Genomic DNA, 122251 nt, shown 5'->3' with positions numbered 1-122251 from the left:
TGTAATCCCAGCACTTTGGGAGACCAAGGCGAGCAGATCACAAGGTCAGGAGATCGAGACCCTCCTGGCTAACACGGTGAAACCTTGTCTCTTAACTAAAAATACAAAAAATTAGCCTGGCGTAGTGACGGGAGCCTGTAGTCACAGCTACTCAGGAGGCTGAGGCAGGAGAATGGCGTGAACCCGGGAGGCGGAGGTTGCAGTCAGCCGAGATCGCGCCACTGCACTCCAGCCTGGGTGTCAGCAAGACTCTGTCTCAAAAAAAAAAAAAAAATTAGGGGGCTGGCAGGTTAGTGTGTAATGATCCAGGGCAGAATACTGACTGAGTTTGTGTGTTAGTCCAGATTCCAGCTTCTCTTGGCTGCCCACCTTTGAGCAATCTAAGGCCCATGTAGTACCGAATAAAGGAATGAAGGGTCGCAGGCTTTCCTTTGGATCTTTGCATGAGGTAGCCCTCTCCTTAGACCTACCCATTAGGGGTTGGCTAGTTAGCCTTCCTCTTCCCAAGATAGGCACTTAACCCAGATCTTGGCCCTGGACCATGAAGGTCAAGTACACATCACTTTACAAAAACCGCCCTGGATCGCTTGAGGCCAGGAGTTCAAGACCAGCCTGGCCAACATGGCAAAACCCCCTGTCTACTAAAAATACAAAAATTAGCTAGGCGTGGTGGTGCAAGCCTGTAGTCCCAGCTACTCAGGAGGCTGAGACATAAGGATTGCTTGAACCTGGGAGGCAGAGGTTGCAGTGAGCTGAGATTGTGCCACTGCACTCCAGCCTAGGCGACAGAGCAAGACGCTGTCTTAAAACAAACAAATGAACAAAAAACCGCTCTGTTAGTTTTTGTTGTTGTTGTTCTTGTTTGTTTGTTTTTGATATGGTGTTTCACTCTTGTTGCCCAGGCTGTAGTGCAATGGTGCCATCTCGGCTCACCAGAACCTCCGCCTCCTGAGTTCAAGTGATTCTCCTGCATCCTGAGTTCAAGTGATTCTCCTGTGTCAGGCTCCCAAGTAGCTGGGATTACAGGCATGCGCCACCATGCCCAGCTAATTTTGTATTTTTAGTAGAGACGGGGTTTCTCCATGTTGGTCAGGCTGGTCTCGAACTCCCGACCTCAGGTGATCCACCCGCCTCGGCCTCCCAAAGTGTTGAGATTACAGGCGTGAGCCACCGTGCCCAGCCCCGCCCTTATAGTTTTTATCATGACATGATAAGAGAAAGAAGTTTTATACTCAAGATTCTCTACCGGGTCGGGCGCAGTGGCTCACGCTTGTAATCCCAGCACTTTGGAAGGCTGAGGCAGGAGGATCACAAGGTCAGGAAATCGAGACCATCCTGGCTAACACGGTGAAACCCCGTCTCTACTAAAAATAGAAAAATTAGCGGGGCGTGGTGGCGGGCGCCTGTAGTCCCAGCTACTCGGGAGGCTGAGGCAGGAGAATGGTGTGAACCCAGGAGGCGGAGCTTGCAGTGAGCCGAGATCGCGCCATTGCACTACAGCCCGGGCAACAAGAGTGAAACACCATCTCAAAAATAACAACAACAACAAAAACTATCAGGGTGGTTTTTTGTTCATTTGTGTTTTTTTTCTTTGTTTTTTTTTGTTTTTTTTTTTTTTTTTTGAGACGGAGTCTCGCTCTGTCACCCAGGCTGGAGTGCAGTGGCGCCATCTCGGCTCACTGCAAGCTCCACCTCCTGGGTTCACGCCATTCTCCTGCCTCAGCCTCCCCAGTAGCTGGGACTACAGGCGCCCGCCACCACGCCCGGCTAATTTTTTGTATTTTTAGTAGAGACGGGGTTTCACCGTGTTAGCCAGGATGATCTCGATCTCCTGGCTGATCCACCCGCCTCGGCCTCCCAAAGTGCTGGGATTACAGGGGTGAGGCACCGCACCCGGCCCATTTGTTTAGGACAGCTTCTTGCTCTGTCGCCTAGGCTGGAGTGCAGTGGCACAATCTCAGCTCACTGCAACCTCTGCCTCCCAGGTTCAAGCAATCCTTATGTCTCAGCCTCTGTCTGTCACCTGGGCGACAGAGCCAGACTCCGTCTCAAAAAAAACAAAACAAAACAAAAAAAGATTCTCTATCACTACTGACTTGCATCATAATTTTAGAAGTCCTCTTCATCTCTAATTATCTTGACATCCCACCTCCCTCCCAACCCCTAAATATCTCTTTCAAGATTACATAAAACATAAAATAAGAACTTAAAATCACGACTCCTTTGTAATATATGTAACTGCTAACCATGTAGGAAGAACTCTCATTAATGGAGTTTCCTTAAAGTGAGGTCCACCTGCATCTGGCTGTGTCAGAAACTAAAGGACATTTGAGGAAAATATTCTGTTCTGCCAGTGAGGTATTCTTTTGGCATGACAGCTGAGAGGATGAGGAGATCAAGGGGAATGAAAGGGAGCAATATGCCCTTCCAATGACTGGTCCAGCAGCTCTCTCTGGCAGTCAGTGCTCAGGCTAGGCTGGGACAGATGCACCAATTCTGGAGGCTGCCCATGGAGAAGAGAGCCATCCTCAAAGACTGGGATGGGAAGCCAGGTCTTTGCCAATCTTAGGGACAACTGGGGACTGCCAGAGGCTTATTATCCCTACAGGGTCAGCCAGACAGATCTGTTTTGAAGGAGCTTGGATCCCCAAGGCCCTTGCCCATGAGCCAAGGAATTCTTATCTTTGTTAGTGGCAGGAAAAGAGCTAGAGAGAAATCAGACTTGCATGTATATGGAGGAAGAAAAAGGGGAGTCTTGGAGGTTAGGAAGAGGCTAAGGAAGGGAAAAGAGACATTTTGGAGGAAATGTTCTTGTGCTACCTGTGACATCACTCCCACCCTGACCACCCTCTCCATGCACCTGCCCTGGGCTAGACATGATTACTTAGGGAACTTGGAGACAGGCTGCTAGTCCGAGCCAGCTGTGATGATTTGTTTCAGCCAATAGGCAGGAAAGAAGACGTGCTTTTCTTAACCGGATAAAGGAGAAAAGGCTGGGTGCGATGGCTCACGCCTGTAATCCCAGCAATTTGGGAGCCCAAGGCAGGCAGATCACGAGGTCAGGAGTTCGAGACCAGCCTGGCCAACATAGTGAAACCCCATCTCTACTAAAAATACAAAAATTAGCTGGGCATGGTGGCGCATGCCTGTAATCCCAGCTACTCGGGAGGCTGAGGCAGGAGAATCACTTGAACCTGGGAGGCAGAGGTTGTGGTGAGCCAAAATTGCACCATTGTACTCCAGCCTGGGCAACAGAGTGAGACTCGGTCTTAAAAGAAAAAAAAAAAAGGAGAAAAGTCAGTAGCTGAAGAAACAGGCAAGATTCAAGTAATTAGGAGTGGGGACCTGTGAACCACTTCTTGCTGGAAGAAGTGGGGTCCCACCCTTTCCTGAAATCCCAGAGCTCTGTCCCAAAAGAGTAGGTCCTGATTCCAGGGTGGCCCTGTCAACGTAAGGGAAGTTCTGTCACTTTGTCAACACCAGAGACTCTGTGGCTATCAGGCACCTCTGAGGGAGAAGAATGGGGAGGGGGGAGTCTGCGAAGAGAGAGAGAAAGGAGACAGAGTCACTGCTTCCGCTGTTTTCTAGGCCTAGAATGCCCTCCCCATAACCAGCCCTCCAACATTCTTTCTCCACTGTGAACCCCTAGACAGGCAGAAAGTGTAATTTAAATGTTGCTTCCTCTGAAACCTTCCCCTGCCTGAACTAACGTCAGGCAGTTAGTTTATTCTTCCTTGGTATAACAGGAATAGGTGGGAGATATCAAAATAAAGGTGGAGGCAGTTTAGCACCCCCAGAAGGGAGGCTAGTTTCCAAATTGGACCATAGCTTCCAAAAGTTTTGCTACATTCCTAAATCTTTGATTCCAAATTAGTGGGTTCATGGCAGCCTGTGATTGTTGCTGATTTTGCCCTGTATTGATGAATCCCAATGTCCAGGAGACCTGAAACACAACAAGGAACCAAGTACCAAGGCCAGAAACAGGAGTAAGCACCAAGGTAAGTGAGGAGGGCCCGCAGGGGATCCAGAGCAGAGGGCGATTTGGCATAAGGAACAGCTGGGAGGTGCTGTAGTTTAGGGTTATGATCAAGAGCAGAGACTTGGAATCTGAGAGGCCTGGGTACAAATCCAAGCTGTGCCACTTGAAGCTATGTAACCTTCAGCAAGATATGTAGCCTCTCTGCCCTCTGTTTCCTAAGCTGTAAAATAAGCATGACAATAAATCCAACCTGGTAAAGTTTCGTTTTGTTTTGTTTTGAGACGGAGTTTTGCTCTTGTTGCCCAGGCTGGAGTGTGATGGTGCAATCTTGGCTCACTGCAACCTCCGCCTCCTGGGTTCAAATGATTCTCCTGCCTCAGCCTCCAGAGTAGCTGGAATTACAGGCACATGCCACCACGTCCGGCTGATTTTTGTATTTTTGGTAGAGACAGAATTTCACCATGTTGGTCATCCTGGTCTTGAACTCCTGACCTCAGGTGATCCACCCACCTCGGCCTCCCAAAGTGCTGGGATTACAGATATAAGCCACCGCACCTGCTCCTAGTAAAGTTTTAATCTGAAGCATGTAAAGTGCTTAGCCCAGGGCCTGGTACAGAGGATGGAGCCTCCAATTCAATGTAGACCATCTCTATCTGGTCCTCCTATTTCCAGTTTGGGTCATGGCAGCATCACTTTGCTCAAAGGCACCAATTGCATCCTCTGACAGACCTGCAAAGGAGCTGAATTGCCTTCCTGCATTGCTTTCTCACCTCAGATTTTGGGGGTTGGCATCCAGCATGGGGAACGAGCTTCATCCGAGGAATGAGAAAATGAGAGGGATGGCACATCTCCTGAAAAGCAGCTAACTGGAGGCTGGCCAGAGGTGTGGCAGGCCAGAGGTGTTCAGATTAGACCACGGAAGAGTCACCAGGCTGGGAGATCCGATATGTGCCTATCTGGGGATGGTGCATCCTGCTTCAGATGCATCTCCTTCGTTCTCCACATTCACTATATCCAGAGAAGGCAACTGTACAGCTTCCCCGCGCAATCTCACCGTCCTGACAATCAAAGAGTTCGTTCGTCCTTCTCTAGCTGCAAGCTCAGCACAGGCCAGACCTCCTCTTTCCTTCCTAAGAAGAAAAGGAACACCACCAACTAGCCAGGTGGGATGAGGGAGAGAAGCCCAAATCCGTCTAGCCCGCTCAGTCCAGAGTCAGCCCTCACAGCTCCAACCTCCCCTCCCAAAGGCGTCAGGGACTCACTGATCCGGGAGAGGAACCAGCCCCGCAGGGGACAAGGTAAATGTGAGTGTTGCCATGGCTGGATCAGTCACCCTGCTGTGGAGCCCAAACTGGCTCCACATTGGCCTGGCATTTGGCGCCCCCCACCATTTGGCCTGATCAACCCTGCCGGCCTCCTGGCCTCCTCTCCGCCTCTTTCCTCCAACGGTAGGGCTGGAGGGGACCCGAGGCAGACAAACAACTCTTGGGCGTGTGGGCCCCGCCCGATACTAGAGCATCGGCGGGCCGGGATTGGCTGATATCTCCCGTGTTCTGATTGGGCGGGCGGCGGCCTGTATCTCATTCACAGAAAGCATTGCTTCTCTCCTGCTGGAGCTTTGGACCTCGAATGCTGCTTCACTTTCCGCACTCTGCACAGTAGCTGTACTCATTTGATGTAAATAGATACAATTCAGTTCTATGGTTTCCGCAGATGACATGCCCCCAAATGCAGTGTTGGCCCCTCAGGGATGGCTGAATCTGTCCGTTTATTGTATCGCATATCCAAATTACAGCTGTACGAGTCAATGGGACCAGGCTTATGGGAACTGTGGGGGCTGCGTTTTGCATACCCAGGTGAGGCCACGGTTTGTTTTGTTTTGTTTTTTAGACGGAGTCTTCCTCTGTCACCAGGCTGGAGTGCAGTGGCGTGATCTCGGCTGACTGCAACCTCCGCCTCCCGGGTTCAAGCGATTCTCCTGCTTCAGCCTCCCGAGTAGCTGGGACTACAGGCGTCCGCCACCACACCCAGCTAATTTTTGCATTTTTAGTAGGACGGGGTTTCACCATATTGGTAGGGATGGTCTCGATCTCTTGACCTCGTGATCTGCCTGCCTCGGCCTCCCAAAGTGCTGGGATTACAGGCGTGAGCCACCGCGCCTGGCGAGGCCATGGTTTTATCCGGCGAGACCTTTTGCTGGGTTAGGCTTTCACCCACTTTCGCCGGCAGTCCTTTCTACCATTTACACTTGTATTTCATATTTCTTTGTCTTTAATCATGCTGTTCCATATACTAGGAAAGCCTTCTTCTCATTCACCTACTTTTAAAATGTGGCTAAAGTTCCTGCTCACTAGGACTCCTGGAGAAAAAGCCGATTGCAGACCTTGGGCAAGGAAAACACAAAGTGAGCCTGGAACATTCAATATATATTTGGAAACAATTACAAACTTACAAAAAGTTGCAAAAGTGAAAATAGTCCAAGAAATACCTGTATACCCTTTACCCAAATTCACCTATTATTAACATTTTATCCCTTGCTTAATCACCATATGGGGCTCTATCCAATTTGTTTTTTTTTCTGAACCATTCTAGGGTTTCATACATCATAGCTCTTACCCCTAAATATTTCTGTGTGTATTTCCTAAAAATAGAGATATGCTGTTACACCACGGCACAGTTATTAACTTTATACACTTACATTTATATAATACTTATATTTAATCTACCATCCTTATTCCAGTTGTTAGTTAGGTGATGTAGTTATGTTCTTTTTTTTTTTTTTTTTTTTTTGGTCTCACTCTGTCACCCAGGCTGGATTGCAGTGGCACAACCTCGGCTCACTGCAACCTCCGCCTCCTGGGTTCAAGCTATTCTCTTGCCTCAGCCTCCCGAGTAGCTGGGATTACAGGTGTGTGCCACCACGCCCAGCTAATTTTTGTATTTTTAGTAGAGACGGGGTTTCACTGTGAGCCAGGATCGTCTCGATCTCTTGACCTCATGATTCGCCCGCCTCGGCCTCTGAAAGTGCTGGGATTACAGGCGTGAGCCACTGACCCTGGCCCTAATTATGTCTTTTACAGCATTTTCTCCATTCCAGTAAAAGATCTAGTCTAGGGTCAGGTTATTCCATCTCCTTCATTCCCCATATTCACTACATCCAGAGAAGGTATCTGTACAGCTTCCCCTTATAATCTCATCATCCCAATAATCAAAGAGTTCATTCTTCTCTAGCTGCAAGCCTGGCACAGGCCTGACCTCCTCTTTCCTTCGTAAGAAGAAAAGGGGCACTACCACCTACCCAGTAGGATGAGGAAGAGAAGTTCAAATCCTTCTAGACTGCTCACTCTTGAGTTGTCATGTCTCTCTAGCCTCCATAAATCTGGAACATGTACATAACTAGCATTAAAAAAAATACAGACCCCGCCTTATTTTTTTTTAATGGAACATTCTCCATTTTGTATTTGTCTGGCTTTTCCTCATGATTAAGATGAAGTTCTGGCCAGGCATGGTGGCTCACGCCTATAATCCCAGCACTTTCGGAGGCCGAGGTGGGCCAATCAAAAGGTCAAGAGATCGAGACTATCCTGGCCAACATGGTGAAACCCCGTCTCTACTAAAACTACACAAATTAGCTGGGTGTGGTGGCATGTGCCTGTAGTCCCAGCTACTCAGGAGGCTGAGGCAGGGGAATCACTTGAACCTAGGAGGCAGATGTTGCAGTAAGCTGAGATCGTGCCACTGTACTCCAGCCTGGTGACAGAGTGAGAATGTCTCAAAAAAAAAAAAAAAGAGAGAGAGAGAGATGAAGTTCTACATTTTCAGCGGGAATACTGCATAGGCCACATGTCCTGAGGATATCACACCTGGAGACGCACAATGTCCCTCTGTCCTTCATACATGATGTTAACTTTGATCACTGGGCAAGGTGTTACCCATTTTCTCTATCACATAATTACTTTCCCCTGCCCTTGCAACTAGTAAGTAGTCTGTGGGGAGACATTTGAAGACCATCTATATATCCTACTCCTCAACAAAATTTCATCTTAGATTTAGCATTCATTGATGATCTAATTAAATCTTGACCACGATGGTTGAAATGTCTCTTTGCATAAGAAAGTAAGGAAGTGCTCAAAGAAGATGAGGATGCAGCCGCAGAATTCCAGGAGTTGGCACATGGCCAAGTCCGAAACAATCTAAGCTAAAATAGATAATGATAATAACAAATTATACACAATCGAAGGAAGATAGTAATCCATGAATTCATAAAGAAATGGGTGACTACATCCTCCTGCTCCCTTAAATCTCAGTTCAGCCTTCTTGTGCCTCAGTGGGAGATGTGCCCCTCTATGCTACCATCTCCTGCTGTGCTTCTCAACCTGCCACGATAATGTGACACTTTCCTGACTGTAGAATGGAGCCGAACTGAGCCCTGGGCTTTACCTTCCCTACCCTAAAGGGAGCAGGCTTTATAGACTGGAGTGTGAGGCCTGAGGCTGAGGGTCTGGCTCCTAGGAACTCAGTCCTGCCATAGCTTCAGGGTCCTCTTGCCCCAGAGGCTCAGCCCTGCCTCCAGGGGGAGGTTTCTCTTTTCTCTTTTTAAGAAACAAGCTACTCTGAAGACATCAGTCAGCCCTCTATAGGGTCCTCCACCCACTACTTTGCTGTGCAACCCAAGTGAGGCTCTTCCTCCAAAGAGTAAAACATTTTTGACATTTCAGCTAGTGCCCAGAACCCTGTTCAGGGGTCAATGATTTAGTGCCAGCTTCCTCTCTCCTCCTTCCCTGACCATTTGCTGGCCCAGCAGAGGTTCCCTCCCTCCAAGAAGGGAGGATCCTTCCCCAGGACACCAGGGCCATGCGGCTCCTCCACCTGCAGCACCTGCTCCCCAAGTCCCACACAGGAATATTCATCCTGCTCCACCCCACAACCTCCTCTAGGGAGCTTCATTTCTGGGAAGAACCAGATCTGAGAATCTAGGCCAAATTGATCTCAGGTATCCCTTCTTGGAATTGCAAGAACGACAATAAGAAAAACAGGCATCATTCATTGAGTATTAGAGTGATGAAGAACAAGTCAAGGCGATGCTGGTGCACACCTGTAGTCCCAGCTACTTGGGAGGCTGAGGCGGGGGGATCACTTGAGCCCAGGAATTTGAGGCCAGCCTGGGCAACAGGAGGCAGAGGTTTCAGTGAGCCAAGATTGTGCCACTGCACTCCAGCCTGGGTGACAGAGTGAGACTCCATCTAAAAAAAAAAAAAAAAGAAATAGCTTAAGAATAATTATGGAGGAAAGTCATTTATGTTTAACTTTCCTCCTTCCAATTATAATGATTTTGAAGGCTAAATATAGACATATATACATAATCGATAATAAAGCAATGTATGTATAATGTAGGAAATTCAGAAAATCCAGAAAAATACTAATAACAAAATAAAAGTTATCTTTAAACCCTCATCTAATGACGCTAACATTTTGATATATTTTCTTCAAGTTTTTTCTTTTATGTTTATATTTTTATTTTTACAAAAAAATATTTTATTTTTACCAAATAAAAATAAATGGGATCATTGCATTTTGTTTTGTAGCATTCCTTTCCCCCAACATTGTATCATGAACATTTTTTACATTCACTAACTGTTCCTTTCTTTTTTCTTTCTTTTTTTTTGGAGACAGAGTCTCGCTCTGTCACCCAGGCTGGAGTGCAGTGGCGCGATCTCGGCTCACTGAAACCTCTGCCTCCTGGATTCAAGCAATTCTCCTGCCTCAGCCTCCCAAGTAGCTAGGACTACAGGTGCGCATCACCACGCCCAGCTAATTTTTGTATTTTTAGTAGAGACAGGGTTTCACCATGTTGGCTGGTCTTGAACTACTGACCTCGTGCCTCCCAAAGTGCTGGGATTACAGGCGTGAGCCACCGCACCCGGCCTCACTATTCTTTAAGAACAATTTTAATTATTACAGGGGATTCCATTTATCTAGGTCTAATCTCCACCCTGCGGCCTTGTAGAGGACAAGCTGGCAGCCTCTGTACAAGGGGGCAAGATCCCTGGAGCCTCACAAACTGTTACCAATCAAGGGGAAGATAGTGGTTTTTATAAAGGCAAACCGGGCATGTCTCACTCACTTGTTACAATTCAGGCCTTTGGCAAATATTTACTCAATCTCGCGGGGTGCAGACACTGAGATAGATGGAAAACACCCCTTACCTCCCAGGAGTTCATGAAGAGACCAACTATAATGGCACGCACTCTCTCTCTATACAGGCTGGTGGGATGGACACAGGGACTGCAAGGGAGCAATTCCTTATGCAAGGGAAGAAGGGCTCACAGACATGATGTTCGTGCTGGCACCCTGGGGAAGGGGTGAAAGTCCCCAGGAATCCTTTCAGATAGCCATCAAATCGGCAAGCCCACAGGCATCCATCCAGCTATTATCTCACAAGGGAGTTGTTTGCTTATTTATTTTTTATTTATTGTGACTGCTTCCACGGTTCACCTGTGTGTTCTTTCAAATCCCCAAGTGATGTTACCAGTTCCTTAAAAGTTTCCTAGGCTGGGCTGGGTGCAGTGGCTCATGCCTGTAATCCCAGCACTTTGGGAGGCTGAGGCGAAAGGATGGCTTGAGCCCAGGAGCTCGAGACCAGCCTGGGCAAGATGGCAAAACCTCACCTTTACAAAAAAGTTTTTTTCTTTAAATAGCCGGGTGCGGTGGTACAAGCTTGTAGCCCCGGCTACTCAGGAAACTGAGACATGGGAATCTCTTAAGCCCAGGAGTTCGAGGTGGCAAGTTTCCTCTGAGTTCCTTGATTAAATTGGTCAGAGGAGAAAGGGTCAGGATTATCCAAATTATTTGGAAATTTACACCACTTGCTTTTCTACCTCCAGCCTTCTTAAGCTGTCTTTGGTAGTCCTAGGAGGAGGAGTGGGTCTCACGGTGGCAGGGACAATGTGGTTGGTAGCAGAGCCGCAACCGTCTGCTCTCCTTATCAACCATTCGTGCCCTGGCATTTGCCCTGGGCTGGGGGAACTTCAGAAGGGAAATGTCCTGTTTTCCCCACGGTCCGATCAGAGCTCACCATTTCCAAGCCTGAGCCCAGTGGCTCTCCATCAGCCTCATTCTCACAGTAGATAATGCCATATGCTCCAGCGATCTGAGCTTCATACAGCCACAGACTTAGCAAAAGGCTTCCATCACCTTCACATTCAGTCTGTGGAAACAGCAAGTGTTCTTGGCTGGTTTTGTTTGTTTGTTTGAGATTGAGTCTCGCTCTGTCACCCAGGCTGGAGTCAAGCACGATCTTGGCTCACTGCAACCTCCACCTCCCAGGTTCAAGCAATTTTCCTGCCTCAGCCTCCCAGGTAGCTGGGACCACAGGCGCCTGCCACCACGCCTGGCTAATTTTTGTATTTTTAGTAGAGATAGGGTTTTACCATGTTGGCCAGGCTGGTCTCGAACTCCTGGCCTCAAGTGATTCACCCGCCTCGGCCTCCCAAAGTGCTGGGACTACAGATGTGAGCCATGGTGACTGCCCTGTTCTTGGCTGGTTCTAGCCTGGGAGTAGGTGGGTGGCATGAGGACAGAAAATGGGAAGAGCTGGAATGGAAGTTAAGGGCAGCCTGGGAAGGGCCTCTCTCAGGAGTTTAAATTTCATTCTCCAAGCAATGGGAAGTCATCCACCTTGTTCAGCAGTGCAGAGACATCACCGGTTTGTACATTAGAAAAGTAACTGCTGGCACTGAAGAGGATGGATTGAAAGGCAGGGCCCTGGCAGCAGGGCCTGAGCCAGGGCAGAGGAGAGGGGGCAGGTTCCAGAGAAACTCAGAAGCAGAAAGCCCTGAGTTTACTGAGGGGGTTGAATGTGCGAGGGGAGGAAGGCAGCATGTAACATCTGCAGCTTGAGCGAATGGGAGGTGCTGCTTATCCAGGACAGAGAATTCTTGCAAAGGATGTGGAGATGATGGGCTCTAGGCTCCCCGCACTGAAGGTGCAGTGGCTGTGGGACAGCTTGTCCAATGGCAGTAACACATGCCAGTCAGGGGCTTGAGAGAGGGAGTGGGGTGCTCGGACAGGTCATCAGCACACTCCACTAGGTGCAGAGGGGGTAATGTTATTAATAAAATTTGGCTGGGCACGGTGGTCCACGCCTGTAATCCCAGCACTTTGGGAGGCTGAGGTGGGCAGATCACCGGAGGTCGGGAGTTTGAGACCAGCCTGACCAACATGGAGAAACCCTGTCTCTACGAAAAATACAAAATTAGCTGGGCGTGGTGGTGCATGCCTGTAATCCCAGCTACTCGGGAGGCTGAGGCAGGAGAATCGCTTGAATCTGGGAGGTGGAGGTTGCAGTGAGCCAAGATCATGCCATTGCACTCCAGCCTGGGCAACAAGAGCGAAACCACGTCTCAAAAACAAAACAAAACAAACAGACAACCAAAAAAAAAAACAGCCGGGTGCGGTGGCTCACGCCTGTAATTCCAGCACTTTGGTAGGCCATGGCGGGCGGAGGTCGGGAGTTTGAGACCAGCCTGGCCAACATGGTAAAACCCCATTTCTACTAAAAATAAAAAAATTAGCTGGGCATGGTGGCGTGCACCTGTAGTTCTAGCTACTCAGGAGGCTGAGTTGGAAGAATCGCTTGAACCTGGGAGGCAGAGGTTGCCGTGAGCCGAGATCGCGCCACCGCACTCCAAGCTGTACAACAAGAGCGAGACTCTGTCTTAAAAAAAAAAAAATACATATATATATATATATATATATATAAGCAGTCTGCAGGTGGAGCCATGAGGGGTTGGTACCTGCCCCACTCTATTCCCCCTGTGAGAACATCTGGAAAGAGGGGTTGGTTAGAAAGTTAAGAGGACTCAGCCTTGGAGAAATCCCTGGGGCAGGCAGAGCTGAAGAAATGAGGGAATGGATAGAAAGACGCAGAGGCTAGGAAGCCATGAGGGTGGGAATGGTTTCAAGGAGGCATTAGCAACATCCAGGGCTCTAATGGAGTGAAGGAATGGGATAGGGAGGAGGCCCATGGGTTGAAACAATGAGGAGCCTAAGGGTGCCTCCCTTGGAAAGGCATCTTCCCCTAGAAAGATGCCGGTGCCTCCCTGTAAAAATCACCTTCCCCTAGGATGAAGGGGAAGAAAGTCAGATTGTAGGAAGTTGAGGATTGAATAGGGCTTGAAGAAGCAGAGAGTGGGTCTGGTTGCTTCTTAGGGGAGGCCTACTGATGAATGCAGAAGAGAGAAACAGGGCAATGACTTGAGGGCAGGGCAGGGTTGGGGCCAGGTTCCCTTAGAAGGGGGTATCCTGAAGTGTTTGTAGTTTTGAAGCAGAGGGGAGGAGAAAGAAGAACTAACAGAGTCTCCTGAAGCACATAGGAGGTTGGGCTGGAAAGTAAAAGGGACATCTCTGGAAGAGCAGAGACAATAGGGCCTGAACCAGGCAGAAGTGGAGGAGTGAGGCGGGGAGAGAAGGAGAAATGAACAGGATCTGATAACCAGTGGAGGGCCAGGGAAGCTGCACAGGAGACAGAGGCTTCCAGCCTCTGAGCCAGAGGTGGATTCAGGAGAGTAGGAGGAGGTGGCTTAGGTAGGGAAGCGGTCTCAGTCGCCTTTAGCCTCCTTGAGTTTTAGGTGTCTGGGAGACTCACAGGTGGCCCTCTGTAGGCGGCTGGTGTGAGGGGCTGGAGCCCTGGGGGCTCAGAGGCAGTGGTGGGAGTGGGTGGAGGTGTCTGGAGGTGGGGAAGTTGTGAGAGGCAGGGAAGGGGTCTGAGAAAAAGCTTCCAGAAGGACAGACCCAAAAGGAGGAGTATGTTAGCAAAGCCCAAGAAAAGTGTGCTTCAAGGAAGAGTGTCCATTAGAGCAACTGGTTTTATTAATGACTATAATAATAATGTATTTAAAAATTTTACTAGCCGGGCGTGGTGGCACCCACCTGTAACCCCAGCTACTCAGGAGGCGTAGGCAGGAGAATTGCTTGAACCTGGGAGGCGGAGGTTGCAGTGAGTTGAGATCGTGCCACTGCACTCCAGCCTGGGTGACAGAGCGAAACTCTATCTCAAAAAAAAAAAAAAAATTATGAGCAATCCATAGGCGAGTGCAAATGGAAATCTCCAGGTTTGCAGATGCATTTTTCTGCTCCTGAAATGCCAAGGTGACAGGAATGAACTGCAGAGGGATCTTGCAAGTAAGCAGGAAAGTGACAAATGAACTGCACTATGGGTAAGTGTAAGGTAATACACTTGATAACATAATCTAGACTATGTTGGCCAGGCGGACAAATCCTGAGCTCTCAGTTACAACCTGGGAAAGGAGCCAGGAGTCAGTATAGAGGCATGGGTCTGTCCCTCCGGATTAAGAATCTTTAACCTGGGGCCTGAAGACCATCTTCTGGGATTTCAAGCACCCTGCCTCCCCCGGAAATTGAATGCACCAGGGAGTGAAGTGTGGGGAGAGAGGAGCAGGAGAGAGGAGATCCTCAGAGGGGTTTGGAAACCCAGTCCTGGAGTTCCGTTCAACATGCTAACCTAATGTTGGGCCTCCCCGAGGAGGGTGTGGTTCTGAGGTTTCTCCCCCTCCCAGTTTCCCACCTTGCTGAAGAAACTTGCCCTTGACATGCAAATGATGGAAACACATTGGTGTCTGGGGCACTTTGGTTTGTGGTTTTTACCATCAGCTGTCTCTGAGGCTGAGCGTGTCGATCTGTCTCAGCAAGGCTAGCAAACTGCAAGCGCTCAGAGGAGGGGAGAGGGGGCTATTCCTGGGGTTCTGGGCCCAGATGGGCAAACGGGTCTGTAAGGCAGACTTTTCCAGGAGGAGGGTGCAGACCCTTTGCAAGTTGTTTGGGGACAGAGCTTAGTTTGCATCTGGCCTTCTTCACCCTCCTCAGATCCCCTAGGTAGCAGGGTGCTTGGTGGTCATCACCTGACCTAGGCTACCTACTCCCAAATTGGAGTCTGAAATGAAAGCACGTGGGAAAAGTATAGCAAAGGTCAGTTTCCCATTTATTAAACAAGTTCTTCCGTGGAAAATCTTCCCAGGGCTCAGCAGCCCTTGAAGTGATCAGGGATGCTGGGGAGGTTGGGGGAGGAGAAAATGGGAGATGGCAGGTGGTATCTGTCGGTGTGGACGAGTGATAGCTTTGATTTGCTCCCCCTTCCCACCATCTCCTGTGTCCTCAGCATTTGATTTGGTTTCCTTTCCGGGGCCCTAATTACAGGGAGCTGCCCCTCCTCCACACCTGTGTCCCAAGCCCCACCTGTGCGTCCTCACCCTGGGTTCCTGGCACTGGCCTGGAACCTGTCGGGCAGCCCTGCTCTTAGCTCCCCGCGGAGTCTCGGAGGTCTCAGGTCTCCTCCGCCCACCCTCTCCGCAGCTGGGAGGGGCAGGATGCCCCGCACCCCGCTCTGCGCGGGAGGTCGAGGCGCCCCGCTCACGCCCTCCTGCCCGCAAACTAGGGAGTCACTGCGGCCGGGGAGGGAGGTACACGGAGGGCATTTTTCCAGCCTTCACCGGGTGCTCCCCTCTCCACCCCCGGCAACCATGTAGGTTTCCGGACCCCCAGGTCCGCTTCCCTCCTCTCTGGAAAGGGGTCGGCCATAGGGAAAGGGCCCGGGGGCGCCGCAGCCGGGCCCCCGCCCCGCCCCGCCCGCAGCCCCGCTCCTCCCCGCGCGGCCCCACTTGTGGCCCTGCCGGCAGCCGCGCAGGGACAGCTGCATTTCTCGCCGCCCGCCGCTAGGAAGCCGGCCTCGCCTCACTTTCTCCGCCTCCCCGCGCCCCAGCCGCGCCGCCGCCGCCGAGCCTGGCCCCGCCGCCACCGCTGCGGATTGCAGCCCCTCCCCCGCCCGGCCCGCGGCCCGGCCCCTGCGGCCCGCGCGGAGCGGACGCGCGTGGCGCTGCCCGGTAAGACCCCCGCGCTCCCGCGGCTCCCGCCCGGCCCCGGGCGCGGTCCTCGCCGGCGCCCCGCGCGCAATCCCGGCCGCGGCCCCGGCCCAGCGGCCCCACCTTCTCGGGACCCGTTGCCCAGGCGCCGCCGGGAGGGCCGGGCCGTCGCGAGTTTGATTCCCGGGGCTGTCGGCGCGGCTCCCCGGGAGCTCCGCGTGCGGCAGGTCCCCGCCCGCCCTTCCTTCCCGAGCCCCCACCTCATCCCGGGCCCCGGGCGCGGGGGGCGTGCGGGCATCTGGGGGGCCGGGAGCGGGGCGCGCGATTAGACCGGGGGGCGCGGGCCAGCGCCGCAGGGAAGGGAGACGAGGCCTCCCGGAGCCGGCTTCGCCCGAGTCCCCTCTCCCGCCGCTCCCCCTTTTGTGTGGGCGCCCCTCCCCGCAGTGCCCGGGCCTGGGGGCGCAGGCTGGGCGGCGACGGCAGGCGGGGGCGCCTGCTGGGAGCCGAGCGCCTTTCAGGGGGAGGGGAGCTTCGCTTCCTGCCCCCCGCCGATGTCACAGGTCGGCTCAGCCTTTTTTGGTCCCTCCCGGTCCCCTGGGAGCTGTATCTCCCGTCAGCTCGGCCAGGGAAAGTTGGGAATGCGCTGTCCCCGCCCCTGCTCCCCCGCCCCGCCGGCTCCTGTGCCCCAGGCTCTGAGCTCCAAGGGGGGCTGGTGTCAGCGTTTATTCATTCCTCCCTCTTCCTTTTCTCGGTCGCGTGGTCGCCTTACACCCAGCACTGCCCTGCCCATTTCTTTTCCCCTTAAAAAAAGTTTTAGCTCTAAGAAACGTACACTGAAATTAAATTCCTGAGACGGAATGTGTTTTAAGGGGAGGGAGGGTTTAGATTTTCCTTTTTTTGGTGGAGTAGTGGAGTAGAAGATGAGGGGACTCCCTGGGAGTTTAGAAACAAGATGCCCTGGAGGCGATAGAGGATACAAGAAGACCATCCACCGTGCTCCCCACCTGATCCGCAGTCAGCGTCTTGTAGCGAGAGGAATGAGCCTTCCCTGGGTGATCCCGCAGCACCTGAGCCACCTGGCCCAGGAGAAAGGACTCAGGGAGATGTACTGGGCCTTTCACCCCTTTTCTTTATAGCCAGCTGTGCCTGAAGGAGGTGAGGGACCCCAGGAATTCTCTCACGGAGGAAGTCATCTCACCATGTGGGTGGGCCCCTGCTGGATCAAGTGTGAAGCTGGGTCCTCTCTGTTGTTGGGGGTCAGTGCCACTGGTACCTCAATTTGAATATGGTGCCATCTCTGGGATGGAGAGGTGCTGCTGGGAGAAACCTGGCTCGGGTCTCCAGGAAGCTGGAGCGTGTGCAGCAGGGCTGGATGTGAAACCCGCTGTCCACTTTCTGCAGCTGGAAGGGCCAGGACAAGGGAAACAGGATACTGCTACCGACCTGGGCACATCCTTGAATAGAAGAGAGACCCTGGACAGCGAGGATGGCCCAGGGATGTTGATATGACTAGGGCTGTATCCCCAGCTCCTGGGCCAGGCCAACTAGGGCCAGAGGTTGGAGTCATGGGCCCCTTTGAGAATCTGGTGAAAGCTCTAACTCCTCTCCTTCCAAAATGCATGTGTGTAGGGAGACACTTGTATTCAACACCAGACGGTTAATATACCCCCTTGGAACTAGGACCTCCATTGAGACCTCTGCCCTAGAGTTACTGGTCTGACCTGGGCCATCAGAACAGTTGTCACCTTTTTGGCTGGTCAGTGAATAATCCCAGGGTTCAAAGAGCAGACTGCTTCTAAGGTCTTTTCTCATGACCTCCCTATGCAACTTTGGGCTTGTGGCCATGGAGACCTGGAGTGTCTGGACAGATCCCAGCTCCCTACAGCTAGCTAGAGGATGGGGGCAGATGAGGTGGCCCTTTTCCAGGGGCTCATTTTGCTGTCTGTGTGGTGGGAAGGCCCTGGGCACTGGACTAGGCCCACTGGTCTATTGAATTAGAGGTAAATAAAGGGATTTGGGTGGAGGTGGATATTCTGGTGTTTCAGCTGGGTGTGAGATCCAGGCCTTTAAGAGCTCCAGCTTGTTCTTGGGGAAATGGGGTTGCGGTGCTTTAGTAGAGAGTGTTAAGTGTGAAAGACGACTCTTAAGGAGGTCTTGGGGCAGAATTGTCCAAGGCTATGATCTGGGTATTGTCGGTTCCTTAGATCCCTTTGGACTCTTGAAGGCAAGTGGGGGCCAGAGGGCTGCTGTCACTATCCCCAGTGCAGCCCCAGGCCAGAGGAGGCCTGGCCTGCCTCTCCTTTCTTGGCTCACTGGGTCCTGGGCTGCTGCATAGGTGTTTGTGGCATCTACACTTGCTAGAGATCTGGAAGAGCTTTAGGACGATCTGCCATTTGTGACTTCTCTACCTTGGGACTGAGAAGACTTCCTTAGGCTCAAGTCCCCCACAGAGAGCTGTAGGGGATTTTTCTTTGTTTAACTAGAGAGCACAGTGTTTGGCATATGGCAGCACTCACACTGGTATTCTTCCTTTAGAGCTTCCTACATTTGCTCTGGTAATAAGCAGCAGAGGCAGGAGTATTCTAGAGCCTTGGGCACAGGAAGCTGGGTGTCTGACAGGGGTCACCTCTGACTATCCAAGGTGAGCTGGAGGAGGTGGTGCTTCTGTGTTGCTGGCTCTTGCACTTACAGGAAGCAAGAGCTATAAAGGGCATTGGAGGCCGGATGCAGTGGCTCATGCCTGTAATCCCACCACTTTGGGAGGCCGAGGGGGGTGGATCACCTGAGGTCAGGAGTTTAAGACTAGCCTGGCCAACATGGTGAAACCCCGTCTCTACTAAAAATACAAAAATTTGCTGGGTGTGGTGGCGTGTGCCTGTAATCCCAGCTACTCAGGAGACTGAGGCAGGAGAATTGCTTGAACCTGGGAGGTGGAGGTTGCAGTGAGCCGAAGTTGTGCCATTGCACTCCAACCTGGATGACAAGAGCAAAACTTTGTCTCCAAAAAAAATACATTAAAAAAAATAATAATAAAATAAATAAAATAAAATGAAGGGCATTGGAGACCCTAAAGCACTGTGGTCCAGTGGTCCTTGACTTGGGAATTGGAAGTGTCTTGGTGGCATGCAAAGGTCCTTGTTGCAGTGACTGAGGATTCATCTTCCCCAGTGGCCATGACTTCTCAGTCATGCTGTGGCCCTGGCTACCATGGGTTGGTGAGTTCAGGATGCTAGCTGTGTTGGCTCACTCAGTGTTTCTCTGATCCCCTTGGCTTCCAGGCTCCCAGAACCTCTGATGTGTCAGCGCATTATCACAGACTCTTGATGATGCAGCTAAATGTCTTATCTTTAAAGCAGGTCATAAATGATAAATGTGATAACAGTCCTTGTAAACATAAACTCCCTTCTTATAAATGTGACCATTTCATTTCCATTGTGGCAGCACCAAGGGTCTTTGAGGAATTCTTGGTAAGATAAAAATGTTTAGGCTGGGCGTGGTGGCTCCTGCCTGTAATCCCAGCACTTTGGGAGGCTGAGGCGGGTGGATCACCTGAGGTCAGGAGTTCGAGACCAGCCTGGCCAACATGGTGAAACCTGTCTCTACTAAAAATACAAAAAATTAGCCGGGCATGGTGGTGTGTACCTGTAACCCCAGCTACTTGGGAGGCTGAGGCAGGAGAATCATTTGAACTTGGGAGGCGGAGGTTGCAGTGAGCTGAGATTGCACCACTGGACTCTAGCCTGGACAACAGAGTGAGACTCTGTCTCAAAAAAAAAAAAAGTTCCAACTCCACTGGCCTAACTTCCACCCCTAGGAAGCAACTGAGTTATTTTGTGCACATTTTCATCATAGCTTAGTTGTTTAGAGTGTAAGATCTGAAGTTAGGCATCTCCAGGTAGAATCCCAGCTCTCCATCTTACTCTAAGACTTTGTAAGTGCCAGAGTTTCCTATATTTAGAAAGAGTTAAAAGAGATCTCATGTGTATGCCAGACAAAGAGGAAGTGTTCATTACATCGAAGCTATTATTATTATTGCCATTTCTGCACAGCGGTACACAAATTCTGAGGCTCATTATTAAGGAAAATCTTTGGTAAAAACTGTAGAGGCTGAGGGTGGATTTTGGAAGAGTGGGAGGGGGTGGGGTGAGGCTCTTGAATGATGAGCAGAGAGGACCGCACAGTGGAGGCGGGGGTGGGGAGACTGAAATGTCATGGGTGACAGCTAAGCATATTTGGGGGCAGAATGACTCAGCATCTGTAGCCCTGCTGTGGAACCAACTCTTTTTCCTTTTCTTTGGAGAATTTGCCCTGTAAGCTGGGGGAGGGGTGAGGAGGCATAACCAGTGAGAAGGGTTGAATGGCATAAAGTTAATACTAACATTGGTCCAGAGGAACAGGGCAGAGTTCCCTGGAGGAAGGGAACCTAGTGAGGAGATTGGGGCAGGCCCAGTAGGCAGTCAAGAGTGCAAGCTCGCAGGGTGCAGTGGCTCACGCCTGTAATCCCAGCACTTTGGGAGGCCGAGGCGGGCGGATCACCTGAGGTCAGGAGTTCGAGACCAGCCTGGCCAACATGGTGAAACCCTGTCTCTACTAAAAATACAAAAATTAGCCGGGCATGGTGGTGGGCGCCTGTAATCTCAGCTACCCAGGAGGCTGAGGCAGGAGAATAGCTTGAACCCAGGAGGCGGAGGTTTCAGTGAGCCGAGATCACAGCGTTACACTCCAGCCTGGGCGACAGAGCGAGACTCTGTCTCAAAAAAAAAAATAAATAAATAAAAAAAATAAGAGGCTGGACACGGTGGCTCATATCTGTAATCCTAGCACTTTAGCAGGCTGAGGCAGGCAGATTGCCTGAGCTCAGGAGTTCAAGACCAACCTGGGCAACATGGTGAAACCCCCGTCTCTACTAAAGTACAAAAAAATTATCCAGGTTTGGCGGCAGGCGCCTGTAGTCCCAGCTACTTGGGAAGCTGAGGCAGGAGAATCGCTTGAACCCAGGAGGCAGAAGTTGCAGTGAGCCGAGATCGCGCCACTACACTCCAGCCTGGGTGACAGAGTGAGACTCTGTCTCAAAAACGAAAAGAGTGGAAGCTGTGGGGGCCAAGGGTTTCTGTGAAGGAATAGGCTTGGGAAATAATCATTGTAGCACTCACAGAGGGGTCGGACCTTTTCCAAGTACTTCACATGGATTAGCTCGTTGAATCCTCACAGGACCTATGAGATACTATACCAATTTTTCAGGTGAAGAAATAGAGACATAAGAGACATCAAGAGTTTAAATAACTTGCCCAAGATCACATGGCTAGAAAGTGGCAGAGCCAGGATTTGAATTCAGGAAGTCTGGCTGCAGGCCCACACCCTTAGAGAAACTGTCAGGGCTGGGTGTGGTAGTTCATGCCTGTAATCCTAGCACTTTGAGAGACTGAGGTTGGCAGATCACTTGAGCTCAAGAGTTCTAAACCAGCCTGGGCAACATGGTGAAACCTCATCTCTACAAAAATTAGCTAGGCGTGGTGGCATGTATCTGTAGTCCCAGCTACTCAGGAGGCTTAGGTGGGAGGATCGCTTGAGCCTGGGAGGCCGAGGTTGCAGTGAGCTGAAATTGCACCACTGCACTCCAGCCTGGGTGTCAGAGCCAGACCCTACCTCAAAAAAAAAAAAAAAAAAAAAAAAAGTATGTCAGAGACACCCCTACTGAGCTCGGGGGTGGTCGTGGTGGGGGAGGGTGGAGCTGGGGGGGTTGTGGGATTTGTGTCCTGCTTGAAGGGCTGCCAGTGCAATGTCCAGGCATCGTTGGAACATGCCTGGAGGGTTCAGCTTAACAGCGTCTGCTGAGAACCACTGGCCAAGTGCCAGATACTCTGCTGGGGCCCATCCTGGAGCACAAAGGTCATCAAGCCATGGCCCCTGCCTTCAAGATGCCTCCTGTCTAGTAAGGGAGACAAACATGTTAGCCTGGAATTTCAGTTTCTGTGGCAAGTGCTGCGATAAGACAAAGCACTGAGGAAGGGGGCACTTTGCCAGCCAGAAGAGGAGTTGGGGCAGGGAAGGCTTCCTGGAGGAGGGGCCGCTTGAGCTGAGTGAGGACAAGATAAAGTGGCTGCTGCCTCCTGGGCTTTTGATCTGGCATGGGAGCACATTGTTCTCCCCCTTGGTGAACTCTGAGTAGAGCTAAGTAGCGGTGTGGGTTTCAGAGAAGGGTCAGGTTTTCTGGATTCTGTAGCACCCTTGCCAGGGTGAGGCAGGAACTGGGCAGTGTGGTCAGCTTTCCTGATGCCTTTGTGGTTTTTAACAGCTGAGAAACACTGCCACCTCTTGTAATGCCTGCAGTGAACATGGTGAAGAAGACATAAAAGTCCCTTAAGAGTCATTGCTCAGAACACAGTGATTCACTCTTGTCTCTCTGCACTTAGAACCAGAGGCAAATGAATTTAAACTACAGAGGGAGGATTCAAGTAAGGTATGAGGAAGACATTCCAGATAGGATGTGAGATGTAAGAAAAGTGACTCATAGGCACAGAGGGGAATGGCCTCCCCTGAAGGTCTTCAGAAATGGGAACAAGTTTCATTTGTCTTTGTGGTTTAAGAGGTTTCGTCTGGAGACAGGAAGATGAAGTAGAGGCCCCTAGAGGTCCATGTCAGCTCGGTGATCGGAGGATAAAAGGAGCTGGAATTTTTGAGCTAGAAGATTACTTAAATCTGGCCTAACCCCTCCTTTGACTGTTGGAGTGATTGAAGAATGCCCGATAACACTGAGCAGCTCATCCATTAATGAGTGAGCCAAGGCACAAACAGAGTCTGCCCAACAGCTGGGACCCTGGCCCGCAATGTTCCTGGTCAGCGTCACCCGGGGGTGCTCACTGGGAGGGACCTACAGCTCTCGGGGATGGAGTCCAAGCCGTGTGAGGAGAGCTCAGGAAACCTGAAAGTAGTGGAGCATTTGTCTTGGTATTGGAATACAGAAAGCATCAGCCCCCATACACACAGTGTTTCTGAGAATGGCACTCTCAGTTGGAGCTAGTGGGTTATCTCCTAGATGCACCTAGAAGAGTTTTAGGCATATATATGAGGCCCTCAGTAAACTTTGTTGGATGAATGAGTAAATAACAGATAATCCAAGACTTAATTTCTCTTTGACCATACCCTTGTTGGGCCAGTGCACTTAACCTTTCTTATTCTGTTTTGCTTAAGCTGACAGTAGGCTTTTTTTCGTAATACTGCCTAGCCACAAAGAAAGGTGCCCACAAGTATGCTGGGGGCAAGGGTAAGAAGAGAAAACACAGTTTAGGATCCTTCTCAACATTTATACTTCTTTGAAGGATCATCAAGGCCTGACATTATATTCAGTCATAATGGCTTTTGCTTTTTTTCTTTTTTATTGTTCCAAGCACAAAAGTGTTTTTATTTTTTATTATTTATTTATTTATGAGACAGGGTCTTGCGCTTTCACCCAGGCTGGAGTGCAGTGTGGTGTGATCTCAGCTCACTGCAACCTCTGCCTCCCAGTTTCAAACGATTCTTGTGTCTCAGCCTCCCGAGAAGCTGGGATTACAGACATACGCCGTCACAAACAGCTAATTTTTTTGTGTTTTTAGTAAAGATGGAGTTTCACCATGTTGGCCCAGCTGGTCTCGAACTCCTGAGCTCAAGAGATCCACTCGCCTTAGCCTCCCAAAGTACTGGGATTACAGGTGTGAGCCACCGTGCCTGGCCCGAGCACAAAAGTAAAACGCTTCATTTTTCAAATTTACGAAAAACATGTAGTATAACAGTCTCAGCCACATTACAGCAAGATGGTTACAGGGATCTCAGAAGAGAACAAAGCTTGCTCTTGGAAGATAATCTGATTAAGAGTGAACCAAATATGAACGGATGCTGGACAATGAGTTTAAAAATAATACCGGGTGGTGAACTTTAGCTCACGGGGTGAACTGAAATAGACTTGTGCAAATAAGAGAGAAGTAGCAGCAGCAAACACGACGGCAAGAACTTTTGCTTCCTCCTCTAATCCCATGATTCCCTATTCATTAAGAAAGTATTTGATGTTAGGAGGGCACTGCAAAGCTTTTTTTTTTTTTTTTTTTTTTCTCCTGGTGACCAGCAAGCTGGATTTGGAGCTCTGTTAAGGGGAAGCCTCTCTGTGGTCATGTAGGGTGATCAGGCTCCTGAAATGATTTCACTTTGCTCTGGTCTGAGATTAGTTTCGGTTTCAGGCTGTACCCACAGCTGGGAGAGAGCTAGTGAGCTCCAGGGAGGGTCAGCTGGGGGAGTTTCACCATTGGCTGTGTCAGCTGATGGCAAGGTGTGTGAACAGGGAACTCCTGTGTTGAGCAGAGAGAGGAAGAAGATGCGTCCGAGATGGAGTTGGGGAAGGCAGCACTTGCGTGTTTGTGTGTCCAGAGACCGGGCTGGTGATGATGAGCAGGAGGGAGCGTATGAAGATATCAGATGTGCAAAGGACAAAACCCCCACCCAATTACAGGACCACTGAGCCTCGGGCTAGGGAAGTCTTAAAACAGATTGCCTGGGCCGGGTGGATTTTCCCTGAGCAGGTGTACACCTGAAAGGAAAGCAAGTGTGAGCATGCCACAGAGTCAACATACATCTTGTACTGGCATTCTTAAGATCAGCCTCTACGGTGCAGCATTTTCTTGCATATGAGTTTCCTTTAAAAAAAAAAAAGTCAAATTAAAGTTTGAGAACTGATAGTTGCGAACTTGCAGACCTTTGCATGTTGGTGGATCCTCTGAGAACTTCAAGCTGTCATTTTTCCTGAGACGGCTTGAGGCCAGTCTGATTGGTTCACAGGACATCATTACCCTAGAAAATCAGCAGTTTTCCTCCCCTGACTGGTTCTGGGTGAGGCATACACAGATGTTTCCTTCCCTCAGCAGTACTAGAGCATCATTACATTTTATTTCTCAAAGTTATAAATTCATTTTATTTTGAAAAGAGAGAATCACTGAATTTTACAGCTGGAAAGGATTCTGAAGACTGCTTGCTTGGTTGGCTCCTGGAGGAATCTGAGGTTGTGGGTCGTTAAGTGCTTTGACAAGACCAATGGTATGTAATTAAGAATACTGAATCAGAATGCCTGTGCTTCATCCCAGCCTCTGCTAGTTGCTGCTGTGTTCTTGGGGCAAGTTACTCAATCTCTCTGAGTCTTAGTTTCCTGATCCATACAGTGGGAGTAATAATATTACCAAATGGTTTTTTGGTGGTTTTTTTTATTTTTTATTTTTGAGGTGGAGTCTTGCTCTGTCACCCACAGCCTCCACCCGCCCGGGTTCAAGTAATTCTCCTGTCTCAGCCTCCTGAGTAGCTGGGATTACAGGCGCCCTCCATTACCCCATGCCCAGCGAATTTTTGTATTTTTAGTAGAGAGAGTGTTTCACCATGTTGGCCAGGCTGGTCTCGAACTCCTGACCTCAACTGATCCGCCCACCTCAGCCTCCCACTGGGATTATAGGTATAAGCCACCACGCCCGGCCAAAATATTACATAATGATTGTTAATTACTACCAAATACTTATTAAGCCCCTAGCACAATGTTTTGCGTATTGTAAGTCCTCATTAAATGTTAGCTGCTGCTGTTATTGTTATTATTTTCATTTTGTGAAATCACACAGCTACTTAGTGGTAAAGCCAGGGCTACAATGTTAAATTCTTTTTATTCCAATTCTTTTCAGCATGGCCATAAGGAGATTTCACCACAGTCTGGAAATATGGGAAAACCTTTACGAAAATGTTTATGCGGATGTCTTCGCATGAATGTTCATAATACAGCTAGAAGAAATGGGCTTAACCTATTTATTAGATATAGTTAGACTTTGGGCATGGGGGCATATGTCTACCAAAGAATTTGTTTCCACAAATATTATTTACTAGTGTTTGAAGGTTTCCTGAATGCTAGATTGGTTGCCTCTGCTGGAAGATTGGGGTGTTTTTAGATGTTTTCATTGAAGAGTTCTTCTCAAGTTGGAAACATCCATTTCAATGAGTTGTGGTGGCAAAGCAGGCTTTTGTGTGTAATGGAAATATTTCTGTAGCCTGGCTGCTATTTATCAAGGGTGAAGACAGTGCAGATGTTTTGAAAAAATATATGGGCTTGGCAGAAGTCCATGTGTCTTAGGCCATGCCTACACAAATCCATTCCCAAATGATCTGTACTGACCTTTAGCAAATCGATGACAGCCTCGGAGCCTCCCAAGGGAGCCGTTTTTGTCTGAAACATTGTTGAGGCCAGTGTGACCCCTGGCCTTGCATGGTCCTTGACACCTTTGATGGGGCGACACCCTCTCCCTAAGGCAGCTTTGGTGTGTTTTCGTGGAATATGAAGACGAATGGAAATGAATTTTGTTTGGTGAATCTTGAAAGATTCCTGGAGATACTGTCGCTCTGTAGAGATTGAAATCTGTTTTTGATGCTGATCCGTGGGACTTCTCAAATCTCCATGCCTGAAGGAGACAGTGTGTTAAAGTGTGAAATGTGTGAGTGTGCAAAGGAGTTGATGACTGGAGTTCCAGTCTTAGCTCTGCCATGTGTGGGCTGTGTCATTCTGAGCAGGTCACTTAGTTTGTTAATTTATAGTTTTCTTGAGGCTAATCTATTATTATACTCCACAACAACACATGGCTATTGACTACATATGTTAAATAGAGCTGGTAAGAATAATCTCTGTGGCACAAGATTCTTGTAATAGTCTAATAATAGCTAATGGCCAGGCGCAGTGGCTCACGCCTGTAATCCCAGCACTTTGGGAGGCCAAGGCGGGCAGATCACCTGAGGTCCGGAGTTCGAGACCAGCCTGACCAATATGGAGAAACCCTGTCTCTACTAAAAATACAAAATTAGCGGGGCGTGGTGGCGCATGCCTGTAATCCCAGCTACTCAGGAGGCTGAGGCAGGCGAATCACTTGAACCTGGGAGGCAGAGGTTGCAGTGAGCCGAGATCGCACCATTGCACACCAGCCTGTGCAACAAGAGCGAAGCTCCGTCTCAAAAAAAAAATATATATATATAAATAAATAATAATAACTAACATTTATTGCATGCTTACTGCATATGCCAGTAAGCTTTCTAAGCATCTTGGGAATATTAATTTATGTAATCAATCCTAGATGAGACAGTAGTATCATCACTTTATGCAGGAGGAGACCGAGGCACAGAGAGGTTAAGTTAACTTGCGTAAGGTCACACTGCTAGTTAGCTGAGGAGGCAGGATCTGAGCTCCAAAGCCAGGAGGCTGAGTCCATAGATGTATTTACAAAAGTGCTTTATAACATTGTAGCGTTAGGATTCTTATTCTTTGACTGTTACTGTTCTTGTTTGACAATCCCAGGGAGGGATAAACTGAGCCTAGAGGTAGATTAAGTGTACAGATCACAGTCTTGGAAAGAATGAGGGATGGAATATATGAGAGTTTTTTTTGGAGTTCTGGGGAAACAGCTGTTTCTAAGTGTGGGGCAGAGCTGAGGAGATCTGGCAGAGATAGAGAAGGATTTTTTTTGGGGTGGATTTTTACTATCTGCTTTGAGGGTTGCATGTATGTGGATTTAAGAGCCATGTGACTCTTTCCCCTCCTATCCCATTTTATTTGGGAACTTATCTTTAAATTCCAACTCACCTCTCCCCCTGGCAGCCTTAGAAACTTAGAAAACTGCCATGGATGGTGAATTCTTGAGACATGAACGGAAAGGTGAAGGGTGGGGTTCTTAGTGGAATTTCTTCCTTGTGGTAGCATTTCTATTAAATGCATATGGGGAATGAGCCACAGCGTGGCTTATGTTTGGTGGAGAGAGGGATGGGAACTCGGGTGACTTCCCTTTTTCTCATGAGCTGATTTAATAAGAGAATGAATCATCCTATGAGCTTTAATTCTGGAAAAGAAAGAAAGGAGAGGCAAATGAGTGAGATGGCATTTGACTGAAGCCAGAAGCCTTCCATGTCAGTGTCCTAGGGCGGGCACTAGGCTGGCACCCAGGGCCTTGGCGGTTCGTGCTAGTGGTGAGTTCCCTCCAGGGGCTTTGGGAAGGGCTCCCAGCTTCCGGTCACTGCCACTGTCACCATCAGCCCTCTCATCCTGGTAAGGCTCTGGAACCTAAGGCCTTGAAGGGAAAAGAATAGGGAGGCATGTCGTTAAAAATAGACTACTGGTAAAATTCACATATAGCAGTGATCATTTTTGTTTTTGTTTTGTTTTGAGACAGAGTCTCACTCCGTCACCCAGGCTGGAGTGCAGTGGCGCGATCTCGGCTCACTGCAAGCTCCGCCTCCCGGGTTCATGCCATTCTCCTGCCTCAGCCTCCCGAGTAGCTGGGACTACAGGCACCTGCCACCACGCCTGGCTAATTTTTTGTATTTTTAGTAGAGACGGGGTTTCACCGTGTTAGCCAGGATGATCTCGATCTCCTGACCTCGTGATCCACCCGCCTCGGCCTCCCAAAGTGCTGGGATTACAGGCGTGAGCCACAGCGCCCGGCAGCAGTGATTATTTTGAAGACATTAACATAAAAATTCATCTCATAAAACTAGACAATTTGGCCGGGTGTGGTGGCTCACGCCTGTAATACCAGCACTTTGGGAGACCAAGGCGGGTGGATCACCTGAGGTCAGGAGTTCAAGACCAGCCTGGCCAACGTGGTGAAAGCCCATCTCTAGTAACAATACAAAAATTATCTGGGTGTGGTGGTGCATGCTTGTAGTGTCAGCTACTTGGGAGGCTGAGGCAGGAGAATCACTTGAACCCAGGAGGCGGAGGTTGCAGTGAGCTGAGAGCACACCACTGTACTCCAGCCTGGGCGACAGAGCGAGACTCTGTCTCAAAAAACAAATCAAACCAAACAAACGAAAAAAAACTAGACAATTCAAAAATAGTTTTTGACCTACAGGGATGTGAGTGGGCCATTCGCACCCCATGAAGGTGGCAGGTGTCCTCTCTGTGCTAATGGCTGACCTCCTGGAACATCTTAGGAAAAGTCCCGTTCTCTTTCAGGACTTCAGATGTGAGCACTCCCAGCCCAGCCAGCTCCACCTCCCAGCTGCCGGGCCCTTCTCTGAGTTTGCCGGGAGGCCGGGAGCACATCCTTTTCTAAGCCACTCTTTGTGGCCTTTCTGTGGATCACTGACCTTAACTTGGATTCTGAGCCGAGCCTGGGGTCCCCAGGGAAGTGTAAAGGCTGCCACCGAAGAAGGGGTTGCATGAGAACTCCTTCAGACCAGCCCTGCCCCCCAAGCTCAATTTAGGAACATGAATAGGGTGGTCTTATTTTCGGACTCTGGCTTCTCCACACACATTTCCCAAAGGCTTGTTTTTTTAGACAATGTCCCTCTGTCCCCATTCACCTCGTTTTCCTTCCTGGCCCCAGCCATCAGCAGTGGCTACTGTTAATAGTTCCCATTTGTAAGAGGACTTGCTCCATGTCAAACATGCTACTTATGTAATTTAGTTTAGTCCTTATACTGACCCTAGGAGCCAGCGATTATTGTCTTTTTGGTTGTGGGAATTGAGGCTGAGGGTTAAGTAACCTGGCCAAGTAACACACCCACTCACTTGGTGAGGTGTTTATTTGGTTTTGGTTTTAACCTTTTACTGTGAAAAATGTCAAACATCTACAAAAGTAGAGAGGTTAGTATAGTAACTTCCCTTTGCTGTTATGGAGAAGCCCTGGCTCCAGTTCTTCTGTGGCATACAGCAGACACCTTTGGGTGAATTAGAAGAAGGTGCTCTTCCTGTAGGTCACACAGCTTGGTAGGCAGAGTGTAGGCTGGATTTGAGCTCCATTTGCCCCTTTGGATGGGCGCGTTGTAGTGAACAGCCTGCATAACTGTATATGGCAACCCTGTCTACCTAACTTCTTATCTAGCTTTTGGCTTAAAGAAAGGAGACTATACCCAGACACCAGTTCCTGACAGAATAATGACTTCTCTGCTCAGTCCTCTGCTATGTGGGATAGGGGGAGAAAAGCTCAGTCATGGGGGACTTTTCCAGTTAAAACGAAACAGGGAGATGATTCCCAGAGGAGACATTTCTGCTGCAGACGAGGGTGGGGAAGATGAGCGGTGTCTTTTGCTGCTTCTGTTTTCCATCAGCCACCTGCTCTCTTGATGACTCCTCCTTTATGCCTTCTCCCGTGTGTCTGTGCCCAGAGCAAGGGAAGCACTTGTCTACAGCCACATGGCTGGCAGGAGTAGAGTTGGTAGAGCCTTGGGTGTGAAAGCCTGGTGTGAACTCACTCTTGGCTGCCACCCTCCTGGAGTCACTAGGACAAGCTGTCTTTGCCTCCTGGCAGCTTAGCTTCTCTGGGGCTCAGGTTAGCCAGGGGCTGCGTGGGAGTTCTGCTTTGCACCTGTAGAACTGTTTCTTTTAGTCCCAAGTGGGGCTTATGAGTCACCAGATAGGGTGCTTCCTAAGGGTAGTTATTGTATTTTTAAAAAAACTACTGTGCCCTTGATTATACCCATGACAGCACCTGGCACTGTTGCTCCAGAAATATTTGTTAAACAGATGAATGTTAAACAAATGAATGCAGCATCCTGCTGAAGGGCCCAGGCTGAAAAATTCCTGTGCTTTAGTCAGGAGAGGCTGGATTATGCTGCAGGAATAATCAAATCCTGACATCCCAGGGGCTTGACACCATCTAGGTTTATTTTTTGCTCATGGAAAGTCTTGTAGGTCAGGCAGTGCACCTCCATCTGTAGCCACATCATCTGGAATATAGGGCCTTCAAGGTTACTGCGGGAGGGGAGGAGAGAGATGGAGGAAACTGACACCTGTTACTTCCATTCACATTGTCCAGAGCTGGTCACATGGGGCCGACCTCACTGCAAGGAAGGCTGGCAAATGTAGAGGAGAGAAGAGCTGTCTTTGCCGATCTAAAGGAGAGGATTTTGAATTTCTTGTTTCCAGCTTCAGTCCATTGGAGTGCCTCTGGCTGAATCGCTTACTGTGCCACCATTTTTTTTTTTTTAAACACTGACAGAAATGGAATACCTGCCACTTCCTTTAATCCAGGGAAGGAGGCATGGGATGGCACTGAAGAAGAGTCACATGGCAGGGTTTTTAACGGCTCCTTTATTACATGTTGACTATATGATGTTGATTTAGTCACCTCTAGAGCCTCTTTCCTCATTTGTACAGGGAGGATAGTGATGCCAGCTTGTCTCTCAGTTCAGACTCTACTGAAGGCAAGTAACAGAAACCAGCTTGAGCTATTTGAAGCCATAGGGGAATTGAAGACTCAAAGGAGGAAGTGCCTGGTCTCCCAAGTGCCGGGTGTGTGTGGGGGTGTGGTGGGGGTGGCCGACGCAGCTGTTCTCAGTGAGTCTGCATGGTGCACCTGCAGGACGCCGCTGCTGCTGTGGATGTGCAACAGGTGGTATGGCCCCTCAGCTCCCAAATACACCCATCCGCTTTCCAGTAACCCTTAATTACTGAATGGTGTCTGAACCTTGATGTGAACTCCTGAGGAGAGAGTCTGATGGGCTCGTGTGGATCAGCTGTCTACCACTGGGCCAGTCAGCTGGGGCCAGGAGGGCATGATCACGCAGCACCAGGGGGTGGGAGCTTTCCCCTGTGAATGGGAGTAGAGGCGGTCCTCACAGGAGGGATATGAGCTGGCCAGACATCTCCAAAAGCTGTTCAGGTCAGGCGAAATGGTTCACGCCTGTAATGTCAGCACTCTGGGGGGCCAAGGTGGGAGGATCACTTGAGGTCAGGAGTTCGAGACCAGCCTGGGCAACATAGTGAGACCCCCCCGCCCATCTCTACACATAATTTGAAAAATTAGCTGGGCGTGGTGGTGTGTGCCTGTAGTCCCAGCTACTTGGGAGGCTGAGGTGGGAGGATCACCTGAGCCCAGGAGTTCAAGGCTGCGGTGAGCCGGGATTGTTCCACTGCACTCCAGTCTTCACCCAGACTGAGATCTCGTCTCAAAAAAATAAAAAGCTAGACTGGGCGTGGTGGCTCATGCCTGCAATCCCAGCACTTTGGGGGACCAAGGCGGGCAGATCACTTGAGGTCAGGAGTTCAAGATCAGCCTGGCCAACAAGGTGAAAGCCCGTCTCTACTAAAATACAAAAATTAGCCAGGTGTGGTGTCACACTCCTGTAGTCCCAGCTACTCTGGAGGCTGAGGCAGGAGAATCGCTTGAACCCAGAAGGTGGAGGTTGCAGTGAGCCAGGATCATGCCACTGCACTCCTGCTTGGGTGACAGAGTGAGACTCCTTCTCAAAAAAAAAAAAAAAAAAAAAAAAAAAGGCCGGGCACAGTGGCTCGTGCCTGTAATCCCAGCATTTTGGGAGGCTGAGGCAGGCAGATCACCTGAGGTCAGAAGTTCGAGACCAGCCTGACCAACATGGAAAAACCCCATCTCTACTAAAAATATAAAATTAGCCGGGCGTGGTGGCACATGCCTGTAATCCCAGCTACTCAGGAGGCTGAGGCAGGAGAATCGCTCGAACCCGGGAGGCAGAGGTTGCGCTGAGCTGGGATAGCGCCACTGCACTCCAGCCTGTGCAACAAGAGCAAAACTCTGTCTTAAAAATAAATAAATAAATAAATAAATAATAAATAAAATTAAAAAATAAAATAAAAAGCTGTTGTCCATGTTTAGCTGGTTCAGGGTTGCTGAGCTGGCTGGGTAATGTCTGTAAGAACACTGAGAACTATCAGGTATTGCATACGTGTGCTCTGGTATGGTGGTGCCAGCTCTCTCATTAGGAATCATGGAGATTGTACTGCCCTAAAGGGGCATGGGAAGGATTATAACGCTGTGAGGGAGAATTTAAAAGTCTTGGTGGAGGCAGGCGAGCTGTTTGTTGGAAGGCCATGGAGCAGGGATGGGAGGGAGTGGTCAGGGCCGGGGCCAGCATAGGGCATTGCTGGGGTTAAGCTAGGTTTATAGGGTGTTAGGCCATGACATCATAAACCAGAGAGTAAACGTGTATTTATCACCTGCGTAAATACAGATGCTTCTACACTTGAAACTGTGTAATGGAGAAAGGATGTTAGGCCGGATATGGCACTTTGGTCCCTAGACCAAAGTCCTTGTCCCCAGACTGTCTCAACTGGCTGTGTGCCTGTGACTCTGGGCTTGAGGATCCTGTGTGTGTGCAGCATGTGTCCATATAGCATGGGAGTTAAGGCCTGAAGACTGGGATTAGGCAGCTGGCTTTGAGTCTTGTTCTTCACTCTCTGTGTGACTTAGGCAGATTATAACAAATTTTTTATTACAATTATTTTATTTTATTTTTTGGCTTCTCATGCTTATTTCCTACCTAGGCAGAATTTTAGATTTATTTTTTAGTTTTTCTTGAGACAAGGTCTCTCTCTGTCGTCCCAGCTGGAGTGCAGTAGCACCATCACAGCTCACTGCAGCCTGGATCCCCTGGGCTCAAGGGGTTTTCCCACCTCAGCTTCCCTGAATAGCTGGGACTACAGGCACTCACCACCATGCCTGACTAATTTTAAAAATTATTTGTAGAGATAGGGTCTTGCTATGTTGCCCAGGCTGGTGATCCTACCAATCTCCTAAAGTGTTGAGATTATAGGCAGGAGCCACTGTGCTCAGCCTCTAGGCAGATTTTTTTCTTTTTCTGTTTTTTTTTTTTTTGAGACAGGGTCTCACTTTGTCACCCAGGCTGGAGTGCAGTGGCACAATCTCGGCTTACTGCAACCTAGACCTCCCAGGTTCAAGCATCCTCCTGCCTCAGCCTCCTGAGTAGCTGGGACTACCGGTGCATGCTGCCACACCTCACTAATTTTTGTATTTTTTGTAGAGATGAGATTTCACCATGTTTCCCAGGCTGGTCTTGAACCCCTGGGCTCAACTGATCCTCCCAACTTGGCTTCCCAAAGTGTTGGGATGACAGGTGTGAGCCACCGCGCCAGGCCTCTGGGCAGATTTCTAAACCTCCCTGAGTTTTAGATTCCTCATTTGTGAAATGAGGATATCCATAGTACCTGCTTTGTGTGGTTACTGTGAGGATCACATGAAATGAATGTGCAATCAAATGTTAACTAATATTATTAATAGAAGCTGAGGCCAGGCTGATTCCAGGGAACCACGGCAGAGTGCCCAGGCCCTTTAAGAGTAAGAATGAGGGCTGGGTGCGGTGGCTCACACCTGTAATCCCAGCACTTTGGAAGGCCAAGGTGGGCGGATCACGAGGTCAAAAGATGGAGACCATCCTGGCCAACATGGTGAAACCCTGTCTCTACTAAAAATACAAAAATTAGCTGGGCGTGGTAGTGTGTGCCTGTAGTTCCAGCTACTTCGGAGGCTGAGGCAGGAGAATCGCTTGAACCCAGGAGGCGGAGGTTTCAGTGAGCCGAGATCACACCACTGTACTCCAGCGTGGTGACACAGGGAGACTCCGTTTCAAAAAAAAAAAAAAAGTGTGAATGAACACGGAGGGCTGTGTGGGGGCGGGATGGGCTGGGGGTGCAGGAAGAAGCCCTGAGAAAGGATAGATAGGAGGCTAGAGGAGCAGTGCGCAGGAGAGTGGAGCTGCTGACAGAGGTGGATCTGAGCCTCACCCGGGTTGCGGCTCAGGTCTTTCTATTAATCCAGTTCTGCCAGCGCAGTAGTGCCATGCTCTGTGGAAACAGCCCTGGAGCCAGCACTGCCTCCTCTCCTCCCGCTGCCCATCTGCATCCCAGCCACTGTCCCTGAGGCCTCAAGATGTGTTGAACCTTAGGGATGAGTCTGCAGAATCCTAGAAGTTGGGTGCCTCCTTCCCTGCCATCCTGGGCTGGGGGCTTGAGAGGCACCTGGTTGTGAGGGCTGGGATTAGAGTGCTTCCATTGCGAAACTGTGGAGCCTGGAGAGTTAAAAAATAAATGAAGAAGCTCTGACCACAGAGCAATTTGAGGGCTGAATTATTTAGAGCCTCTGCTCCCTCTGGCTTCTCCTGGGGAAGGGCCAAAGGAGGAATGTGGAGCCAGGGAGGGCTGAGCTTCCCTGGCCAGGCTTGTGCACTCAGGGGCCCTGGGAGTCCACACTGTCCTGCCATGTCCTCAGCCGCTTTTGTCCTTGGGTCACAAGGCCTCTGTGGTTTCCCGCAGCCCACAGGGCCTGACAGATTCAGGTTGAGGCTGAGAGGAGAGACCCTCCCTTTCCTCTTTGCCCTGCTCCTGGTCTGGCCTCCCCTGATGCTGCTTGGCTCCAGGACATAGCGATAATGAATGACATAAATAAGTCATTCTCATTAGCAGCGGGTGGGTCACTGGCCCAGGAGACAGGACAGCAGCAGCGGAGGTGGGTGTGGACAGGGCTGGTCAAGTCCCCTGGTCTTTCTCTCAGGAGCCCCAGAGGGAGGCTTAATCCTCTTTCAGTCTCTCCAGGATTATGTTTTCAGCTTGGGGGACTTGAAAATCCATGCTTCCAGCAGTCAAGGGGGCCCAGGAGAGGGGTGCCAGTAGGGTCCCCTAGGAAGGAATTGGGGTGGGACGGCCAGGCGCTGAGGCTGCTCCAGGCGGGCCTGGCCCGCCAAGGTGGACCGTGGCCATGGCAACCCCTGGCTGCACCCGGGGTAAACACAGGCTTTCAAAGGGGGCCTTGTTTTGTTCCCTGTGGAAGCCTTTCAGTTCCAGCCTGCTGGGGCTTTTCAAACCTCGGGAGGAAAGGGAGGGCAGCGGGGATGGGGCGGGCCTGGCTATGAGGAAATGTCACTCCTGGACCCCCTTCACCCCGGCCCCAGGCATATTTCCTGGAGGCCCCAGTTTCTAAAGCTCCTGCTTCTGGAGAATGAAAAGAAGAGTAAGCACCAGGAATGTGTCCAGTCTCTAGGCAACAGGGTGTGTGTGTGTGTGTGTGTGTGTGTGTGTGTGTGTGTGTCTAATGGAAGGGAGGGAAGCTTAAAAAAAAAATCACTGTCACGCTGGTCACTCAGGATGGAAGCCTTCACTGCTCTACACTGATTTCAGCAAGCCAGCCAGGGCTGCCTGAAGCAGATCTTTAAGGATTGCTCATCCTGTTGTCATGGAATATCAAATAAGTAAAATCTCAGAGAAAACACTAAACCATTCATTAAATGTAAGGTAAACACATTGGCAATTTGCATTCTTGTGTATTAGCCAGTGAGTTTTAGTAAGAAAGCTGATTGCGAGCACTTGAATAGCCTTTGCTGTCTTGGGGAGCTTGGTCCCTGGATTCTATCCCCATCATTTTGTCTGTGAGCTTAACCCAAGTATAAAAATGGGGAACGGGCTGGGTGTGGTGGCTCATGCCTGTAATCCCAGCACTTTGGGAGGCTGAGGCAGGTGGATCACCTGAGCTCAGGAGTTCGAGACCAGCCTGAGCAACATGGCGAAACCCTGTCTCTATTAAAAATACAAAAATTAGCTGGGCATGGTGGGGCATGCCTGTAATCCCACCTGCTCGGGAGGCTGAGGCATGAGAATTGTTTGAATCTGGGAGGTAGAGGCTGCAGTGAGCCGAAATCACGCCACTGCATGCCAGCCTGGGCAACAGAGTGAGATTCTGTCTCAAAAAAACAATCGGGAAGGATGGCATGTCTGCCCCTCTAAGTATTCTCTATATATCTGTTAAGGAATGAGTAGATAACAAATGCACTTCCACTTCTTAAAAAAGATAGGGGTTCATATCCAAATATTGTCTTTCTTTCCTTTTTTTTTTTTTTTTTTTTAGAGAGGGTCTTGCTATATTGCCTAGGCTGGAGTACAGTGTCACAGTAATGGCTCACTATAACCTGGAATTTGTGGGCTCAAGCTATACCCCTGCCTCAGCCTCCCAAGTAGCTGAGACTACAGGTGTGCACCACCATATCCGGCTATTTTTATTTTTATTTTTGAGATGGAGTCTTGCTCTGTTTCCCAGGCTGGAGTGCAGTGGTGTGATCTTGGCTCACTGCAACCTCCGACTCCTGGGTTCAAGCAATTCTCCTGCCTCAGCCTCCCGAGTAGCTGGGACTATAGGCACGTGTCACCACGCCTGGCTAATTTTTGTATTTTTAGTAGAGACGGGCTTTCACCATACTAGCCAGGCTGGTCTTGAATTCCTGACCTCATGATCCTCCTGCCTTGGCCTCCCAAAGTGTTGGGATTAGAGGTGTGAGCCACCGCACCTGGCCTTTATTTTTATATTGTAGAGAAGAGGTCTCACTATGTTGCCCAGCCCAGGCTGGTCTCAAACTCCTGGGCTCAAGCAGTCCTCCCACCTTGGCTTTAAATATTCTTTCTTGACACTGCATTCCTCTTTGCCTTGTCTGAAGAGGTGGTGAGCAGGATGGGGAGGGGAGCAGGAGGCAGACATGACTGCATCTGTTAACATTGGGCTGGCCTCTCTCAGCCAGGTCCCCAGATGCTCCTGGGGAGTCTTGAAGGAGGTGTAGGGAGAAAGATCCCAGCCCATAAGTCGGGCTCCAAATAGAGCTGTTCTGGGCCTGTGTTCATTTGTTCTCGAGTCACTGTCAGCCTGGGGAATGCAGCATCCGATCTGGTAGACTAGAGTTTACTGCTGAAGACCCCAGCTTCATGCCTTCCAGTCTGGCCGGGAGAGGTGGGGCTGAGGAAGTATGAGTATACCTAGCCCTGCATCCCTGCAACTCAGCAAGCTTTCCCCACAGCTGGCAGAGAGCAGTCTCGTTCCAAGGCTAGATCAGGTGGCTGGGTCCTCCTGGATTCCCATCTCTTTTGTCCCTTCCTCCCTTTGCAAATTCTCCCTTGTCATATGCTGTTGAACTGGGGGAGATGAAAGTGGCTTCTTCATCTGAAATTGGGGTGGAGGGGGGCTCATGAACTTGCCCAGCTTTTTTGATTAGTATAAAATAAGAGGCACTGCATACAGCTTTGTGGAGACAGGGAAAAAGAAGATATGGTTCCTGCTTCTGGAGAGATTTGGTCTAATGGAGGAACCGACCAACATGTTAGAACATCAAGGCTATATAAAGTTACAGACATTGTTGTTTACTTGTAGAATCTTAGACTGGCTAAGAGATCCAAAATGTCCAGAGCAGCTCTGTTCAGTGGTTCTCCCCCTTGCTGCCCGTGAGGCTGTCTGATTCTGCTAGTGCTGGGTGGGGCCCAGGCAGGGGTAAATTTTATACATTGCCCAGGTGTTTCTATTGGGCAGCCAGGGTTGAGAACCATCTATCTAGTGCAGTGGTTCACAAGTGGGGATGATCTGGCCCCCCAGGAGACATTGGCAGTGTTACAACTGGGGGTGATGTTGCTACTGGCATTTGTGGGTAGAGGCCAGGGATGCTGCTAAACATCTTCCAATATACAGGACAGCCCCTTACTCTCTAGCCCAAATGTCAGTAGTGCCTAAGGTTGAGAACCCTTGCTCTAGCGCCTGGACCAGACTTTTTTTTTTTAAGACAGAGTTTTGCTCTTGTTGCCCAGGCCAGAGTGCAGTGGCGCAATCTCGGCTCACTGGGTTCAAGTAATTCTCCTGCCTCAGCCTCCCAAGTAGCTGGGATTACAGGAGCCTGCCACCACGCGCAGCTAATTTTTGTATGTTTAGTAGAGATGGGGTTTCACCATGTTGGCCAGGCTGATCTGGAACTCCTGACCTCAAATGATCCAACCACCTTGGCCCTCCAACAGACTTTTTTTTTTTTTTTTTTTTTGAGACAGAGTCTTGCTCTGTCACCCAGGCTGGATGCAGTGGCGTGATCTCTGCTCACTGCAAGCTCTGCCTCCTGGGTTCACAACATTCTCCTGCCTCAGCCTCCCGAGTAACTGGGACTACAGCACCCACTGCCATGCCCGGCTAATTTTTTTTGTATTTTTAGTGGAGACGGGGTTTCACCATGTTAGCCAGGATGGTCTCGATCTCCTGACCTCGTGATTTGCCCATCTCGGCCTCCCGAAGTGCTGGGATTACAGGCATTGGCCTTTTTTTTTTTTTTTTTTTTTTGAGACAGTGTCACTTTGTTGCCCAGGCTGGAGTGCTGTCGCGCGATCTCGACTCACTGCAACCTCCACCTCCCGGGTTCAAGAGATTCTTGTGCCTCAGCCTTCCGAGTAGCTGGGATTACAGGCATGCACCACGACACCCAGCTATTTTGTGTGTGTGTGTGTTTTTAGTGGAGACGGGATTTCACCGTGTTGGCCAGGCTGGTTTCGAACTCCTAACATCAGGCGATGTGCCTGCCTCGGACTGCCAAAGTGCTGGGATTACAGGCATGAGCTACCACTCCCAGCCTAGAGATACGTTTTAAGCAGAATTCTGAGAGAGGGAAGGACACATGTGGGTGAGAGGAGCAGGGTGGGGGCATCGTGTAGGGAAGCAGCACATGGCAGGGTTTGGAGGTAGGAGAATACGATTTGGTTTTTGCAAAGGAGAAAGAGGCTCGTGGTTTCACGGGAGTCCTCTGCAATCCAGAGGAGGCTTTTCAGCCGGATCCTCCCTGGATTCGGGATTGTGTCTTATTGAGCCACCTTTGGTTGGGACATGAAGTCCCTCTGACTGTGTTCCTTTGTGTGTTCCTAACCCTCAGGCCTTTCTTGGCCCTGTGTGAGTAAAGAGAAGGAGATCTGTCAGCCACCATCAACTTGAATACCCAGTCCCACCCTCGGACTGGCTTTCCCTGAGTCCGTGCATATGTGAGAGCTTCTGCCCAGGAACTCTCTTTCCCCCCACTGCAGGAACAGCAGTGCCCTTTGACTTAGTTAATGCCCTCATGACCCCTTTTTTGCTTATTCCCCACTTCTTTAGAGGAGGGTAAGGAGAAGGCCCCAGCCTGTGCCTCTATGCCCATTTCCGGACAGTGCCCGGCATGTGGCAGTGGCTTCATCAGTGTTTTTGAATGAATGAGCGACTGCCCGGAATGAATGGGAGATCTGGGTTTTTTCCTGCGAATTGTACCTCTCCCCCTTTTTTTGTTTGTTTTTTTTTTCTTTCTTTCATTTTTTTTTTTTTTTTTGAGACAGGATGTCACTTAGTCACCCAGGCTGGAGTGTGAACACAGCTCACTGCAGCCTCGACTTCCCAGGCTCAGACGATCCCACACTTCAGCCCCCAAGTAACTGAGATTATAGGTGTGTGCCACCACCTCCAGCTAATTTTTGTATTTTTTGTAGAGACACTGTTTTGCCATGTTGCCCAGACTGGTCTCGAACTCCTGAGCTCGAGTAATCTGCCTGTCTCAGCTTCCTTAAGTGCTGGGATTACAGACAGGAGCCACCACACCCGGCCAGCCCCTTTAATAAGTCATTCAGTCCTTGTGCCAGAAATGGAACTAGGAGAGACTGAGGTTGGCACTAAGGAAGAAGGTCTTTAGTGTCAAGAATTTCCAGGGAGTAGAGCAGGTCATGAGAAGGTTACCTGCAGGAAATGGGGACCATTTCCCCTTTGGAGTTGGACTGTTTGTGGCTCTTTCTGGCTACAGGAGCGGTCACAGAGGGGTCATTTCTGCCCTCCTGTGTTGGCCACAGCACATCCCTTCCTCCGAGACTTCCAGCTCTTAGATTTCTCAGCTTTCACGATAGATGTGGATATCTTCTTTTTAAGAAGTAGAAAGTGCTGTCCAAACACATGTGTGTAGTGATTCTCCCAGGCCATCACTGTCGGAGACCCAGCTTCAGTCTGGCTTGAGCAGAACCAAAGAAGTGGGCACAGTTTTCTCAAAATGCTCCCTCCTCTTGCTGTGGTTGTGGGTAGCATTCCTCGCAATGTTTGCAAATGCTTCTGAGCTGCTTTTCTCTGCCTTCTGTTAAACCCCTGGGATGGAGAGGGCTTTGGTTTCTGACTCAGGATAAAAGGGCCCCTGGGCATCCCAGACTCAGCCTGAGTTGGGGAAAGGTGTTTGTAAGGGCTACCTTCTGGCCTCCTCACAGCCAGTGCTAACTGGTGAGCCTTTGCTGGAGTCCGACTTGTTTGCCAGGTGGAGTTCACAGCATCAGCCTCGTTGGCTCTGGTCTGCTTGTGCAGTTGGAGACTTGCTACCCAAAGTCAGGTCCCTAGACCAGCAGCGCTGACATCACCTGGTTAGAAATGGAGAATCACGGGCCCCACCTTGAACTTCCTGAATCTATCTACATTTTAACAAGGTCCCCAGTGGTTCGTGTGCACATTAAAGTCTGAGAAGTGGCCGGGCGCAGTGGCTCACGCCTGTAATCCCAGCACTTTGGGAGGCTGAGGCGGGTGGATCACCTGAGGGCAGGAGTTCGATACCAGCCGGACAAACATGGTGAAACCCTGTCTCTACTAAATACAAAAAAAATTTGCTGGGCGTGGTGGCACCTGCCTGTAATCCCAGCTACTCGGGAGGCTGAGGCAGGAGAATTGCTTGAACCTGGGAGGTGGAGGTTGCAGTGAGCCAAGATCGCGCCACTGCATTCCAGCCTGGGCAACAAGAGCGAAACTCCATCTCAAAAAAGAAAAAGAGAGAGAGAGACAGACTGAGAAGCGCTGTGCTAGAAGACTTTGGATGCTGCAGGGACAGCTGGGGACGTGCTGAACCTTGTTTGAGTGTCTTGTATGACCCGTCTTTGCAGTGCTTTAAAACAGTGCTTCTCAAAGTATCTGAGGTGAAGGACAATATGCTCTATTCCTTAGTTCAGGAACCGATGAGCATGACCAGTCTGAGCCAGTCTGAGAACATCCAGACTGGTCTATACCCTGTTCTAAGAGGGAAGTCCACAGATCACATGCTTGGATATTGTGCTAAGGTCAGATTGCTAGAAACATTTTAAAATCCTTCCTTCCTTTCTTTTTCTGTACTTATTTGGTAAGGACCCACAACTAACAGTTTGTAGGTGGTCTGTGGACATACTTTTAGTGGCCCTGGTCTAGAGCCCTGTCTTTGGGGTCAGATAGATCCAGGTTTGAATCCTGGCACTGTCACTGACTTGCGGTGTGTTCTTGGGCAGCTGTTTAACCTCTCTGGGGCTTAATTTTGTCATCTCTAAATTGGAGATGATAATGCCCCTGCCTCATAGGGCTGGGGTGAGGATTAAATGAGATAAGTTTGGGTAAAGCTTATCGTTAAGAGCCCAGCACACAGAATTTGGGCTTGATAATATTGGGTGTCAAATGTTGGCAGCAGCATCATTGTCATTGTTTGCTGTCTTGGAGCATCTGGAAATGAGGACAATGGCCTCAGTTAAGGAACACCCTTGTTTTTAGACAGACGGTGGCCTTTAAAACTGTGGCAAATTAGTATGGAATGGAAACTTTTTTCCCCACCTGCTAATTTCTGATAGTTTGGGGCTGCCGTAATGAATTATTTTTCTCAGTGTGGATCCAAGTAAAACCCAGGATCAGAATTGGGACAATGTTGGAACTTGTTTTTAAGTGATGGAAAGAAGTAATAAACACAGAGTAGGAAATCCTTTAATCCCACAGGACCTGACTCTTAACCCTTTCCCTCCCGCCCCCCACCCCGAGTTTATATCCTGGATACTGTCTCCCAGGCAGGCTGGGTGGACTTTCAGTGCCAGGTACCTCTAATTCTCGAATGCCAGTATATTCTCCCTTTCTGGAGAAACTCAAGTTGCCCTCTTCACTATTTCTTGATAGCAAAGAGGTTGCGTGAAAACGTAGAGGACTCAAATCGGAAGATCTGTGTTCTAGAATGTACTTCACAAGGCATCGGAGGGTTGTTACCTTATTAGCCCTAGGTTCTTTTTTTTTTTTTTTTTTTTTTGAGACAGAGTCTCACTCTGTCGCCCAGGCTGGAGTGCAGTGGCGATCTCAGCTCACTGTAAGCTCCACCTTCTGGGTTCACGCCATTCTCCTGCCTCAGCCTCCCGAGTAGCTGGGACTACAGGCGCCCGCCACCACGCCTGGCTAATTTTTTGTATTTTTAGTAGAGATGGGGTTTCACCGTGTTAGCCAGGATGGTCTCGATCTCCTGACCTCGTGATCCTCCCACCTCGGCCTCCCAAAGTGCTGGGATTATAGGCGTGAGCCACCACGCCCATCGGCCCTAGGTTCTTAAGCTTTTTTCTGGTCCCAGATCCCATGGATAATCTAAAGAGAACTTTGACACCCCTCCCAAAAAGCATAGGCACACACAAACACATTAAATTGCATTCGATTTTGGGGACGAGGGGGTCCATAGACCTCACAGAAATCTCACAGAACCTTCGCTAAGAACCTTGTGCCAGGCTGTAAGCTTCACAAGGCGTGTTTCCACTGCCCAGTGACTACCTGAGTGCCCTGTGGCATAGACTAGGGGTTAAATACACAGGCTTTGGAGTCAGGGTGCCAGGGTTTGAATCCTTCCTCTGCTACTTGTGGGCTTGTTAACCTTGGGTACAGCTATTTCGTCTCTCTAAGCCTCAGTTTCGCCATCTATAAAGTGGAGGAAAGAACAGTACCGACCTTACAGGGTAGTTGTGAAGTTAGATGGGATAATATTTTTAAAGCTTACATTGCATGAATTGTTTTGCCTACAGAATGTCCATTGCCATCCAGAGGAATCTCATGTTGGTAGCAAGAACTTGCACTGTCTTTGTTGCAGAGCAACAGGTTATTGGGCTGTGGGTTAATGTGAGGCTTTCTTTGGATGAGTGGGGTTGGGGGGCAGATCCCCTGACATACCTCTTGGAAATTTGAGGGGTTGGGAGCTTTGGAGCAGGGCTCCTAGAAGCCTGCTAAACCCAGCTGCTCCTATTCAGTAATTTCCATGTGCTGTTGTTGATTTTGGCTTCAGGCATGGAGAGCCCTGCCTTGGGAGCGTCCTTGAAACTGGATGCCCCAACCCAGAGGGTGTGGGCAGGAGGGAAGCCTCAATGAACACTGGAGAAGCAGACTTTTTTTTCTCTCTCTAACTCTGGCTTTTTTTTTTTTTTTTCTTTCTCCCTAGGCTTTCTGCAGCAGCCCCAGCAATTACCAGGAGTGTTAACTGGGGTCAGGGCAATGGCAGGGCTTCTGGAGACTCCCGGGGGGAGTGGGGAGGAGGAGGAAGTGCCTCTCAGGCACCCTGGAATGAGGGCTTCCCCTCCTGCTGCCCAGGCCCGCCTGCCCCTGGATGCCCTTTTAAGTGAGCTGCCCAGAAACCCATTGGCACCCTCCATAACAGCCCCACTCTCTGTCCCAGCCGCTCTGTGAGAATGGCAGGGAGTTAAAGGATTCTAAACATTGGCCCCCACTGAGCCCTTAATTACATTAACACACAAAGCAGCAGGGCCGGCCATCCCTACAAACAATTGCCGGCCTGTTTCCCCCAGCTGCGCCTCCCTTTCATCTGGGCCTCTTTCTCAGAGATGCTGGGTTCCAACCTCCCTACGTTTCCTCCTGTTTCATTGGTTTTGTCTCTTCCTTTCCCTGTCTGAGTCATTCCTTTCCCGCTTTGGTCCAAGAGGCCCAGTGTGGCACCAGCCGCTGAGCCCCATTTCCTATGTTCCAGAAGCAGCCCCATAACTCTGTTTTATGGTGGATACATGAGTGGTTTGAAAAGAAAAACGATGTGGTTATATTTTTGCCTCTAATTTGCATATTGTCCTGAAAGAGAAGCAAAATGCCTTCACTTTATAATGACTTCCCGTGCATCTTAACCACACTTTCCATTTGTTTAGAATTTGACAGCTTTAAATTTATTTTTTATTTTAAAATTTGTAAATAGAGACAGGGTCTTGCTATGTTGTCCAGGCTGGTCTTGAACTCTTGGCCTCAAGTGATCCACTCACCTCAGCCTCCCAAATTGCTGGCATTACACAGGTGTGAGCCACTGCACCCGGCCAGAATTTGGTTGTTTTTAGAAGTCCCATCCCATACGTTTCTCACCGATCTGTAAATGTTTTGATGTAGTATCTAGGATGGGAATCACACCTATTTCAGGGGGTGAAGGGGCTTGAATGGGGACAAGATCCGGCTAGTCTGACTGCTAGGCCAATGCTCTTTCCTCCTGCCCACCTTTTTGGCTTGGTGTGGGCCTTTTTCAGTCCTCTCCAGTGTCTCAGCAAAATGCCAGCAGCAGGAGGCCATGCAGAGGCACCTTTGGTGATGGTGAACTTGAGCTCCTTGCTATGAGTGGCAGGTGAGGGACCCCTGGAGAACTGGCATTTCTCACCTCTGCACTTGACTCTGCCCCTCTCGCAACTTTGAGGGATGAATACGTCACTTTTTCCATTCCAGTATTGGTGGGTCTCTAACATTTCCAGAGAAGGAAGTTCTCTAGTTATCCCCATGTTCCAGGGTCTCCTGGCACAGGGCCCCTGACCCTAGGATGAGGACTTCCCAGTAAGCTGGGCTTGGGGCCTCCCCACCCAGCTTGGGGAGCCATCAGGCCTGCAGCCCCAGCCAGACCACCCTTGCCACCTCTGGGCCAACCACAGGTGGCAGAGGACAGGCGGTCAGGTGAACGCTGAGCTCGAGAGCATCTTTGCTGGCAGTACCAGGCCTGGGTAAGGGAGGACGGCCCTGTAATTAGTGTTCTTTTAGAGACAGCTGCTGTGGCTCCTTCTCTTTTGACCCTCTTCCTCCTTCACATTTGCACATGGCTTAGGGACCTGCCATTCTCCCTCATTCAGGCAGGCATTCCCAGGAGGCTCCTGTGCCCCAGATGGTGAAGCTTATCTCTTTTATATCCTCATGCTTGGGGGTGGCGGCGCTGGCAGGGATCTTCGTCTGCTGGGGGTCTCTCAGGGACACCGGACCCTGCAGCGGCAGCTGTCTTCTGTCTCTTTGCCTGGGGCAGAGCACCTGAGCAGGCTGTGTTTCACTGCAGTGTCTTTGCCAAACTCCTTTAGAGCACTCTAAGGGCTAATGGGCTTTTGGTTATGTTCCCTGGAGAACTTCTGCCCCTTGGGAAGAGTACCCCACTGGCTTGCTTGTTGAGGTGTGACCACAGCAGAGCCCGAGGGCCTCTAGATTACAGCTGTGCCTGTCCCATCTCATTGCTGGGGGCTGCCTGGAGGGGTTTATTCCATCCCAGCAGCTCTTCATCCTGACTTCTCAGTCACACGGATTTTAGTCAGAATGTGTTCCCCTTGCCCCCTGGGTAGTTTACATGCTCGTTAAAGAAAAACTGGAAAATGTTTAATTTCCAGTAAAATTGATCATTCTGATAATTTCAGTACTACGGCTGAAAACATTTGGTTATATTTCCCTCTGTTCTTTTTTTTTTTTTTTTAATGTGCACAAGTTTTAAAAACTAGTTGTGATCTTACTGATTTACATACCTTTGAATCTAGCTTTTTGGTGTAACACTACATAATGAGAATTTTTAATGGAACGGTGTGGTTTTAAAACACTCTTTTAAGTGGCTGTACAGTGTTTCATCCTGTGGCTCTGCTATGCTGACTATTGTTGACACCCCCTCCCCTCCAAACTCATCTTTATTTTAAGCCTCAGAACTTTATGGAGCGTGAAAGTCAGGAGCCATTTGTTTGGGTTCTCTTGGTGTAATATTAATCCAGAGTTGGGGCCTCTGCCAAGGACCCTTCTTGCCAAACTGCTAGCAGGAGGGACCTGGCTGTGGTACAGGCCTGGGGCCTTGATGGGACAGCGGCTTCTAGCATGGCCTCTTCAGCCCTTGGCTCCATAGAAGTGGGACACTCATTTGAGCACCCTTTGACAGCTTCAGGAAGCTTCCTGTGGCTTATACAGGGGTGGGGTGATGGGACCCAGGCTCAGATTGGCTCTCGGTGCCCATCAGTGCATCGATAGAGTCTCATTCCCTGGGCCTGGGGCTGGGTGCCTTGCTTAGCCACGCAACACACGGGATAGACACCGCTTCCAGTTCTATTGATTTACACACTTTTCCCTTTCTTCTCTGCCCCAAATGAAAGGGTAAAATGAGTCACAGAGATTTTTAAGAGTTTTGAGCAGCAATGTAAAGAAGCAGGAAGAGGCCCGGCGCGGTGGCTCACACCTATAATCCCAGCACTTTGGGAGGCCGAGGCGGGCAGATCACGAGGTCAAGAGATCAAGACCATCCTGGCCAACATGGTGAAACCCTGTCTCTACTAAAAATACAAAAATTAGCTGGGCATGGTGGCGTCCGCCCGTAGTCCCAGCTACTTGGGAGGCTGAGGCATAAAAATCGCTTGAACCTGGGAGGCGGAGCTTGCAGTGAGCTGAGATCGTGCCACTGCACTCCAGCCTGGCAACAGAGTGAGACGCTGTCTCAAAAAAAAAAATGCAGGAAGAATCGGAGCACAGTGGTGTGTGCCTGTAGAACCAGATACTTGGGAGGCTGAGGCAGGAGGATTGATTGAGCCCAGGAGCCCAGCCTGGGCAATATAACAAGACCTCATCTCAAAAAAAAAAGTAGAAGTAGGAAGTATTGGACAGGCTTTAGTTACATTTCTGGCTCTGTCCTGTGTAAGTTCCATTGTTACTTATCCATCGAGCCTGTTTCCTCATGTGTACAATAAAGATGATGATGCCCGCCTTGCAAAGTTGATGTGATGATCAAATGAAAATATTTATGTAACATTGCCTGGCACATAGTAGGTGTCCAGTCAGTATTGTTTTGTTGATGTTCAGGGTCACAAAATGCACCAACCTCAAAGTCAGAAGGGCCTGCCACCCAGCTCCCCACCAGCTCTCGTTTCACAGGAGCCCATCAACTGTGCCTTTACTTTGCCAGCTCCTGGTGGGAAGCTTTCCTGGTTGGCTGATCAGAGAAGTCTGGTTGACCAGAGTTGCCATTGTTTCAGCTCCTTCTGGCTGGGACATCCAGCCAAGGCAGGCCATGCTGTCCTATACCCTGCTTATCTGAGTGAAAGTGACCAGGGCCCTTGCCTTCTGACTTTCCCTTGGATGATCTTGAGATGGCAACTCTACGTGAAAGCAGGGTGTGGCACCATGGTTAATTTGCTAGTGCATCTTTGTGGCCACACTTGTCTGCAGCTCTTGGTAGAACCCAAAAAGCCAACAGGAAGCCAAAGAGAGAGAGAGTCAACTGAGGACAAGCTTTGGTTCTGAGTCTTCATGCCCTAATCTGAGGTCATATAGTTGACTGTCTGCTTCCAGGAGGCAGTGCACTCTAGCCTGGCTGGACGGAGATTCATGTAACCTTTCCAGCCATCTGCCCAACACCTTGAGTTTTGAGTGCCATGGACCAGTGGCATTGGCATCACCTGGGAGCTAGTTGGAAATTGTAAACAAAAAATAAAATTCACAGCCAGATGCAGAGGCTCATGCCTGTAATCCTAGCACTTTGGGAGGCCGAGGTGGATGGATTGCTTGAGCTCAGGAGCTTGAGACCAGCCTGGGTAATGTGGCAAGGCCCCGTCTCTATAAAAAATCAAAAAATGAGGTGGGAAAATCGCTTGAGCCCTGGAGGTCAAGGCTGCAGTGAACCATGTTCATGCCACTGCACTGCAGCCTGGGCAACAGAGCAAGACCCTATTTAAAAAAAAAAAAAGAGAGAGAGAGAGAGAGGGAGAAATTCCCTAGGTGATTCTAATGTGCAGCTGGATTGCAGAACTGATTTAGACCCCTGTCTTTGGGATGGATGGTCTGGAATGACAGTGATCATGATGGTAATAGTTGCTGTTTATTGAGCTCCTGCTATGTAGGAAGAGCTTTATCCTTATTTGTAATCTTCCTTTTAAACTGAAAGGTGGTAGCACTCTTCCTGTCTTTCATATGAGAAAAATGGAGGCTCAGAGAGGTGAATCCAGTCACCTAAGGCCACTTAAATAGTGAATCTGGAATTGTCTGCCCCGAGGCTTCTTTTGCCATTACTTTACTGTAATGAAAGCTCATACTGGTTTAGACAGGTCTGGTTCTCCAAGGAAAATCTGGCTGAGGATTCTCTTCTCGGTCAGTTTCAATGATACTTTCAGAGTATGTGGTTTTAGGATTGTTCTGTTTGAAGAAAAGCACAGAAACTTTTAATCCCCAGATTCATGTCTCCTAGAATGAACAGAGGGGGGAGGTCAGTGACAGACAAGTTGCAAATGAATGGTAGACAAGTCTTAAGGAAAGGAGGTTATTTCCAAAGGTCATAGAGGAAACAGGGATAAAGAAGCCTGGACTTTTGGGCCAGAGAACCCCACCCAACTGTGTTTGTTTTAAGTCGGCTATATGAGTTTGAGCAAGTCACTTTATCCCTCCATATCCAAACTCCACACCCTCCAGATGAGCCAGGGGTAACATTTGCTGCTTTTTCTGCAGATCTGATCTCTTTTTGTTTTTTTGAGACGGAGTCTGTCTCTATTGCCCAGGCTGGAGTGCAGTGGCGTGATCTTGGCTCACTGCAACCTCCACCTCCTGGGTTCAAGTGATTCTCCTGTCTCAGCCTCCTGAATAGCTGGAACTACAGGCACGTGCCACCATGCCTGGCTAATTTTTGTATCTTTAGTAGAGACAGTGTTTCACCATGTTGGCCAGGCTGGTTTTGAACTCCTAACCTCAAGTGATACGCCCATCTTGGCCTCCTAAAGTGCTGGGATTACAGGTGTGAGCCAATGCGCCTGACCAAATCTGACTTCTAAGATACAAAGTGGAAAACAGAGGCAGTGGTGAGAATTGAGCCGAACCACAGACCCCAGGTCTTTTGCTCTAAGAGCAGCTGAGAGGTAGCACTGGAGACAGGTGCTGGTAGAAAGCCATGAAAGCAAAGGAGAGGGCAGCCACTGCGCCCAGACAGGAAGCACACAGAACCCTGGGACAGAAGCTCCCCAGCACTCGTGAGCCTGCAGAGAAACCGGGAGAGAAGCACAAAGCAAATGGGCCAGACATTGAGAAATAGCCCTTTCTTTTCATGTTTTGAACCACGTCCAAGCCTAACTTCTAAGTTCGAATAAGGATTTGAAAATCAGCCTGAGGCTCCCACGGAATCTAAATCCAGGTTACTCCGTATATCTTCCTTATAAAGTCATGGGATATCTGTGTTTGGGGAATGGAATGAGTGAGGGTGAATGTTTCACTGCTTTTTTTTTTCATCTCTTTTCTTTTCAAGAAAACACTCGGCCGTTGCATTGCCAAGCACCTTGCAGTTCACAAGGAACTTTTATGCCTTTCACTGCATTGTTGGTCCCTGAGAGGGGAAGGGGGTTCCCCCCATTTTATAGCAGAGGAAACACAGGCCCGTGGAGGAGAGCCTCAAGATCGCACAGCAAATCAGGGGCAGAGTCTGGACTGTTGTCTTCCAGCTCCAAGCACAGCACTCCTTTTGTTCCACCAATACCTCCCTATTAACTCGCTACCTTGGCTTTCCACAGTCAGAGGCTGGGTAGCTGACAATAACCTTGGATAGACGGAGCTCATAAAGTACAACTAATTCCCAGTGATCTGTACATGTGTTTTAAAACATACTTTCCTTTTAAATTGTATAACCTATATACAACTATACTCTGTTTATTAAACATTTCAGCTGGGCATGGTGGCTCACACCTGTAATCCCATCACTTTGGGAGGCTGAGGCGGGCAGATCACCTGAGGTCAGGAGTTCAACACTGGCCTGGCCAACATGGCGAAACCCTGTTCTCTAATAAAAATACAAAAATTTACTCGGCATGGTGGTGGTGGGAGCCTATAGTCCCAGCTACTAAGGGAGGCTAAGGCAGGAGAATCACTCAAACCCAGGAGGTGGAGTTTGCAGTGAGCCGAGATTGCACCACTACACTCCAGCCTGGGCAACAGAGCAAGACTCCATGTCAAAAAAAAAAAAAAAAAAAAAAAAAAAAAAGAAAGAAAAGAAAAGAAAAAGAAAATTCAGATAATAAAAAGCCTTCTTTGGCTCCTCCTAACAACCCCCCAATCCCATCCCATTTCTCAGAGGTGACCACTGATGACAGTTTGATGTGGATCCTCCTAGCCCTTTTCTAAAAATGCATTTTGCATGTGTTGCTGATGGATTATTATAATCCCTAACCATCTTGCTTGCTTTAATTGACAGCTGTGTGTGTGTGTGTGCATGGAGAAAGCAAACATAGTAATATTACCTTCAGCAAGATAAAACCAGGATGGTAAAATTAGCCAGACTAGAGGTTTAAAGCAGTGATTCTCAAACTTGGATGTGCATATGAATCCCTCATAGATTTTGCTAAAATGCAGATACTGATTCAGTTTGTTTGGAGTAGCTCCTGGGATCCTGCGTTGCTAATAAGGTACCAGTCTCTGTTGATGCTGCTGGTCTCAGGCTGCACTTTGAGTAGGGAGGGTTTTTAGAGCACAGTCACTGGAATCAAAAAGACCTACTGGGCCCTTAATTGCTAGCTGAGTGAGTTGAGCAAGTCTTTAAGCTTTCCATGCCTGTGGATCAGGAATAAGAATGGCATCTTTCCTGCAGCGTTGTTGTGAAAACAAAATGAGCCGGGGCCTGTGAAGCACTTAGTCCAGTGCCTGGCACATAGTGAGCGCTCGATAAATGTTAGTTATTAATATTGTCTAGAGACAAATACCATCAATTTGTCCAAGCCAAACAGAAAATGCTTGCTGGTTGGCTATTACTGGGGGCTGTTTGTGCTGATGCACTTTTACCTTGTTCATTTAATGTCCTCCTCGTCATCAGGATTTTGAATATATCTTGTATGGTATTATCTCCATGTACTTAGGGAGAAACTGAGGCTCAAGGAGGCTGGGTGGCTTAACCTTCTGAGCCACACAGCTAAGAAGTAGCAGAAATAAAGTTACACCCAGGTTTCAGGTCTAGTGCTTGTTGTATACATTGCAGCTGCCTTCTCTTGAAAACTTACTATGTGCATGGCTTAGTGGGTTTGTCGGTGTGGGAGCTTAAGCCTTTGATCATGGCTCCAGGGAAGGAAAGCAACAGGCTTCAAACTTCTTTCACTTGTACACCTCAAAAGAATTTTGAACAACTGTCTAACCCCTCATATATTAAAAAATTGACATATATTGCCGGGCACATGCCTGTAATCCCAGCACTTTGGGAGGCCAGGGAGGGAAGATCACTTGAAGTCAGGAGTTCAAGACCAGCTTGGCCAACTTGGTGAAACCCTGTCTCTACTAAAAATACAAAAATTAGCCGGGCATGGTGGTGCCTGCCTGTAATCCCAGCTACTTGGGAGGCTGAGGCAGGAGAATTGCTTGAACCCGGGAGGCGGAGGTTGCAGTGAGCCGAGATCGCGCCATTGCACTCCAGCCTGGATGACAAGAACAGAACTCCGTCTCACAAAAGAAAAATTAATTAAGAAAAAATAAAAATTGACATATATTCCCGGGTGCAGGGGCTCACACCTGTAATCTCAGCAGTTTGGGAGGCCAGGGCAGGAGGATCACTTGGAGTCAGGAGTTCGAGACCAGCCTGGCCCACATGGAGAAACCCTGTCTCTACTATAATACAAAAATTAGCTGGGCGTGGTGGCAGGAGCCTGTAATCCCAGCTACTGGGGAGGCTGAGGCAGAAGCATTGCTTCATCCCGGGAGGTGGAGGCTGCACTGAGCCAAGATCATGCCACTGCACTCCAGCCTGGGTGACAGAGTGAGACTCCATCTCAGAAAAATAAAAATAAAAATAAAAATTGACATAACTTTAAGTGGAATGTATTTCCAGGCCTATTGTATGCCATCTACTTGCTTCAAATTTATTTTTGTCAAAGCCTTAGAACAGCAAACCCAGCCCAGGCAGTTGTGGAAAACATCCACCATAATTCCTAATTGGCCAGGCTGGATCTTGTGGTTAGACCAGCCAGCCAAATCATACTTTGTGTCGGAAAAACTCTGACTCCTCTTTTTAATTCAAATATTTATTAAACAGGTTAAACAGGTGTCCCTGTGTCAGCTTCCTAATTCTAATCCTAAAATAAACAGATGGGTAGGTAAGATAGATAAGGCCCCCTTCTCAACATCTTAAGGAAGTTCTTTGTCCTGCTGGAACTCCTCCCATGAGGGCTGCATTCTTCCGTTGTCTCTTTGGTGGCTTTTATAACCCAGGGCGGGATACCAGGGTGAGGTTGGGATGACTGGGGGTAGGCCTTTCTTTTGGGAAGTGTTTAGGAGGGCCTTGGTGAGGGGAGAACTGGCAGACCCAGAGGGTTCCCGGCTGATCAGTTTTAGGAAGAAGCACAGGAAGTGGAGCTTTCAGAAGTTGATTCCCTGGAAGCCATCCATGTCTGAATACTTCTGGGAAGTCCCCAGGTTCCCTGAGGGTTTTGCACATGTACTCTGGTGGGAAGACTGTTGAGTAGCAGCCTGGATATCCTACCTAGGATTTTGCTCTGTGGACATTACAGAGCTTGTGGATCTTTGAGACTGAGACTGCTTCTCCCACCAGCTCCCTGGTAACACCTTGAATGCATGCCCCATGTTTCTTCTCAGCTCCTCTCAGTGAGACAGCAGGGGCTCACACTCTAACGATGCCACCTTGTTGAGGGGGTAAACTGAGGTCCAGAACAGGAGAGTGACTACACAGAGCAGTCCATGTACCCCACCAAAAAAGCCAGCTGGCATTCCTAGTGGAGGCATCACAAGGCAAAAAAGCCTTGGGGTGGGTCAGGAGGAGTAGTCTTCAGAGTTCAGCCTCTGCCCCTGCCTCAGTGCACGTCACCTGCATTCTCTCAGCCTCAGTGTCTCTGCCTGTTAAATGAGGCTGATGTGGCAGGTGTTGAGCCTGCTGTTCACAGGCTCTGAAGTTGGGCAGACCTATTTTTGAATCCTAGCTTTGCCACTTACTCGCTGTGTGACCTTGGGCGAGTTATTTACCTCTCTGTGCCTGTCTCCACATCAGTCAATGGGGAGAAGAAAGGCCTCTCTCTCATGGGATGGTTGAGAGGATCAATGAGACAAGTGTTAGTGTCAGGCCCACATGGCGTGCTCAGTAAGTATTATTGTTATCCTTGGTTTTTGTTCCCTGTAAGAATTATAGTCAGGAAGAGACTCGGTGGAGTGAAGGCCTGGTTGAGACTCTCCAAGGGCAGGATTGTGTTGGTGCATGGCCTTGCCCCTTCGTCCCAGGATGACCACATGTGCTAAGTGGCACTTAGTATGTGTCACCTGATGAACAATGAGTGCCAGTCAAGAGGCCCTTATGACAGCCTCTGAGCCGCTGCCATCTGCTGGGCCTCCTGTTGTCATCTTCCTCCAACATTCACCCGGGGAGGCATCAAGCCACTGGCCTTCTTGTTGCCCTGGGGGAGATGAGGCTGCCCCCACATTTCCCCATAGCCCAATGGTTTTGAGAGCACCTGTGTGCCCTGATGGGACCTGTGGCAACCTCAGGGACCTAGTGGGACACCTGTTGCCGCCCATTCTTCTCCACTGTTCAGGTTCCCATGTCCTCCCTATTGGACGGGCCTCAGGTGCTCAGCCTGCTCACCTTTCTCTTCTAAAGTCACCACGTCTCCATTTTCTTGTGGGCCTCTCCTAGGAGATGTTTTATGAACAGAGTCCAGTCCCCACCCCTCCATCCCCTCATCTCTTCTCACAAACTTTCCCCTGGAAGTTACTCCCTTGACCCCCTCCTCCTCCTGCTCAGAGAAGTGAATAATGGAACAAAACAGACAGTGCACTCCAGGTGGGATTTTGCTGCTTGAAGGAATCCCTTAGTCAAGCAAGGAATCCTTTGGTAAAGTAAGTGCTCGCTGTGGATTTCCATCTGGGAGTTTTTGCTTTGACTGGTTCTCAAGAGCGGGGCCCAGGCGAGTTTGTGAGCCTGGGGGTGGGCGAGGCTGCTGGCCTCCTCTCTGTGGCCTGAAAGGGCTTCTAGATCCACTGATTACCTTTCATCCTTCCGCTGTCTTCCTGTCAGGGCTCTGGTCTGCCAGCATCGATCACACTGGCCTGGGAGGTGGTGACGGGTTTGTGTTTCTCCCTGTTTTGTTCCTTTGCTTCCCCGTCGCATCTCCATGGAAACAGGTGCAGCCTTTGTGTTGCCTTTGCTTTGGGCAAATCGATGCCAAGTGGGGACTTCTCTGGACTCTCCACCCCCTCCCCTCTCTGGGATCAAAGTGGGAGGAGGGGGCAGTGCAGGGCCTGACAGGAAGACTTCTGGGGGCCTGGAGGGCCTGGGGTGGGAGACCCCGCTGCATGGCTCCTGTCCTGGCCTGCCCTCATGCCTCAGGCATCACAAGGCCATCGGGATGGAGCAAGTGTGCTGTGATTTATAAACACTCTCAGCCCCCCTCGGCCTTCTGCATTCTCAGAGGCAGCTGCTGGCCACCTGGGGCGGGTTGCTGGGTAGGAGTCGGAGAGCTGGCACCAGCTTCGATTCTTTGGTGGGACCTTGAGGGTGAGGCCTTTAACCTTTCCGGCCCTTGGTTTCTCCTGAGAGGTTGGAGAGGTTTTGAACTCGTAAGAAGATGAGGCTTCGGTAATATGACTCCTCTTTTACCTTAAGGAAAACCTACATCTGGGTAAACTCTGCAAAGTTTTTGTCATATGATTGTTCTATGGTGAATACTAAATTCTGTGTTTGATTCAAACCGGTGAGTTGCCTGGCAGGAAATGAAACCTTCAGCTTGGGAGCCTGTCTTTAGACTGAGCTCTTGCTTATCATAACAGCCCCCTGAGGCCCCCTCCTCCCCGCCCAGCTTGTTCCGCCTTCCCAGGCTCTTAACAACCTATTAGGGAGCCTTCTGTTCCAGGCCGGAGCTCAAGTGTTGGCCCAAACAGCCGGGGGTAGCAGCAACCCTGCCTTAAGTCCCCGAGGTCCTACCAGCGTTTTAGCTGTGGCACGTGGGCAAGGATACCCAGACCGGACAGGGCTCCCTAAGGCCAGGCGCCAACTTTCTGCCTGAGCTGTTGCTCAGTCCCTGCTGGTTTGATAAACTGCATCATCCAACACTCATGTGCTAACTTTAACGTAGCCACATTAACCTCATTGATGACATTGGCAAACTCCAAGCCCTGCCCATTCATTAAAAAAAGACTTCATTTTAATATCTGAACGCTATGCCTATCTGCTTGTTAAATTTAGCAAAGGATGTGTTTGACTTTAGATTTTGCATTGTCCACAAGCCTCACTTGAGATGGGAGCTAGAGCCCAGTTGCCTGAGGGGACCTCTGAGCGTGCCTGTGGTGGTAAATGTCAAATTGTCCAGTCTCCTGCCTGCAGAGTGGGCATTTGATGTGGTTGCATCTTTCAGGGATCTGTCCTAGGAAATGAACTTTCTAATACCTCTTTATAGTCAGGAAGTTTTTTTTGGAATCCAACCTAAATCCCATTTTATTTTGTTCTGTCTTTAAGAAAGATAGCAAATGAAGAGTAAGAATCCTTAATGCTTTACTCGAAGACCCTTAAATCTCTACTTGGCCTTGGCCAAACACACCCAGGTTTTGAGGGTTGCCTCCTGGCCTTCTCTCCTTCCAGCAGAACAATGCCTGAGTTTCCTGTTGGTAAAACAAGGAGAATAGTAGCTGCCTCATTGGGTTGGTGTGAAAATTAAATCAAGACTGTGGGGACGCACCTTGCCAAGTGCCTGGCATATGGTTCATTTTCAATTACACTAGCTGACTCTGAATAAATTTTATTTCCTGCCTACTTTAATGCCACTCAGAGTTCCTGCTTTTCTTCACAGTCTCTCTTGAGTAATGCACCCAGGATTAGTGGGCCTCCTCCTCCCTGGCCTGATCCTGGACCCAGAGAGGCCAGGTGGGGCAGGTGCAGGCCACATCCCTCTGTTTCTCTCAAACCATCAGGCTAGGAGACTTGGAACCCTTCTCTCTCCCCTGGGAGTCTGGACATGGGAAAGAAAAGCCCTTTCATGCCAAGGCCCCAGATAGCATTATCCCTGTCCCTTTTCTAAATCGAGCTCCAGGAGCTCCCAGTTGGGACTGCTGACTCCCAGACCCTCCCACATGGATGCAACAGGATCCCTGGTACCTCACTGAGAGAGACCTCCTGCCAAGATAAATTGCTCCTCCCTGTGCACAGCAACCTGAACCTGTGCTTTATCCAAAGGGTGAAGTTATGGAGTCACTGTGACCTCTAAGGCACAGGGAGCAAGGACTTCAGAGGTAGCTCCTCCCGACCCCCCAAGGTTTAACTCTTTTTCTCTTTGAAGCAGAGATACCCTGTGGACTTATTTACCCCCTGTGTCTCAGGCTTCTCTCTCTGGCACACAGGACATGCTAATACAAGTATTTGCTATAGTTTTCCTACAGTTTTGAAAAATATGCCTAGGATAACTGTTTGATTTAAAATCTCCTCCTCTCCCTTTCTTCTGATCAACATAAATAGACATATTCCTTGCCTGCTCTATGCTGGGCACTGAGCAGGTTGTTAGGGACCGAGAACTGAATGAGATCCAAAAAATCCCGCCTTCCAGGTGGGCACCATCTGTTGGGGCCACCAACGGGCACAGTGGCAATCGTGAGAACATGTGACTAGTGCTGCCACATTGATGGTGGAGGAGAGAGAGGGTTCAATAGGCCAAAGCCACGTGGGAGTGAGCCAAGAAGTGCATGTGAGAAGACTTTCTGGAGGAGGAGATCTACAACCTGAATCCTTGAAATAAAGAGTTGCAGTTGGCCAGGGTGAGGCTTCTGGGGCCAAGGAGTTAGAACCCAGGGTCAGGAAAGTATGCTGGGGTGGGGTGCTGGCCAGTGGTGGCCAGAAGGAGGAGTGGCCCAGGACACAGCCATGCATTGTGTGAATCAGCAGGTCCCTGGAGGACTGGTCAGTTCAGACGAGAAGGATGATATTTCCTCGCTAGAAATCCCTGGGATGGGGGGCAGAAATGAGGGGTTGCTCAATGTTGACCTCTCCTCCCCAGAGTCCCTGGGCCCTGTCCCTGCTTTACAGGCCCTGCAGCCTCTGCTCCTCCCTGCACTCCTCTTTGACTTACTTGGGATCTTGGGGATGGGGTTTGGGTGCACCTCAGGAAATTCTGATTCAGTAGAATTGACAAAGACACATGGGCCTTTTTCTTTAAAAAGCACCCCAGAGGCTGGCACAGTGGTTCATGCCTGTAATCCTAGCACTTTGGGAGGCTGAGGCAGGAGTGCATGAACCCAGGAGATGGAGATAAGTCTGGGCAACATAGTGAGACCAGTTTCTTTTCCTTTTTTTTTTTTTTTTTTTTTGAGATGGAGTCTTGTTCTTGTTGCCCAGGCTGGAGTGCAATGGCGTGATCTTGGCTCACTGCAACCTCCGCCTCTGGGATTCAAGCGATTCTCCTGCCTCAGCCTCCCAAGTAGTTGGGATTACAGGCACCTGCCACCACGCCCAGCTAATTTTTTTGTATTTTTAGTAGAGGCGGGGTTTTACCATGTTGGCCAGGCTGGTCTTGAACCCCTGACCTCAGGTAATCCGCCCGCCTTGGCCTCCCAAAGTGCTGGGATTACAGGTGTGAGCCACCGTGCCCGGAGACACCCAGTTTCTACAAAAATTTGTTTTAATGTAAGCAGCTGGTCCTGGTATGAGCCTGTAGGCCTAGCTACTCTGGAGGCTGAGGTGGGAGGATCGCTTTTGAGCCCAGGAGGTTGAGGCTACGATGAGCTATGACTGCACCACTGCACTACATACAGCCTAGGTGACAGAGTGAGACCCTGTCTCTGAAAAAAGAAAGAAAGAAAAAGGCTCCCCGGAGATTCTGATGCACCCCTCTAGTTGAGAATCAGTGTGCCAGGTAGGCCTGTATACGTTTAGAATTTTCCTGCCAAGGCATTGATGGAGCTTCCCTGAGTGGTCTTTTTGCAGTTTATTTTTACACAGTGGCATTATTATTGTTTGTTTTTTACTCTCCCTTTATTCTTCCAAACGGTGTCTTTATCATCTTTTTTTTTGGCTTTACTATGTTTTTTTAAGTAGTAAATATTAGTAGATAGTGAAACTGAGGCACAAACAGTAAAAAGTTGTCCAAGATCACAGAGAAACCAACATCTACCTTCCAGAATCTATGATCTCTTCAGCCTGCTCCAAATGTCTCATCTGGCAGAGGGCCTAAGTGTCCGGAACCCCAGATGTTTGAAGAAATGGGACAGGAGTCTGTTCCTCAGACATTTACCGCCTATTAATTAGGAGGTAGTGTCTTCTTGACTCCCTCCAGCGGGTCCCAGGCCTGCCTGCCCGAACATCTGTTCTCCTAACAATGTCTGCCCATAAATCCTGTCCCCGAGTCCAGGGTGGCTTAGCTGGGGAACAATGGAGCCTATGACCGGCAGCCAAATCCTCACCATGGTTACACGAGGGTGTGACTGCAACTGTGTGTGCTTGTTGGCAGGCACCAGCACCTGCAACTGGGGCCAAGGTTGTGTGTGTGTAGTGGTCTCCAGGGCCAGGGGTGGGGGCGTTGGGCTGCAGTTGGGAGGGATCCTCACAGAGCACCTTCTGTAGGCTTCTGCCATTCATGCTGTTGTAATTCTTGGCCTCTGTGAAGAAAAGAGGTTTTTATCTTGCGCATCCTGACATACAGTAGGTGCTCAGTAAGTGTTTTTTGACTGCCAGTGAATGAGTGAGTGAATAATTAGAAGTCTGTTTGTGAATGTCACTGGGGTGCCTGAGAATGAAACAGATTCAATTCACCTGGGACATGAGGAATGCCTCCTGGTTAATGAGGAATCACTTAAGAAATGTCTGTCCCAGTCTGCCCTTAAGAGCTGATAGGGACGGGCACGGTGGCTCATGCCTGTAATCCCAGCAGTTTGGGAGGCAGAAGAGGGCGGATCACTTGAGATCAGGAGATCACTTGAGTCAGGCCTGGCCAACATGGTGAAATCCCATCTCTACTGAAAATACAAAAATTAGCCAGGTGTGGTGGCGCACGCCTGTAATCCCAGCTACTCGGGAGGTTGAGGCAGAAGAATTGCTTGAACCTGGGAGGCGGAGATTGCAGTGAGCTGAGATCGCACCACTGCACTCCAGCCTGGGCGACAGAGCAAGACCCCATCTCAATAAAAGAAAAGAAAAAAGAGAGCTGGTAGGATGAAGGAGAGCCAGCCACACAAGACAGCAGGTGATGAAGTGCTACACTGCCCCTGATTATGGCCACTAAGTGATCTCCCCATCTACCAAACCACCCTTAAGAGGAACAGGTGCTCTGGAAGGGAAGAGAGAGATCAATATTGGCTGAAGTTCTCAGAGATTGCCTCATGGGACAGGGGAACTTGAGCGAGGTCTTGAAGGATGGACAGGGCTTAGTTAGGGAGACAGGTGTGGTCCCTGGACCAGTGGTGCCAGCATCGCCTAACAACTTGTTAGATAGCAGATTCTTGGACCTCACCCCAGACCCAGGGAGTCAGGAACTCTGGGGGTGGAGGCCAGCAATGTGTGTGTAACCAGCCCTCCAGGTGACAGTGATGCTTGCTGAGCATGAGGACCGCTGATGCAGAGGGAGGGATGTGATCTTTACATAAGAGACTGAGGAGTTCGGAGGGGACCTGGCCTGCTCTTCCGTTGGTGGCATAGGGAGAAAATGGGAGGGAGATGGCAAGAGGAGCTTGAAGGCATCAGGGAAGCGGGCTTGGGAGGCTGAGGGTCTTAGCTGGATTGGTGGTGGCCATGGTAACAGAGCAAAGCCAGGGGGTACTGTGAAGGCCTGGTGACACACTGGGTCTCATGCCAGACTTTAAGGGCACTCTTCTTTGAAATGTTTTAAAGAAGACTTGTCACCTCATGATCACATTATGATATGCTAATTGTGGAAAAATATAAGAAAGGAAGAAAAAGGGGGTGTTCAGAGAGTTGTACCATCCAGGACAGTTATTGATATATTTGGCATATTTCTTTTCTTTTTTCTTTTCTTCTCTTTTTTCCTTTCCTTTCTTTCCCTTTCCCTTTTCTTTTTCTTTCCTTTCTTTTCTTTTTTTAAGAGACAGGATCTCACCATGTTGCCCAGGGTGGTCTCAGACACCTGGGCTCAAGCGATCCTCCTGCCCCGGCCTCCCAAAGTGCTGGGATTACAGGTGTGAACCACTGTGCCCCGCCCTAGGCATATATATTTTTGATCCTTTTTTCTATGCATTTTTTTTCCGTAGTTGAAAACATAACATATATATGTTAATTTGTATTCTGTGCTCATTTGCATCTTGTATTCTTTGCTTAAACTATCGTAAGCATTTCCCTATGTGCTTTCAGGTGTACTTTTTCTTTTTATTGTCACAGGGGCCCCATGGGTTGAGCAGGGGAGGTCACTGAGGTTTAGCAAGAAAAAAAAAACTTACTCCATGAACTCCAGTCTGTGGAGAAGGCTGCCATTGAATGGCCTGTGTTCTTCAACATAGAAATTGTAAGGAAAAGAAAGGGATGGAGGGAGCCAGCCGTGGTGGCGTGTGCCTGTGATCCCAGCTACTCAGGAGGCTGAGGCAGGAGGATTGCTTGAGCCCAGGAGTTTGAGGCTGCAGTGAGCTATGGTCCTGCAACTGCACTCCAGCCTGGGCAACAGAAGAGAGAGACCCCATCTCTAAAACAAAACAAAACAAAACAAAACCAGAACCAAACACCCAGTCATTGTGTTGCTAGAACCTCTTTCGGTTATTTCCTCAGCCTGACCGTTGGGTTCTCTTTAATATGCACTTACCTGCTGTCTACCCGCACACACATGCATACCCCCGCCTCAGCTGCCCTTTTTCTCTGACTCCTCCCCATTGCTCTGGAGAAGCCCAAGGAGGCAGTTTTGCATTTGCACACCCAGGACAGGGAACAGGGGAGGAGCCTGGGGATGTTAAGACATCCTTCCTCCTGGTGAGACAAACTGGGAAAGCCTTTCTGAGCCTGGTCCTCTGAGGCCTGGGCCCTGCCAGTGTGGACATCAGAATTTAGGCTCCCAGCTGGACCCCAGCTTCTCTCTGCCTGGGTGTGAAGTTTCACAGGAAACAGCCAGCGCTTTGATCTTGGATGAGGCTGAGGACTCAGTGATGAGAGGACACAGAGCTCACCCCAGCTCTGTCTGCCCAGGAGATGTGGAAGGGCTCCTCTGCTGGGGATTGACCATCCATAGTCCTTGGTCTCCCTCAGAAAGTCATAATAAAGCTCTTCCAGTTATAGTGAATCAGGGCTTATGTTCTAAAATACGTCCTGTTCAATATGATGGCCATTAACCATAATGGCTGATGAACACTTGAAATGTGATGGTATGACCAAAGAACTGCATTTTAAATTTTATTTAATTTTAGGCTAGGTGCGGTGGCTCATGCCTGTAATCCCAGCACTGGGAGGCTGAGGCGGGCAGATTGAGGTCAGGAGTTCGAGACCAGCCTGGCCAACGTGGTGAAACCCCGTCTCGCCATGACAGAATGAGATTTCGTCTCAAAAAAAATTAACAAATAAATACATTTTATTTAATTTTAATTAAAATTAAAATTTTTATTGTCATACATGACCAGTGGCTACCTTATTGGACAGTAGGTTCTAGAAGAAGTAGGTCTCTGAGACAGCCATAGTGGCTACATTATGATCTTCCTTTTTTTTTTGAGACAGTCTTGTTCTGTCACCCAGGCTGGAGTGCAGTAGCGCGATCTTGGCTCACTGCAACCTCTGCCTCCTGGGTTCAAGCGATTCTCCTGCCTCAGCCTCTCGAGTAGCTGGGAATAGAGGTGCATGCCACCACACCCAGTTGATTTTTTCTATTTTTAGTAGAGACGGGGTTTCACTGTGTTAGCCAGGATGGTCTCGATCTCCCGACCTTGTGATCCACCTGCCTCAGTCTCCCAAAGTCCTGGGATTACAGGCGTAAGCCACTGCACCTGGTCACATTATGATCTTTCAAAGCTACCTGTCTTCTTTCTAATGCGTGCACACACACAAATGCACACACACAGCCACAAATAATACCTGGCATGTTTCAGGAAGCCCCTGGATACAACATCCTTTTATTAAAAAATCTACTCTTTAAATATCGTTATCTCAAGTGAGGCAGAGCTGCCGCTGACCACAAATGTGCCCCACACAAGGCTTCTCTTAGCCCTTGCATGATTGGAGATATGTGGCTAAACCTCAGGAAACCGTGCCCCTGGGAAGCCTGTCTTGGCATCACAGTTCTCAGCATGTGGGGCCCTACTTGGGTGTGCCCAAGCTCCTCTGTGCTTCTCTCCTTCAAGAAGAACCTGATGACCAGGCGCGGTGGCTCACACCTGTAATCCCAGTACTTTGGGAGGCCTAGGCAGGCAGATTACCTGAGGTCAGGAGTTTGAGACCAGCCTGGCCAACATGACAAAACCTCGTCTCTACCAAAAATACAAAAATTTGCCAGGTGTGGTGGCGAGCACCTGTAGTCCCAGCTGCTCAGGAGGCTGAGACAGAAGAATCACTTGAACCTGGGAGGTGGAGATTGCAGTGAGCCGAGATCATGCCACTGCACTCCAGCCTGGGAAACAGAGCGAGATTTCGTCTCAAAAAGAACCTGATGCCTGGTGGCTGGCCCGTGGGCATGCGTGTGTGAACGAGGTCCAGTCACAACAGTGTTCAGCTCACCCTGGCAGTTTTTATCTTATTCCCTATTCTGGATCTTATGGCTTGGCCTCAAGTCACAGGAATTTGGGCCTTCTGCAAGAATTGGGAGGTGGGGTGCACTGGCAGTGTTTTCCTTCTCATTTTAGATAGGTACAGTATTTTTTTTTTTTTTTTGAGTCTCACTCTTTTGCCCAGGCTGGAGTGCAGTGGCGTGATCTCGGCTCACTGCAAGCTTCACCTCCCGGGTTCAAGCAATTTTCCTGCCTCAGCCTCCTGAATAGCTGGGATTACAAGCGCTTGTCTCCACACCCAGCTAATTTTTGTATTTTTAGTAGAGACAGGGTTTCACCATGTTGGCCAAGCTGGTATCGAACTCCTGACCTCAAGTGATCCGCCTGCCTTGGCCTCCCAAAGTTCTGGGATTGCAGGCATGAGCCACTGCACCTGGCCCAGTATGTACTTTTGAACAAGATTTGTGGGGGTACTGAAGATGTACAGAGGTATTTACTAGATGTAAATAGGGTCCTCTTATCCCTTACCCCCACTTTCCCACTACCCTGAACCTGGGAGCATGCTCCTGTCTGTGGAGTGAATGATCCAGCCTGACTGAGGGCCCTCTAGGACAGACTGCTGATCCTCTTCTCCCAGCCTCTCCTGCCCACTTCCTCCAGTATCTCTCTTCCCCAGTCCCCTCCTGTCCAAGGTTCCCTGATGCATGCTTCGTTTTCCAGCACACTAGCCTTTTAAAATACTGTTTCCTAGCGTATCATAACCCAAGGATTTCAAATGTCCACAAAGTATCCCTGCAGTGCTGTCTCCCTCAGCCTTGTGGCATGTGTGACTCTGCAGGCCATCTGAACAGCCCTCGTCAACAGGGGTGTCATTGTCTTCCAGCCCACTCCATGCAGATGGGGACAGAGCCCCTCTGTGCAGGCCAGGATTTCCTGTGTGCTGGCTGCCCTCTCTCTAAATAGCCTGAGTAGTGCCCTCTTCTGCCTGGTGATGGTGATTCATGGTGTCTTCTTTTTTTTTTTTTTGTGAGGCAGAGTTTCACTCTTGTTGCCCAGGCTGGAGTGCAATGGCATGATCTCGGCTCATCGCAACCTCCACCTCCTGGGTTCAAGCGATTCTCCTGCCTCAGCCTCAAAGTAGCTGGGATTACAGGCGCCCACCATCACGCCCGACTAATTTTTATATTTTTAGTAGAGACGAGGTTTCACTATGTTGGCCAGGCTGGTCTCGGAACTCCCTGTCTCAGGTGATCCACCCGCCTTGGCCTCCCAAGGTTCTGGGATTACAGGCATGAGCCACCGCACCTGGCCTGACTCATGGTGTCTTCTACAATCTGGTGCCTTATTTGTCTCTCTCTTTCTTGTGGTAAAACATACTAAATATAAAACTTACCATTTTAACCATTTTTAAGCATATAATTCAGTGGCATTTAGTAGATCCACATTATTGTGCCACCATCACCACTATCCATTTCCAGAACTTGTTTATCATCCCAAACAGAAACTCTATGCCCATTAAGTAATAACTCCCCAATTCTCCCCCTTCCCTGAGTCCTTGGAAACCTCTATTCTACTTTCTGTCTCTATGAGTTTACCTGTTCTAGGTTCCTCATATAAGTGGAATTATACAATATTTGTACTTCTATGTCTGGCTTCTGTCACTTAGTATAATGTTTTCAAGGTTCATCCACATTGTAGCATGTGTCAGCATTTCATTCCTTTTTGTGGCTGAGTAATATTCCATTGTTCTAAATATGTAGAGTACATTTTGTTTATCCATTTATCTATTGATGGACACTTGGATTGTTTCCAGCTGTGGACTATTGTGAATAACGCCACTATGAACATTGATGTACAATTACCTATTTGAGTCCTGTTTCCAATTTGTTGGGGTATATACCCATGAATGGAATCACTGGAGCATATGGTAATTCTGTGTTTAACTTTGAGGAACCACCAAACTGTGGTTTTTCACTGTGTTTCACTATCTTTTTCATAGTGGCTGTACCATTTTACATTGCCACCAACAATGAACTTTATTTTGTTTAATATCTTATTTTAAACTGCAGAAACAAGGCATATTTCTTGTAAGAACACCAAAGTTTGCAGAGGTACATGAAGCAAAGAGCAGGAGTTGCCCCCACACAACCCTTCCTCTTAGGTAACTGCTGCCTTGGATTTGGTGCATATCCACCCAGACGTCTTCCTGTGTGTACCCAAGTATACACATGGGCATCCAGACATTTGAACAAAAATGGTACGGTGTACACATGGCCTGGCCACTTGGTTTTTTTCATGCGATTCTATTTGGCACTGGAAGGTGTTGGCTGCATGTGGATGTGCCCTGTGTTTTTTGTTGCATATGGGGCCCTATGTTTTTTGTTGCATATGGGGTATTGAGAGACAAGTGGGTGGTTCCCCATTTTAGCTCTGCATTTACGGCTTTGCACACGTGGGCCTGTGTTTCACCAGATCACAGCCTGTTTGGGGAATGTGAGCTGAGCATGCACTGGGGAGGCCCTCCAGCCCAGAGCCATCTTCCCCGCCAGCCTCAGTCTTTCCCAAGTTGCTTGCCACCCCCAGTGCAGCTAAACTGAGCTGAGCTGTGAGCTTCCTTGTGAAGGAGGGCCACCCACCTGGCCTCAGCACGCAGGCAGTGCGCAGCCAGGCATCCCCTCCCCTCTGGAATGCCAGAGTGACTTAGAGCTGGGTGGAGAGTTGAGCAGCAGGCTGGAGTGTGTGTGTGTGTGTGTGTGTGTGTGTGTGTGTGTGTGTGTGTGTGTGTCAGAGAGAGAGAGAGAAGCTGTAGCCATTAGACTGCTGGTCTCTAGTGGTACCGGGTGGCAGTGTTCTTCGTGGTGACTTGCAGGACCCTCAAGGCATACAGCCCCCTCACTTGCTCAGGAAGGCCCAGTTAGGCCTGGCAAAAGGCCACCTGTAAAGCCAGGGACCAGCCGGTCTTTCTCCAGCACCTTTTTCTGCAGAGCCCCGGGCAGCTGGTGGGAGAGTACAAAAAGGCCTGGAAAATCCATAAACTGTATAATCAGCCCCTGCATCTTGGCCGCTTGACTCTGTTTATTGCTTCCTGTCCCCGAAAGCCCTTTACAAAAAGAGCTGCTTTGGTAGGGGGATGAGTTGGACCCGGTGGGTGGCCTGCCCCTGTGGTCCCAGCACGGATGGAGCAGGTAGCTTCCCTGAACAAGCCACCTCTGCTGCAGCCACCCCTGCAGAGCTGAGGAAGGGTGGGAATGAGGCCCCCCCACTCCCCTATGGTAGGGCGATCCCCCCACGCCTAGCCCCTAGGGCCATTTACTTTGTAATTGCCAAAGGACAGGGGTCCCATTTCTCCCAATTTCCTTGAAGGCCTCAAGGTTAAGCTCTCCTGAAGTGCAGGAGGGGAGCAGAGTGAAATCTTAGCCTCTTGATGACCCCTGTGAAATGGGACGGGGAGCAGGGGCCATTCCCGGGGAACTAAGGACAGGCCTGGGCCCCAGGGCTTATAAGGCTTGCTCAAAGCCTGTTTTTTTGTTGTTTGCATTACATTTTTAGAAACAGATTTTTCCTCGTTGATTGACTTTTTTCCTCTGGTGACCATATTCCCTTCCCTCCCTCCCACCTCCCCAACCTTCATCCCTCTTCTCCAGAATTCAGCCTTTCCCACCAATCCTGGTGGCTGATGTGTGACTTTTTCAGGGAACAGCTGCAGCTCGAAAAGTTGCCCGAGACACAATGTTTCAGGGTTGCTGGGTGCCCGTGAGGATGGTTATGGGTGTTTTTCTCACCTAGGAGACGCGGTGGGGTAGGGGGGCCAGGACAGCTGCATGGTTGGAGGAGAGATGCCATCTTTTGGCAAGGGGGTGCAGGAAGGCAGTCTTCCTAGAGCTGGGGCTGCCCCCTGCCAGCTGGGGTGAGGGGGTGTCTTTCATCTCTCCCAGACGCAGGGCTCCCACTGGGGTCTGGCTGCCCAGAGTCCCATCCTTCCCTCTGTGGCCGGCCTTGTGCCTCCTTTGCTTGGTCTCCCTGACTTGGAACACTTTTGACCACAAAAACCCTGATTTTATCCCTGTTGGAAACCCTCTCTGATTTTTTTTTTTTTTTTTTAAACAGGGTCTCTCTCTCTGCCACCCAGGCTGGAGTGCAGTGGAGCCATCATAGCTCACTGCAGCCTTGAACGCTTGGGCTCAAGTAATCCTCCCATCTCACCCTCCTGAATAGCCGGGACTACAGGTGTGCACCACCATGCCTAGCTAATTTTTCCTTTTGTGTAGAGAAAGGGTCTCTATGTTGCTCAAGCTGGTCTCAAGCTCCTGGCCTCAAGTGGTCCTCTCACCTCAGCCACCCAAAGCACTGGGATTATATAGGTTTTCATATACTGTGCCCAGCCTCTGATTTAAAAAACAGTGGAGATGAGTTGGCCTGTACTTTCTCTGTGGACCTGCTGTATGGGGCTGTGGGTTGGCCTGCACTTTTCTGCAGGTGGCCTGTCTAAGCTGACTTCCACCTGGGACCTGTGTGTGTTTGAGCCTGTGCTTTGGTTGTACAATTCTGAGCCTGCCCCACCCTCCTAGCTCCTTCCTGAAAGTGAAATGCTACAGTCTTTGCTCAAGAACAAAGGACTCAAGCTCAGCCCTGCATGTTAATAATTTTCAAGTGTGGCCACTTCCTCTTGCCTGGCCTGACTCACCCTGGCTGCTGCCCATTGTGGCTGCCATGGAAATACAACTCAAGGAGAACCCAGACCAGGACAGGGAGGCCATGCTGTGGGTGGCAGTGGAGCCTGGCAAGGTGCTCTCCTGGCCTGGGACTGCTGTGGCAGAGGAAGCATGAGGTGGGGCCTGGCCTGCCCAGCTCAGAGCTGAGGTGCCTCCTTGGTTTTTTACCTCCCTGCTCCCTGGCTGGCCCACTGCACCCACACACTCAACGCAGTGGCTTCGCTCCTCCTCCAGGATGGCTGGAGGTGGGACCATTGCCAGGATGGCCTCAAGTGCCCAGCCCTCCTGGAAGACTCAGTTTCCCTCTTTGTCCCATGCAGAGGTGCAGAGATTCATTATTGTAAGTGGGGTGACAGCATGGTGAGGGGTTGGAGTGTGGGCTCTGGGGTAGAATCCTGACCTGGTTGCTCCTGGCTGCGAGACTTGGGGCAAGGTATTTAACTCCTCTGTACTTCAATCCCCTCCTCTGCAAAATAACAGTCCCTACTTCATAGGATTGTTGTGAGGATGGCATGGCACCTGGGCCAGCTCTCTGCTATAGGGTTTGTGCCCAACCTGGAGCCTGGCTGAATGCAAAGCGTTCGGGGACTTTCCCGCAACGTCTTAAGCTGTTGAGTGCTGTGAACACGTAAAGCACAATCATTGTGGACAGTCAGTGTGGTCAGAGTGAGAGGATAATCTATCTTGGGATTCTCAAATGACTAGTATCAGCAGATCCTGGCTACAATTCACAGATGTTTCCCCTGTGGAAGCTGGGTTTTCATCCTTGCCTTTCCTGTTCATCCTTCCTCTTTAGTTATTTTGCACATGCACACAGGTTCACCATACACAAAGGTAGCATGAATCTCAATTCAACCCGTGTCCGGGCTGTGGGTCTGCTAATCCCCACAACTCTGCTGTTAGGGATACACAGACCTTGCAGGACGAGTCAGTCATATGTTTGCCACCAGCAAGCAGTGTTCAAGCACTACCTGAATGTATCATGGTTTCTCTTTTTGAGATGGAGTCTTGCTCTGTTGCCCAGGCTGGAGTGAGTGGTGTGATCTCAGGTCATTGCAACCTCCGCCTCCCAGGTTCAAGCACTGAACGCATCATGGTTTTGTTTTTTGTTTTTTTTTTTTCTGAGGTGGAGTCTCGCTCTTGTCTTCCAGGCTGGAGTACAATGGCATGATCTCGGCTCACTGCAACCTCTGCCTCCCTGCAACCTCTGCCTCCTGGGCTCAAGCAATTCTCCTGCCTCAGCCTCCCGAGTAGCTGGGATTACAGGCACCTGCCACCACGCCTGGCTAATTTTTGTATTTTTAGTAGAGATGGGGTTTCACCATGTTGTCCAGGCCGATCTTGAACTCCTGACCTCAGGTGATTAGCCTGCCTCGGCCTCCCAAAGTGCTGGGATTACAGGTGTGAGCCACCATGCCCGGCCAGTGCATCATGTTTTAATGATGATTATCGAAGAAGCCAAGGGACTGAGAAATGTCTAGCTGCTTCTGGAAGATTCTAGCAACTGCTGGCTGCTTCTCATGCTGTTTTCTCATATCCCTTAAGTCTGATTAAACTTGCAACCCATTTGTAGGCTGGGGCCGTTCCGGCTACATCCTCTATACAGCCCAATCCCTCATGCCCATTCTGTGTTGGGAGAAGGGGAGCACACCATTCACACCTCCCAGGTGGCTGCTTCCCTGTGACAGACAGAGTAGGTGCAAGTTTGGGCTTGTGAGGTGATTTGGCAGTGCCTTTGTTTGATGACTGTTGACTAAGCCCAGGTGTGCAGACTCAGTGTTTACAGAGTCCTGGTTGGCTCACGGCTGGGGCTGGAATGAAGAAAATAAATATTCAGGGGAGGGGTAGGTGGCATGGATGATCCAAAAGCCATCTGTTTAGGGCCTAGAGCCAGAGGTAAGGTATTTTTGCAGGTTTCCTTAAATCAACCAGACAGGAACTTTATGTCATGAGTGTCTACAGTGTGCGCTGGCTGCTACAGGGACCAAGCAGTCTGTGAAAGTCAGTTTGTATACCTGTGGGCCAGCTGGGAACCTAGAGTGGACACAGAGAATGTTGGAGGTGAAAAGAGTCTTGGAGATTATTTAGTCCTACCCTCCCATTTTCCGGATGGAAACCTGGAGGCCCAGTCGGTAAAATGATGTGTCCGAGGTCACTTGGCTAGTTAGTGATGGGACCAAAACCAGCATCCAGGTCTCTGAACTGTATCACCTTGCAAGAGAGTGGTCCTCACAATTTACTGTGTATCAGAATGACCCAGGGAGCTTGTTAGAAAGCACATCCCCAGAGCATGTTCTCAGAGATTCTGATTTAATAGTGGGTTAGAGAATATGGGTTCTTAGCAAACACCTCAGGGGAGTCTGAGGAAGGTGGTCGCCACCGTCCTCTGAGATACACCTGCTATAGTGCAAAGAACATTTGACTTCTTAGACTGATGGAAAAGCTCATTGCATTTCCTGAAGCCTCATCAGTAGCAGTGAGCAGAACAGGCAGAGATGCAAACAGCTTGAGAGATGAGAGCATGAGGGATTAAACCCAGGCTTTAAAATGCATTGCAAGTAAGTGGTATGTCAGGAGACTTGACATGTACATGCAGTTTCAATGTGGCGCAGTCCTGGACAACCTCTAGGTCACACACGACTCAGTGTATCTATCTATAAAATGGTGATGATGATGGTGGAAGGTAATAACCTGCACTACTACATTGTCACGAGGATTAAATGATGTGATGCACGAGAAGCACTTTGCCTAGCACTTGGTAAATGGCAGCTTCTCTGATGATGCATAATTGCTGGGGGTGGATGAGGGCAGGTTTCTGTTTAATGCCTTTACATAATGGACTTCTGCTGAGGGTTTCATTTGAAGAAAGGGGTTCTGGTTCTGTAGCTAAAGAAAGTGTACAGACCCTTCCATCCCTGGGGGACTAGGATGCAGCAGGCTGTTTCTGCAGAGGGCTCATCCTGGTTTGTGCCTAGAACAGTGGTGCCTTTCTCTGGTCCTGACCTGCTCCCCCAGCCCCCACCTATATCCCTGGAAGATTTCAATGATCAGACCAAACAGGGACTGTTTCTCTCCATTTTCTAGAAGTAGAGATTGAGGCCCTCGGGAGGCAAAGGAAGCTGGTTATGGGACCCCTAAAAGCTCTTGTCCCCTTCCCCTGATTGTTAGATTTGGGGCTGAGGCTACCAGCCCCAGCTGGCCCGAGGTCCTTCCCTGCACTGCCTTCTAGGAGCTGGGCCTGCAGGGAACCAGGAAGCTGGTGTCTTGGCCAGGGTGTGCCACTTCCTGGTTCTGGCCAGTTTTGCTGCAAGTCAGGTCAGCCTGACCTTACCAATGCTGTAAAACCCATTCTGGGTGCAGATGGGGGAAGAGAGGGATCCCCGGGCCTCATCTGGCCCTGCTATCAGCCTAATGAAGGGGGTGGCTTGGAGGGTGGGCTGTGGGGAGGGCTGAGGGTGCTGTCAGTGCGCACTAGCGAGTGTGTATAGAAGAGTGACTGTAATTTTAAAAACATAGCTTCAGAGTTGGGCGAAGAGGGGAGTAGTACATTGAGTGCCTGGGCTGTGTGGGACGGTTCAAAAAAAATCCTAAAGTGTTGTCTGTGTCCTATGGCTGCGAGGGCCTGGGAGGAGCATGTGGCACTGTGCAAGTGAATGGGGTTGAGTGAGCTGGTGTGTGTGGCAGTGAGTGGGAGCCTGTTAGCACATGCAGGCATGTGAGCTGTGTGCTGGCATGTGCTGCTGTATGTGCCCATACAAGGAGAGAGCACTGGCCAGGAGTCTCACGATCTGGGTTCGAATCCCAGTGCTGCAGCCACTGGGCTCTCTGACCTCTGGCAACATGCACCATGTGGAAGTGAAAACATGAGGTTTCTCCTGCCTCCCTAACCGTGGCAGCTCCAGAGTATATGTGTGGGCACGTGGGTATGTGGATGGGCAGGAGAGGGGACCTGGGCAGCTGGGCTCTGGGCGCCCCTGACTGTGCAAGGGGATCGCTGCTGCTACACAGGCGGAGCAGGGGCTGAGGCTGGGTGGAGGGAGCAGTCTGTGGTTCGGGGGGGTGCAGCTGGCCCAGCAGTGAGTGGCTCTAAATTATCCCATCTGCTGTCTGGGCTGGGCCCTTCTCACTCTGGGTGGAATTTCTGATGGTGTCCCGGCTGCCTGAGGCGGGCGGCCTCCCAGCCGCAGCTGCTGCCTGCTCTTTTGAAGCTCAGCCCTGGGCCAGCCACCCCTCCCTCCCAGCCTCTGTTCCTCTGCCCTGGGCCTACATTCCTCAGCTGCCAGAGAAGGCATTTCTGAGAGGGCCACTCTGCCTGTGCTTCTGCTGCCCAGGGCCCATGGAGCCCTTCCCTTGGGGGACAGGCCCCTTCAAGCCACCTCCTTCCCCTGGTTAGGAGTGGGCACCCTGCATTATTCCAATCACTTCTCCTACCCTTGGAAGCTTAGCTGGAGGGCAGGGTATGGGCAGGAATGGGCACAGGGCTGCTGGCCCAGCTCCCTGCTCCTCCCTTAGGGTCCCTGAGCCCTCTCAGCCTGAGGTCCTGGAGGTCCCTGAGTGGGGAGGCCTTTGCGCTCCACATTCACTCCCTTCAGGGCTGGATTCCCAGGCCAGACGCCTGGGCCAGACTCTAGAATCAGCCCCTTGGAACTATGTGGCCTTGGGGTGTGAATGGCCCGTGCTCATAGAGTCTTACTAACAGCTGCCTCTGACTGACAGCTTCCCTTGTGGGGTGCTGTGCATGCCCACCACAGTCAATCCCCTGCAGGAGCCCCATCTGAGAAGGTATAGGTATCCCCATATTACAGATTGCTCAGAGCAATCCTGCTTGCCCCATAAGCTGCAGGATCAGGAGGTAAGCAGAGGACTGCCCAACTCCTGACCACTCAGGCTAAAGCCCCACTCCTGACCACTCGCTCCATGGCTTCCTACCCCAGACATAGCACCAGTAAACAACTTGTGGTCTCCCCTCCACCGGCAGCTTCCTGGCCAGACCCCCAGCCCTGTTGTGCCCCAACAGGCCCTCCACACTGTGGTTCTACCTCTGAAACAGCTGTGCTATGAGCCAGCACTTTGTCCACTCGGCCCTCATTCCTTCCCTGCATCCCCAGCAGGAGGCAGGTGAGTCCCTGACCAAGGTTGGAGGGTGCACCATGGGGTGCAGTGACTGAAGAAAGCCTGCCTAAATGATCAGAGCAGGAAGGATTGGGTTGGGATTCTTAGGATTGAAAAGGTTTTAAAGCCCTGGAGGCTCTGGGGTTTGCTTTCTTAAGATTTTTTCTACCACAATTCAGTTTTTATTTTTTTAGACCTAGTCTCGCACTGTCGCCCAGGCTGGAGTGCAGTGGTGCAATCTCGGCTCATTGCAACCTCTGCCTCCTGGTTTCAAGCGATTCTCCTGCTCCAGCCTCCTGAGTTGCTGAGATTACAGGCACCTGCCACCACGCCCAGCTAAGTTTTGTATTTTTAGTAGAGACGGGGTTTCACCATGTTGGCCAGGCTGGTCTCGAACTCCTGACCTCGTGATTCACCCGCCTCAGCCTCCCAAAGTGCTGGGATTACAGGCGTGAGCTACCGCGCCTGGCCATAATTCAGGTTTTTAAAAATTTTGTTTTAATTAGAGAGTAAAGACATTCTAGAAAAACTTTTTTTTTTTTTTCATTGAGACCAGGCTAGAGTGCAGTGGCACGGTCTCGGCTCACTGCAAGCTCCGCCTCCTGGGTTCACACCATTCTCCTGCCTCAGCCTCACAAGTAGCTGGGACTACAGGTGCCTGCCACCACAACCGGCTAATTTTTTGTATTTTTAGTAGAGACGGGGTTTCACCGTGTTAGCCAGAATGGTCTGAATCTCCCTACCTTGTGATCCACCTGCCTCGGCCTCCGAAAGTGCTGGGATTACAGGCGTGAGCCACTGCGCCCGGCTAGAAAAACTTTTAATTAGAGACACTATAGGTTGGAAGTTAAGAAGATCATGGACTCCGGGGCCAGACTGTTTGGATTCCAAATCGGGCTCTGCCACTGACTATGTGACCCTGTGTAAGTTATTTAATCTCTCTGAGCCTTAGTTTTCTTTTCTGTGAAATGGATGTATTCATTGCTGTACTGTGGGGATTTGATGAGATAATGCATGCCAAGTATATAGAAAATGCATGTACCTACCAAGTGCTCATAGACATTTGCTATAATTATTATTAAATAGTAACTTATGTCTGCTGTAGATAATATAATATGCAAAAGACATGGCCAGGCGCGGTGGCTCATGCCTGTAATCCCAGCACTTTGGGAGGCCTAGGCAGGCAGATTATCAGAGGTCAGGAGTTCGAGACCAGCCTGGCCAACATGGTGAAACCCCATCTTTACTAAAAATACAAAAAATTAGTTTGGCATGGTGACACGCACCTGTAGTCTCAGCTACTCTGGAGGCTGAGGCAGGAGAATCACTTGAACCCGGGAGGCAGAGGTTGCGTAAGCTGAGATCACATCACTGCACTCCAGCCTGGATGACAGAGAGAGACTCCATCTCAAAAAAAAAAAAAAAAAAAGAAAAAAGAAAAAGATATAAAAATCACTGGCAATGCTATTACTTTAATGTTCTTAGTAATCCAGTAATAATGGATTATTTGCATATTTTATTTTTAAATTAATAAATGAGTATCAATCAAAATTTTAGAGGTATACAAGAATCTGTAGTGGAAAAATTTCCTTGATCTATCTCTTATGACCCAGTTCTCCCCAGGGGAAACATATATTATCAGTTTCTTGTGAATCCTTTCGGATTTCATGCACACACACACACACACACACACACACACACCATAATGCACTATAGTAGAGTGACTATACTCATTGTTTTGTATCTTGCATTGTTCCCTTAGGTCTTGGGCTAAAGAGACATATTGAAATCCCTTATTTTTGTTTGTTATCGAATAGCATTATATATAGAGAGGAGGATGCTGATAATGTATCATATTTTCATCAGCCTGCTACGGGTAGACTTGTAGAGTGTTTCCAGTCTTCTGCTGTTAGACTATTACGAGAAATATCCTTATGCCCATACTCAACACAGTTGCAAACATATCATCTGTAGGTAAATTTCATAGAAGTGGAATTCCTGAATCAGTAGGTAGGTGCAAAGTGTGCCTTAGTGTGGAGGGTAAGGGCAGGGGTTGGGAGTTCTGTTTGCAGGACCCACCTCTGCCCATCCTGTGCACTCCTTTCTAATCATGGGTTCCTTGACCCGGATTACCTGGGCATGTTTGGATGCTAAATTGTGGGGCATGGATTGCTGCCTGTCCGGGGACCCAGAGGTGTCTCCTGCTGCTGTCCAGACCTCAGAACTCAGCCTGTTGGGCCTTCAGCCTGACTGCCTATAGGAGAAGCCCAGGGAGGAGCAGCTGACCCCTTTTCCCAAGAAGCTGGGCCTGGTCCAGTATGAGCTCATGCCTGGAGCCAACCCAGCTTCCTTGGCCCTGCACCTGAGTTACCAGTGGCCTCCTTCCTCCAGCGTGGGCCCTTTGACTTGGTAGCATGAACGCGCGTGTTCCTGCCAGCCCAGTGGGGTCCCCTAGAGCTGTGGCACCTGGGAGGGGAGGGGCAGGGGGACAGTAGCCCCCTTAATCCGCTGAGGTTTGATCTCCTCCCAGGCACCTGAGTCGAATATCTTGGCTGAGCCGGTGGCTTTTGTTTATGGAGTGAGGGACTGTTGTGGAAATAGTCCCCAGCCAGCCCAGGTTGTGGTGGAAAACAGTTGGTTGCTCAGGCAACTTGACAACTTCAGTAGGATGGGAAAAAGGTTTTGTGAGGAAACTGCCACTGTTTTGTCTTCTCCTTTGCTTCCTGGACATAAGCACCATCCCTTATACCTCCAGTGGCACCCAGGCACCCCCAGCCTCTCCAGGGGCAACCCTGTCCTTTAGTATTCAATTTAACTCACAGTTATTGAGTTCTTGCTGTGTGCCCAGCTCTGTGCTTGGCTCTAGGGAATATGGAATGGTGATCAAGCCCAATGGATACAGAGTGTTAAATCTGGAATCGGACCTTCTGGGTTCAAATTTCAGCTTGGCCACTTAGCTGTGTGACCTTGAACAAGTTACTCAACCCTTCTACGCCTCATTTTTCTACTATGAAGTGGAAATAGCAGTAGTAATATGCACCTTGTAGAGCTGTAGAGAGGATGAAGAGAGTTAACATGCAATAAGGCACTTTGAGTAGTGGCTAGCATATAAGGAAGCAGGCAATAAGTGTTATCTATTCTCATTATGACTATTATGACCATTATCTTGCTAAGATGAACCAAACAAATGACATGTTTCTCGGCTGAGAAGCCTCATCTTGGATCTTTTTCACTGGAAGGCAGAATTGGCTTCTTGATGGTGCCTTTTGTGGCAGCCACACCTGATATTTGGGCCTCAGGAGCAGAGATGAATGATGATGTCCTTAGGACTGAGGCTCTGGGACCAATTTGTCCACAAGGGACCTCATTCACCTCCTCTGAAACCTCTTGCCCTCGTCCCTGCCCCACATCTCCCATTGGCTACAGACTTGGCCACAAGTGTTGAGGCAGGAGAGAGAAAAATTAGAAAAGAAAAGGTCTTTTTTGAATCGTATTTCTTCTTTTGACTTTTTTTTTGAGACAGAGTCTCACTCTTGCTCAGGCTGGAGTACAGTGGTGTGATCTTGGCTCACTGCAACCTCTGCCTCCTGGTTCAAGTGATTCAAGTGCCTCAGCCTCCCAAGTAGCTGGGATTACAGGCATGCGCCACCACACTGGGCTAATTTTTGTATTTTCAGTAGAGACAGGGTTTTACCATGTTGGCCAGGCTGGTCTCAAACTCCTGACCTCAGATGATCTGCCCGCCTCGGCCTCCCAAAGTGCTGGGATTACAGGCATGAGCCACCAAGCCTGGCCTTTCTTCTGATTTTTAAAGATTAAAAACAATTTTTAAAGGAATGCCCCACCCTTACAGATCTAAGTGATAGGGGTGGGGGTGGCCAAGGCATCATGCCATGCCCAGCCTGCACAGCTCATGGAGTAGCCTTTGGAAGGCAGGGGCTGCCCCCAGCCTCACCCCTGCCGGCAGCTCTGCTGGGTGGGCATGGAAACCAGGTGTCCTGCTTCTCTGGGTGGCAGTGGGGCTTCTTCCTGGCAAAGAGGTTTAGGAGTCCTTTTATCAAATCCTCATGGTTTTGTTTTGTTTTGTTTTTGAGACGGAGTCTTGCTCTGTCACCCAGGCTGGAGTGCAGTGGTACGATCTTGGCTCACTGCAACCTCCACCTCCCAGGTTCAAGCAATTCTCTGCCTCAGCCTCCCGGGTAGCTGGAATTACAGGCACCCACCACCATGCCTGGCTAATTTTTGTATTTTTAGTAGAGACGGTGTTTCACCATTTTGGCCAGGCTGGTCTTGAACTCCTGATCTCGTGATCCACCTGCCTTGGCCTCCCAAAGTGCTGGGATTACAGGCGTGAGCCACCGTGCCCTGCCAAATTCTCATGTTTTACAGATGTAGAAGAGATGAGTGGTCCAGAGAAGTACCCAAGGTCACACAGCAGCGCATGACAGCATTGTCTGTCTCTCCCCTGCTCCTCCTCCTCCTCCCATAAGGTCCAGTGGCCTCTTTTCTTCAATGGCTGTGCCCGAGAGTCCTCTTTGCCCTTCCTAGCTGCCTGGGGGTGGGCACAGGTGTGGCTGCCCAGCAGCTCTGGGGGCCTCGGGAATGAGGCTGGCTTTGTTGCAGCCCCGGCAGCTGTGGCCATTTGGGTCGAGTTTCCATTAAGCCTTTTCCGAGCCTTGGGCAGGAGCAGGAGGCTCAGCGTTTAAAGGTCACCCGGCTTTTGAAGCTGCAGCGACATTAATAGCTTGGGAAGAAAACAAGCCTGTGCAGGGGGCAGGAGGACAAGGCGTCTCTGTCAGGGCTGCCTGAAACACACACACACACACACACACACACACACACACACACACACACACACACCCTGAGAGCGCCTGTCTCTTGCTCTCCTCTTCCCTTCCTTTCACCCCCTTTTGGGGCCTCTTCAGCTCTGAAGCCAAGAAGCTCAGGCAGATTTCCCTGCACCCCACCCGCTCTGAGGTGACAATTGGCCGAGAATGCAGCTGCCCCAGCCCAGCAGCCTCTGCCATTACACACTTGAGGTTTCCGCAGGACTCAACCATGGTTACACAAGCCTCCCAGGGTCATATGACCTCATTCTGGCCCCACTGGCTTTTGCAGCCTGGATTCCTAATGAGACAGAGTGAGCCTGGCCTGCGTGTCCCTATACGGGAAATGAGAGCGCTGGCAAGTGGCTTGTCTTGCAGGCCAGTTCTAATCACTTGGTCGTGGCTTGCACAGAGGCGGTGTTGCAAAGGGTTCTGAGGTTGTGTGTGTTCTGTAGGACAGTAATACCTGGGTGGATTAGTGATGTCTGCCAAGGATGAGGGCTAGAAGGTGGTGGCACATGTGCCAAAGATTTCCCGCCTAGGATTAAATGATTTGACAACTCTGCGGGTCTTGGGTACTAAGACCCCTGAGGCAACTGGGTGGTTCTTCTCCCTTTTAATCAGGCCAAGGGTGGGGGTGGGGCACATTCTTGGGTTCTGAGAGAAAAGCCAATCTGGCCCTTTCCCTGGGAGCTGCCCGGGCCTGAGCTCTGGGACACCACCTAGTGGCCTGGCTTGGCAGCGCCACTGGGCTGTGCCAGATCTTAGGCAAGAAGCAAATCCCTCTGCAGGCAGGCATCACGGCAGTCACAGATGGACGCAGGGTCTGCTCCTTGGTGATTTTCAGAGGAGGGAGCCTGGGGTGCACAGAGACAGAGCTGGTTTGAGGAGTCCTACCCTCCTTCCAGAAGAGTGGCCTCTGGGTGGGACACAGGAAGGTGCTGGCAATTGGGACCTGTGGCTTCCTGTTCTAACTCCCACCTTTCAGGGTTGGGCCCTGGTCCTCCTGGGGGGCAGAATGGAAGGTCAAGTCAGATCTAGGAGGGGGTTAGCCTCCTGCCCCCTGGTGCTGGCACTGGCTTGGAAAGGGGCAGCCTGCCATCAGCCTTGTGTCCACGTCACTGGGCTGCCTTGGCCTCAGACCCCTTGTCTGTGAAGTGAGATAATAACGCATTCCCTTATATATCTTCTAGGTTTGTTGTGAGGAGTAAATGAGTGTGTAGGGGAGAGAGGGCTTTGGAAAATGAAAAGGCCCCCTCCCATTATTGCTGTGAGCCGGAGGAGGAAGGAAAGGGAGAGAAATCCACAGTTACGGCACTCCTCCATCTTTCCTTCCCTTCTTTACTCATTCGCCTAATAAATGTCTATTGACCATGCCAGGCACTGATTCGGGCACTGGGGATACCACAGTGAGTATAGCAAAGCCCCTGCCCTCATGGAGCTTACATTCTAGTGGAGAAGATATCAATGACAAATGTATAATATTCAAGGTGGTCTGTTTCATGAAGAAGACAGGGAAGCCTAAAGGGTTAGGAACACTGGGATGTTGGGGGGTGGACTTGCCACTCTGTTCCCCCTCAAGGTGATGGTTGAGTAGGGACCAGAAGGAAGGGAGCCATGCAGATATGTGGGAGCAGAACGTAGCAGTTGGTGGAAAAAGTAAGTTCAGAGGCCCCTCGGTGGGAGTGTGCTTGGCTCGTTGGTGGACTAGCAAGGATCCAGGTGGCCGCAGAGAGTTAGGCTCTGTCTGTATGTGTGCGTGCACATTTGACAGCGAGGTGTCATGGGCAGGACCATGTGGGTTGGCCACAGTAAAGCTCTGGGTATTCTGGGGACATGGGTGCCATTGGGAGGCATGGAGCAGAGGAAGGGCATGACCCCTGTGATGAGGGGTCTCTAGGCCAACATGTGGGAGGCAGGGAGCTAGGGAGGGTGTGGTAGCTGTGGAGGTGGTAAGGAGTGGCCAGATTCAGAAATCATTTGGAAGACGGGGAAGACAGGCTTCGCCATAGATTGGACATAGAGTATAAGAGAATGAGAGCACTCCAAGATGACTCCAAAGGTTTTGGCCGGAGCCAGGGAGAGTTGCCATTAACAGAGATGGAGAAGGCAGGGGAGGAGCAGGTTGGGGTCGGAGGGAATCACAGGTCGGATGGATCCATGTTGTTGGAGCTGCTGTTGGATGTCCAAGTGGAGGCAGCAAGAAGGCTGTATGAGTGTGGAGTTGAGGGGAGTGCCCATGAGAGGTCGGAGCACATGAGAGCCAGTGTTCAGTATGCAGATGGTATTCCAAGCCATGGGGCTGGATGAGATTGCTCAGGGAGTGAGTCTAGCCTGGGAAAAGGTCCCAGGCCTGTGCCCCAAGCCACAGCAGCCTGTGTCACTGGTGCTTATTATACGCCAGGTACCCGTGTACGTTCTATTAATACTCCTTCCCTATGTCTACAAATGAGGGAGCTGAGGTGCAAAGAAATGAAACAATTTCCCCAAGTCACACAGCCTTACTCAGGTCACAAAGTGCACCCGGGACTCTGGCTCCCCAGCTCTCACAGCCCCCATGCAGACCCTCGCTGGCCCTGATGTACCAGGCAGGAGGCTGGCTGGGATGACCTTGGGCAAGGCCAGATGAACTGCACTGGGGCAGCTTGCCCACCTCCGTGGGCCAAGCCGGGAGTGACTCAGGCCTTGGCTGTGTGCTTATGCTAGGAGAGGAGGTTGGCTGTTTGCCTCCCCTGCCAGGCCTGGATTCCTTCACAGGGGAGGTGGAGGGCCACTGTGATCCTGGCTTCCTGGGACCTGGAGGAGGACAGGTGTGGGGTTTCTGCTTCCCAGTCTCCAGGTCATCCACAACCATGAGTTCAGGGGAGCCTTTGAGTCAGCCTCCGAGAGGTCTGATGAGCCCAGTGGGTTGTTTGCTTCCTTTTTCAGAAGCCAGTCAGGGGTTATGTCCCTCTGTTTCCCTGCCAGTGCTCAGCAGCTGGGGTTCTGAGAGGTGGTATGGTTTCTCCAAGGTCACAGAGCCAGCTCTGGAGCAGAGCCAAGAGACCTTGCTACCATGCTGTCTGGGTCATGTTTCCTGTGCTGAAATGTCCTCTGGGCTGTGCCCAGTCTCCTGAGCCTGGGGCACACATGGCTGAATTTCTTATGCTCCTTGGCTCATAGCCCTGTGAGCCTTACTTGGCATTTTTTGCCTCTTAGGAAGTGGGTTCCTATTCTGGCCTCTCCACATACTGGCTGTGTGACTTTGGGCAATTTACCCAACCTCTCTGAACTGGTTCCCACAGCTATGAAATGGAGACAGCAACACCTGTCTCATGGAGTTATAATAAAGATTAAATGTGAAAGCACCTGGCACAGGCTCGTAAACCTGTCGCCTACTTGCTTTAATCCTTTCGTGTATTTTAAACTGCTTTTCATTTGAGTAGTGCTAGTTGCAAAAGGCAGCCTGGCATAGACAGCTCTGACCCTGCTCCCAGGCACACCACAGCCATGGCCTCAGACTCTGCCCTGAGCTTAGCCAGGGGGAGAGAGGGACAGTGCTCTGAGAATTGGGGGCCTCTATAGTCCACCTGGTTCTAACTATAGGCAGCCTGGGAGTCTCTGAGACCTTATAGAGTCCTGTGGAAATGGTACTTCTGTTAATCAAAATGCTTCCCGTTACTGCTTCCTTGTGTTTCCCATTACTGTTTCTGAGCCACTCTCCTCATCCACAGAACCACCCTTTGATAGAAAAGTCTAGACTTTGCCTTTACTCGCTGTGTGTCCTCGGGCAACTCCCTCCTAGACTTGGGTCTCAGGCTCTTCACCTGTAATGTGAGGCAGGGTGTGGGGCTGGGCTGGAGTTGTCAGTCCTTTACATTTTGTGGTCCCCACAAGGATGCTTTCAAAGCTTTGCACTTGGGCCAAATGGAAGCGGCTGCTTGAGCTGCTGTGTCTCCAGTTGCCCAGGCCAGCCCAGCCTCCCCTGGGGCCATGAGGATCAATATTTCCTTACAGAGGGCTGAAAGAATTCCAGGGATTGACATCCAGGTGCTGGGGAAGCCCCCCCTAGAATCTCCCTACCCCATCCCCCCTGTGAGGGCAGCTTGGCCAGTTTACCCACTGCTCCTGGCTCTTTACCAGCCTCCTGGGGCAATGATAACTCGAACGCAGCATAGCCACGTTCTAGGCAGTGTGCTGAGGATTATCTTATTTCATTCCCATTGAAACCCCCTAAGGGATACATCCAGATGAGGGCATAGGGCCACGGAGAGGATGGGAGACTTGTCTGAGGTCCCACAGCTGGGGAGTGCGGAGGCCTTGTCTGAACTGGTGCGTGTTCCCTATAAGTGGCAAGAGTGCGAGGCTTCTGGAGCTTCTCAACACTCAGAGAGGCCCAGAACCCGAGGGAGCTGTCCAGAGGGCTGCTAATGGGGAAAATGTCGGTCTTGCCATCTTCTTTCTTCCTCCCCTGGGGGTGGCCCAGGTCATCTTTCTCCGAGGGGTTGCCTTTGGCAGAGTGAGACCTGGGTCCCTCCATCTCTGTTAGTAAATTACTGGAGGGGCAGAGAAATGATGGCTTTACTCCAGAAGGCCTTAACACAAGTCACTGACCCCTGTGTGTGATGACACTAGGACAGCAGACAGTAGCCCAAGGCATCAGCTTCTGGGGCCTCCTGGCCCTGAGGTCTGTGTTAGAGGCTTGAGGGCAGGTCCCCAGAGCCCAGGACAAAGGCAGCTGTCAGGGTGGAGCCCTGCCTCGGAGGGCATTTTGGCCGAGGCGAAGCTGCATACTCTTCTGATGTGTGTGGGTTGGTGGGAGATGTGGGTGTAGGGGTGTTGGGGTGTCTAAAGCCAGCTATGGGAAGCCATGTCATACTTGGCTACCTTCCTATGTTCCTTCTCACAGCAAAACTCTTGGACTGATCATTTGAAGTCACCCCTCTGTGTCTTCTTGTGAAATGGCTTGGGCGTCTCTGGGCTCTGACTTGCTCATCTGGGAAGAGATGGGGTAGAGGGAGTTGGATTATAAATCATGCTTCACTCAGTCAACAGAATGCTACTCAGGCACTAAAAATGATGGCGTAGCCCTACGTATTCTGACATGGGAAGATGGCCACAATATCTTATTATGTGGAAAAAACTAGTTGCATAGAATTTATGGTTTGATTACATTTTAGTAAAATAAATTCATTTATGGTGGTATATGCAAAGAAAAAATAATGCCGGGCGCAGTGGCTCACGCCTGTAATCCCAGCACTTTGGGAGGCTGAGGCAGGTGGATCACTTGAGGCCAGGAGGTTGAGACCAGCCTGGCCAACATGGTAAAACCCCATTTCCATTAAAAATACAAAAATTAGCCCCAGGCGTGGTGGCACGTGCCTGTAGTCCCAGCTACTCAGGAGGCTGAGATGGGAGACTTGCTTGAACCTGGAAGGTGGAGGTTGCGGTGAGCCAAGATCACACCACTGCACTCCGGCCTGGGCTAGAGCCAGACTCTGTCTCAAAAAGAAAAAAAGAAAAAGAAACAGAAAAGAAAAAATCGAGATGTAGACACACTAAAGTGTGAACAGATTTTCTCAGGGGTTGATGTACTCACAAAAACATCTTGGCCAGACGTTGAAGCTCATGCCTGTAATCCCAGCACTTTGGGAGACCAAGGTGGGCAGATCACCTGATGTCAGGAGTTTGAGAACAGCCTGACCAACATGGCAAAACCCCATCTGTATTAAAAATACAAAAAAAAAAAAAAAAAAAAAAAAAAGCCAGGCTTGGTGGCGTGTACCTGTAGTCCCAGCTACTCGAGAGGCTGAGGCAGGAGAATTGCTTGAACCTGGGAGGCAGAGGTTGCAGTGAACCAAGATCACAGCACTGCACTCCAGCCTGGGCAACAAAGTGAGACCGAAAAAAAAAAAAAAAATTTCTATATCAGCTGTTAAGATTGTGACTCCAAATCCTAGAAAAGTGAAAACAAGTTTGCACCTGTTTCATCAAACTCAAGGATATTATTTGATGGAATTGTCCCTTAAAATAAAGCTGCCACTGTCAGAAGTTGGTGTTTTTAGGCGCATTCCATTCCCAGTGGTCTGTGCTAACAGAAATGCAACCTTGGCAGTGATTTACATGCCTGGGTTTGAGTGGGCCGGGCGGTTTTCTGTGGCAGATTAAGGTCCCTCATTGTGCTTGATTTTCAGTTCCACCTATACATGTTGCCAGGACTCTGTGCTGACCCTGGGGGCTGAGGGACACACATTGGCTGGGGCAGGGGAACTGGGCTTGGTGGGGATAAGAACAGAATTTATGGCCGGGCACGGTGGCTCACGCCTGTAATCCCAGCACTTTGGGAGGCTGAGGCGGGCAGATCACGAGGTCAGGAGATCGAGACCATCCTGGCTAACATGGTGAAACCCTGTCTCTACTAAAAATACAAAAAAAAAAAATTAGCCGGGCGTGGTGGCGGGTGCCTGTAGTCCCAGCTACTCGGGAGGCTGAGGCAGGAGAATGGCGTGAACCTGGGAGGCGGAGTTTGCAGTGAACCGAGATCGCGCCACTGCACTCCAGCCTGGGTGACAGAGTGAGACTCCCTCTCAAAAAAAACAAAACAAAACAAAAAAAAACAACAGAATTTATGATGTATATGGTTTCTCAAGACGACTTTGAGAAAAAACTTCTAGAATTTTAAAAAATATGTAAGGACACTGAGTGTTCCATAAGAACAAACGTGTCTGTGATATAAATAAAACATGTCGGCCTGACATTGGGGTAAGGAAAATGAAGTCCAGGAGTTGACAATGGCCTTGCATCTCTCTTTTGGGCTGGTGCTTCTCAGGGGAATGGACTGAGTTTTAGGGCCTGACATGAGTTTTCCAAGAGTGGGAACTGGGCCTCCCCTATTAGCCCGAGGCTCTGCAAGGATGGAACCCTGTTTCCTCTCTCAGGCTGGAAGCTCCCGGTGACACTGGAGGGTCCCGCTTCTCATCACTGCTGTCCCCTGGGTTCGATGGAGCTCTGCACAAGATTCCTGCCCTGGTGGTGGGACCACAATGTTGGGGCAGTGACGTGGGAAGATGAGAACAGGGACTAGAGATCAGAGAGGCAGGACATCTTTAAAGAGCCCCTCCTGCCTCACTCAGGTCTTCAGGGGTCTTTGGCAGTATGTGTAATGGTAGAGACCAGTGACTTGGGGGCCATATGTCCCAGATTCAAATCCTGGCTCCTCCACTAACTCAGCGTCTATACCTCACTTTTCCCATCTGCAACATGGGGATACTAGCACATACCTTACAGTATTGTCATGAGTTGGCCCACATAGAGCACTTAGGATGGCACCTGCCTGGGTCGGAGGAATCCCTTGCTAACTGGTAGCTGTCCTGTGCTAGTAAAGAACTGTGGGGGTTTCATTACTGAAGCCGGGGAGAAAGCATGAGGAAGAAGCAAGTCTCCCTTGCCCGTGGTAGGGGTCGCGGCTCCCTGCCCTCATTTCTTAGTAGCCCTTGGCCGCCACCCTGAGCTCATGTTTTGTTAGCCTCGGCCCTGACTCCATCTCTTTCGGTTTCAGGTGGGACCATCCGTGAAGCCGGTGCCAGGATGCACCGGGGGTGTGGATGACCGGCCGCCCAGCCCCAGCACGGCCCGGTCCCGCATGCCACCGCCCCGCGAGGACCGCTCTCCAAGGGCCGCCCGGGGCCCCGCGCCTGTACTCTCCTAACCCGGAGCTCTCGGCAGCCCATTGCTGCCTGGCTACCCGGGGCGGAGGAGGCGCAGGAGTGAGCTGCCCGAGACCGCAGGGCAAGCAAGCGGCTGACGGCGGAAAGACCCTGGGGAAGGGGCTTTGCAGCCGGCTAGAAACATTTTCCCCAAGCGGCTCCGCAAAATGACCAGCCTGTTCCGCCGGAGCAGCAGCGGCAGCGGCGGGGGTGGCACCGCCGGGGCGCGCGGGGGCGGGGGAGGCACGGCCGCCCCCCAGGAGCTCAACAACAGCCGGCCTGCCCGCCAGGTGCGCCGCCTGGAGTTCAACCAGGCCATGGACGACTTCAAGACCATGTTCCCCAACATGGATTACGACATCATCGAATGCGTGCTGCGCGCCAACAGCGGCGCTGTGGACGCCACCATCGACCAGCTGCTGCAGATGAACCTGGAGGGCGGTGGCGGCGGCGGCGGCGGCGTCTATGAGGACAGCTCCGACTCGGAGGACAGCATCCTCCCGGAGGTAGGGGCGCAGCCCGGGTAATTCCAACCACCACTGGAGGACAGCATCCCCCCGGAGGTAGGGGCACGGCCCGGGTAATTCCAACCACCACTGGAACCTCTAAGAGAACCTGGGTTACTCCGCTGTCTGGGTTCTAATTAGCAAGCAGCCTTACTTCCCCTAGGGAAAAGTACCATCCGTCAGTCACCTTATTTTATGGGCAGAAATGATGCAGTCGTTCAACAAACACTGAGCACCCACTCAGTGGTGTGCGAGACGTGGCACTAGACCCTGAGTCAGGAGGCATCAGAATCAAGGTGCTTGTTAAAAATGCAGGTGCCTGGGCCCCACCCCAACATACTGAACTCCACTTCCAGGCGTAGAGTCCACTAGTGGCCAAGTCAGACCAAATTTCTGCCCTCCTGGAGCTCACAGTCCAGTGTGGACTAGAAGCGCGAGTCGGGTACTGACGGCCAGAATGGTAAGTGCTCGATGGAGACGTGGAAGCAGCAGAAAAGAGTGACTTCCCAGAGGAAGCGATGGCTAAGCCGAAACCCTAAGCTGAGACCCAAAGGAAGAGTGAAGCCGGGGGAAGGGTGTGCAGGCAAAGGGAACAGCTTGTGCAGAGGCTGGGAGGTGAAATAGTGCCTCACTGGCTAGGGAACTGGCAGCAGGACCATCTGTCAGGGTCCTAGAGTGAGAGGAGATCAATGAGGTTGACAAAGCCCTGACGCTGAGAAAAAGAGTGCGGCTGGGGCCGGGCGAGGTGGCTCATGCCTGTAATCCCAGCACTTTGGGAGGCCGAGGCGGGCGGATCATGAGGTCAGGAGTTCAAGACCGGCCTGGCCAATATGGTGAAACCCCATCTCTACTAAAAATACAAAAATTAGCCAGGCGTGGTGGTGTGCACCTGTAGTCCCAGCTACTCAGGAGGCTGAGGCAGGAGAATCGCCTGAACCCGGGAGGCAGAGGTTGCAGTGAGCCGAGATCATGCCACTACACTCCAGCCTGGGTGACAGAACAAGGCTCTGTCTCAAAAAAAAAAAAAAAAGAAAAGAAAAGAAAAAGAGTGCGGCTGTATCCTGGGAGCATAGCCACGGAAAGGGAGTGAGGAATCAGACTTGCCAGTTAAATCCCTCTGACTGTGGCCTGATGGAAACAGTAGTGAGCCATAGCCAAGCAGTCTCTCCAGGGAAGTGGCTGGAGAGAGGGGACCTGCATACTGCATCAGTACCCACCTGCTGGAGGTTGTGAGTCCTTTCCAGTCCCACCCAAGTTCAGTGGACATCTGGCCACCCAGTACCAGCAGAGCCTGAGGTGTTTGGTGCAGAAGGGTGAGGCACACAGAGCCTGTTAATCAGAGCGGTGTTGTCCACAGGGCCATCTGGGACATGCAGCCATGGACAAGACCAGGACCCAGCAGGATTTAACTCCACTCTTTATTGAGTCCCGACCCGTGCCAGGCATCATCCTAAGTGCTATAGATGTATCATATCTTCTTTTTTTGTTTTTTTTTTGTTTGTTTGTTTTTTTGAGACAGAGTCTTGCTCTGTCGCCCAGGCTGGAGTGCAATGGCGCGATCTCGGTTCACTGCAACCTCCAACTCCCAGGTTCAAGCGATTCTTCTGCCTCAGCCTCTCCAGTAGCTGGGACCACATGCATGTGCCATCATGACTGGCTAATTTTGTAGTTTTAGTAGAGATGGGGTTTCACCATGTTGGCCAGGCTGGTCTCGAACTCCTGACCTCAGGTGATCTGCCCGCCTCGGCCTCCCAAAGTATTGGGATTACAGGCATGAGCCACTGCACCTGGCCCGATGTGTCATCTCTTCTAATCCTCACAAACTTTGTGCTGTGGCATTATTATTACCCTTGTTCATCAGCCATCCTGCAGGGCGAAGTCTCCTTGCTTTTCCTCCTTAGTGGGTGCTGCTGAGACTTCCCCTAGAGGTGGAAAAGCTCTGTTGGCAAAGACATCTGGCTCATCCCTGTGTCATCTGCAGCACCCAGGACAATCCACGCACATAGCAAGCACTCAGGGAGTGTTTGTTGAATGAGTACGTGTTGCTGCTGTCTTTGTACAGTTTTCTATTCTCTCTCTCCTTGGGAGACCACTCCTTTGATCTACTTGGAGTAGGTGGGGGAAGGAATATTGGAAAATATGGATCCTCTTTGTAGAAAGAAGGAGAGAGAGAGAGTGAGAGTATGCGTATGTATGTGTGTGTCTGCAGATACAGTTGACCATTGAACAATGCAGGGGTTGGGGCAGTGAATCCTCCCCATGCAGTCAAAAATCCACTTTTTAATATAACTTTTGATTTTCCCAGAAATTGACTGCTAATAGCCTATCGTTGACCTCAAGCCTTAACTCAAGCCTTAACATAAACAGTCGACTAACATATATTTTGTGTGTTGTATGTATCATATACTGTATTCCTACAATAAAGTAAGCTAGAGACAAGAAAATGTTAAGAAAATCATAAGCAAGACAAAATATATTTTCCATTCATTAAGTGGAAGTAGATCATCGTAAAGGGCTTCATCCTCATCTTCTCACATTGAGTAGGCTGAGGAGGAGGGACAGGAGGGGTTGGTTTTGCTGTCTCAGGGGTGGTGGAGGTGGAAGAAAATCTGCCTATAAGTGGACCCACGCAGTTCAAACTCTTGTTATTCGAGAGTCAACTGTATATGCTTTAAGTGTGAACTGGAAAGAAAGCTCTCTGCAAGCTCTGACCCTTTCTGCAGTCTGATTTGCCCTGACAGTCTGGCAGGTAGGGTAGTATTTTCTCCTTTGTCCACGGCCCCCACAGTCCTATATACCTCTGCAAGGCTTCACCACCCCCTAGGTAGGCCCTTGCTGTGTGTGCACTTCTGTTTTTCTAAGAATCTTGCTCTCCAAATTGAGCCCCCTCCCGGTACCCCTCCCCTCCCTTGGCAGTCTCCCCAACCCCCCACCTTTGGAACTCTGCCTGGGCCCATAGGCAGGCAGCTCCTGAGCCAGCGGAAAGTGCTTCGGAAAATTTATGAGCCACAGCTGGAATGACAATAACTGCTGACTGGAAAAAAAAAACCCTTTCTGGGGACTGATGGATGGTGGGCTGGCCCGAGGGGTATCCTTGCCATGGAGAAATATCTCCTGTCAGATAAATGGCCTAGACCCTGCCCCCTGGAGCACCTGGCAGGCATCCATCACCCACAATGAGTTAAGCCAGGAGGCTGCAGAGCCCAAAAACTTCAGCACCTTTAGAGCCAGAAGAACAACCTCTTTGTGGCGGTGGCAGTGGGAGGGAGAGGCCAGGGAGGCCAGCAGTGCTGCTGGGGTTACTCTCCTTGGGACTCGGGCCCTGCATTCTGGAGCTTGCCTGGCCGGCCGCCTGCCTTCTCTGTGTTTCCCAAGTCCTCTCCAGGAGGCTCTGATGAACGTCTGTCTGGTCTTGCTGCCCTGGGAGGCTGCACAGAGGAGCAGGAGGGGGCCTCCTGGTGTGGCTGGGGAGGGCTGATTGCCCTGAGTCTGGGGGGCTGACTGCCACTAGCCACGGTCAGGGGAAACCCCAAGCAGCTTCCTTTAGGGGACAGTTTCTACTGCGCTCTCCTCCCCTCCTCACCCACCTCACTCTGACCCATATCAGTGGGAACAGCCCAGGCCAGCCACTGAGACCCACCACTGCTGGCCTCAAGGCCGCAGCCCAGAGCCCTATCCCTCAGAGAAGAGGGGTCTGGGAAACAGGGTGCCTGGGCTGGGGGACAGCAGCAGCAAGTTCTCAGAATGCACCAGGTACCTGCTGGGTCACTGTCCTGTGCCAGGCACCAGAGAGTCGCCAGGGAACAGGAGCAGCGCTTACAGTGTTCTCTCTCTTTTTTCCTTTCTTGTGGAAATTTGGGGTAAGCAGAGCAGTGGCCTGCCAAGCGATACATTCTTCCTTTCCTGCAAAAGCATCTGTTTAAATACTTTCGGCCTCAAAGGAAAGAACGTGAGTGCATTCCAGGGCGGGAGGCCTCCTCGGGTTTAGCTAGCTATGTAAGCGCAGAGCACTGCAGAGTGCACGTGTGCATGTGTGTGCATGTGCGCGCGTGTGTGTATGTGTGCTCACATGCACAGGCTCACTTCCCTACCCACCAGGTGCCCCTGGGAGGCTGTGTGTGCTGGGCATGGCTGGTCTCAACAGCAGAGATGTACCAGTGCAGCCTGGCCCAGCCCAGGCTTATACAGGCAGCATTATTATGGTGACTTCTGCAAACTCACTTGAGGTCGGGGGCTCTGGGGCACCTGAGATTCACAGCCTCTGAGCTCCTCCCATATTCTTTGATCTTGGAGGAGATGGGAACAGAGTTGTGGGGAGTGAGTGGGAGGCGAAGGTGTAGGCCAGGTTGGGCTGTGTGGTGAGGGATCTCCCAGTCAGGGGCCGCCTCCTATGGTGGATCACTTGAGGTCAGGAGTTCAAGACCAGCCTGGCCAACATGGTGAAACCCCATCTCTACTAAAAATACAAAGATTAGCCAGGGGTGGTGGCGCACGCCTGTAATTCCATCTACTTGGGAGGCCGAGGCAGGAGAACATATACTTTGATGTCTGCGGAGTGTGCCAGAACTGGAGGGTCAGAGGTAGCCATGTGTTTAGCTGCCCCAAACTCCTCTATGGGCTTCTGGGGAAGAATCTAAGTCGGTCAGTGGAGCAGGACCCCAGACTTTGCCCAGTCCTTGGCCTCTCCCTGGCCCTCTTCTTGGCTCCTGGATAAAGACAAGAGCTTGGGAAGGAGAGCAGGCATCCCGGGCACTCCCCTTGCTACTCTCCGCCCTGAGAGTCCAACCTGAGTGTGCAGCCAGTGTGCCTGAAGGGGGGACCCTTGTGGTCCAAGTTGAAGACTCAGTTCTAAAAAGCGTGTGGCTTTTGCCATGTCACTTAGCCTCGGCCTCAGTTTCCTTCTGTGTCAAATGGGGTAATGAGCCATATCCTACAGCGCCAGGTTGTTCGAGGTTAAGATGAGATCAGAGACGTGGAGGTACTTTGAGAGAAGGTATGAATGATGTTATCATCAAAGAATAGCATGGGTACAGGAGCACATGAGTCACACGCGTGCAGCTCGGTGGAGTTTCACAGTGCGAATATTCCACATTATCAGCACCAGCTCAATAACCATCATCCCCAGAACCTGGAGTCTCCCTGGTATCTGTTCCCACCCTTACCCGCTCCACAGAGGGCACACCGCCCTGACCCTTACCACTGTGTATTTGTTTCTGCCTGTATTTGAACTGCACATGGAGGGAGAATGCTGCTGTGAACATTCTTTTGGGGACATATACTTTGATGTCTGTGGAGTTGCCAGAACTGGAGGGTCAGAGGTAGCCATGTGTTTAGCTTTTTCAAAAAGGCAGTTTTCTAAAGTGGTGATTGTATCGATTTACACTCCCACTAGCAACACACAGGGTTCCTTTATTATACCTGCCCTCCCACACTTGATTTTGTCTGAATGGTATTTAAATTCAAGGAGGGATGATTAATATTTCTTTCTCTGTTGCCTCTGATTTAGATCTTGGAAAGGACTTTGGAACCCGATAGCTCGGATGAAGAGCCCCCGCCTGTGTACTCCCCGCCAGCCTACCACATGCACGTGTTCGACCGGCCCTACCCTCTGGCTCCCCCGACTCCGCCTCCCCGGTGAGAATCTGTCATGTCTCAGAGCACAGGGTGGCAGGGAAGAGGATCAGTGGCTGGGGCTGTGTACAAACAACAGGAAACTTGGCTGGACCGCTCAGTATATTCTCAAAGAACAGGCTTCTACTGCAGCAAGAGACATTTTAGCTAGATACCAAGGAGAACTTGCAAAATGTAAGGACTGCAAGAGCAAACATTTCCTAAATTCCTACTCTAGGCTAGGCGGTATGTCTCGTACCATATGGGACACAGAGTTAAGTAAAGCTCAGCCTCTGCTTTCTGGGAGCTTATAGTCAAGGGAGATGCCAGAGTAGGAATGACAAACAGTGAATGTGTATTGACACTTCCCCTCCCAAGCCCACAGCAAACATGGCTGATTCATCACTGTGCTCTTTCCTGCTGAGTCAAGACAGAGCCTCAGATCCTCCTTAACACAGAACACAGCATTCCCAGCCAGTCATCAGTAATTGATGGAATGGCTAGCTGCCATCCTTGGGCTAGGGATATTGTGAGGATTTTTAAGCAATGAGAGCAAGTCTCTTTCATTAAGGTAGTTTGATAACTGGAGGCAGGGAGGTAGACTGCAAGGTTCCTGGAAACTTCTTCCGGGTTAGAGACTCTCTAATTTGGAAGCTTAAAATGAAGCTAGGCTGGGCACAGTGGCTCACATCTGTAATCCCAGCACTTTGGGAGGCCAAGGTGGGTGGATCACTTGAGGTCAGTAGTTCAAGACCAGTCTGGCCAACATGGTGAAACCCCATCTCTACTAAAAATACAAAGATTAGCCGGGGTGGTGGCGCATGCCTGTAATTCCATCTACTTGGGAGGCTGAGGCAGGAGAACCGCTTGAACCCCGGAGGCGGAGGTTGCAGTGAGCCAAGATGGTGCCACTGCACTCCAGCCTGGGCGACAGAGTGAGACTCTGTCTCAGTAAATAAATAAATAAATAAATAAATAAATAATCAAGGTAGTTGCCAAGAAGATCCCATGGGTCTCTGGGGTGCTTGTTTTTCTGGGCTCCACATTTGTGCTGGGGCTGCTGGAGCTGGGGTGTGGCCTCTTTGCCCTAGAGCTGCTGTTTCTTAGAATGGCTCAGGCCTGGAGTGGTGAGGGGGTGGGGAGATGATGGGACAGGGCATCTGTCCCAGTTAGATCTTCCCTTCTCCCCAGAACAGCCCCAGAGCAGTGGTGAACTGTTATCATACAAGTGTAGCTAGCATTGACTAAGCACCCTTCCAATGCCAGAAACGGAGCAGGTTCTTTACCTACACCATCACATTTAATGGAGAGGCGGGCACTGTTGTCATCACCCCTATTTATGGACGAGGAAACTGAGCCTTGAGAGATTTCATAACTTCCCCAAGACTAAGAGCTGGAGTTCGAATCCAGGTCATTCTGACTTAAAGCTAATCACTCTTCACTGCTGTGTCCTGTCACCTCCCGAATGAGAAAAATCTCTGTGAATGCAGCTTACGGAGCTCATAGAGTCCTAGAAAGTTACTGAGGGGAGGAGGGAGGGAAGTGTTTTGAGTCAGGGACAGGAACAGAGCTGGGATCTTTGTCACGAGTGGTACCAGGAGCTGGCAGGCTGTACTGGAGTGGGAGGTGGGGAATGAGTGGGTGGGTCTGGGTGAGACCTAGGCAGGACTTGCAGCCTGGGATAGATCACAGAGCCCTGGGCTAAATGATTTTCCTTTCTTTGACTTTTTTTTTTTTTTTTGAGACGGAGTCTCACTCTGTCATCCAGGCTGGAGTGCATTGGGATTATCTCTGTTCACTGCAACCTCCGCCTCCCAGGTTCAAGTGATTCTTCTGCCTCAGCCTCCCGAGTAGCTGGGATTACAGATGTGTGCCACCACCCCCGGCTAACTTTTGTATTTTTAGTAGAGACGGGGTTTCACCATGTTGCCCGGCTGGTCTTGAACTCCTGATCTCAGGTGATTCGCCCACCTCGGCCTCTCAAAGTGCTGGGATTGCAGATGTAAGCCACCGGGCCTATCCCCACCCCCACCCCCACCTTTTTTTTTTTTTTTTTAATATTCCAATACACTTTTGCAAAAAGTTCAGTTTCTGCTAGGCAGAGTGGTTCCACCTATTTTTCAGAAGGGAAAACTGAGGCCATAAGAGAAAGGATTTTTTTTTCTTTAAATAGAAACAGGGTCTCACTATGTTGCCCATGGCGAATTTGAACTCCTGGGCTCTAGCAGTCCTCCCGCCTCAGCCTCCCAAATAGCTGGGACTACAGGGCATACCATCATGCTTGGCTGAAAATCCCAGTATAAATGTGGTATGGATATCCATGCCACATCCTCTCTCCCTGCTCTGGCTGGGTGTTCAGCCTGCTGTGGGTGGGGGCTAGGGTGGTGATGGGAGCCCCACTTGGGGGCAAGGTAACCTCAGCACCAGACCAAGGCTCAGGAGACCCTGTGGACTTTAGACAAGTTACTGCTCTTGCTTGAGGTTCTGGAGCCTAACTCAGGAAATGAAGGCTTTGCTGGGCTGGGAGTGGTTGCACTGAGGAGAACTTGACTTGTGGAGTCAGACAGAAGCGGTCTGTTCTCCCCACCCCTTCCTTCAGCTGCCTAGCTTAGAATTCTTCAGGCACCTTTGCAATGTGGCCTTTGGCTCATTGCTTAACCTCTCTGAGCTTTGTTTGCCTCACCTGAAACGGGAATAGTAATTTCCACCTTAGCACTGTTAGGAGGATTGAATGAGATGTGTGTGGAGCACTTAGCACAGACCCAGGTATAGACCAGACCTATAATCCGTGGTTTACTGTTCCTTCCTGTCCCCCAGCTACACTGGCTGGCCTCTGAGTTTAGCTCTAACATTGAACATTGAGACCAGGGGCGAGGCTTCCCCCAGAGGCCAGTGTTCAGTAGAGGCACAGATCCCTTTGCCCCAGGATGGCTCTGCTAGACCTGGGCCTCTAGGCCATCTCCAGTGCCTTGTCCAGTCCCTCCATCCAGGACATTCATTTCCAGCATTTACTGATTGCCTGCCATATGCAGGTGCTGAGCCATGTGTATGATGAGGTGGTGAGTACAGCACTCCTGAACCATGTGTGTGAACCACGTGCTGAGCCGTGTGTGTGATGTGGAGGTGAATATGGCGCTGCTGAACCGTGTGTGAACATGTGCTGAGCCGTGTGTGTGACGTGGAGGTGAATACGGTGCTGCCTGTTTGCCCACACACTGCCAAGGAGATCAGGGTCTAGGGAAGCCGAAGACACGGGGGCAGGGAAGGCTGCCAGGAGAAACTGATGTCCAGGCTGTGACCTGAAGGCCACATTGGCAGTAATGTGGAGAAGCAGAGGACAGGGAGGCGCTCAGGCAAAGGAAGGAGCACTTGCAGAGGCCTGGAGGCAGGAAAGAGGGCTCATCTGGAGACCTCCTGGAAGTATCTAACGGCGGGTGAGGCTGGAAAGGCAAGCAGATCAAAGGCCCTGTGGCCCTCCAGGGAGCTTCCGTCTTCTCTTGCGGCCAGCCGGGAGCCATTCAAGGGCCTTAACCTGGAGAGCGACACGATCAGGTTCGTGTTTTAGGAATCTTCCTTTGGCTGCTGAGGGAGATCAGATTTGAGTCGGGGAATGGCCTGGCCCCCATCTGCTACCTCCAGTCACTGGGGTGCCGAGAACCTGCAGATGGGGCAGAGTTTGGGAGCGTGGGTATTGGCCTGCTAGGGCACAGAGAGGCAGGGCCATCCCGGGGAGCATGCTTCAAATGTCACAATCCCTGGGCCCAGGTTTTGCCTGGATGATGTGTGTGTCCTGGGACATGGCTTGAACCCCCTCTGGACCTCAATGTCCAGCTCTTACCAAAAATTTTACCTGGAAGTCCTGTCTCTGAAATCCCTTTCCATCAGGTCTGATGTTCCATGGGTAAACCTGGGGGTCCGATGGCGCTTGAAGTTGCAGTTTTGGGGTCCAGAGGCAGAGGCTCTGGGCTGGGAAATCCTCCCCAGCTTCTCCCTCCTTCCCCTCCCCCAGTCTGTCCTTCCCTCCATCTGTCTGAAAGACAGTCAGTCTCTGAAACCCCGGGGACCCTTCCACACAGGCCGCCTGCTGTTTTTCCGTTAAAATTACAGCCTTGGAAGTTTTTTTTTTTTATTTGCGTCTCAGCTCATTTCTGACATTCCTTTCCGACCACAATGGAGTTGCCTGGGCTGCCTGTGCTCAGGGCCCCCTGGCTCACGCAGCTGTGGGCTGACCTCATCTCTACCAGTGCCTGCCAAGGGGCCGGGAGGGGGCTGGGCCTGGCCTTCCTTCAGGACCACAGGCCTAGCAGCAAGGAAACTCAGCTGAGAACAGGGGCCTCCTCCACCTTGTGCCCTTCTCCACTTGGAGTCTTCACGGCTAGAGGGGTCCAGGTGCACCTCTGAGGTTCTCCCTCCACTGCTTTCCTGGGTGGCTCCGAGGTGTGGTTAAATTGGGGGTGGGCACCCATGTCCCAGATGAAGACCCTGAGACCTCAAGAACTGGTAATACCCCTGGCGAGGGTCCCTCCCTGCTGTAGCCTGGGGTGGTCTGCGAGTCCCTGAGAGATGAGGCTTCCTCTCTCCCCATCTCTGGCCTTTGGAGAAAAATGAAGCCTCCAACAGTGACAGAAGGTGGCAGTGATGTAGAAAAAAATTTGGCCTAGGAATGGGAGTCCCGGGTTGTGATGCAAGCTGCTCTCCAGACCATTCCCTCTCCCCCTGTGTCTGTGCCGGGAGAGGGTGGACGAGGCGTGCTGGGGTTCCCTTGGCTCCAGTCTGCAAGAGCTGAGCTCCCACCAGGCACTTAGCAGCTGGTTATCCCTTCTGCTGCCGCCCCCGCCCCTTCCCCTCGCCCCCGCCGCCGGCCACCCGCCCGAAATAGAAAAGGAAAGGAAGTTATTTCCATAGTCAGCTGCAGCCCGGAAAAGCTCCCCTCCAGTGAGGGGGCGGGCGGGATTCCTAGAGCTGAAGACCAAATCAAAGCCAGGCCCGAGAGCTAGAGCAGCCCCCACCGCCCGGCCGTCGGCTGCCTTCTCAGTGTGCCGTTTCCCTGATTCAGCGGAACACGTGTCCTGCGGTTGCCACGCTGCAGGCTGCCATGGAGTTGTGAGGAGCTCCTGGCCGGGCTCCGAGCTGCCCTCAGGCCCAGGGCGGTAGGGCGGGAGCCTGGAGGTCAGGGAGGGTGTGTGCCACCCCCTCTTCCTCTACTGCCTTGCCCAGCTGTTGGCTCTGCCATGGCACAGAGCTCCTGCCACACACACAACGGGCCTGGAAAGAGCGGCCCCAGAGCACCCTGAGAGCGAGATCCCTTCCACACTCACATCTCCACGCACGTTTTCAGAACACTGCTCAGGACACGGCCTCCTGAGGGGCTCCCCAGCACCTGGGCAGGGAGGCAGCAGTTTCTAGATAAGGAAACCGAGCCCTAGAGGGAACAGGGGCCCACCTAAGACTACCCTGCCGGCTGGTGGTTGAGCCAGAACTGGAGCTCAGATCTGCTTTACCCTCTGTAGGGATCCTGGCGTCCCCATGTGCCCCTTCCTCAGCAAACCAACATGCAGCAGGCTGTGCTGTTGGTGGCTTATGTGTCTGTTCCTTTGGACCATACCTGTCACTCAGCACCATGAGCCTGGCACTGTGTAGGTGCTAGGATAGAAGCATGAAAGGATACGATCCCTGCTGTCTTTAGGGGACATTTGTAAACATCTATGGCTAAATCCACAGAGTTCCACATGTGCACCGTGGACAGACAGCTCTGTAGGTCCAGAGACCTGGAAGGGCACTGAGTGACTGGAGAGCATGATGGCTGGGGAGTTCGCTGAGGCTGGTGGAGACATCTCCAGTGATGAGACAGAGTGATGGGCCTTTGTTCTGGAGGCAGTGGAGGCCATGGGAATCTCTGAGCAGGATCCGACCTGCCTGAGGACCTGGTGTGATGGGGCCAGGAGACCTGGGGTTGGGCTTAATGACTTCCTCTTCCCTGTCACCTGCCATCCCCTAGTATCGACGCGCTGGGCTCTGGAGCCCCTACAAGCCAGAGACGCTATCGGAACTGGAACCCACCACTGCTGGGCAACCTCCCGGATGACTTTCTCCGCATCCTGCCCCAGCAGCTGGACAGCATACAGGTAACGGGGGCCGCCCCCGCCTTCCACTCCCACCTGCTTGTCCAGCATCTCTCTTTGCCCACACAATTTGTGCCAGCCAGTTTTACTTCGTGATGTTTAAACCCAGGCTGAGCTATTTCTGTTGCCCCGGGTTCGTAGGGCAGGAATGCTGAACTGAAAGCCTCACTTCCTGCCTGGGCCTGGAGGTTTCCTGTTCTATCCAGGGAAGGTGACAGCCTAAGGAGGCTGTCTGCTGCAGCAGTCACCTCAGGCTGGAGAGAGGCGGGCATGGGGTGGCCAATGGTGGAGGGCCAGAGCACCCCCCTTCCTCCCTTGGGAAAGGGCCAGAGGCTGCTTCTTGCTAGATGTTGGCATGCCCCAAGGTGCCCCACAGCGGGGCAGGTCCACCCTGAGGCTGCTGGTGCAGGGAGAGGGTTGAGTTTGGGAATTGACGTATAGGCTGTTCCACAGTTTGCAGATTTCTTTTCAGGACTGTTCAGGTTGTAGATGAAGGTATGAGGTGGTCCGTGGCGTGGGGGAAAAATAGTTTTTAGGCTACTGCTGTGTCCCCTGCAGCAATGGCTCTGACCTGTCCGTTGGATTTTGGCTCACAACCAGGTTCCATTAGGAGGTGTGAGCCTCAGGTGAGGGCTGGAGGATGTTGGACAGGGCGTGTGTGCAACCAGAGGGATGTGGATGTTTGTGCAACATGTACCCTTGTGTGTACACATTCAACATGCTCGCTTCCCTCCTCAGGGTAACGCTGGGGGCCCCAAGCCTGGGAGTGGAGAGGGAGGTCCATCTGCCATGGCTGAGCCAGGGCCCCGAGACCAGGAGAGCCGCTGGAAGCAGTACCTGGAGGACGAGAGGATCGCGCTTTTCCTGCAGAACGAGGAGTTCATGAAGGAGCTGCAACGGAACCGCGATTTCCTCCTCGCTCTGGAGAGAGGTGGGCAGCGCCTGCAGCCACTTCTCCCTGGCTGAAGAAGGGAGGTGATGCTGGCTTTAGCCTTGGGGCTCAGGAAAACACTGAGCTGAGGGCTGAGGGGGCCAGGTGCTTTCTGTCCTACTGAGGCATGACTCCCACCAAGTTATCCCATGGGAGCCTCAGAATTCTGCCTATGGGGACCTGGGTCACTAGCCCACCCCTTTCTCCCTCGGGACTCAGAGGAAGAAGGATGTGCACTCTTAGGCCTTCTTCCCTTTGCACACCTGCTCTGTGCCAGGCACTGGCCTTGGCACAAGGCAGCAGGGAGAAGAGCACTGCCCCTCCTCACAGAGCCCCAGCCCCAGTGCAGGCGTGATGTGTCTGGAGCTCCGGAAACAGAACGACTGGGCTCATGAAGGCCAGGGCGGGGGAGGCTCTTGAGTGGAAGACTTTAGAGCAGGGGCTCTGGAACTTTGCAGGTATCTGGGTTGTCTCTGGGTTGGAGACCCTGCTCCCCAGCCTGGCTGCCTTTCCCCTGCAGGGTGGCAGTGCGTTTGGGGTAGAGGAGACGAGAGGGCTGTGGAGCTCTGTCCCTGTGATGGCCACAGCGTGAGAGCTTGTGTGTGTAACTGATGGTGTGTTGGTGGGGGAGGAGCAAGTTGTGGAGGGAGAAGGCTGGGCTGAGGCCCAAGGTTAGCCCCAGCTCTGCAGCAAAGGTGCTGGAAGCCTCAAGGCTTTTCCATTTATTTTTTATTTTTTGAGACATAGTCTCGCTCTTGTCACCCAGGCTGAAGTGCAGTGGCTCAATCTCGGCTCACTGCAACCTCTGCCTCCCAGGTTCAAGTGTTTCTCCTGCCTCAGTCTTTCAAGTAGCTGGGATTATAGGCGCACGCCACCGCACCTGGCTGATTTTTGTATTTTTAGTAGAGACGGGGTTTCACCATGTTGGCCAGGCTGGTCTCGAACTCCTGACCTCAGGTGATCTGCCTGCCTTAGCCTTCCAGTGTGCTGGAATTACAGGCATGAGCCACCATCCCTGGCCATGCCTTTCTTTTTAAATGAGGGGGTTTGGACTCTACAGTCTCTCTGAGTCCTTTTAATTCTGACATTTAAGATGGCTGTCAGGCAGTAGTTTCTTTTACTGCTGGTTCTTTGAGAGCTGGTAGATGTGTGCACTCATATTTTGGGTGCCCGTGTGTACTCATGTGTGATTCTGGGGACTTAGCCTCTAGCAAACTACTGTGTCCCAGCCCAGCCTGCCCCTGGGAGCCCAGGAGCTAACCTCCCTGACCTGTGAATGTGGTCCTTTTCCAGATCGATTGAAATACGAATCCCAGAAATCTAAATCCAGCAGCGTGGCTGTCGGAAACGACTTTGGCTTTCCCTCTCCTGTCCCAGGTAACTTTGCCTTCTGGGGAAGAAAACCTAGAGGCATGGCGGGGAGCTCACACCCAACTTTGCTTTGCATATTTGGAGTTTGAGAGGAGGGTGAGAAAACAGATTGTGGGAGGGGGGCTGGGCCTCCTCAGCAGGCTGGCGGGGCTGCTTCTGCCCCCACCTCCATATCCACTCCATTTAGCAGCTCTGGGGTCTTTCCAATCCAGCCACTGCTGGGCTTCAGAGCCCACAGTTGTGATCAAGTAACATAGGCTGGCTGAACCCTCAACCTATGCCTCGAGTGTAGGCTAGTCAACGACACATGGCCAGGTGCGGTGGCTCACACCTGTAATCCCAACACTTTGAGAGGCCGAGGAGAGTGGATTGCTTCAGCCCAAGAGTTCAAGACCAGCCTGGGCAACAAAATGAGACCCCCCTATCTCTACCAAAAAAGTACTAAAAATTAGCTGGGCATATTGGCATGTGCTTCTAGTCCCAGCTACTCAGGAGGCTGAGGTGGGAGGATCACTTGAGCCCAGGAGGTTGAGGCTGCAGTGAGCTGTGATTATGCCACTGCACTCCAGCTTGAGTGACAGAGTGAGACCCTGTCTCCAAAAAAAAAAAAAAAAAAAGAAGAAAAGGACCCCAAAATGCCCCGTGGTGGGGCTCAGAGACTAATAAGTCTTGGTCTGTGTCCTGGGGAAGCTTATGGTCTTGTAAGGAGAAATGCCCAGAAAACAGGTAGAACAAACTAGCAAAGCTGAGGACTTATTGATTTTAGCAAATGCATGGGAAAAAAGGAGGGCAGGATTAATCTGGGGAGTTTACTCATTCATTCATGACATAGCTGGAGAATATCTGCCATCTGTTGGGCCTTGCCCTAGGTGTTGGAGGAAGAGGAATTTCTAGCTTTGTGTACAAGGTGGTGGGAAGTAAGAATTGCCTGTAAAGAGGGCCAGGCCTTTCTGCTCAGAAGCTCTAATGGCTGAAGGAGGGTTGGATGGGGGTGAGGGGGCAGCAGTGCTCCTGGGATGCGCAGACTACTGGGTTGAGCCACAGCTGGGAACGATGACCTGGTGCCTGTGTGCGAACAGTGGCCCCTCATCAGTCAGTGCCCCCTGCCCCACATGTACACAAGCTGCCCACCTCGGAGAAGGGCTCTTGCCTGGAATAGACCTTGCATCATGCAGTGGAGTTGGGGGTGGAGGAGCAGAGGGATGGGGAGCTGAGCTGATCCCAGCTTGAAGGGAGAAAATCCTGTGGAACTGACTCATAAGCAGCAGGCTGGGAGCTTAGGGCTCAGCAGATGTGCAGCTGGGAGTTTTAAGCAGGAGCCTCTTGTCCTTGATCCTGAATTAACTAGAGATACCGGGGCTGCTGAGATGGATCAGAATGACTCAAAGGGGACTTAGCAGGCAAGGTGACTGGGGATTAACCAAGTTGCAGGACAGAGAGCAGGGGCTTCAGAAAGGCAGCAAAAAACCCAAGTGGATGCTGAGCGAGCCTGGGAGACTCTGGGTGGCCGGTGGGGTTCTGACTCCAGGACTAGTCCCATTCTATTCCTACTCATTGTCTAATAGCCAGAAACCCTGTGGCTGGGAGGGAGCAATGGATGGGCTTACCTGGCAGGAAGGACAAGGGACTTGCTACAGGTGAATGCCGGCTCTGAGCCAGCACCTCATTTGACTGTCACATGAATGTCGGGGTGCAGGAGGCCCCTGGTGTGCTGGTGAATGTTTCACAGCCAACTCTGGGTGCAGCGGGAGCCTGATATGTAGTGCTTGGTGACCTCCATGGTGGAAATACTCCCAAGCTACCAAGGTGATGTCATGAAACATGGAGTTGGTCAGAGGCGTGGACAGTTGGGAGCACACACGAGCTGGCTGTCCGCACACACAGTAGACCACTGAACCCTCCCCATTTTTACAGAGGAGGAAACAAAGTCCACAAGCGGAAAGAGGAGCTCCTGGAACTCCACATCCTCCTTGCTTTAAACTCCCTTCTGGCCAGGGAAGAAGCCTGCTCTTTCTTTGCATTTGTCCTCAGATGGGTGGGTAGGGCTGGGACAGCGGCCATGGCTGGCCACGGTGGCCGGCCTTCAGCAGGTGTCTCCTTCCAGGAACTGGCGACGCCAACCCCGCTGTGTCTGAAGATGCCTTATTCAGGGACAAGCTGAAACACATGGGAAAGTGTGAGTCCCACTCAGGCCCCGCTTCCCTCCCCAGCTTTTCTGAGACAGGCCCTGTGGCCTCCCAGGAGTGAGGGAGCCCCTCAGCGTGTGTAATGCAGCTGACTCTTGGTGAACCAGTGACATTTTCATTGCAGGCTGGCTCCCTCAGCCTTCCTGCCTCATTTCCCTCTACAGCTGAGTCTAGATACAAATTAAGTTTTAAATCCTCTTGAGCCAGATGTCTGCAGAAAAATAACGTGCCACACATGCCCTCACCGCAATCCTCATGTTCACGTTCTCTGTGGCTTGAGGAGGCTTGGCCGGAGCTGACTGCACAGAGAGGCCGTTGCTAAGCCTCTGTGGGGGTGGGGGACCTCTTTCCACAAAGTCCTACCAGCCTTGAATGCCCCCTTCCCTCCCCCTCACCTCCCCGCCACACAGACCCACAGTCATGTGTGAATGAGGCTGCGATCCTTTCAGGCTCCATTTCAGGGAAAATCTCGGATTAGACATGGAAATCCCAGAACCAACTTTGGAGGTGGCTAGGGGAGGGGCGGGAAGGCGGTGGCGGCGGGAAAGCGAGCCAAGATGCGTTGCAGTGTGTTGCAGCTGGGGAGGGAATACTTGGATCTTGAGCCGCCTGCGGTCCCTGGGCCTGGCTCAGGGTGTCCTGTGCTGCCCCTGCAGGCTGACCCAGGATGTAGCCTCTTGCTCCTGGGGTGGCGTCCTCAGGGGTCTGCGATTCCTGTCACCTCTCCCTCCTCAGCTCCCACGCTTGCCTGCCCCCTGCTCCCACTCCGGGGGGCCTTGGTCCTCCCCTGGCCTTTCCCACACCTGGGAGGAGGCCATCTGGTGTGCTGGCTGCTAAGAGAATGACTCACAGGTCTCTCTGCCCCCAGCCACCCGGAGGAAACTGTTTGAACTTGCCCGAGCCTTCTCAGAGAAGACCAAAATGAGGAAGTCAAAGAGGAAACACTTGTTGAAGCATCAGTCGTATCCTTTCCAGCCTGGCACTGGTGGGGGTGGTGGAAGCCAAGGGCCACGGAGCAAGACCCCTGTTGGACTCCCTGCAGCTGTGCCCTCCCCTGGGAGTGGAACTGGGCTCTGTGGCCTTCCCTTCCTCCTCCCCTCTCCTCCATGAGCTTGGCCACCAGTCCACTGCCCGTCTCTCGTTGCCAACCAGGGACCAGGCCTAGGGAGCAGGGCAGCAGCTCCTATCTCCCTTCTGTAGGCCCAGAAGTTGTCCTATTAACTTTTTTTTTGGTCTGAGGTTATGTACTTCTTGGGAGAAAAAGTGGTTCTTCCATCAATATCAAACCTTCCCTTCATTTCTCTAGTTGAACTGGTGCACGAGTCCTCCTCACTCCAAGCATGTTGGCGCTCCCTTCCTCGAGTAGAAATACGGCTTTCCACCTTTTTATCAGAACTCCTATTCATGCTTCTCAAACAGGGCCTAGGATAGCAGAGGCTCAGCAGCCAGAGGGAAACAGGGAGGAAGCTGTTTCTCCATCCCCAGAGATGTAAGCTGGGCGAGAGTGTCAGGGCCTGGCCATACCACTGACCTCAGGAAAATGAGCCTGGGGGACAGTACTAAGGGTGTGGGGGGTCAGGTGGGTGTGTCAGGTACCTCCAGAGCTTTGAGGGATGGGGCAGAGAGTCAGTGGGACTGGGAGGACTAGGGCAGTGTCCCCTCATCCCTGGGACGGTTTTCCTGAATGGCCTGGCAGGCTGGGGGCTGCCGCGTCAACAGCCAACCTCCTGGATGATGTGGAGGGCCACGCGTGTGGTGAGGCTGGAGGGGAGTCGTAAGCTCCAACTTCTCTATGATCGGTGATCTCCCAGCGGAGTTCCTGGGTGTTTCATGGGAGCACCCGCCCTGTCCCCTGGAGGAACACACTGAGGGTTGGTGGGCAGGTGACCCAAAGAAATGGATCCCCCTGACTTGGTCGACATTGCCTCCCCCTTCCTGCAACCCCTGAAAGGGGGCCCTAGCCCTACTTCCACCTAGATGTGTACCTGTAGCATGAAGTGCCAGGTACTGTTTCTGGGGAATATTCTTTTGGGTGTGAGGTGGCAGACAGGCCTGCCCCCATGGGGGACCCTCGGCCTGAGAACCAAGCACTGGGCAGCTTCAGTCTGTGGGCCCAGAGGCTTCTCAACTTTCACCCAGTCCCTTCCAAAGGCCACGTGGGTCAGAAGACTCTGCCTCAGACCCTCCTGGGCCCGCAGCTGAACCCTGATCCTCATGCCACATTCGAGGGTCAGGAGGCATCCAGAAACAAGGACTGGAAGGGCCTCAGAGGTCATCTAGATAGTCCAGCTTTTCCATCCCATTTTATAGATGAGGAAATTGAGGCCCAAAGACGAGGGGAGAACTTGTCCAAGGTCTCAGAGCTCAGTGGTGGACCCTGGCCAGCACCTGAGTGTCCTGCTGCCTCTCTCCCTGGACCCATGCATCGTCTACCTGGGGGGATCTGCATGGGCCCCAAATGAAGGGGGCAGAGAGAGTCGGGTCAGCTCTCTTGCCCAGTCTGGGGGCCGTGCCTGAGCGAGGCCCTGCAGGGTAGAGGATGAGGCAGCTTCCCTCTCCTTTTCAGATGAAGACTTCCGGGGCAGGCGTCAGGAGGCACCCAAGGTGGAGGAAGGCCTGCGAGAAGGACAGTAAGAGGTAAGGCCTGGAGCCATAGCAACCCAGGGACTGCCCAAGGCCAGGGCCCCCCACACTATGCACCCCACGTGTCCTCCCAGGTGTCCAGAGGCGCTGGGCTCAGGCAACTGGGTAGCACAGGCCCCACATGTCTTCCCTCATAGTTGCGGCAGGGACACGGGCGTGGGAACTAGTTCATTGCATGTCTTTTTTGGTTATTTATTCATTTGACAAAAGATGAGCACACCTGCCTATGACAGATGCTGAGAACAGGAAAACAAAATCAGCTTTGACCTTGAAGAGTTTACAGTCCAGTTGAGAAGACAGTCCAGGACACACATAGCACACTGAGAGGACGATTTAAGAAAAACTGGCTGGGCATGGTATCCCATGCCTGTAATCCCAGCACTTTGGGAGGCCAAGGTGGGTGGATCAGCTGAGGTCAGGAGTTCGAGACCAGCCTGGCCAACATGGTGAAACCCTGTCTCTGCTAAAAATATAAAAATTAGCCTGGCGTGGTGGCAAGCGCCTGTAATCCCAGCTACTTGGGAGGCTGAGGCAGGAGAATCACTTGAATCTGGGAGGCGGAGGTGGCAGTGAGCTGAGATCGCGCCATTGCACACCAGCCTGGGCAACAAGAGTGAAACTTCATCTCAAAAAAAAAAAAAAAAGAAAAGAAAAACTGAGGTGGTCTCAACCCGGCTGTGCACACACACAACTCTCTCCAGCCCCCTGCTTGGGTTGGGTGGGCTGGGATCTGCCACACCAGGATGAGGAAACCCTCCTGAGGCAGCGGTTTCTGGCTGAAGCCCCAGGGCTCCAAGCCATTTCTCCTCCTCGCTTCCTGTGCACCCTCTTGGGGAGAAAAAGAAAATACCAAGGACTCCTTCAGGAGTTGGCCAAGACAGCTGTCCCTTTTCCAGCCCCCGTTTACCATGGGAGAGGGGAAGCTGCCCGGCCTTCCCCAGCCACTTGTCTGGTCCCAGTGGGCAGCATCTACAAGGCTTTCTTGAGTTGATGGTGTGGCAGGTATGGCCCTGTGTCAGACCATGGAGAAATACTCACTTGCCTCAGGATAGTCACAATGGAGGGAAACCGGGAACAAGTAAATACAAGTGCCCTCTCCTCTCTGCCTGGGCAGCTGGCCCCCACACCCACTCCACCTGACTCCCTACCACATCTCCCACCAGGCACTGCAGCCCCTTCTATTCCCCTCAGGCTTTCCTCAAACACAGAGCCACAGCCCACTTCCCACTGTCCTGGAATGCCCAGATAGAGCCTGCCAGGGAATCGCGTCCACTGTCACCCCACGCTGCTACTATCTCCACACCCTTCTCCTTCCTACTGGTCCCCAGGGAGAACGGGTCCTGTCCAAACCACCCCTACATCAGAAACTTGCTCATCATTCATTCATTCATTCATTCATTCATTCATTTATTTTGAGACAGAGTCTCGCTCTGTTGCCCAGGCTGGAGTGCAGTGGCACAATCTTGGCTCATTGCAACCTTCACCTCTCAGGTTCAAGCGATTCTCCTGCCTCAGCCTCCCAAGTAGCTGGGATTATAGGCACCCACTATCTTGCCTGGCTAATTTGTTTTTGTATTTTTAGTAGAGATGGATTTTTGCCATGTGGCCAGGCTGGTTTCGAACATCTGACCCCAGGTGACCTGCCCGCCTGGACCTCCCAAAGTGCTAGGATTACAGGTGTGAGCCACTGTACCTGCACCTCATCATTTATTTCTGTCCTAGGACTTCCAGCTTGTCCCCTTCCAGCTCCTTCTGCAAGTTGACATCCTCCTCCTCCTCCCCTTAAACACCAAGGGTCCTTGAGTCTTCCCTGCCGTCCTCCTTCATCCACTGCAGGCTGACAGCCCCTCCCATCACTCGGATTGACTCGGAGGTCACCCAGCAGCTCAGGGCCTTAGCGTCTTCCGCATTCTTATGGTGCTCTTCCACACGCACTCCCCTGATCTCTCCTGAAGCTGCCCTCCCTTGGCTCCTGTGATCCCAGGAAGCCTGGTTCTCCTTCCTCTCTCCTGGCTCCTGTTGCTCCTCCCACTCCCTAAATACTGGCTCTCCTTGTTGCTCTGCCCTTGACCCTCTTCGAAGTCTTCTCACTGCCCACTCTGGCAGTGCCTCCGCCCTCTTTTATAGCACCAGCAACACTTCTGCGCATCTGGCTCCTACATCTGAATCTCCATCGCAGTTAGGCTTCCAGAGCTGCTTCGTGTCCCCAGCTGCACCCAAGATTTTCTTTTCAGCCTTGGATAGCAACTCAGTCTCTCCTCCTGACTGCCCCCTTTCATTCTCTTTTCTATTCCTTCCATTACCACCCTGATAGATGCTCATCACCTAGGTCACAGCCCTGTTCTCTTCACTGCCCCTACCTACTCTGATTATCCCACCACCAAAACACCACTTTAGTTCCATTCTTCCTGTGCTCTTTGAATGAATCTTTTTTTTCTTTTTCTTTTCTTTTTTTTTTTTTTTTTTGAGATGGAGTCTCGCTCTGTTGCCCAGGCTGGAGTGCAGTGGTGCAATCTCCGCTCACTGCAACCTCCCCTTCTCAAGTTCAAGCCATTCTCCTGCCTCAGCCTCCCGAGTAGCTGGGATTACAGGCACGTGCCACCCCGCCCGGCTAATTTTTGTATTTTTAGTAGAGACGGGGTTTCACCATGCTGGTTAGGCTGGTCTTAAACCCCTGACCTCGGCCCGCCTCAGCCTCCCAAAGTGCTGAGATTACAGGCGTGAGCCACTGCGCCTGGCCTGAATGAGTCTTCTGAGTAAAGTCTTAGGAACTCTTCAGCCTGGTGTCTGAGTCCTACCAAGTTCTGCCCCCAGTTTACTTTTCTCCACCTACAGGTCTCTGTGGCCTAGCTCCCCTGAGCTATGACGTATTAGAATGGGCCAGGTACCCTCCCACGTTGAAGCCCTCCCCTACAGCTGCTTCACCCCGGGATTCCATTCCTCCACTCCATCTCCTGCTGTCAGAGTCCCTGCAGCTGGGCAAGCTGGAATGGTTCTAGGAATTTGAATGGGGGGATGACCCAGGCAGAGTTCTACGGTTGACCTCGAGTCCCTGGAGAAAGGAGAGGGCTTACGTCTTTAGTAACTTCTCCCAAAACTGTCTCTCCAGGAACCAGTGACCAGGAAAGACCATTGGGCTCCTTTGAAAAAGATTCCTCCCATCCCTTTTTTCCCCTACCAGATGCCAGCAGCTCTTCCTTGCCAGAGATGATCTGACCCGGTGGGGGCAGCTGGAAAGCAACACTGGCCCCCAGCTGAAGGGCCCAGCTGCAGCCAGACAGATGGTGCTTGAGAACCGAGGCCCAGTGATCCTCCAGCCACAGTCCAGCCCAACCACTGCCACTTTCCATGGGACTTAGAACTTCGGAGTTGCTGCCTTGCAATTGGAGGAAGGACCTGGGGCCCCTATAGGCAGCAGCCAATTACAGCCCCTTTTGTAGCCAGGCGTTCCTATGGTCAAAGAGTGGAAATGCAGGAACCAACCTCCCTTAAAAAAAAAAAAAAATCCAGAAAGCAGATAAAAGTTGGAATATGGAAAAGGGCAAGATGACCCCACCAGAGGCTCTTTGGCCTGAAGGTGGAGTCTCTGCCTCCCTCCATTCTCTATCTCTCCTGTCACAGACTCTGCCTGACCCCCCTTCCTCAGCTCCCTTCTGGTCCCCCTTCCTCAGCTCCCTCCGGGCACTTGTGCCCCTCCCTTCCATGGCCTCCTGTATCTCAGCCTTCCCCCGGGGCTGCTGGCCCAGCACACGAGCCCTGCACCCAGCCTGGGTGGGAGGTCCCTGGCCAGTCCCCCAGGAACTCTGAGGAGCTATGGGCTACTGCAAAGCATCTGCCGACTGCCCTGCCCCGTCTGGCCTCATCAGGCTGCTGCTGTTAGGGATGGGCTCACTCCCAGCAGCTCCCCATCACCCAGCGGGGATGGGGAGGGTGGCCACCCCGGAGCTGGAGGACTCTGGGGAGGCAGGGTCTTTAATTTGGCAGCAGACAAAAGCCAGTTCTGGAGTCACACCACAGTAGGGGCTCACAGGGGCTCTGGCTCCCCAGCTGGACTGGAAGCCCTGCTGTCCGAGGGTGGGCAGCGGTGGGTCCTGGAGTGACCCCTTTGAGCAGGTACATGGCTAAAGAGCAAGGCGGAAAGGCCGCCAGCCTGGGTGGGAGCGCCTAGGGCAGAAGGGCTTGCTGGGTGCCCCTGAGAAGGGCGGGTGATCTGAGGAGGAGAACTCTGATTCTAGGAACGCTTACACGGCACTGACCACTGCCACGGGGAGGGAGGCTGCCCAGCCCGTGGCCCCGCCCTGGACATGGGAGGGCGCAGACCTTCCGGAGAGCCGGGAAGCCTGGGCAGGCACGAGGCTTCGGCGCGGCTTTGGGAGGTTGGGAGTGGCATCCGATCCTTGGCCGGGCCCTGGTGGCCTCCGTGGCCCCAAGATCACAAGGGCGTAGCGAAGGCGAGCCGGCGATCGCACCTCGTCCCGCCCACCCTGCCCGGACTCGCAACGCCGAGCTGGGGGAGGGCCGGGACGCGCAGCCGCCGCCGAGCGTGACCAAGTTTGGAAACGCGCGCGGGGCCAGGACGCTGGCTCGGGGGGCCCTGCCGAGGAGCGGCCGCCCCCTCCGCTGCTCCCCGCGCCAGGCCTGGGGCCCTGGAGGCGGGGGGGGGTCTCCGAGGAGTGCCTCGGTCCCCCAGCTCGAGTTCCCGACGGGTCTCTGAGCCTTCCCCGCGCCAGGACTCGGCGCACTGTGGGGGAAACCCCAGCCCCACGTCTGTTGAGTGTTGCTTTGTATTTTTTTTCCTCCTATGTGTGGGTTTTTTCTTGGAGCTGTTTCATAGGAATTCCTGTAATAAAGAGTTGGTGTTCTCTTGGTGCTCTGATGTGGCCAGCGGCGTGGGCTGGACCCTCCTGCTCCCTCCTCCCTCCCGGCCTGGGGCAGGGTTTGTCCCCAGGAGCCCCGCGTCGCATCCCTAGGGTACCCCTGCCTTGCCTGGCCCATTCACCCGCGGCGCTGTCCGACTGCACTCTCGAGGTGACACCTGCGGCACCGCTGCACCGCAGCCTTGCGGACCTGCCGGCTGTGTCTAGCGCTGTCGCCTTCCTGTTTGGCCCAGGACTGTAAACCGCTTGCTGTATCAGGCAAGGGAAACACCATGGGGAAAGCCAGTCTGTTGAGAAAGCTCCAGACGGCCACCTCCCTAAATAAACAGCTTCTGGATTAAAGGCAGACTGGAGGTTGCAGGGAAGTGCAATTTCAGACTTCAAAGGGAACTCAGAGATCGCCCCAGTTGCTACATCTCTCCTTCCTCCTCCTCCTCCAGTTCAGCAGGACTACCGCGCCCTCCGCCACAGGGACAGGGCCCTCGCTGCCAGAAGAGGAAGCTGGTGCCGTTTCCAGACAGGGCAGTTCTCAAGGTCGAAGTTTTTCCTTGTGTTGAGCCAACGACCTCCTAGGGGTTCCAACCACACATCTTACTCCTGGGCTCTGGGTCACTGTTGCCAAGGCTGCCTCTCTTGCCCCTGATGCCATGTTTCAGCTCAGTGACCTCACCCTCTCTCTTCCCTGACAACTCCTGTGCCTCCTGCACTCCTGCAGGGGCCTCCCCACCCATCAGGGTCTGGCCCCACTCCCAGTCAGACCCAGGGGGGCTTGTAAAGTGGCACACCTGGGACAGGGTGACGCTCCACATGAGCTGTCCTGAGCAAACCAGGATTATTCTCCAGCCCTGGTTCTCTGCGTGGAATTCATTGCCTGGGAAGCTGTTCCAAATGCCAATTCTCAGTCCCATCCGAGACCTACTGAGTCAGAAGATCTGGGGGTGCAGCCCAGCAACCTGTGATTCTGATGCACACCACAGTTTGGGAACCATGGTACCAGGCCAGTACCTAGCACTGGCTGCACAGAATTACTTGAGTAGCTTTAAAAAAAATCCTGGCCAAGACCAGGCTCAGTGGCTTACACTTAGAATCCCAGCACTTTGACAGGTCGAGGCAGCAGGATCGCTTGAGCCCAGGAGTTCAAGACCAGCCTGGGCAACGAAGTGAGACCCATCCCCCAACCCCCCGCATCTCTACAAAAAAAAAAAAATAGCTGGGTTGGTGGCACACATGTGTAATCCCAGCTACACGGGAGGGTGAGGTGGGAGGATCGCTTGAGCCCAGGAGGTCGAGGCTGCAGTGAGCTGTGATCATGCCACTGCACTCCAGCGTGGGTGACAGAGCAAGACCGTGTCTCAATTAAAAAAATAGATCCTGGCCAGCCCTTGTGGTTCATGCCTGTAATCCCAGCACTTTGGGAGGCCAAAGTGGGAGGATTGTTTCAGGTCAGGAATTTGACATTACAGTGAGCTATAATTGAGCCACCGCACTCCAGCCTGGGTGACAGAGCAAGACCTCATCTCTATTAAAGAAAAAACGTCCTGATGTTCAGTACCCTAGACCAATTAAATCAACTATGGGTTTTTTGTTTGTTTGTTTTTTAAAAAAAGCTCCCAAGGTAATTAAATCTGCCGTCAAGCTTGAGGACCAGCCCACTTGGCAATGTGTTAGGTGTTTTAGCTCATTTGATCTTGCCCAATAACGATCACTTTACAGATAGTATAATTACAGTTCAGAGAGGTTAAGTAACTTATCCAAGATCACAGAGCTAGAATGTCATGAGGCCAGAAAAGGAGGCTGAGGGCTGCCTGACTCCAAAACTTGTGTTGCCTCTTCTACACCCCTGCTGCTCAAAGTGTGCTCTGTGGACCAGCAGCATCGCCATTCCCTGGGAACTTGTTAGGAATGCATATTATCAGGCCCCATTCCAGATCTGAATCTGAAACTGGTGTGCATTTTAACAAGCCCTTCAGATCATTCTGATACATGCTCAAATTTGAGAACCACAGTTCCACAATCTGACCACTCACAGCTTGGTCTATGGACCAGCAACATTCATTATTACCTAGGAGCTTGTTAGAAACAGAATCTCAGGCTCTGCCCCAGCCTCACTGGATCAGAATTCGCATTTTAACAAGCTCTTCAGGTGACTTCTATGCACATTAAAGCTAGAGAAACACTGCTCTAGAACACTGGTTCTCAAACTTGCTGTACATTAGAATCATTTCTGATGTGTGGGTCTCATTCCCAGAGATTCTGATTTAATTGGTTTGGGATTTAGCCTGAGAATCAGATTGTAAAATCCCAGGTGCTTCTAATATGCAGCAAGTTTGAGACCCTTACACCATTTTACCTGTTAGTGTAGATGACACTGGAGATGATTGTAATCAGAGAGAGAAAGAGAGGGAGAATGCTTACCAGGTCTAACAAGGAGTGCAGGAGATGAAGCCTCTGCTGGAGCCGCTGATGCCTGGTTAAAGATGGCTATGGGTCCAGGGGCAGGGACAGGCTGGACCAGATGACTGCCTTAGCCACCTACCCTCACATTGCTTGCTCATCTGCAAGTGCTGAACTCCTGGTATCCACAAGGTGATACTTGCAGATTTATCCTCTGCAAAAATGCAGAGCTGGGCTATCTGAAGTCTGGTCCAGCCAGGGCCCCTTCCCTATCTTGATGATGCTTTGATGTCCTCAGGGATCAGCCCCAACTTAAAAGGCGATCATGGGTCTGGAAAACGCTGTGCCCACAAGAATTGCCTGGTTATTACCATGCTGGGGTCTCAATCCTCCCTTTGTTTTCTTGAAGCAACTGGTTGGAGATAGGGTCTGGGGGGAAAACAGGAGAATTTGCTCTGAAGAATGAAGGAGGCAGGCAAGGTGTGGTATGAAGATGGTAGCTCTTTATCAAGTGTTTATTGTGTGCCAGACACTCCTAGGGTAGTTTACCGAATCCTTCACAACAATTATATGAAATCAGTATTACTACGTGCGTTTCACCCAGAGATGTTAAAGTCCTTACTCAATATCTACCCTCAGTAAGAGGTGGTAGTACCTGCATATGAATCCAGGCAGCTGAGCTCCCGAGATGATACCTAAACACTAAGCATGGTGGGGTCGGGTTGGGATGCAGGGGGATGGGGTTAAGATGCAGCACCTTTGCACAGATGCAATCTGTGGAGCACAGAAGGGCCCACTTGCTCAAAAACATCACCAAAGTGATCCGTGATCCAACAGAGTGCCTGGAACGCCTCCATTAGCATTCTTTATCTGATTTTAAAAACAATCTCTCAGCATTTCCATTAAATGGCAAATATGCTATTGAGAGAGAAGCACATGAACTCCTTATGCCCATTATCACAGCATAGATTAATTTGTTGGATTAATGGGCTGCACCAGCTGGAGGAAGAGTTGGAAATTTCTGGAGGTGGCCAGGCGGGAGAGGGCGGGCATGTGAAGGGGGCTGTGTAAATCGACTGCCACCTGGTGGTCATCTTGCAGAAGTGGCAGTCACTGGCCACTGAGACACCCAGCACCATTTTCCCAGAAAGAAGATGCGAGCACCTGTTTGGCCTTAGGCCAAAGAGACAGAGGGAAATTTACTCTGTTCACATGGTTATATGTTTTCTAAAATTTGCAAAACAAAGATATTTTAAATTTTTTCTTTTCTTTTTGTTTTTTTGAGATGGAGTTTCACTCTTGTTGCCCAGGCTGGAGTGCAACAGTGTGATCTCAGCTCACTGCAACCCCCGCCTTCCGGGTTCAAGTGATTCTCCTGCCTCAGCGTCCTGAGTAGCTGGGATTACAGGCACCCGCCACCACGCCCAGCTAAATTTTTGTATTTTTAGTAGAGACGGGGTTTCGCCATGTTGGCCAGGCTGGTCTCGAACTCCTGACCTCAGGTGATCCACCCACCTCAGCCTCCCAAATTGCTGGGATTACAGGCCGTGAGCCACTGCGCCTGGCCAAATTTTTTCTTAAGAGAGCCACTAAGATTAGATAAGCTTCAGGCCCCCCAAAACCAGCATCTACCCTGAAGAGCTGAGGCTTGGAGTCAGGTGGCCTTTCTAGAGCGTAAAGAGTCACAGTTCTTTATCAGGACAAGAGGATTATTCCAGGGACTCCAGTGGGAGGAACTATGAAACTCAGTACAAACAGCACATGCTTCCTTGCTTTGACCTTGCCGTTCAAAGTGTGGTCTTTGGATACATCGACCAACTGTCCTGGTTTCCCTGGATGCAGAACTTTCAGTGCCAAAACTGGGAAAGTCGTGGGCATACTCGGGTGGGTTCGTTATCCCAACTGCAGATTCGCAGCACTGGCATCAACCTGGAAGGTTGCTAGAAATGCAGACCCAGACCTACTGAGTCACACTGCATTTTCCAAGATCCGCAGCAAATTCATGTGCATATTAAAGATCGAGTTGCTGTGGCTTCCCCAGGAAGAGAGGGGCCCACACTGGTCCTGAAATGTATGCCTTCAAGGGGTTTGGTGGGCTGCAAAACCCCACAGAGTGATTGCAACTGGTCTTGAATTCCAACAATAAAAGGCCAGCTTCTTGCTCCAGGCCTAGCTGGCCCTTTTTTCCCTGGTCACAGTGACATAGGCCTCCCAGGGCATAAAGTACTTAGTTCTCTTCCTGAACTGGATTCTTCCTGGGGGCAAGCCCAGGTTTGGTGAAGAAAAGAGTGGGTAGCTAAATGAAAATAGTTTGTAGGCTGGGCACGGTGGCTTACGCCTGTAAATCCTAGCACTTTGGGAGGCCGAGGTGGGTGGATCACTTGAGGTCAGGAATTCGAGACCAGCCTGGCCAACATGGTGAAACCCGGTCTCTACTAAAAATACAAAAATTAGCTGGGCATGGGGGCGAGCGCCTGTAATCCCAGCTACTCAAGAGGCTGAGGCAGGAGAATCACTTGAACCCAGGAGGTGGAGGTTGCAGTGAGCCGAGATTGTGCCGCTGCACTCCATCTTGGGTGACAGAGCGAGATTCCATCTAACGGCTGCACTCCAGCTTGGGTGACACAGCAAGATTCTATCTTAAAAAAACGAAAGGCAAGAGGAAAGGAAAATAGTAGCTTGTATGTTGTTAGGTGAGGTGTTTTTTTTTTTTTTTTTTTTTTTTTTAGAGAGAGTCTCAGCTCTGTCACCCAGGCTGGAGTGCAGTGCCACAATCATAGCCCACTGCAGCCTCGACTTCCAGGGCTCAAGCGATCCTCCCACCTCAGCCTCCCGAGTAGTTGGGACTACAGGCACATACTACCACGCCTGGCTAATTTTTTGATTTTTAATAGAGACAAGGTCTCTCTGTATTGCTCAGGCTGCTCTCAAACTCCTGGGCTCAATCGATCCTTCCACCTCGGCCTCCCAAAGTGCTGGATTACAGGCATGAGTCATGGCAGCCAGCCTCAGGTGAGATTTAATTGAAGGACACTGTTGCTCTAAAGCATAGTCCGAAATTACCATCACTCTATTTATTGAGTAGTTACCATATACCGGGCACTGTTTTAAACACTTAGCAGGTATGAACCCACTGGTGCCTCACTACAAACCCTCTGCTAGGTGCTATGATTATCCCCACTTTACAAATGAAGCTGAGGCCCAGAGGACTGTAAAAGAGAACTATCTGTCAGTGAGGCACAGAGGACAGCCAGACCGGAAATGCTCACGATGTGAAGTGAATGGTGAGGTAGGGGATTATTTCCATTCACCCACAGCTCTCTCCCTATCTGTGTATCTGGGGAAGGCCTCAAAGGAAAGCTGGGCCTGGGAGAGAGGGAGGGCTGGGTATGCACAGGCAGTGAAGGGAAGGCTGAGATGACAGCATCCTCATTTGTCCTAACTTGGCTTTATTTATCCATGCTGTTCACTGGAAAACTCTGAGAGCTGTGGGCCAAGCACCAGGCCGGGTGTGGGGAGGCAGAGCTAAAAGTCCTAGTTCCTGCCCTCAAAAAGGCCCCTGTAGCCAGGCTCAGACAGGTAAACAGAGTTACAACACAGACACAGCCCTAAAAGAGATAAGCATAGGAAGGGAGGGAGCAGGTCTGGGCACTCACCCGATCTTACTGAGTGTGTGCTGGGGGCTGAAAAGCTTTTCCACCTGAACTGATTCTTGACAGTTCCTTGAAGCCTAGGAAGGGGGTCTGAAGGGGAGCTCTCAGGAGAGGGGCACAAGCCCAACAGCCGGAAGGAAAGAGAAGGTACTCTGCCTCCCCCTTTTTTTTTTTTTTTTGAGATGGAGTCTTGCTCTGTCGCCCCAACTGGAATGCAGTGGCACGATCTCAGTTCACTGCAACCTCCGCCTCCTGGGTTCAAGCAATTCTCTTGGCTCAGCCTCCCGAGTAGCGAGTAGCGAGTAGCTAGGATTGTAGGTGCCAACCACCATGCCTGGCTAGTTTTTATATTTGTAGTAGAGACGGGGTTTCATCACGTTGGCCAGGCTGGTCTCAAACTCCTGACCTCAAGTGATCCACCCACCCCGGCCTTCCAAATTGCTGGGATTACAGGCGTGAGCAGCTGTGCCTGGCTGCCTCCTCCTTTAATAGCCCTCCCTGCCCTTCATCCTCCTGGTCCTCAGACTCAGGAAGCCTACAATTCTTTTATTTTTTAACGGATCCTGATATAATCCTCTCTCTCTTTTTTTAGAGAAAAGGGCTCACTTTGTCACACAGGTTGGGGTGCAGTGGCACGATCATAGTTCACTGCAGCCGCGAACTCCTGGGCACAAGCAATCTTCTTGTCTCAGCCTCATGAGTAGCTAGCACTACCAGCTTGTGCCACTGCACTGGCTAACTTTTTTCTTTCTCTTCTTTTCTTCTTCTTTTTTTTTTTTTTGTAGAGACAAGGTCTCGCTATGTTGGCCAGGCTAGTCTCAAACTCCTGGCCTCGAGTCATCCTCCTGCCTTGGCCTCCCAAAGTGCTGGGATTACAGACATGATCCTCCACAGCTGGCCTGATATAATTCTTAAACTGTGTATTGAATATACTGTAGTGCTTTCCTCCCTTTAAAGCTAATTGCTCCCTGATTTTAGCTGTCATAGGTGAGTAGCAGCATTCATGATTTCATCAGTGTGCTGGGAGTTTCACTTACCAAAGCTGTTCCACTACTGGGGATGATGCTCTTCCTCATTTTGTCTGACAAATTCCCACACACTATTTATTTATTTATTTTTGAGACGGAGTCTTGCTCTGTTACTCAGGGTGGAGTGCAGTGGTGCAATCTCAGCTCACTGCAACCTCTGCTTCCTGGGTTCAAGTGATTCTCCTGCCTCAGCCTCCCAAGTAGCTGGGATTACAGGTGTGTGCCATGACACCCGCCTAATTTTTTTTATTTTTTATTTTATTTTTAGTAGAGATGAGGTTTCGCCATGTTGGCCAGGCTGGTCTCGAACTCCTGACCTCAAGTGATCCACCTGCCTCGGCCTCCCAAAGTGTTGGGATTACAGGCGTGAGCCACCACGCCTGACCTCCACGCACTATTTAAATACGGGCATTGTCACAAAGATGTGGGCAGAGTGATGGGAAGCCACAAGGGATGGCCTAGACCCCGTGGCTAATAACAGAGGGGTACAGCTTGCCAACTACGTCTAGGCTTGAAGGAGCAGGAGAGGGACGGTGGCTGGAACCTGGTGAGAGAGCTGTGATTTTATGTTCTAGAACTTTATGTTCCAGGAGGGAGCCCGCTGGCAGTACCAACTGGAATCCAGCCAGAAGCAGAGGGCAAGGAGCTGGTGGATGCAGGCCACAGAAGCCAGCCTCCCAAGGCACAGAACAGGGCGAAGGACGGCAGAGAGTGGGTGTGGAACTGCTTGGGCAAATGGGAACTATTCAGCACTTACTGATCTATGTTAGGGGCTGAGTTGTGTCTCCCCGAAAATCATATGTTGAGGTCCTAACTCCAGTACCTCAGAATGTGACTATAATAGGAGGTAGTCTTTAAAGAGGTAATTAAGTTAAAATGAAGTCAGTAGGGTGGGCCCTAATCCAATAAGACTGGTGTCCTCATAAGAAGAGATTAGGACAAAACCTTCCCACACAGAGGAAAGACCATGTGAAGACGTGGGAGAAGAAAGCTGTCTCCAAGGCAAGGAGAAACTAGCCATGTGCAGAATAAACTAAACTTGCAGACACCTTGATCTTGGACTTCTGGCCTCCAGAATAGGGAGAAAATAAATTTGTGTTTAAGCCACCCACTTTGTGTGCAAGTGGTGTTAGGGCAGGCCTAGCAAACTTCATACAATCAACAAGCTATTCAGCACATAACTTAATATTTATGTATTTACCTCTCTGTCTTCCCTACTGGACCGCTGGATTCTCTAAGACTCAGAATAGTCAGGTAGGTGTTTACATGCTTCTGGAATGAATGGATCATCTAAGAAGAAAGTAAAACAGTAAGGCAATCTATGAAATATTATCAAAATGCTGCAGTCCAGGTGGCAATGGGTGGATGACACAGCACAACAGCAATCGCGTTGCTGTTACAGCCATCAGGCTTGTTGCTGCTCACAGGCACTCACTATGTCCCAGGTGCTGTGATTAGTGCTTTACATGAATGATCTCTTTTACTTTTGCAACAAGCCATGAAGATAGTTGACACTGCCATCCATATTATTATTATTATTATTATTATTTGAGACAGGGTCTTGGCTCTGTTGACCAGGCTGGAGTGCAGTGGTGTGATCATGGCTCACTGCAGCCTTGAACTCCTGGGCTCAGGCCATCCTCCCACCTCAGTCCCCTGAGTAGCTGGGATTACAGGCATGCACCACCACACCTGGCTAATTTTGCCCAGGCTGGTTTTGATCTCCTGGCTTAAGCAATCCTCCCACACTGGCCTCCCAAAATGTTGGGATTACAAGCATGAGCCACTGAGCCCAGCTCCACATTTTAACAGTTGGAGAAACAGAGGCTCGAAAAGTTACATAACTTGCTCAGAGTGAAGCAATTAGTGGGCACGTCTACAATGAGACAGTGGGATTAATATGAGGCCGAGTGGTGTTGTAGTGGAAGGAACATGGCCTTTGGGAGTTTACAAGCACCACTTCCTTATCTGTAAGATTAGCAGGACATTACCTATGTCAGCAGGTGGTTGAACAACTAAATGAGACACTTGAGGTTCCTTGGTACCTCCCGCGGCACAGTGGTGCGTGGTGTAAGTGCCCCAGGCCCTCACAGCCTTGGGCGGCTGCGGTCCCCACTCAAGAAGACAGCCTCAAATGTCCATTCTGCCTGCCCCCTGCTGCCCAACAGCTTGCTCCTGTATTATGAATGAATGTTTCTTGGGTGTGTACTTCTTGTGTAGCCTCAGAAGGCTGTTATCCCCAAAGTACCCCCAAGTCTGCCCACCAATATTCTGCTCTCAGTCACAGAAGCAGGCTGGAAAGGGAAACTTCAAAGGCTTGGAAGAGGAAGGGACCAACCCAAGATTAGCGAGAACATTTCTGCCTTGCAGTTCTTCCCCTATTGAGGGTTTGCGTCTTTGGTTCCCCTCCTTGATCTTGGAATAAACCCTTTAACTCTTTAGCTGCAGTGACTGCACTAACCTACAGTAGCAGTTCCTGGTGGGAGAAGAGAAGTGTGCCTGTAATCTGGGCTGGCAGATAGTGCTTGCTGGCTGGGACAGAATTAGAAAGTTGTTATGAGGCCTGGGAAGACTATATTTAGCTGGGAGCATGTTTACTCTCCCCAGAGCAAGGTCTTTTAGACCTCCTGAGGGCTGGGATACTAGAGCCTTTACACCTGGCCTGGGGCCAGAGCTGTGCTCTCTCTTCTCTGTTCCAGAGAGTCTGGAGGCAGCAGTGAAATCCACCTCAGGTTAGCCCTGGGCCTCAAATCACTGGATCCCTGGGATGCGTGTGTGTGTGTGTGTGTGTGTGTGTGTGTGTGTGTGTGGTGGGGGGGGGCGGGGGGGGAGCGGCGTTCTGCTGGAGTCTTGAGCCTACCAGCCTCGAGCTTTAGGCATAGCTTAGGCGGCATTGTGAGGCACTGGAAAGGGCCCTGGCTGCCCCACCCCCCCCAAGGCTGGCTCTATCAGTTGCTTATCAGACAAGTTATGTAACTTCCTGAGGCCTTGCTTTCTCATCTATAATGAGGATGTTAATAGCTACCTTATGGGAAGGTATGTGGATTCAGTAAGATAACGCACACAAGCAGTAACTACTCATCAAACAGTCCCTTCCTCCCCTTCACCCGCCTCAGAGTGGGAGGACTCTAGGATGACTTGACTAGGCTCCCAGGAGACATTGTGTGTGATTCAAAACATTCATTGGATTAAAAGTTCAAATATGAATACAATCTCTTTACAAGTCAAACTCTGAAGCATGTGTAAAGGAAGAAAAAATTCTCCCTTCCCTGCCTGCAGTTTCACTCCGAGATATCCAATGTTCACAGCCTTGGGTGTCCTTCTGCAGAATTTCTATCCTCAAACACAAACATATATAGAGGTGTTTCTTTTTCCTTTTTTTTTTTTCTAACAAGTTGAGATTCCACTAAACATGTTTCTTTGCAACTTCGTTTTTCATTTAAACATAAGTCATGTACCTTAACCTAGGTAAATACATGTGGATCTAGCTCATTCATTTTAATAGCTGCATAGGGTTCCAAAGAAAGTATGAACAATAATTCTCCAGCTATTTCTCATCTGATGGATTTTTTTTCCCACTACAAACAATGCTGCAACGATGATCCTTGCACAAACATCCTCATGAATTGATGCTTTAATTTCTAAGGGGTTCTTTCCCCGAAATATGATTACTGGGTCAAAGGGTATGCTACACACAGTTTATATTTTTTTACAGTTTAACACTGAGAGATGACTTTCTCCAGATTTTTTCGTTTCCCTCTCGGCGTCTGTTTGTTTCGGACACTTTCACTTTTCGAGTTCCAAGGAGGAGGTAGCCCGCGACACCGGCCGCGGGAAACACGAGTTGCAGCCAGCATCCTAGTTAGCGTGGATGCAGGTGGCACTCCGGGGACGAGGGGCTTAGTGGGGAGCACTACACAGCCAGAGGCGGAGGCCCGAGATCTAGCACGACGCTGGGCAAGTGACGGCCCCTCCCCGGCCTTGGTTTTCTTCTGCGTAGTCTGTGACTCTAAACAACATTAGGCTCAGCCTGGGCCTAAAGCTGGTGACCTCAAATCTCGGCCTTTGTTGGCTCCCCTAGGACTGTAGGCTGCGCCTCACCCCCGCTCTGCCCCACTACTTCTCCTCCGCGCGGCCCCACCTTTTCAGAGAAGTTGGTTCAACAAGGCGAGAGAGAGTAAAGCAACCACCATAATAAATCCCTCCCACAGCTCGGTCATTTATTACTTCTGTCCGGCTTTGGCTCGCTCCCGCCCTTTTGGCTCGGCTATCGAGTGCTCCTGCCTGAACCTGGCAAGTAACCTCGGAGCGCGCACGTTCGGCCTATCACTTGCTTCTGCCTGCGCCGCTCTCCCGCAGGGGCTGCGGTGAAAGCGCAGCGATCCTTGGCTCGGCCAGCAACTTATGCGCCCTTTACCTGGAGCAGCCGCTTCCGGTTCCGGTAGCAGCTAGTCACGCTCGGTATCAGGCGCAGATCATGGCAGGCAGCCGGCTGGAAACCGTAGGGAGCATCTTCTCCCGGTGTGTGCTCCGAGCCGTGGTGGGCTGAGGGTGCCTCCCCCAGGCTGGGGTTCTCAGCCGGTCACGCTCTTCCTTGGAGCGGACCTGAGCAGGGCGAGGCGTATTGCAGGGTGCGGGGGCTGAGCTGGGTGAGGCCCTCTCATGTTTTCTCCTGGCTCCGAATAGTTGTGCCTGAGGATGTCTCTCCTTGAATTTATGTGTCATGTTAAAGATTATTGCAGCTGCCTCTCCCCGAGTGGAGGTCTCTAGGAAGAGGAAGGGAGGAAGAGCCTGATGGGCCTTCCTTATCAGGTCATGCAAGACCGCTCTTGCATTTTTCCGTGACCGAACGTGGGTGGGACGCACAAAAGAAGATAGAGGGATTTAAGTCTCCTGAGCGTTGTTAAGTTTGGTTTGGGATGTGGACAGACCTTCCCTGTAGGTGGGGAGCAGTCCTCCCCCGTTCTGTGTTGCAGACCGCATAATACCTTTAATGTCCCAAGCTGTGCTAGACTGATTCAGGGGCTTTGGCAGGCTACTGCAAGTGACCCAGTTTCGTTCTGTTCCCTCCCTAAGGACTCGGGACCTGGTTCGGGCCGGGGTGCTGAAGGAGAAGCCCCTGTGGTTTGACGTATATGACGCCTTTCCCCCGCTGAGGGAGCCCGTCTTCCAAAGGCCTCGAGTGCGATATGGCAAAGCCAAAGCTCCCATCCAAGACATCTGGTACCACGAGGATCGGATTAGAGCGTGAGTGCTCAGCCCTGTAGTGGACAGGAAGCAACAGAACTTCAGAAGGGAAGGTTTCGGTAGCAGTCTGGGAATTCAAATATGAAATTGAGTCAGGGGTTTGCCCTGTGGAGAAGGCTTATCTAGGCAAATTAGGGAGGCAGCACCCCTTCCTCATAGTGAAACTGAAGTTCTGAAAAGTGGAATCTGGAGCCCAGCAACCGAAAGATCATTGCAATTATAGCCGCATGTTTCTGGGCATCTGCTTTGGGCCAGGCACTGTACTAAACTCTTTGCAAGCATTATCTCATTCTCTAAAGGCCTTACTCTAACTTGTAAGGAA

At 51.0% G+C, this 122251-nt stretch overlaps 2 protein-coding genes across 7 annotated transcripts in view; both read left to right on the top strand.

Moving 5' to 3' along the window:
- Window positions 1-15007: 15007 nt before the first annotated feature.
- Window positions 15008-109599, top strand: CUEDC1 (CUE domain containing 1). 6 transcript variants are annotated; one of them, XR_004667264.3, is made up of 11 exons: window positions 15010-15876; window positions 85214-85867; window positions 91374-91501; window positions 97476-97602; window positions 98338-98530; window positions 99824-99907; window positions 102006-102077; window positions 102956-103049; window positions 103784-103958; window positions 104654-104724; window positions 107912-109599. XR_004667264.3 is itself a non-coding variant. In XM_034942540.4 (11 exons), exons 2-10 carry the CDS (start codon window positions 85529-85531, stop codon window positions 104719-104721), a joined length of 1164 nt encoding a protein of 387 aa, XP_034798431.2. In that variant the 5' UTR covers window positions 15672-15876; window positions 85214-85528; the 3' UTR covers window positions 104722-104724; window positions 107912-109599. The 6 variants fall into 6 exon arrangements, 4 of the variants coding, with proteins under 4 accessions (XP_034798434.2, XP_034798433.2, XP_034798431.2 ...); XR_004667265.3 differs by having other exon boundaries at window positions 15658-15876; window positions 103784-103861; XM_034942540.4 differs by having other exon boundaries at window positions 15672-15876; window positions 103784-103842.
- Window positions 109600-121014: 11415 nt separating this feature from the next.
- MRPS23 (mitochondrial ribosomal protein S23) overlaps window positions 121015-122251 on the top strand; it is an 11697-nt gene continuing 10460 nt past the window's right edge. The window contains exons 1-2 of the mRNA XM_003817398.5: window positions 121015-121203; window positions 121759-121929. Coding sequence (XP_003817446.3) covers window positions 121160-121203; window positions 121759-121929 — 215 coding nt within the window. The 5' untranslated portion in view covers window positions 121015-121159. The remainder of the gene's footprint in view (window positions 121204-121758; window positions 121930-122251) is intronic.

The sequence above is a fragment of the Pan paniscus genome, chromosome 19 (genome assembly GCF_029289425.2).
Source record: "Pan paniscus chromosome 19, NHGRI_mPanPan1-v2.0_pri, whole genome shotgun sequence".
In the NCBI taxonomy this organism is placed as follows: domain Eukaryota; kingdom Metazoa; phylum Chordata; class Mammalia; order Primates; family Hominidae; genus Pan; species Pan paniscus.
The sequence above is the reverse complement of the archived record's forward strand: the minus strand, read 5'-3'. Positions and strand labels throughout refer to the sequence as shown.

Bases quoted from the DNA above. Each gene is read 5' to 3' on its own strand.
- CUEDC1 (XM_034942540.4), top strand. From the start codon at position 85,529: ATGACCAGCCTGTTCCGCCGGAGCAGCAGCGGCAGCGGCGGGGGTGGC. The intron at 98,531-99,823 runs GTGGGCAGCGCC...GTCCTTTTCCAG, and splicing joins CCTCCTCGCTCTGGAGAGAG to ATCGATTGAAATACGAATCC. The intron at 103,843-104,653 runs GTGAGGCTGGAG...TCTCCTTTTCAG, and splicing joins TGTGGAGGGCCACGCGTGTG to ATGAAGACTTCCGGGGCAGG.